We start from the raw sequence: 121,896 nt of genomic DNA on the forward strand, positions 1-121,896 counted from the left end.
GTCCGCCTTTTTCAAACTCTAACTAACAACGATAGTAGATAGTAGATGTTGTTTAATTCGGAAAGAAAATATTTAAAAAGTAATGTTAATACATGTATGATATAATAGAAGGATACAGTTGAACATTTGTGAAACTTAATGACATATGAGCATAAGAATAAAATTTATTTAATCGACAGCATGGGAAACGAACAACGTGATGATAGAATTATTCCGGATGGGCTAAAAATTCAACTATCGCAGATTTATGGGGAAAATAAAGACTGTCTAAATATTGTTGTACCTACAGTCCAAAAACAAGACAATGCAATAGATTGTGGCTTATATGCCATTTATTTAACCATTAAATCAATCAATAAATAAATAAATCAATCAATGGATACTTTTCCTTACAAAAACGTTACGAAAAGTCACCCATCTTCAACTAAACGCTCTTATAATTTATAATATATTAATAATATATCAATTTTGATAATAAAAATAGTACACAGAAATAAATAAAATAACAAAAAAATAATAAAATATTTAAAAAAAATCCATTCTCATTTTTCTGGTCAGCCTTTTCTGGCCTGGTCAGCCTTTTCCCTCTATATATATATTGGCAGCTAGTCCAAATAATTGTACGTTGACAGATTTTTTTTAGATTTTTGATATGGCAAATCCTTCACGTACAAATTGTTTAGTATCAAAAGTGGGTAGTTGTTCCGATCAGGATTCCGGGTTAAAGCATATGTCGTCTATAAAATATCATAAAAACAAGAAATATTACCAGATAATTTTATTTTATATTAGTTCCGTACACAAAAAATAAATATCCAACTTATAATTATGAGTTTGACGGCTTTTCTTCATTTCATTCTGTCAAAACATAACGATATATACATGAAGGGCACCTGCAAGGCTTCAGGGCACAGTTTTAAATCGCTCTGAACATTTCGGCCATGGCCGAGTTATTACGATTGTATAACGAGGTCTATCTCGAAGCTTTGTCAGAGGAGGCCGAGTTATTACGAGTGTATCGAGTTGTTCCCCTTCACATAATTGTTTTCTGTGTCAGTCAACTTTCGTTTTATTGGAAAGGTAAACAACTTGTTTTAATGCATTAAATGCTTGTTTAGTGCAAAATAGCATTTCACTTACATGGTAAAATATGAATATAACTCTTTATGGTCAATTTCAACCATAAAATACTTCACTTAAAACAATTTCAATATTTTTAAAACACCCCCGTTTTTTGCACATTCCCGTTTAAACGTTAGGGATTGGAAGAATCCCGTATAAAACGTCTAATATTTTAGACTATATTGGCAGCCATTTGGTCAGCCTTTTAGCACGACCCACTTTTTCGGCTGTTTCATCCTTGCATATCGCTTTTTATCATAAAAAAAAAACATTGAGTTCATACCATTTTAGGATTGTCATAGTAGATTCCAATGGGTTTGGAATGTGGGGCAAATTTGTAAACTTCAGTGAACAAATCTCCACTGTTTTTGTAGGGTCCTTTTCCAAATTTGTAAGCAACTGTAACTTTGCCAATAGGCGGGGAACCTGCACCGACTTCAATTTTCTTCGTTATACCCAAAATATGTAACAAAAACACGATAGTTAGACAGAAAAATAAAAATAAAATTAGAATTGCAATCATAATCAGCGTTAAATCCTCCATGTTGAACCGAAAGTGAAATAACAGAAAAGAAAACGAGTGACGCAATTAAATACCGTACTGTAACCGTACCAGGTACCGTGTCAGATGATTATTTTTTTCGTTTATCTCAAGTGAACACATTGAGAGCAGTTTGTGTTATTAATATAATTTAGAATTCCGAAGCATGGTATAGCATCATAAATGAATATAAGCAGGTATTTTTGGCATTTATGACTATAAGTCTGAGTATTTTTTTACTGATTGGTATATTGGAAGAGCAGAATGTAAAATCAACCAACAAACAAGAGCAACAAAGCTGTTTTGCAAGTTTTATAATACCACTCTCAGACATGCATTTCACAAATAAAAGGATGCTTGTCTGCACAGTCGACATCTCCCCATTCGTAATCGCTACTCTGATACTGTAGAAGCAGGCAGTCCTGGGCGTTACCAACATTGTTCGGCTGCCCGGCATGCCAGTCTGTGTAGTTGAGACTGTAGGGGTAGCCGGTATCTGTCCACATGAAGCTGGCCTCCGTCCGTTCGTCATTTCCACTGGTGTACCATCCGTGTTGGCCAGCGGTTGTGTAAGCTGTTAAAGAATAAAGGATTGTGTTTAGTTTCAATACTGGACAAAAAAAAGAAGCGAAAGTTTGTCGGTTATTGACGATTCGTTTACTGAATAAGTCGCAAGCCTAACTCGAACACGTTCGGCGTTTTTACGGAATAGACCAATCAATGTTACCGGAGATGACCGAGTAGATACAACTGTCTTTAGACAGTCAAGTAAAGTGGTAGGTAAGCAAGAGGGTTCTACACAGATACAATATCACTAGATTATGGAATAGACAATCGGCACATGTTCGTCTATTATCAAAGGTTTGCGGGAGATGGCCGATACTGATATGAACTTGACTGAGAGATAAGCAAGTCATTTCAATTAACATTTAATGTACAATTTTACCGGCATTTGTCTGCATGGCATCTACGAGGAACTGCTGCTCAAGTTCCGAGTTGATGCCGACGAGGTGACCGTTGGATGCTTCTGACTTACATTCGTCAACTGCCTCGTACCAGGAGCGAGGCGTGATGTGGAAGGAATAGCAAGAGGTTACGTTTCCTTGGACTAACTTTCTGGATCCCGCTGGACAGTCGGGGATTGCTGGAATATATTTTTACAATTTTGATCGTTTGTTACGGGCAAGGCTTACAATATCTGACCACCGGTATTGTTTTGTAGAATTTTAATTATTGACATTATTGAAATGTTTTCAACAATCTGATCGAAAACCCCAATATCGTACTTCCCTTGTGCATAGAGGACGACATTTAAAGATGTATTCAACCATATAAATATTCATTGTACTTTCCAGGTTCCTATAAACCTGTGTGCATAATTGTAAAAGTTCACTTGGACAATTTAAAGGTGTAAGCTTGGGAGGGGGCATAGGTAATGGATCCAAGAGTGTATTATAAGTATGTATCATGTGTTTCCGGTACGGATAGTAAAATCCGACCCGAGGAAACACGCGTAAGCCGGTAACGACCGAGGCTTGCCGAGTTACCGGCCACGCAGCTAGCCCGAAGGTTGGATTTTTCGATCCGAACCGGAAAAACATGATTGTTTTTTTGTCTTACATATCCATTTGTGGAAAAATGACGTAGAAAGCGCACTTTTATAATAATAAAATAAACAATAAAAGCGCGTGCGACGTTGTAAACTGATGTCATAAAGCACAGTGATTTTAAATCACTATTGGCGTCAAATAGTTCCGTTACAAATCACATTTTTACGATTATTTATGTTCAATCTTAATTAAAAGTCTCGCATTCTTATATTTTTAATTGCGCTTTATTGAAATGGCATAATATACTTTTCATAAACCATACAAGAAAAGAAAATAAGAAGTAGCGCGTTGTTGCGCGTGACTCATCTTACATGGAACTGGTGGTCCCCTCAAACACGATCTGATTAATGGAGGTAGAAACGAACCTGAGCATGAGGTGTTGTAGATGTACACATCGTCGAAGGAGATGAAACCAAGTGTATCATAGTTGTCTTGGCGTGAAGGATAGGGATATAACGGTGTGAGTGTGTAGTAGGAACTTGTGGTCCCCTCAAACACGATCTGAATGGTGAATGTGAATTATGAAATCACTTTTTAGTTGTGTGTACATATTAAATTAGTGGATGAGAATGACTTCGATGGGTGTTGTAGCAGCGGTGGTTCTTTGTTGATATTGCAATGATGGAGATGATTATAAACATGCAATAAAATACACATTATGATGCTTTACATAATTTTCCCTCCATAGTGTTGGTAAAAGACTGTCGTAAATTTCTTTCTATAGGCCTGTTTTACAATAGAAACAACACTCTACAATATTCCTAGCCAATTTGTAATTACAATTGTTTTAATGTTTATTTATTTTTCACATTTAGTGTCGATATTTTCACAATTCAAACTGGCCATATTTATCTTACCCTAATAGGCTGTGCAGTATACTCGGAGTCCAGGGAAATTTGGGCCATATGCCAATATTCGTCTTCATTTCCGGTCATCGTGTATACTGGGTATCCGTCGCCGCCACCGACCTGTGCAAAACAACAATAACAAACGAGATTGTAATAGAGACATAATTTTACCGAAATCATGACATCCAAAACAGAATATGCATAAAATGGCATACAGCATGATGAACATTTCGATTGATTAGTTATACCCCCACAATCGAAGTTTGAGGGGGTATATAGGAGTGAGCTTGTCGGTCGTTCTGTCGGTCGGTCTGTCTGTCGGTCGGTCTGTCGGTTTTCATGGTTTCCGGACGATAACTCATGAAAGGCTAGACAGATTTGAAAAAAATTTGGTACACCGGTGTAACATCAGAAGATACAGGTCAAGTTCGATATTGGGGCTGGTGGGGCCAAGGTCAAGGTCACTGTTACTAAAAATAGAAAAACGGTTTCCGGACGATAACTCTTGAAAGGCTTGACAGATTTGAAAAAAAATTGGTACACAGGTGAAACATCAGAAGATACAGCTCAGGTTCGATATTGGGGCTGGTGGGGCCAAGGTCAAGGTCACTGTTACTAAAAATAGAAAAACGGTTTCCGGACGATAACTCATGAAAGGCTAGACGGATTTGAACAATTTTTGGTACACAGGTTTAACATCAGAAGATACAGATCAAGTTAGTGAGCTTGTCGGTCGGTCGGTTGGTCGGTCGGTCGGTCTGTCGGTCTGTCGGTCGAATTTCATTGTTTCCGGACGATAACTCATGAAAGGCTTGACAGATTTACAAAAAAATTGGTACACAGGTGTAACATCAGAAGATACAGGTCAAGTTCGATATTGGGGCTGGTGGGGCCAAGGTCAAGGTCACTGTTACTAAAAATAGAAAAACGGTTTCCGGACGAAAACTCGTGAAAGGCTTGACAGATTTGAACAATTTTTGGTACACAGGTGTAACATCAAAAGATACAGGTCAAGTTCGATTTTGGGGCTGGTGGGGCCAAGGTCAAGGTTACTGTTACTAAAAAAAGAAAAACGGTTTCCGGACGATAACTCATGAAAGGCTAAACGGATTTAAACAATATTTGGTACACAGGTGAAACATCAGAAGATACAGATCAATGTCGATATTGGGGCTGGTGGGGTCAAGGTCACTGTTACTAAAAATAGAAAAATGGTTTCCGGACGATAACTCATGAAAGGCTTGACAGATTTGAACATTTTTTTGGCAGTAACCTTGGAGTTATGGCCTCTTTTCAATAGAATGGTTTGCCATTCCTGTGTCCAGGCGGCATTTGGGGGTATTCGTCACTCCTGTGACAGCTCTAGTTTAAAAAAAAAATGACCGTTGAATGGATCACGTAGTTAAGCCTAGGGACCTTCATTACTTTAAAGAATCTTCATGATTTATGCCTCATTACACTAAACTGGGATTCATTTTGAACTTAGTGATAAAACTTTCACGTTAAAGCACTACAATTAATTAATTAATTAATTAATTAATTAATTAATTATTATTATTATTATTATTATTATTATTATTATTATTTATATACGGACACCATTTTCATGGCTAAAACACAATGTCATATTCACCACAACATTTTCATTAAGAATTAATTAAGGATGATGTTAAGCAACACTATTGTCTCCCCGGCTCTTATTTCTGGAAACATCTTATGTCCCTAATAACAGGATTTAGCAAAACTCTTTTTTGTTATATTTTTTTTTTGTGTAATATTCTCAATTTGAAGAGTTTTGAGACTTTTAAAGCAAAATATCTGTATGATGATCGCGATTTATGGTTTATTTCTTCACAAACATTTTGTTTTATAAATCAAGTTAAAATTAGTAATCTGGCCACTGTTATGCTTAAGATCATTCGAGATATTTGGGCCTGTTCACATCTTTTATTTTCACAATTCACCTGCGCATAAACATTAAGCGTTCCGATATTTGCACCATTCATTGTGTACCAGAATCGAACACAATACTCGTTAGCTGCAGGAAGTTCCGGTGACGTCATTCGCGCTTTTCTCGGGGTCACGTCGGGTGAGGGTGAAGATGACGCATGGAAGGGTTTCAGGGTGGGGTCGATGTACATGTAGTGTCCTTGGAAATGAAGGGACATTTTATTATTCAGATTTCTTGAAACTTCTCAATCACGATTATAACATGTAAATTTCAATGCAGATAGAAATGCGAATTCTTCATTCTTGATTGCTAATGAGTATCTACCTTAAGCTGACAATCAATAGATAGATAAGAATTCAACACCAAATGCCGTTTGAAATGAATACCATTTGGGGAGCCGTATGTATGGTCTTCGACAGGTCCGGAGTACACATCCTGCTTTCCCGTGCCTCTGTGCCAACATTCTACCTCACTGCTTGTGCACGTGTCCAACGTGTAGTTGCAGTTGTGTAAGTCCTCAAACCCACAGTAGTGACTCACATAATCCCCATACAAAACTGAAACAAAAAAAGCTTTCATTCAAAATGACGTACTGTACAAGGGTGTCACGCTTTTTCAGTTTGTTCTAATCATTCCAAACTGTGTTGTTAGTTTGTGAACACCAAGTGGGACAAGTGGACTTCCTCCGGGAACACCCACAGCACAGGACCACACTCTCGCGTGTGCCAACAAGATTGATTATATAATGCTGTAATATGTATATTCTATACCAGTTTGCAGCCTACATGTGACATTGGGTTGTGTGTGTGTGTGGGGGGGGGGCGAAAACCGGTTTAATCGCCAACTTGTTAATTTATCTGAGGCGTGTTTACCTGGTGTGTTGGTCGTCTGTGAATCTAGGAGATTAAGTTGCGTCTGACAAATGGTCAGTTTATCGCTAGTGGACAGCAATTCAGTCCTAAGTCTGTCCGTCTCTATCGTCATTGAGGAAACCATGTTCGCCAACTCGACCTGATCGTTGAAATAATAATTAACACCAATTTTATTCCATCCCCCAATACCCCGATGTTTGATTGTAATAGATACAAGATAAGGATTCAGCCATTGAAACATATCGTTCCGGACTGGTCTCATGCCAAAAGTGAATTCTATTGTAGGGATGCATTGAAGAAAAGAAAAAAAGACCTAAATTATTATTTTCCTTTTTTTTTAAGAAAGTTAAAACTTAATCAATTGACCCTACATGGAAAAGCCCATCAGCATGAATATAACAAAGATCATGTTGACATGCACACTGATCAAGAGACAGAGCGCTGCAAGTCAACCACAACCATTTTTATGTTCCCTTTTTTATTTATGATTTTACTAAATGGTTAAGAAAAAGTATCCTGTTATATTATTGATATGCGCTTTGGTTCTGTATACAATCGAATAGTGCAGCCATTTTAAAACTATTATTTCAATTCATTCCATTTTAGGATGTGGCAATCATTTCTATCCTTTTTGTAATACCGAAAAAAATGCTATTTCTTTTGTAATAACGATATTTATGGATCGTTGTTTAATACAGTCATTTAAGGCCTGCCATAGTGGTTATACTTTCGGACAATCCCAAAATAGGTGAGCAATTGTTTCGATATTTATGTTACAAAAGTTCGAAGTTTAATTTTACATTTGAGCAAATATGTATTTGTGTGTATTATTGTTAGCTATAATTTGTATAGAAAGCTTTGTAGCGATGTATCGTTTGGGCTTATGTAAATAGTATTATATATTTCCAACCAATATTTTCTATGGGCGGGAATTTTAGTTGCCATTTAATTTCTGTTGATGGATAAATATTTTTTATTGTATCGAATATAGTAATTTCTTTATTTGGCCTGTATTTTGGGGAATGGTTTGACTGTTACTTTCGGATTTAATTTTCGTTTATAGATGAATTTGGATACAGTTAAATAGAATCGTGCTTTATTGCTTCAAACTGGAAAACCCATTTACCCTGAAATCTTATATGTGATCAAAAATGTGTATGTTTTTTTGATACAATTCTTAAAAAATATAATGTTGCCGTTTTGTTTTATCACCTTATTTATCCAAATTATTGTTTTACTTACGTTTGTTTTCGACAACCAAGACTTGGGTAAATCATCAAGGAAAAAATATCATTGGTACATAATGTTGTTACGCCAAACCAAAAATACTTTTCATTTCATAGCAGCAGTTATTTAATACTGTGCGTTTTCCAGAGAAAGTGATAGCCATTTCGCTATTAAAATTTCAAAGCTTCAATTTCTCGAACAATCGTATGTCCCTTATAATGGGACTAAGCTAAGCTCACTATTCTTGTTTCAGTATAAAATGCGTAATATCCTCATTTTGAAAAGTTTTGAGACCTTTATAGGAAATTTATAATCTTTTTAATCATCACGATCGCATATCTTTTACTTTACAAAATCAAGTTCATGTAAATAATATTGCAAACATTAAAAAGTAAGTTAATGTAATCAACTGGGCCATATTAAACATATCTAACCTGGCTCTTGGTCAACAGCAGCTGATGGTGAGTAAGATCAGCCGTGAGGTTTTGTTTCTCCATCATCAGAACAGAGTACTGAGTCTCCATGCCTGATAGCTGTTGTTGGGTGGTGTTCAGTGTCTGTGCTAGCTTGTTGAAGTTTGACTGTAGGGTGTTCATGTTTGTGTTCAAGGTGGCAACGTCATTGTTAAGAGCGTCTATGTCCTTGCAGGAGCAGCTCTGAAAGTCAAAGTGTCGAATTTAGCTTTAATGGATGTAAATGATTTACTGTCAGAAATACACACTCCAACTTGTTGAAATTCCATAACGCTTTAAATGAAAACACCCAAGTTTTACTATAGTCACTCAAAGAAGAAACAAAAAGGAATTTAAGTTATATCTTAGTTGTATTTCGATTTGATTAATATTAGCGGTTTTCATAAACATGTAGTTAATATTTATAACATGCACAGTCGATTTGGAAATCATTTGGAAAACCTGAAATCCAGTCGTGGAGCCACTACCACTGCCTGTCGCACTTGTATCCGTGGTCGCCCTCGATGACACTGAGTCGCATTGACTCGAATGTCCGAGCTTAACATTGTACACACACTGTCCGTTGAAAAAGCTACAACCCGGGTCAAGCGTCTGCGATGTCACCCTGGATATCCATGCTGTTACGATCAACACGAGAAGTCCCCGCATTGTAAAGGACTTTTTTCCTTATACGTGTAACGGACAACTTGTTTTATGTCGTTATCTCACAAATGTCCTAATGTTCTGAAATTTATATAATGGCCAACGTCACCACTCGAACTAGAAACTGATAAGAAATAAAAAAAAATACTCTGTTAAGTCAGCATATATTTGGTTACGGATCTAAAAAGAGCCAATGTTTTGTTGCTCTTTGACTGATAACAGTGTTCATTGTCTTTAATATCTGCATGAAAATTTATGTATACACTTGACAGAAATGTTGCGATGTGTACCAAGGTTATGTCTATCTGCATCTCGAATTCCGTTGCTCGGTTTGTCATAGTGTGTGTACGTAATTTATACAGGTCTAAGTTCTTCTCAAATAAAATTATGGAATATACCTCTCTAAATTTCCAAATTATGTCAAGATAATCTTAATCGGGAAAATTGGTGTCTTAGTTTTATATTATCAATAGAATCTAAATATTTCTCGTTCTTAAATTTACATTTTAACATTTAATAATACTCCATTTTGGGCTGATAAAACATATCATGGTTCTTTGTTTGCATAAAACAGATATGGGAATCTAACCAGCTCACTCAAACCAGCTGCATTTGGAATCAGGGGTGAATTAACACGAGCAAAACTCTAAGGATGAGATTCTTCTGGAATTAACTAAATTGCGGAAAAGTTGATATTTTTTAAAAATGCTTAAAGTGACACTCTTATTCAAAATCAATATATTCACAGGTATAAACTACATAAGTTTAGAGTGATTAACTTTTATCTACTTACTAAAGAATGCATTTATGGAAAATACTGATGACAAGATTGTAACCAAAAATATGAGAGATGACTACGTGCGCGAGATATCCTGAGGCTCTGTCATCACTATCACCACCGGATAGACAAATATCGCCATCGTCTAGCAGACAGAGCTAGGAATGTTAAAGATTGTCCGCGGACGCGGCTGGTAAACAGACGTTATTCATCCCAAGCCACTAAAGAAGTTAAATTTGCGTCCGATTGTTACACTCTAAATCAGTTCATTTCCGGCGAACTGACTAGAGATATCCAAGAGGTTTTTGCCAGCACGTCTACCAATGACACTATCGTACTTGACTCGGGCGTGGATACAGACGCTATTCAAAAACCGACTGTGCCAGGCAATGAAAGTAAATCTACAGGCCGAATTTTCAAACAGTTCATGCTTATTTAAAACTGTACAAAATGAACTAACTTGTCGTCAAACTACCGACTAATGAATCCTACAGTTAGAAGCATATTAGCTAGACTGCGGGTGACTAAGGCCGACTCTGATATAAAGAAGTGACAGAACGAAACAAATATATTAGGAGTCCCGATAACCACCATAAACCAAAGACTCCTACACCGCCAACAGGGAGACAGAAATTCGGTTATTTCCAAAGAAAGTGGAACAGGAAGAAATTACGCGGAAGTAGTTAACATGTCTGATTCAGATACGTCTGAGTCAATGTTGTCAATGTAGTACTCTACATTTCGACGCCTTTTCGCTGACACAAAACGTTCATTTTGGAGTTTGGGCGAAGAATCGTCTACGTGTATCTGCGTCGCATGCGCAATTTTACAATTTTCATTTTGAGGTTGATTGGCATGGTGAGTATACTGTTCCGATGTGTTTGCTGCTGATTCGATGTCTGTCGTATTTCCTTCTGGTATAGATACGGCATTTTGTCTGTTCGGGGTGGATGAAACTTCGACTGGAAGTTGTTTCGTTTTATTCTGCTCAGATACGTAGGCCACATTGTATGGCTCTTTCCTGTCAAGAGAAATTTACATTGTTACCTCCTTCGTTTTACTGTCATGTTTAGTAACTGACGTATCACTGTTTGTTTTCCCTTGTGGGTTTTTAACTACTTTCGCGTAGTTTCTTTCTGTTCCACTTTCTTTGGAAATAACCCAATTTCTGTCTCCCTGTTGGCGGGGTAGGAGTCTTTGGTTTATGGTGGTTATCGCATTTTTAGAAAATATCAACTTTTCCGCAATTTAGTTAATTCCAGAAGAATCTCATCCTTGAGGTTTTGCTCGTGTTAATTCGCCCCTGACTCAAATTGCAGCTGGTTTGAGTGAGCTGGTTAGATTCCCATATCTGTTTTATGCAAACAAAGAACCATGATATGTTTTATTAGCCCAAAATGGAGTATTATTGAATGTTAAAATGTGAATTTAAGAACGAGAAATATTTAGATTCTATTGATAATATAAAACTAAGACACCAATTTTCCCGATTAAGATTATCTTGACATAATTTGGAAATTTAGAGAGGTATATTCCATAATTTTATTTGAGAAGAACTTAGACCTGTATAAATTTCGTACACACACTATGACAAACCGAGCAACGGAATTCGAGATGCAGATAGACATAACCTTGGTACACATCGCAACATTTCTGTCAAGTGTATACATAAATTTTCATGCAGATATTAAAGACAATGAACACTGTTATCAGTCAAAGAGCAACAAAACATCGGCTCTTTTTAGATCCGTAACCAAATATATGCTGACTTAACAGAGTATTTTGTTTTATTTCTTATCAGTTACTAGTTCGTGTGGTGACGTTGGCCATTATATAAATTTCAGAACATTAGGACATTTGTGAGATAACGACATAAAACAAATTGTCCGTTACACGTATTAAGAACAAAGTCCTTTACAATGCGGGGACTTCTCGTGTTGATCGTAACAGTATGGATATCCAGGGTGACATCGCAGACGCTTGACCCGGGTTGTAGCTTTTTCAACGGACAGTGTGTGTACAATGTTAAGCTCGGACATTCGGGTCAATGCGACTCAGTGTCATCGAGGGCGACCACGGATACAAGTGCGACAGGCAGTGGTAGTGGCTCCACGACTGGATTTCAGGTTTTCCAAATGATTTCCAAATCGACTGTGCATGTTATAAATATTAACTACATGTTTATGAAAACCGCTAATATTAATCAAATCGAAATACAACTAAGATATAACTTAAATTCCTTTTTGTTTCTTCTTTGAGTGACTATAGTAAAACTTGGGTGTTTTCATTTAAAGCGTTATGGAATTTCAACAAGTTGGAGTGTGTATTTCTGACAGTAAATCATTTACATCCATTAAAGCTAAATTCGACACTTTGACTTTCAGAGCTGCTCCTGCAAGGACATAGACGCTCTTAACAATGACGTTGCCACCTTGAACACAAACATGAACACCCTACAGTCAAACTTCAACAAGCTAGCACAGACACTGAACATCACCCAACAACAGCTATCAGGCAAGGCGGCACAGAACTCATTACTGATGATGGAGAAACAGAACCTCACGGCTGATCTTACTCACCATCAGCTGCTGTTGACCAAGAGCCAGGTTAGATATGTTTAATATGGCCCAGTTGATTACATTAACTTACTTTTTAATGTTTGCAATATTATTTACATGAACTTGATTTTGTAAAGTAAAAGATATGTGATCGTGATGATTAAAAAGATTATGAATTTCCTATAAAGGTCTCAAAACTTTTCGAAATGAGGATATTACGCATTTTATACCGAAACAAGAATGGTGAGCTTAGCTTAGTCCCATTATAAGGGACATACGATTGTTCGAGAAATTGAAGCTTTGAATTTTTAATAGCGAAATGGCTATCACTTTCTCTGGAAATCACACTGTATAAAAATAACTGCTGCTATGAAATGAAAAGTAATTTTGGTTTGGCGTAACAACATTATGTACCAATGATTTTTTTTTCCTTGATGATTTACCCAAGTCTTGGTTGTCGAAAACAAACGTAAGTAAAACAATAATTTGGATTAATAAGGTGATAAACAAAACGGCAACATTATATTTTTTAGGAATTGTATCAAAAAGGCATATACTTATTTGATCACATATAAGATTTCAGGGTAAATGGGTTTTCCAGTTTGAAGCAATAAAGCACGATTCTATTTAACTGTATCCAAATTCATCTATAAACGAAAATATCAGTCAAACCATGCCCAAAAATACAGACAAGATAAAGAAATTTCTATATTCGATACAATAAAAAAAAATATTTATCCATCAACAGAAATTAAATGGCAACTTAAATTCCCGAACATAGAAAATATTGGTTGGAAATATATAATATATAATGACAATACATTGTATTCGAATGAAAATGTAATCAAAAGGTTTTAAGGCTACATTCAAAATGGCTTTAAAGCCGTTGAAATTCAGTCATGCAGAGATTCCAATAAACTCGACGAGTTAAAAAATCACCTAAATCCTGCAGGTCCAATAGAAGTCCCAACCATTTGACAGAAAACTTTACCCAAGAAGAGGTCAAAAAGGCGATAAAACTATTGAAAACAAGAAAAAGCCCGGGTATAGATCATATACTGGATGAGAACGTGATACACGGAGGCGACGCCCTAACATATATACTAACGGCACTATTTAACAACATACTCTTCAGCGTAGTATGCCCAGAACGCTGGAAAGCGAGCATATTGATTCCACTATATAAGGGCAAAGGATAATCGAGAACAGATCCGAATAGCTACAGACCAGTATCTCGTATGCCGTCCTTCGACAAACTGTTCGAAAAAATTGTTCGAAATAGACTAGACAATTACTTATATTTACACCTCAAAATCCATTCCTTAAATGCACTGACTTTCGGCAATTGCGTTCATCAATCGATGAACGCAACATCTTCGGATATGTTCGGATCGCAATTGATCGCATAACAATATACATTTTAGAAAGTGCTAAGTTATTATATTTTAAACGTTTTGTTGCCAAAAGTGTTTCAATTTTTCGTTTAAAAGTGATTTCAAGTGGTTGATCTTTTCCCGCGTTATTGTGACGTCATTTGAAAAAAAATGTTTCCGGTAACAGTCGGGTCGTCCTATTTACAGAATGTGTAAGAAAGGATTACTGAAAGGTAATCCGAAATGAACTTAAGTATTTTTATAACGTTCCTTGAACAAAAGAATGACCTATTGGTGTAAATATAATGAATGAATTGCGGGGTTGATGTCATTATCGGGGATATGAACGCAATTAGGCTGGTCATAGTACGCGTGGAATCCTTCGGACTCCACACACTTAGACCAGCCAATTGCGTTCATACCCCAATAATGACATCAACCCCGCAATTCATTTCTTAAATAACTCACGCAGACAAAATTTCCATCGCTTCAACAACAGGGCTTCCTGAAGAAACTAAGCTGCAACAGTAGCCTTGAACCAACAAGAGAACGTATATCACCAATTTGAAAGGAATAGCAACGTATACGTCGGCATGCTGGACCAGAAAGCAGCCTTCGATTCGGCATAGCACCAAGGACTCTTCCTGAAACTTGGTCGACTCGGTATTAGAGGCAAACTTCTGCGTATACTATTATCTTCGTATAAAGACTTGAAGTGTGTTATAAGACTAAACGGTGACATGTCTGAAGAGATAAACATTATGAAATCTGTAAGGCAATGTGGGGTCTTATCAACGTTTTTTTTACCTCGCTTATCTAAATGAACTACTCCAAATACTTGAAAAAACAACAACAATAGATGCTCAGTGCTCTCTACCAAGGGCAGTAATCCGACATTTGTTGACGACATATCCTTAATTGAGTTATCTCCCTTGAGTCTTCAACGCATGCTGGACATAATGTATCACTACTGCACCGAATGGAAGGTAGCTATAAACGTTATGAAGTCTCTTGTCTAAGTGTTTGCCAAGAAGCGAAATGTACCGCCCATTGGCATGTTATACGGAGATAAGTTCAGGCAAACAGCGCAAACCATCTTGGGATGAGACAAAACTCATACTTAAAGTGCAAAACTCGCATTGAGGAACGCTGCCAAAAAGCAAAAAAATGCGTTTTTTCGATATGTCCGCACAAGGTTAACATCCTTACGCTCTTAACCCTTTAGTTTCTATAAACCTTTACAAGAAAATAATCATGCAAATAATCTTATATGTCAGTGAACTGTGGAACAGTCTTACATGACGTTATTACAAAATGGGTAAAAGAAACCAACATTGAATTTCCAAACCGACAGCAAAACGCATACCAAAAGAATACAGGGGCAATAACTGCGTCTTTTAATTTGTAAGAATCCATCTATCACAATATAGAGCTCCACAACAAAGTATATGTCGCTATGATCGACAAAAAAATGGCCTTTGACACTGTATGGTTAGATGCAATATTTTACTGGGGCCGATTTCTCGAACGAAGCTGGCCCCAATTTCTCGAAACTTCTTAAGCCTAACAGGCTTAAGTCGCTTATTTCAATAAGCCAAAATACATACTGAAAATGGACTTTGATAAATGAAAAATGGTTTATTCTGATAATCATACAGATTATTTCTACATCATTTTAAAAAACTCTGGAAGACGTAAATATAACACATTTTATATAACAACAATAATAGTGAGATTAGCTTAATCCTGTTATATGGGACTTAAGAAGTTTCGAGAAATTGGGGCCTGATCTCCTTATAACAGGATTAAGCTAATCTTCTTATTTTAAAACATGTATTTCTGACGTTTCTTACACTGATGTCAAGAAAAGTATACTAAATCCTGAACATTAGTGAATAGTCTTTATTGAGACACTATAGTTTTCATTCAAGATATACATTTTCATAGATAATTTTGCAGTTGAAATAGTGAGTTAATCCGGTTATTCTTAAGAAAGTTTCGAGAAATCGGGCCCAGGACTTTGAATTCAAGGCAAAATTTGGTCCCTTATAGTTGACGCGCACAGTAATATGTAAAGTTGTATCATTGCAAAAGGTTTGACCTCCGAGTTCTTTCCCGTGCTGCAAGGTATACGCCAAGGGGGAATTATTTCAACTTGGATATATAATCTGTTCATAAATGGACTCTTAGATTCACTGGAGCGAAGTGGATAAGTTTTAAATGTTATAAACGTAATAACAAGTAACACTACGTTGACTGATGACATCGCGTTAGCGCAATTTCACCAAATGGTCTTCAAAATCTACTGAACATTACATACGATTATATATGTAATTATAGATACATACTAAACTCGTAATGGTTTTCGGTGACACTGCCAAAAATAAAACGAACATTAATTTCTATTTAGGGCCAAACAAAATTGAACGCACAGATAAAATAAGACATGTAGGTATACAACTAAACGACAAAATGACAGACAATGATAAAATATCGGTAGCGTGCAAGAAAGCAGAATCATCATTCTATTCCCTACTATCAATCAACATCGGAACGTTTTACATCAATCCCCTTACATCAGCATCGTTAGATTCAAAAATGTGTACACCAAAACTTCTTTTCGGAGCAGAACTCTGGAACAATCTAACAAAATCAAACTGCATGCAATTAGAACGTTTTATACGAATGGCGGCAAAAACTATTCAACGATTTCCCATTCTAACACAAACCGATATCTGTTTAGCGATGTTAGGCTGGAAACGTATAGTAAGCGAAATAAATTTAAGGAAGCTTCTGTTCCTCGAACGGCTATGCAATATGCCGACATCGGTGCTTACAAAACAGATCTTCAATAAAAGACTAGCCTTATTTTCTTGCAGGACTGATAAGTGTATTCAAAAAGGATTTGTTCCAGACATTATAAGGATTTTGTCAAAATGCAAGTTATCTGATTTTATTATTAGATATATACAAATAGGAATGTTTCCTAAAAAGTCAATGTGGAAACGTAAATGCAAAATGTTGGTGTATAATATGGAATTCGACGATTGGAAACTAAGAGGTTTCAAAGTGACGCAACTTTTTGTCGCTTCATGCTCCTGCATACAAGAATCGAACCGGCCATTATATGGACCTGTGCAAACGATTTTCAATCAAGGCGACATGCTCTTTAAGTTAGTAAACTTTGGATTGAACCTAGCATATACGAAAATAAGTCAGTTATGTTATGTCAATAAATAATGCCGTAAAGCATGTTCTATTTTCATGCAATTTATCGTCTGATATTAGAAATAATTTTAAAAATACGCTTTCAGAAAACTTTCCTCACGACATTTGTTCGTTGATTTCGTTTGGTAATGAGGGGGCAAAACTGCAATAATTGATAGGAAAAAACATTTAGCTTTCATAGATATGAAGGTACACAAACATTTCTTGAGAATAGCAATTCATTTTGTCTACAAATGCTTAACTATTTTGAAAATACATTTCAATTTCAATTAGCATGTTAACATAAGTTAGCAAGATTTCGATGATGACTCTTATGATTTTTTTAATCGTAAGTGATATTTTACTGATTGCATATTTATGTAATAATTTGTTTGCTGTATAATAATACCGATACAAATGTTACAATAAGTAGATATCGTAAATGTTCCTTTTTAACCTCATTTCATTGTTATAATGTTTGTAAACCTGTTTCTAGTCCCTGCTTGCACAAAAGTTAATCGTGATAATGTAACATTTATGCTTGTTCGCATATGCTTTTTTCTCTCTTTTATTGTGTTATCTTTCTGCTTGCAACTGCATATCTGATCATATCATTACTATATCTTCACATGTACTTATCATGACATATTTCTTTTCGTTTATTTTGTTAACACATGCATTTATATGTTAATTAATATATGTATCTCGATCAGAGGAAATAAAGAGCATATATCACCAAATACGACATTATAACTATCAACAAACTGCAACATGTTAGTGTTAAAAAGATACAAGGTTTCCATATCAGAACAAGGTCGGATATGTGCGATTCGATGTTGGGTGTATGTAACTTATTATCTAACGTAATTATTAGAAAGCTTCTATTCCTGCATAAGCTATTGTCACTAGATAGTAAACGTACTAGCAGAAATATGTTTATTAAACGCTATTTAGATTTCATATCAGGAAGCACTTAGGTAACTCTTGGCTTTGTTCCCGATATATGCAGAATACTATGTACATCTGGTCTCCATAGCTTTATTAACAACATACTTGTTAATCCAAGGTCGATTCCTATTAGTTACGAATGGAAAAAAAACGAGTAAAACAACTTGTCATCGCAAGAGAAACAGAGCTGTGGTCATATAGAACTTTGTCGGATGAGGACTTCTATTATTTCCGAGTTCTACACCCAATATAAGCGCCCTTATTATATACAAGGTATTCGAAACAAATGCTGAAAATGAGATAGAACCATTCGCATCTAAACTATGGATTCGTTCGTATAAAACAGACACTGTCATCGAATGTTCTGTCTGCTCGCAAATGTGTTTACTGGGCGAGGAAGTTCATCTCTTGGGCGAATGCACGAGTACAGAACGACTTAGATGGAAATTCCTTTGTGAAGTCACCGAGCTGGACATCAATATAACCGAAATCATATTGCACGCAGACGCCGAAACATTCTACCCAACTGTACATCGTTCTCCAAGGAGCTATTTGAAAGACATGCATTCAGCTTTCTTGAACATATTATTACGGTTTACAATGAAATGTGTGGGCTACAAAGATGTATAATCACATAAAGAACAATAAGTTACAATCCACAAGTTTGAAAATGATTAATATTATTAACTTAATATGTTGTTGCTCGTTTGTTGTATGTGTAAATATAAGTTAAGAAAGAACACAAATACATGTTGTAAATAACAACTGGGTATGTACTGATTGTATATAACAGTGTATATAAGTTGTGTTTGAAGTATTGTGGTACCCCTACTGTGTTTCATAATCACACAAGTAATTATCCTGATTTTGTCACTGATGATAATTATTGTACTCATATGAATGTTTTACCTGTTGATTATGATATTGACCCAGTTATGAATCGTTATTCACAAGATAAATGCCGTGTAAATAGTTATGGTTTAACATTGTTAGATATTTGTAAACATACTGGCCTAATAATTCTGAATTCAAGGTTTGGCAAAGATAAATATATAGGTCGCAACACATTTGTTGGGAGTAGAGGTAGTAGTTTAGTTGATTACGTAATAAGTACACAAAATTTGTTTCAATATATTGACGTTTTTGAGGTACAAGATCCAAATATATTAAGTGATCACTGCCTTGTGGATATATCTCTTGTTTTTAATAAACCTGTATCTGTACATGTACAAAATGCCAAGTCATGTGAAACTAGAGATAGCTTTAAATATGTGTGGAATAACGGTAAAAAGCATATGTTTGCTGAAAACCTATCTTCAGAAAATACGATGAGTAAACTTAATTATTTCAATGTCAAGGTGAATAATGTTAAGTCTTCTTCTGATATTGATGAATGTATTACTGATTTTTCTAATATTATTGACGGGGTTGCGTCTCCTTTGTTTAAAAAGGATATTAAACACACATTAAACGCTGATAGCGATACTTCAGCCACTCATATCGTTGATTGTAAATGGTATACGCAAGAATGTTTTGAACTTAGAACTATTTTTCACAAAATGTTAAATGTCTATCGAAATAATAGATCTGATTTTAATAGACAAAATATGGTTCATGCACGAACGAAATATAAATCATGTATACGCAAATGTAAAATGGATTATGACCGCAATGAAACGGCAAAATTAACCGAGGCAAAACATAAAAACGTTAAGTTGTATTGGAAAATGCTTAAAACGTGTGCTGGTGTGAAACAGTCTAATATTCAAATTGATGTATTTAAGAAATATTTTGAGTCTGTGAATAACCCAGATGATCACTTTTTTAGGCCTGATGAAGATGTTTTGTATTTTATAGAGAGGTATGAACAAAATGATTTTAATATAATGTTTCATGAATTGAATGTCCCTATTACTGAACAGTGCTTACTAAAAGCAATTCGTCAACTACAGAAAAATAGAAGTAGTGGTCCGGATAAATGCCTTAACGAATTCTTTATTAATGGTAAACATGTTTTAATGCCATTTTTGTTAAACCTGTTTAACAAAATTTTTGAAGTAGGATACTTCCCAGAAAGTTAGTCTGAAGGATTTGTAATACCCCTACATAAAAAAGGCAATATCAATGATGAAAACAATTATAGAGGAATTACATTATTGAGTACATTAGGTAAATTATTTTCACGTGTTTTAAATAATAGACTGGTAGAATGGGCAGAAAATTATGGTGTATATATTGAGGCCTAGTCAGGCTTCAGGCAAAAAATGGGCACGGTAGATAATATATTTGTTTTGCATGGTTTGATTTCTCATATGATTAATAACGGTAAAAAATTATATTGCGCTTTTATTGATTTTAGCAAAGCCTTTGATTATGTTGTTAGAAACAACTTGTGGCTAAAATTAATACAATTAGGCGTCCGTGGCAAAATATTGAATATTATAAGATCTATGTACAACTCAGTAAAATCAAGAGTAAAATATTGTAACTCTAAGTAAACCATTTAATTATATTTTAGGGGTACGTCAGGGTGAATGCTTATCACCATTTTTATTTGCTATGTTTCTAAATGATATTGAAGACATGTATATACATAGTGGTATGCACGGTATAGATGTTTAAAATATTTCTTATTTTATACGCGGATGATATTGTTTTATTTGCAAACACTGAAAATGAATTACAGAATAGTCTAGATATGTTATATGAATATTGTAATAAGTGGAAATTAGTTGTTAACACTGATAAAACTAAAATTATGATTTTTCGCAAAGGTGGCCGTTTGAATGTTGATACTATGTTTTATTATAATAACTGTCCTGTTGAAGTTGTAAACAAATTTACATACCTAGGTATTGTATTCACTACTGGAGGTTCTTTTTCTGAAGCACAAAACACACTTTCGGGTCAAGCGCAAAAAGCTATATTTAAAATGAACAAGTACTTATATAAATTTACAAATATTTCTGTGCAACATAGATTAGAACTATTTGATAAATTAGTATTACCAATCTTGACTTATAGCAGCGAAGTGTGTGGTTTTATACACGGTAATGCTATAGAAAGGACTCATTTGTCATTTTGTAAACAGTTACTTGGAGTTAAAAAATCAACACAAAATGATTTCATATACGGTGAACTGGGCAGACTTTCACTTCAGTCATTACGTTTTTACAACATTGTAAAATATTGGACAAAAATTGTATGTACAAATGAAAATAAATATGTAGCAAAGGTATATCTAATGTTGAAAAATGATTTAGATCAATTCCATAATAAGAAAAACTGGTGTTCGTTGGTAAGAGATTTATTATGTAACCTTTGCCTTAACGATGCATGGTTTTATCAAAATGTCGGAAATGCAAATGTATTTCCTAGTTTAGTTAAACAAAGAATTAAAGATCAATTTATTCAAAATTGGACTGGTAGACTAAATGATTCATCCAGAGCTTTATTTTACAGATGTATTGCACAATTTCAACTACAGCCATATTTAAAATGTTTAGGTGTTAGAAAATTCTGTACTAGTATGACAAAACTGCGATGCTCCTCGCATAGATTATGTATTGAAACAGGAAGATGGGCAAGACCTGCCAGTGTACCTATAAATGAACGCAAATGCACATTCTGCAATGTGTTAGAAGATGAATTCCATTTTGTATTACAATGTAGAATGTACTCTCAATTAAGAACACAATATATCCCAATTTGTTACTGGAGATCTCCAAATATGTGTAAATTTATAGAATTAATGAATACTGAAAATCAATTGTTAATTAGAAAACTGAGTATATATATTTCAAAAGCATTCGTGATGCGCTCAGATATTGTATATGGAGCTGATTAGTATGTTATTGATTTTCATGTGTGTCTATACTTTTGTTAAAGCTAGACTTATAGTACTACAGTGTATGTTTTCTCTTATTATATCATTGTTCCAATTGACATATTGATCAATATATGTTAGTCATATGAATATGTGATACTTCTTCAATTTCAGCCATGTAAATGTGTGATACATCCTATATAATATAATATTTTTTACAGCTCAAATATATGTATATCTAGATGTTTATTTTACAAGCGAAACTGCTGTTATCTAATTGTTCCTCCTCATATCTTGTCATTGATGGCAAGATCTGGGATAGAGGAAATACATAAGTAAACGTACATCTTTAGATTTACCGGGTGGCTAATCTTGTATTTCGCTTTTTGACAAGATTATGTCCCTTAAGTTTTCAATCTATTCTTATGCACATAAATATAGCAGTTTAATCTATTTCATTAGGATATCACAGCTAATCAATTTAAGAAATATATTATATTCCATCATATTGGTATAGCGGTGTCTATTTCTATACTGTATATTAAACGTTCAACAACACGATATATAGGTCAGGCGATATGACCATATTGATTATCTCCCAAAAAATCGCACAATACGTAATGTTCGCTATCAGTAACCAAAATTTTTTGGACAATACACATTTATATACAAATTTGTTCCATTTTATTAGATAACTGCAGTTAATTATGTTAAGAAATTATATTGTAACTATGTCAATATATTGTTAAAGGTATAGTGCGGCGGATGTTACATAACTCGATATACAGGTAGAGTGTAAAGACCATAGCAATTATCTCCCGTGCACAATCAAATCAAATTTGTTAAATAATTTCTTTAAATATTACTATTGTCGAAAATGGTGTATGCAATATGTAAAAATGTATGTAAAATTCACACTTTCGTTATCAATGTGATTTAAATTCAATATGAGAAAGGTTTTAATTTGTCAAATTATCTACAGCACTAGTGATAGGTCTAATCTAATATGTAATGTTAGTACAACTGGATTTTTGTCACACTTTTTATTCTTTTAAGTCTTATGTTGCATATATACTTTTGACACATACGACGAAAATGTGAATTATTATAAACATGTACATCATGTATTAGGTGAATATAAGTCTTCATTTCCTATGTAAAATGTGCTACTGTAATGCATGTATGAGATCATGTCAACTTAATATTGATGCACGTTTGCCATATTATATATTTTGCAAATTGTACCATATGGGTCTATGACCTTCTGGGAAAAGATAAATAAACTACATAATCATCAACATTTGGTGGAAATAAAGATTGTTGAATTTAGTTGAATCGAATTGAACTATAGCTGCAGGCTTACCTTTGTATCTATTGCCAGATTTGCAGAAAATTATGTGGCTCGACATTCTTTGAGTAATCAACATACGTATTACGTTCTTTAGGATAACTTCCTTTGAGTATAAAAAATAGATCTAGCATTTAACAGGCAAAAGGTTTCAACCAATTTCAAATATTGGACGATCGTATACAAATGTGTCGTTACACACAGCGACAGTGATATTTGCTTGGGTTATTTTTAAATAAGGGCTAACACTAAATTTATGTCTTTTCGTGTACATTGACCTTAGATGTGATTTTGTGTAATTTCTGTTTACATGTGTTCGTTCTATTAAGTTTTTTTATTACTGATTGCTCATTTTTGCTTTGTTATGTTTAAATGCTTTCCCCGAAAGACCACATTGGAAAGGAAATAAAAAGTGTGTTATGTTCCTATTTAATGTGATGCTTTTGTTTTTGAACCTGAACACGGTTACTTACAATTACTTTATTAGTGTGAAACTATTTGATAGCGGAATTGCATAAGAAAACAAATATTCTGGTTTAAGTGGTGAGCGAACCCTCGACGGTACGTTTCAGTTAAGAAAAAAAATATTGGATTACGATAGCATTACCACTTGTCCACATGGACTCCAAATAATTGGATATTTTTTTAATACTTTGAAAGCATTAGATGATAATTTCAATCAACCAATCTCGCTTCAGCCTAGATAATGTAAGGGATGGTTTTGGAAATCGTGGACTTCAAAGACAATACTTGACCAAACCTCAACAGGATTGTGTCGTCATTCGGAAATCCTCGGCCATTATTATTGAAAACAACCTCGGATGTATGCCAGTACATCAGTTGAAGTAGTTCGTAAATTTTTGAATTATATCATTCATTAAATGTAATGTTTTAGAGTTGTATTTATTGATCTAAGTTTAAATTTCATGATTGTTAGTGGAGTGTATTATTGCAAACATAATTAAGAATTCCAAGAGTGAAGTCATTAAGTTTAACAGCTAAAATAAAATTACTACGCTATCTACTTGCAACCGACATAAACGTACCGCTTTTTGAGTAGGTAAACCGTCCAAATACATCCGAGGTTGTTTTCGATAAAAATGGCCAAGGAGTTTCGAATGCTTGTGACGTTAGACTGTTAAAAAGGGTACGGGAATGGTACGGTTTTTATCGCGCCTTATTGGAATTCGGTGAAAATATTTACAAACGTCTGTGTGACCAAGATTTTGCAAGTTATGGCAGTATCAACAATTGGCGTGGTTAGAAACGCACAATGAATAAGATAAAAGGATTTTTTAGCAAAGGCAAATCTGGTTCAAAAACATCTTTAGCTGAAGGCTCATTAAGTGGACATGGATATGACGTAAAAGAAAAGGATTTGTCAAAAATCCACAAATCAGCCTGGACAGGCGATCTTGCAAAAGTGAAACAGTTTGCAAAGAAAGACCCAAATGCTTTGGATAAAGAAAATAGGTATGCATTATGGAAATTAAATACTCTTTTCGGTATTTTATTGTGATTTTTTGCCGTAAATTTACTTTATTTTTACCGTATTGATGCATATTTTATTTGTTTAGGAAACTGGCCACTCAGTTTCTTTGGCCAGATTCAAAGAAATTGCTAAAACTTACCCAAATTTTAACAAATGGGAATTGCAGCTCTATTTCTCAGTAGAAATGGCATTCAGAGTCGGTCACCTATAATCTATGTAGAAGTCATACAACAAATTAAGTCCATTTACAGTGTTAAACACTAACGGGTTCCGGGATCCCGAGGAAACCAATTTTTCAGAAGGGACACCTGGACTTCAAAGTGCAGAAGTTCTGTTAGGAAACTTAAATTTCTGGCTGATAAATGCTTAATATGCAGAATAAATAAGTAGTGTTTCTCTAATTTATAACCTACATTTCTTGGCAGTGCTTGTCAAACTGATATTATTATTATTAATAAATAATATGTTGCACACTCCAAAGCCAAAGTATGGCTGATTTCATTTGTGACTACTTCATGAATCTTTAAATAAACAGACCATTTTACAATGTGCATTATCAAAGTCGCCCTATTAACTATTTTTTATACTATTTAAGAATTGTGCGAATTGTAACACTTCCGTTTTGTTGCTTACATTAATAGACAATGTCAGAGATTTTTTTATTGGTGCAATTTTTGGAATTATCTCTCCCAAATATCAGAACCGCCCTAAAAAGTTGCCTTCATTTCTTACTAACTTTGATGAATTAATGATGAGACATAAAGAGTTGTTACAGTAACATTGTGCTTCCAAATAGTCATTACTTGTTGATGTAAAAATTTATAATATGGTGTATATTTAGGTTTTTGTGATAAATGATGTTCCAATTATTTTTGACTGGCCATTTGGTGGGTTATGTCAACATTACTTCCCCCTGTGGACGCCAGAAGTCTTTTCACAATTGTTGATTCATTGAAGTCTTGTGATGTCTATAACTCTATTCAGAAATTAATTTCCCTTTGTTGTTATGATTATTCAATTACATGTTTGAATTCTTTTGATTTTTTTTATCAATTTATTATCATAATCAAGTTTTTGCTATAGAGGTATGGAAGGATTCTCATCGCTCTCCTTTTTTGGAAGGCCTCTTCTGCCTTTATGGCGAACAGCATGTGCATTCTTCATAAATGCTTTACTTATAATATGATTATAAATACATACAAACTTTACCGGCGCTTTTTCAGCATGATTATAAATGCATGTATACCAACTTTATTAGGACTTTTTCAGCAGCTGAAAAACCCTGGTTAAGGTTGTATTAATTTTTAATAATATTATTAGTTGAGAATGCAGTTAAGAATGCTAATAAATGCAAAATAGCATTAACTATGGTGTCTGGCAGACTGTCAAGCTCAAAGATAAAAGAGTCTGGTAAAAAATCTCAGACTCCTGGGTGTCGAACCCTGATATAGGACTCCATAGTATTACAATAGGCTTTCAATTTGTCAAGCACGGGGGTCACATGACCCCGACTAAAAAATCAAGTTGAAAGCTGAAACTTTTGCTGATACAAATCACTCTCTTATGTTTATTTCCTGGGTAGAAACCAGTACAGTTACCTGCTGTCTGAGTTAACAAGGCTAAGAGAAACTACCTCTGTTGGGGCTCAGACCGAAAATCCTTACATGTGAGAGGCGGACCCCATTACAAATGTTTAACCCAACTTGATGAAACTTTGCTTTACATCTTCTTTATCTTGCCATTTTTTCAGGACTGCCCTGCACCTTGCATGTGTTCAAGGCCATGCGAGGGTCGTCCAGGAACTGCTGGAGTGGAACGTGAAGACAAACATTGGTGATAGCCATGCCCAGACCCCCCTGATGAAGGTAAGATAGAAGAGCATTTAGAGGAGTCCATTTTACTGTCATGTTTGGATGTGGTCCAAATACATCTCTCCAAACAATCGTTCAAGATATTCGAGTATGGTCTTTGTTAGCCAGGGGGCGTATTCATTATGATTCTTCATGACAATTTTCAACTGATAGGAAAATTGCCTTTTTTCTTATAGGAATTTTAAAAAAAACGAACAATGTTTGTAAAACATAAAAATAAAAATAAGCAAGTAAATAGTCTAAACATTAACATTGTACAGTATGCCTAAATCTGTTGAAAAGTAGAGGGTACTTAAAATAATCGTTATCAAAATTCACTTGAAAGTTCAGTTGAAAATATTCACTAAGATGCTTTATAAATACGGACCAAGGGCTTTCACTAGCTTAAATATCTGTGTCAAAATGCAGGATGTTTTTTGCTGTAAATATAGCTTTTAATAATAGAGTATAATTGAACGTTGAAGTTGAAAATTAAAGCTCATACATGTACATGTTTTTTTGAGATTTTTTGTAAAATATGGAAATTAATGCATTGAAGAATACCATCTGTTGTTGATGATTAGGGATTCGCCTGTACACAATTAGTAAACAAAATTATTAATTTACCTCACCAATGCTGAGAACTGAGACCCAAGGAAATAACAGTTTTTAGCCACTTTTTTCAAGGATTATTTGATGATGTTTATTTCTGCAAGCATTTTTTTCGGTAATTGACTAATTCAGTTGGAATCAATGAAAATGTGAATATATTATATGCATTTAAATAAAAAGGCTATTCTTTAATTCAGAAATATTTACGCATGTATTCTTAAGTATATTTAGAACAAATCTGCAACTGAAACAGAGATTGTGGAATCCGTCCATTTAAGAACACAGATGTTTACTCATAAATTATTCAGTTCAGTCCTAATTACAATGTTAAAATTATTTTTTCAATACCAAAATGAAGACAGATTTTAGATACTGAGGATGATTTCAAAGTCTCCACCACCTGTTAACATATTAGAATCATTCCATAGTTCAATTTAATTTAAGGCCAATAATGGTGGGATTTGGGTTTATTGTATGGCTAAAACATTTGCTAAAATTAACTTGAACCATATTTATGTAAATTGTTGACATGCTTGCATGTTTATTTTTTAATTTTAATGTATTGATCATTTAATTGCAAAAATATTGTGTTACTAATGTACAATTGGCAATTTTATATTATTTTCAAATTGTGGACACTTTAGGTTGGCATTTTCTATTTTCAATTTGTGAACTCTGTAGGCTGGTTTGTTCTTAAGCACTATTTAAACCTTTAAAAACTGATTTATTTCAAGAAAATAAAAACCAAAATATCACTACCCATGATAAATTATTATCAGTGCCACAGATTTCAGATGTGATGGACAAAAAGATCTTTTGGAAAGCCACGTTTTTTTCTGGCGTTCCATGCCGTCATTTTCAGGGCATCAGAAACAGCATTAGTTCCTTAAAAAAAGGCCTAATAAGTTGGTGGTAAATGGAATCTTGCCTTCTGATTGCTATAATGTTCTCATTGATCAGTGTTTGAAAGTCTGTGGAAGAATTGTCATTAAGTAATAATTAGGGATGCAAACGAATGGCAAAATTGATATTCGAATATTCGTTAATTCTTTCGATCGAATATTCGAATATTCGATTACCAATATGAATGTATAAGAAATGTAGTAAACAACTTTTATTGTTTGCTTTAGTAATAGCCGGGGCATTTTAACCCTTCTTCGTTGTAGCCGGTATACGCGAAGGACCCTGATTTTTCCAAACATTGGCAATGAAATTCCCCATTTACAAAAATATCGAACAAAAGCAATAGCCACTGAAAAAGGCGAAGATCGTAAATGCCTGGTTGAATGTCATGATGCACCAACGGGTCGTTCTGTAGGACGAGCGGCCTCGTTCTGGGATTGACATCTACTAAATATAACTATGAAAACACCAAACCTACTCGGAAATTAGATAAATAATAAAACGAAAATAACCCTGAATTTTGACCCATCTATTGTATAACAATGACCTAAATTGCTTTTCTATACAGTTACATTTCAAAGCACGAATGTTATATCGAAACATGGAAAACAGCATATAACTAGCACATGTCATCCATATCATTACGGCGATTTGAGCAATACTGCACAGCTTAATTGACAGCCATGACACCACTTTGGTTGCCGATTCCGTTTATTATCCAATAATGGTCATTAGAATTTACCGAAAATAATTGAAAGTTGTTTGATGCCACTTGTCTTATAGCCAGTTTTTGTAAAATTACGGGTACTGTTTATAGTCTCCGACTATGTGTCCCTAATTAACATATGACGCGTGTACCGGTATAGTGTCATCACGTCACGCCTCTGGCATTTAGGGGCCAATCGTTGTAAAAACAAGACATGCTAATATATACAACAGCACAGATGTAAGAAAAAGGTTTATTATTATATTTACCAAACAAAAAGCATCGAATATTCGAATACCAATTTTGCTATTCGAATATTAAACGTTCGATCGAATATTCGAATATTCGAATATTCGTTTGCATCCCTAGTAATAATCAATACAATGGGTAGGGTATTGATTGTTTAAAACTACATGTATTTGTAATGATTACTAGAAATTAGGAATGGCTTTAGTCTTAAGCATTGCAAGTGTTTATGGCTTATGAAATTATAATAAGATATAACACATGTATAAATGTTATAGAACAATTTTTCGTACTGAATGATGGAGAAGATTATTTGGAAAAAGAGTGAATAGAAGTTTTTAAAAGTCGCACAATAGTACTTCTTAATTATTAATAATAATCAATCATCATTAAATGTGGAATTTGTACCATGCATTTGCTCATAATTATTATTCAACTTTTAAAAAACATTTTCAAAGCGATATACATTATCTATGTTTAATGTCTGCGACTGCAGATTCATTTGTCAAATGTCATGTATTAAGACGCCTTTTTTAATGGAAATGCCTATATTTTGAAGTACAACAGACTTTTTAAAACCATTGAATGAAAAATGTTCATTCACCAATCCTCACACATAGTTTTGCATTGAAAACTGCAATTATATCTACTTTTGATTATATCAATACAGACCAGCTATCAATAATGTATTGAACTATTTGATATTCTGTAAACACTGTCTGTCTCTCTCTTTGAATAATATCTGGTATCAATATCAATGAAATATTTCTTGTGTATAAATGATATGAATGAGAAGAACTAGATATATCGGGCAAAATAAAAAAAAATCAAAAGAGTGCTGTATGTATTTGGCCTTTTCTTATAGAATGAAGATGTATATTATAATCAGATTCTTTTCTGAATTTGTTAGTCTAAAATGGAACCTTAAGTACCGTATTATATCATGTATAGGACGCTAGCATAGATAGGACGCAGGCAAAAAAATAGTTGAGAAAACGGGTAAAAACCCTTAATATATAAGATAGGACGCAGCGGAAAAATGTCAAAATCGGAGCCGAAAAATTGAGGTTGGTCAAGTATTTATAACATATATATTGAAGTAAAAAACAAACAAAAAATTGTATATGAGGCATATTTTGATAACTGTCTTGTGTATTTCGATAATTATCGTCGTATTTTGGTAATATAGCGTACACAACAATGATATATGTCTTGACATTTTGAGAACATTTACGCATATTATGAGACTTATACAAATGCCGTAATAGTCCCGACTGACAGTCAACCGTTGCAACCGTTGCAATAGTCTCAACATGCCTTCTGAATGACAGTCAACAGTTGCAACCGTTGCAATCGCAACAAAACTGATGATTGTTTTGATAAGGCTTGTCGCTGTGCGGATTAAAGCATGTCGGCATAATTAAGTGTCGGTAATTAGCCTTGCCAGCGGAAGGCACATCGGGTAAAGTGCGAACAAACAACCATAAGGTATTACCATCACAATAGTTTGTTCTATTGATGTTTTTCTAATGACAGACAGCGGGTGTTTTTCACACCTTCGCACATTTGAAAAGATTTGATAGTGACAATAATGCTACTTTGCATTATGCACATTCCTTTATCAATTTTTTAAAACAGTTACATACAAAATGTTTTGTAAAATATCGAAACATTAAAATCATAAACAACGATTAATTGATATTTACCTCCTTTCCCGATTTACATGCTTTTCAGTGTTCATACTTTTCCCTATTTTTCCCTTATTTTTTCCAACTTTTCATGACTTTTCCCTTCTTTTCCCTACTATTTCTTATTTTTCCCTACTTTCCCTATTATTTTCAAAGGTTGCAAAAGACATGCACCCCTTATGTTTCAGTAAAATTTTGTCAAGTCACTGGCCTGCAACCATCAATGTAAAATTTCCAAAAAGTTTAAACTGTTGTCATATAGAGTTTTAAAAGTTTCATCAAATGTTTACTACAGCACTTATAAGGCATTGAAGATTGAATGGTAAATAGAAAATTGAAGGAAAATATTTTAAATTGACGTTAAAAAAATCTTCTTTTTATTTTTGTCAAAAAAAAGCCCAAATGGCCGTCTTGTAGTGTATTCTTTATACATACATGACCTAAACAATTTGCTTGCCCAATTTATGGGGCTTGGTTCAATCTGCTTGTGGTATTGACTCAAATGTATATATCTTAGAGGGCCCAACTGATTTGGAGTAAGGCTACATGTAAAATTGCAAGTCGTCCATTGATAATTGTCAATGGAGGCCGAGAATTTATATTTTGCCTTAGATTTTTCAATTTTAATATAGGTGCTAGGAATATAAATTTGATAAAGATAGGTGTAAAGTGTCAAAAGATTGAGCGTTATCTTTGATTTCCGGTGGAAAAGATATACTAGGCTTAAAATGGATGAAATTTTTAATGCTCAAAAGGCAATTAGAATTCTTTGGTCGGATCTTGTTGTTACGTTTTTAAGATGTATTCCTTGAGTCAAAAGAAGCTAGTAAATAAACACTAGACCAAAGTCTAACATAGAAAAAAATATTCTATGGACTGCTTTTGCTAACTGTGCTTACAAGTACATCAAACAATATGAATGGATAAATGATAGCCTTTTTTTTTAAATTCAGCAAAAAAACAACACGCTTATCTTATTATTTTATTCAAACTGTATGTCATTATAGAGGACTCTTCTCTTGCTTTAAATGCTCTATAGTAAATTGTTAAATCTGTGGTTGTTATAATATAAGTAAGTAATTGTTTAAAATAAATGTTTTTGCACGGTAATAGTAAATTCAAGTTATTTTTACAACTCAAGATGACTTTACAAAAACTTTGTATGAATGCATTGATTTTGTAAAAGAAGTCGGTCACTCGTGCTAAATGTATACATATTTTGCAAATAGGTTCAGACTTCAAAGTTAAATATTGGAATAATCTTTTTAAAAGAAATACCACAGATTATGATAAGTAGTCGTACTATTGAACATTTAGCAAATAACTTGGCGTACGGTAAATGAGTAGAGATATTTAAATGTTTTGGCCTTAGGCCTACAAAAATAAAATATTTGTTTCCAGTTTTATGCCTCAAAAATAGGGTAGGTAGGTCAAATTTTTCTTTTGGAATTTTTTTTATTCGACATTTTTTCTGGATATTTTTTTGTTACCAAAATCTTAAGGTTTAATGCTTTAGACCATCAATACACTTACTACTGAGGCATCGCTGGTATTGAAAAGGCGAAAACACTTCATTTTTAACTTTAGATAGATTAAAATCAAACAAATGAAAACTATATTTATCAAGGCAATAAAAACATCTAGGGTCAGAGCATAAAAATAATGAAGATGTGGAAACCGGAAACAAACATTATTTTTTCTACCCTTAGCAAATGATTTTATAGTTTTTTCAGTGGCTCTCATATTCAAGGGTCATGAAAGTGTCAAGTTTTAAGTATGCTTCATTTATTTATGATTGATTTAATTATTTAAATACCCAGCCTTTGTTTTGTTTAAAAAACTGTAAACAACTGTTTTTATTTCACTACTTATATTACTAAAACAATTTATGATTGACAGGTCTAATTGTTTTTAAATTATTATTATAAAATATAAAATATCTGTTATTTATTTTAAAGGCAGATGGCAGAGTATTACTTCATAAGAACGTACTGTTTTCTGAATATTAAATCAATCACAAAGTATTTTTATGCTTCAAAATATGCACTATGGATTAAAAGAAATATTGCGCTATAATCAGATTAATACAACCCGTGCCAAAAAAAAGCTCAGCTTTCTAAAAAGCGCAGCTTTAGCTTAGCTAAAGCTATGCTTTTCAAAAAGCTGTGTTTTTTTAGCTAAGCTATTTTGAAAAAGCTTAGCAAAAGCTGTGTTTTTTATAGAAAGGTTAGCAAAAGCTGTGCTTTTAAATAATAGCTTAGCTAAAGCTATGTTTTTTTCTCTAAAAAGCTGCGCTTTTTCTTCAAAGCTGCGCTTTTTAAAAAAGAGCTGAACAAAAGCTATGTTCTTTTCTCTAAAAGCTGAGTTTTTTCTTGTAAGCTGCGCTTTTTGTTTATGAAGATGCGTTTTTTAAATCAAAGCTTAGCTAAAGCTGCGTCTTTTGACTAGGTAAAAGATTGCCTCTTAGAAAAGCTGCGTCTTTTTCATATTAGCTGCGTCTTTTCCAAAATTAAAATTGGGTTAGTATTTCTTTAAAAGACTAAGCTTTTCAAACAAAAGACTAAGCTTTTGGAGAAAAACAAAGGTTTATATTGTGAAATTCATTTTCAAAATTTTATTATTTATTTATAACACAGTTATTAAAATAGAAATTCCAAATATTTTTCTGTGTTTTTTTTTTATTCAAAACGCAGGTGTCTGAAAATATATCATTTTCCTAAATACCTTTAAATTGTTTTGAAAATGTGTCCCATCTCATCAGGTCCTGATTATTCTATTTTGGATTTTTTATTTTAAACTAAAATTGAATCCATGTTGGTCAAGTTATTCTTTGTCTCTGTACATGCTGATTCGATTTAAAATAAGACAATTTTTGGCTGTCTTTGGCATTTAACCAGTGCCATTAAACTGGGTTTATGTTTAAACTTTTTGCTACTCAGAGCTAGTTTCTGTAGTTTTTGGCATAAATATTTTGGCAGGAACAAAAGATACATCTTTTTTATTTGCATCCCTTTTAAAAGTATCTTTAGTTTTATTGATAATCTACTGTCATTCAAGAGTGCATTTTAAGTGTATCTTTTTACTAAGAAGTGCATCTTTTAGTTTAGGTAAAAAAAAAGTAGTATCTTTGTGTAATAAAGTAAACATTTATGAAATATACACATAAATACAAGAATATGAATGAATGAATGAATGAATGAATGAATGAATCAATCAATCAATCAATCAATCAATCAATCAATCAATCAATCAATCAACCAACCAACCAACCAGTAAATAAGCATTTTATTATTGATCAATATACCTTCAAACTAAACTAAAATAAAATTATTAGATTATTTTAAAAATCAAAAATATATTATATTTTTTTATTTAAATCAAAAGAACACATTTTACTTATAGGCAATAATCAATTGCATGTAATAACAACATTTATAGAATTATTATTCCTTAAATTTCTTGTAATGCCACTACCAAATTCTTTGTCATTTCCTTTCCAATTTTACAACATGCATGATAAGCCTGATCTTATCTGATTGTACCAAGGACCAATTAAATCTCAGCATTTAGGGAGCCAATTTCAAATCAAAGCTACTGGTAGCCATTTTGTTGGGATTTCATTAAAAGAATTATGATGATGTTTTAATTAATAAATGAATTCACACCAATTAAAACAAATTAATAGTAAAGGGATTAGTGAAGTAAAATATTGATCATTAGATCAGATAAATATGAACTATGATTAGAAACATGACATACCACTATTGGATGATTTGTGATAAACTGACATGTGAAAGCACTCAGGTCATGGTATGTATTCTTTATTTCAGTTGTTAATTTCACTGTTATGACACTTGACTACTTGTGGGACTTTTATTTGTCAACTTTCAATCTAGTGCTCATATTTTAATAAATAACAATGCTGTTGTAGATAGTAGCTGGATGTAGGATTATTGGTCCCAGATAGTAGATTTAGGTAGTTTTAAAACTCTATGAAGATGCACTTGTTTTCAGCCTTATATATATGTTAATATCATATTAACATATTAAGCTGTAATTGCCATGTTTCCATACATATGCACACTAGCACCTTTAATGCTATACAAATGATTACAGTGTTGGTTTTTGGAGGGGTCATAAAACTGCCATCTGCCACATGGCTTACCAGTTATTGGAAACTGGCCAAATTGGGTCAATCAATTTAAGTTAAGTACTAATAAAGTCATTACATATTTAAAATATGATACCCTGTTTTATTCCAGAGCTGTCAGGAATCTCTAGATTTGACAAAAATATAACAAAAGATCCTTGAGACTTGTCATTTTCCAATTTGTAGCTTTAACAGTTTCATGATTTTCTATCAATTATTTTTGCCACTGAGTAAAAGGTTATTTTATTATTGCTAAATTTGACAAATATGTACTTGTTTGTCTGTCTGTAAATACATTATGTCCAGTTACAAGGTGTCATGTAAATTAAATATGAAATAATAAAAATATATGTAACACAAACTCATGTTTAGGAAATTTAAATAAAGCAAAATGTCTATGTATTTATTCAAATGTGTTCTATTTTTGATGGTTCAATATATTTAAATAACGCGGTTTGAACACACTTGGTGCATTTTTTTTATGTTTAATTTTGTTTAAAGCGTATATTTTTAAAAAAAATGCACTTTAGATACACTCAAGTGTGTATTTAGTGCGTTTTGTTTTTGTAAAATCTTTTCTTCACCTGTGGTATTTTTTATGAAAGTATGAGCTACGTTGTTTTTTTTAAAAAGCTGCGCTAAATTAGCTAAGCTATTTGAAAAGCTTCATCATAAAGCTAAGCTTTTGGGCCAACACCGCCATAAAGCTGCGCTTTTCATAATTAGCTAAGCTATTTCGAAGAAAAAACACAGCCCCATCCAAAAGCTAAGCTTTTGGGCCAATTCTGCCATAAAGCTGCGCTTTTCATAATTAGCTAAGCTATTTTAGAAAAAGCTAAGCTTTTGGGCCAATACCGCCATAAAGCTGCGCTTTCATAATTAGCTAAGCTATTGTAGAAAAAGCTAAGCTTTTGGGCCAATACCGCCATAAAGCTGCGCTTTTCATAATTAGCTAAGCTATTTTAGAAAAAGCTAAGCTTTTGGGCCAATATCGCCATAAAGCTGCGCTTTTCATAATTAGCTAAGCTATTTTAGAAAAAGCTAAGCTTTTGGGCCAATACCACCAAAAAGCTGCGCTTTTCATAATTAGCTAAGCTATTTTAGAAAAAGCTAAGCTTTTGGGCCAATACCGCCATAAAGCTGCGCTTTTCATAATTAGCTAAGCTATTTTAGAAAAAGCTAAGCTTTTGGGCCAATACCGCCAAAAAGCATAGCTTTTCATAAAATAGCTTAGCTATTTAAGAAAAAGCGCAGCTCCATCAAAAAGCTTTGCTTTTGGGCCAATACCGCCATAAAGTTGCGTTTTTCATAATTAGCTAAGCTATTTTAGAAAAAGCTAAGCTTTTGGGCCAATACCGCCATAAAGCTGCGCTTTTCATAATTAGCTTAGCTATTTAAGAAAAAGCGCAGCTCCATCAAAAAGCTTAGCTTTTGGGCCAATACCGCCATAAAGCTGCGCTTTTCATAAAAATAGCTTAGCTATTTTGCCCAATATCACCAAGAGCTGAGCTTTTTTAAGAAATTAGCTGAGCTATTTTGGCAAAAAAGCATAGCTTTAGCGCAGCAGCTGTGTTGTTTTTTCCCAAAAAGCTGTGTTTTTATAAAAAAAAAAGCTGCGCTTTTTCGGGCCAATACCGCTAAGCTTTTAGCTATGCTTTTAGCTGTGCTTTTAGCTCAGCTTTTAGCTTAGCTTTAGCAAACCTTTTTTGGCACGGGAATCACACTTAATGTTGGTTTTAAATACCTCTCCATATATTTGTTGCATCAGAAAAATTGTTGCTGGAGTAAACAATTAAACACCATTTAAAGTATAACTGTCCTAAAGTATAGCTTAAAACTAGATTTCTGAATTTTGTTTGTCTTTAAGTATAGCTAGATGAATGAATCGAGTTCATCAATTTTCGAACGTACTTATGAAAAACTGCTACGTGATATTTTTGTCAGCAGTTTTGTTCACTGGTTTCCAAACATTGACGCAAAAATTGCCAACTTCCAAGGCAAAAACAACGTCGTTGTCAAAACGATCAATTTGTGAGATTGCAGCTTTAACCATCATTAGTTCAGTAAAAATGAATTTCCATTTCATTACTAAGCTTAGGTCCTTTTTGTGAATTTAATGTTAATCTGTGAAAATCATCAATTCCAAAGAACAAATAGTCTGACTGTTACATGAAAATCTTAAATTTTTTAATTGCTATCATTGAAATAAGATTTTTAAATAAATTAGCCTGAATTCCTTCATTTCACTAGTTGGATTAAGTTTGGAAAAAGCCAGACTGATTATCTTCCAATATTTGCAATCCCAGGAAACATTTGACCAGTGTCTGACTTAAATGGACTCATTTAGACCGCTTTAATAGGACTTTTGTAACAGTCTACACAAGGTGTTATATCTGTATCTGGTCAGTCTGGGGATCAAACCCATAACCTTGCTCTCTGCAGTCGGCAGAAACTTTACTACATTGCTATTATACCTAGCTAAAATATAGCATGACAGTACAAGCTCAGCTTTATATCTAATTCAAAGTTGTACATAGGCCTTGATTTTAAATTTGTCTTTGAATATTGGAGCCGTGGCTAAATTGCTTGACCTTGAGGCATAGCAAACACAGTGAGTCATTTATGTTGGGCACCAAATGTAACAGACTGCACAAATTGTTACGTGCATCTGTTGGGGATTGTGCCCACAACTCCAGCTCTGAAGGCTGACACTATACCACATCGCTTTACAAGCTAGCTCAATAGCTCACAGTAAAAGTGATGCTGAATATCCTAAGCTTTATCTTTCATTCAGGCTGTTGAGTGCCACCAAGAAGAATGTGTGAACCTGCTACTGGAATATCGCACTGCCGTGGACGTAAAAGATGCAGAACACAATACCGCACTGCACATTGCTGTCCGCGAGGGTCAAGTCACCATTGTTAACTCCTTGATTAAGGCTGGCGCAGACGTGAACCAGCAGAATAAGGTAATAATAAAAAGAACCTACATGTACCATCAGGGATTGGGCAAGCTGCATTAAAGCTTAAAGTGACACTTATATTTAAAATCAATACATATCCATGTATGACAAACATAAATTTTGAGTGATAAACAAGCCTTAGCTACTTACTAAATAATGCATTTATGGAAAATATTAATTACTGATAACAAGATTGTAACAGTGTATTTAATAGCTGGAAACGCGCAAATATTAAATGACTGATGGGTCCTTGAAATTTACAGTGATCAACTATCATCTCATAATGTGTAATACCGTATTTGCTGCACCATTCTTTCAAAACAAATATGGTATCTTTCATAAGAACCATTGTTTTCGATAGTTATTCATCCTTTTACGGGAAATCAAAACAATTGAATTAATTGTGGTACATCTTTTTTGGGAGTAAGAGTGCATCTTTATGTCATCGAAATTATACTCAGATAAACAAGGCAGAATTCTTTCATTATTGCTTGGCATCAACAAATTTCAACAAGCACTGCATGCTCAATACATAAATCATATCTTGAGCAAGACTGCATGAAAAGCATGTTACAAGTGAAGGCTTGCTTGGTTGTGCTAATTTTAACAACCAATGCTTTGGCCGCTTACATACAAGTAGTGTTGATTTTAAAATGGTTTGCAATCTCCTGGTTCTTTTTCAAATGGATTTAAAGTATCAGAAGTTCATGTTTAAAAATTGGTCTTATGGTATACCTGCATATTTTACCACAGAGGTCAGCAGTTTGAGCTCTTTTTGGGCATGTTTTCTTAGATTCTCAAAATAGACTCTGGATTGATTTCTACACAAGTGGTATACATGTAGGTATGCACCTTTTACCTCGAAGATTATACAATTTAGGAAATTTGTGAATTTCTAAAATAAACAGGTTTTCAATTTGTTCTACAGGAAGGCATGACACCTCTGATCTTGTCCATACGAGACTCGACCAAAAGAGACGACCTCGCAAGACGTTTATTAGAAAGTGGCGCAGATCCCAACATTGTTGATAATCAGCAGAGGTAAGGGCAGAAGATCGGTTATCTATTCGAGTACAATTCACATTTGATTGTGACGAAAGCTATTATAGCTTATACTAAGTCACTCTTGTTAGCACAATGTTGCATGAGAGTGTGGTCTTGTGATGTGGGGGAAACAGGAGTACCGGGAGAAAACCCACATGTCCGGCTTGGTGACCACTAACCAAACTCACTTGGCCCAGGCCAGGAATGGAACCCTGGATCGCCCTGGTGAGAGGCAAGTGCGCTAACGACTGCCCTAACCGGACATATGCTTTGAAAAGATCTTGTAAATAAGGTGTCTTACTGAAGAGATATTGGGTTTGAGTCCGTTCAGGGACAGGTTCTCTTGGCCTTCCAGAAGGGTACTTGTACTATTATCTACTGACAAAAAAGACTTGAAATATATTCATTATCAGCTTATAGCTGACTGGCAATCAAACTACAATGAATTTGTAAGAACAAAATAATGATCCATTCTGTACGCTTTTAGGTCAGCCCTGCACCATGCATGTACGGAGGATGCCATCAACCATGTGAAACTTCTCCTGCATTATAAGGCCAACACGGGTCTCAAGGATTCCAAAGGTAACAAAATTAACATATATGTTAAGCTATGTAAATGCATAGAGGAAACAGTATTTATTAGTAGTGTTTAACCTGTACTAAAGAGGTTGTTAAATAGGCAAACTTCTCCTGCAATATAAGGCCAACACATGACTTGTTAGTTACAGATTACTTAAAATAATCTATTGTATGTGTTTTTATAGATAGTCACACTTGCAGGGGCTGTTAGTGTATATTGTTTCTGATTCTGATACATGAACAATTAGTAACCTGTCTTAACCTGTTTAAGTGCAGAAAATTAAGTCTGCTCCAATGAATTGAGGGAACATATTGTTTTTGCCCTGTCTGTCCATCAGCCTGTTAATCACATTTCGTTTCTGCTCAATGACAAAAGAACACTTGGACCCAGGAACTTCATACTTGGTATGCAGGTTGGTCATGACAAGTAAATGACCCCCATTGATTTTGAGATTAGTATGACAAATGTCAAGGTCATGTTGACCTTCAGGTGAAACAAAAAAAGTTGGCAGTGACCTTAAACTGAAAATAGGTTTCCACTCAATTTCTACAGAACGCTTGCACCCAGTAACTTTATACTTGGTATGCAAATTGGTCATGGCTAGTAGATGACCTCTTTTGATTTTGAGGTAGGTAAAACTTGTGGTGATCTTGAGGTAAAAGAACAGTTTCCACTCAGTAACTAAAGAATGCTTGCACCTAGGGGTGTCAAACTTGGTATGCCAGTATGTCAAATGTGGCTAGGGATGGTATGGGAGTAAAGGACATATAATCTAAGATTTTAGTAAAATGTAGTGTTTTGTGTAACCATTTATTTGTGAAAGGCCCTATTAATCATGTGAAATACTTCTTGCAATAATATTAGTCCAACACTAACATTAAGGAATCTAGTTATTAAAATGCATGCATTTATATGTACAAGTAAAAAAACTTGGAACACATTTATTTGAATGATATACGTAGCAACTTGATATCATGTACTATATTAAATTATAAGTGTTTCTTTAAGACACTAACAAATGTTCTAATATCTGTACATATTGGACAAAAACGACCTGCGCAGGGATAAAAGTGCACCATGGCTGCTATTAGTTGATATTCATATTAGATCACACCTAGTTGGATTGATGACAACTTCATATTTTTCTTCACAGGTTGGACGGCAGAAGACTGTGCAATGATGAAAGCTCATCACGGTTGTTGTCAGGTGATATTCGACCACAACCTCAAGTCACGGCCTCGTCTTGGGAGCAGTTTGCCAGCCACGCCCCGGGGCGGGCCAGGAACAGCCACGCCCATGAGTTCCACCACTCCTCGGGACTTGTCTTCTTTGTCTGGGGCGCCTGGGAAGGATTCAGACTTGTTTGGGCACCCACAGTATGATCAAGACGCAGGTTAGTTTAAGAAATTTTATGGGTTTGATTCCCACTTGGGAAATGTTCTGGCCTTTCAAAAAGGACACCTAACTGGTTTCTATAATCATGTCGATAATCACTGAAAAATAATTATAAAATCACTGCTGCCTGAAGGTCTGAGGGACAAAGCTAGATTTTGAAAATCTGCAGAAGTTTGGCATCAATAACAGCGACTGTGTTTCTGTGAAGTTGTTTCTTTTAGAGTCTGTTTAGAGAAATACTTTTCTCTTAGCAAAGAAATGTGGCCATTTAGGGAAATTTCTTCTCCAGAGCCCAACTGTTTGATCTCTGTGAAATTGCAACTGATGCTTTATTTGTGACTACTTTTTCTAGATGAATGTCGTATTAAAAGTAAAGGGCAAAAAACACTCTGTTAGTACTAGTGATGTTTCGATGATCGATTGTAATCGAAAATTGATTGGTATAAAAATTAGTAAGTGTTCTGATGTCATCTTTAATAAAAGCCACAATGAGCATGAACATTAATTATTCTTTATACAACAACACTTAATAACTTCAATTATAGACATAATGTATATGCTTATAATGATTAGGAGTTTAATACTGTACACGAGTAAAACAAAAATTCAGGTTCTATCTAGTATTTATAAAACGATTGTACTATCGATAATCGGTTACTTGAGTGGAACCGATTATCGATAGTAAAATTGGAACCGATTCCCAAAACTAATTAGTACCCTAAATATTCCACCTGTCTGATTAATTCCCAAATCAAATTGGCATTTGATTCTTGATATGTAAATTCTATAAGCAGTGTAACTGTGCAATAGAACCCTCTTCTCATTGAAAGAATTGTGCTGCCCTTTGGGAACATAGAAAGTCTCCATCTGATATGAGCTGTTGAACCATATTGTCATTTAGGAGCTCTTACAATTTGTAACTGAAATGGCTTTTGAAAATTGTATCTTCTTTTTTTTTGAAGTAGGGCTCTTTTGCGTATTTGGGATCTTGTTATAGGTTACACACCACCATTGTTATTTCCTATATAATTCAATGTAAAATTATAATTTTCAGACAACATTTAAAGGCATTTCGAGCGAATGCAGGCTATGATAACCACATATATTCTTAAAGTACAAGCTTTAAATTACCTTTTAAGCCAATAAAAAAGGGGGGTCAAGTTATTCCTAAGAAAAATCACTCCACTTGAAAAACAAACTCTAAAAATTGCACCGTCCGCCATGACAGATCTTCCAAAATGACCTTTCAACTATAGGGCAGCGGTTTATGCTTTAATCTCTACTCTAAATGATAAATCAAGCAAGAATAGATACTTAAGGTATAAAAGTTTCAGGAATAATGATAGTTTTGATTTACAGTGTATTGAGCATGTGAAAACATGTCTATCAATCATAAGAACATTTTTTTTATTGAGAATTTTCCACACAACGGAAGTACATATGACGTAATGGTGACGTCATTCATATAGGGCTTTTTTGCATAGTAGGGCTCTTTGTTGAAGGGCTTTTCATAGTAGGGCTCTTCTTCCTAGAAGGGATCTTCTGCCGTCCTCCTAAACAGCACTCTAACATCATAACTCACCTTGGGTTTAAATGGCAGAAGACTAAGAAATATGACTTTGATTGTAAAAATAGTTTTAATAAAATTTGTGTATACTTAAATATTTTTAGATGAGGATTCTGATGACCCAACCCTTAGTAAGCACTCGGCACAGGACGGCCGTCAAGACTCCTGGAACGAGGATACTGATATCAGCTCTGCAATGGATGACCATAAACTTAAGGTACATTCTCATTTGGCGAGAATCTTTTGCAATTTTTGCAATATTTCTTTTATGAGGCTGACTTGGTTTGAAGCAAATGGTTTCATAATTATTTGCTGCAAGGAATTTAAGAAACATGTATTAATATAGGTACCGATGCCTTGGATTGGCTGGTAACTTTTTATTGGTAAAATTCATGGGGAAATGGTTGTTTAGTTCAGTGAAAGGTGTTTGTTGAAAGGAAATATTTCCCACAACCGTTGTATGGGGAAATGGTTGTTTAGTTCAGTGAAAGGTGTTTGTTGAAAGGAAATATTTCCCACAACAGTTGTTCACCATACAAAGAAAAGATCAGCATAGCCATTAACCTTAAACATCTTAGTTTTCATAGTTTTCAGAATTATAACTAACATAGAAAATATATTAATCAGAAAATAAGTTTGTATGCTTTATTTGTTTTGTGCTATAACACCTTGCTTAACTTTTGCGAATGTAGAAACTTGCAAAAATTGGTGGCAAAAGTAGGGATAAATTGGTAAGGGAAATCACGGTTCCATCCTTTAAACCAAGCATGTTAGCATGTGAAAAGTGCACAGCAGTTGTTTAGATGTGTTTCAACCACATATTATGTGTCATGTGCAGTTATTTACATTTTTCCTATGATGTGTGAATCCTTGTAATGTCTGCTCGTTTAGAGAGTTCAATGTTTGTTTTGTTGTTTTATGCATGTTGCTGTTTCAGTGTTTTTTGTGTTGGTCAGGTGACATTTTCTTAACATCGTGTAGAGTTTTTGTGTCGCCTGAAAAGGTGATATATAGGGGTTACTTTTGTGGGCGGTATTGGTGGCGGCGTCGGCAGTCACGTCCTGTTTTCACTTGTCCGGGGCATATCTCATAAACCATTAGTGGTAACAACTTGGAATTTCATATGTAGATAGATCTCATTGAGGGCAATTGCAGAGCACAAGAACTATTACTCTTGCTTCCATATTTTCAGAGTTATTGCCCTTTGTTGATTTTCATGCTTAAAGTTTTGTCTGGGGTATATCTTAAAGAATATAAGAGGTATCAACTTGAAACTTCATAGCTAGATAGATCTCATTGAAGGCAAGTGCAGTGCTTAAGAACCGTCACACTCTCTTTCATATTTTTAGAGTAATTGCCCTTTGTTGGCGGTCGTGTCCCGTTTTCACTTGTCCGGGGCATATCTCGTAAACTATTAGTGGTATCAACTTGAAATTTCATATGTAGATAGATCTCATTGAGGGCAAGTGCAGTGCACAAGAACCGTAACTCTTGCTTCAATATTTTTAGAGTTATAGCCCTTTGTTTTTTCTTTGTTAATTTTAGTCCGACTTAACGCTTTACCTTCAGTTCAAATGCCACCTTCACTTGAACTTTAAATGGCAACATCATTGTCTATAAATGAATAAAATGCAAATCCAACAGCTGTAATGACGACAGTAAATAATTTGTCAGGCGACACATCTGACTTGCGGAGTTCTAGATATTATGAAAGATTGTCTGTTTTTTGGAGGCGAAGTCAAAATAATGTCATAGGCTGATAAATTGGGTTGTTGTTATTGTTGTTGTTGTCAATGTCGACAGTTTTGGAAAAAAGTTAGTGCCAAAATTCAATAATGATTTACTTAAGAGAACAAGTTTTCAATTACTTGAAACACCCATATATGCAAGCCTGACTGTCTCTGTCTTAAATATTTGACAGACTCACAAGAATACCTGCTACCCAAAAGGTGTTGATGCCCTTTGCTGGTCATATTTTTTGTGTTAGGAAATAGGAAAAAAACAGCTAAATATATGAAATATGACATGCCATGTTGCTTGTTTTATAAGACAAAAAATCAAGATGATACAGATGTTGATGACGATTGTCTTGCTGAAGAGGTTTGTGAACATTGCACCCATAAATATGTAATTTTGTTCCCATAGAATATTATTTGTTTGTCGTTTACTATTTATCTTTCCTTTCCATTAATTGTAGGCATTTCATTTTTGCATGTTTGTCTTTCAAGGAAAAATTGCTCATAGCCTTGTTGTTGGTGACAGAGTCTTCAGCTTTCACAAACTTAGCCTTAACTCAAACACCGTTCAATATATTCTACTGAAACTTTGTACACGTGTTTCTAGAAACAATACACACAAGAGCAGCCAATCACTCTGGCTTAAAAAATTGAGCTATTACTCTTTTATGACTGAAGAAAACAACAACAACAACAACAGACTTATTCTGCAGTCTATTATTTGAAGTAGATATTTTTTTTGTCCTTATAAAAAAAATAAAGTTGTACAATTAAAAACCCTTGGTTGTTTGGCTACAAATATGGTCTTTATGATAATACTTCGTAAAATGATGTGATGTTATAGAGGGGATGAAGTGTTAAGGCCATAAGAAATAATTGTTTGTTTCCAAATCCACTGCCTGATATATGAGGGTTGGTAAGTGGGGATTTTTTCTATGTATGTTAAAATGTGTCTCAAGGACATTTTCACATGTAAAGCTGTTGCCATTTTGCCCGGGTCGTTGTTGATTGACTGACCCTGATTGATATCTTGTCCTACATTAGATATATATGGCAATGCATGAACATAAAATCAATGTGGTTATATAATGCTTTGATTTAACTTTTATAAAAAAGATGTGAATTAGAGTAGAATACTTATTGTACATCTTTCATTTTGCATGTGTTTAAATTAGTACTTTAAATACTCATCTTACTATTGTTTTTATCTTTTTGGCGCTCAATAAGCCACCTTCGGGCATTGGTTGCAGATGACTTACTACACCCCACTTGTCTGGATTGATTCATGTTAGCCATCTGTAGAAATAGTATTACAAAAAAAATAGTGCATTATATCTAAAATGATTGTTTTAAGATGCAATGTACGTTCTTTGTTGCAAATCTGTAAATGCATTTTTGCAAATTGGAATTGAAGGTAACACCCTGACTTGTCATAAATTTGACTGAAACATTCCTTGTGATGATAACTTCAAAGAAAAAATGGTTTATATAGAGTACACTTTTATCATGGCATCCATTACTCTAAAAACAAACATTCCAATAAAGTCATATGTTCATTGCATAGACTTGCAAAATTCTCAATGAAACAGTTTGGTATAATTATATCCACAGCATAAATTATACTGGACAGTCCATGCAAATACTAGCCACTTGTTGGCAAATATTTACGCATGTACTTCACCCTGCAAGTTTTATGATAATTTTACAGAACCATACAAAAGCACTTTAGCATTTTATAATAACATCAGAAGAGCGCACGTAGATTTAATTTTGAGACAAGAATATTAAATTCAAACAGTTTGAAATGGATATGTTATTGATTACATTGGAAAAAAATGATGGCTGATTTTTTTTATAAAGAGTGAAATGTCGGCTTTTTAAAAACAAAACAAAAACAATAATAGATGTTTGGTAAATTGCATTTGTGCAGTTGATAGAAATCATCAAGGAAACTAAACAAAGGGAAATTTTATACCTAGATGCACTGATTATCAAATTTACATATTACATTAGAAGTTAATTAACAGCGGTTACTGTCAAGTCAAAGGGTTTTGGAAGTGATTTGTTTCAGCATATTTTTTTGTTTTGTTTCTCCTTGTAAATAAATATTGGGAACTTTTTAAAAAACACAATATAAATATAAAAAGACTTTATTTTAAGTTATTTATAACGTCAAGATTTTTTTTTGTGATCCAAATACGAGTCGAGTATGGAAATTCGTTCAGTTTTGTTTTTTTGCGAAAATAAAACACAGCAAAAATAAATGCTTTTGCAGTATTTAGGAGCCTCCAAGAGATTCTTCTATAAATTACTGTGTAATTTTCTGTTGGCTGACCAGGGCCAAAGGTGTGATAGACAGTTTTTCATACAGGATTAAACATTTTTAGGATTAAAATAGAATCAGCTTAATATACTATTACTATTGGATTATGATACTTTGTGTTTAGCCTGCTAACTAAAGTAGAGTGGGAATTCCAAATATTAAAAATCTGTGGTATGCTTTAAGCTTATGCATAAGGAAATAATTTGTGGGACGATAAAAATTTGATTCTAGTTTAATCCGATTCAATTTGGATTTTATTTGATGGACTCCAAAAATGTGATAAAAGTGTCTTTTGAAGTGTTTAATGGCACTTTAAGTTAACTTTAGTTATCTGAAATTATTTGCTTCTAATAGATAAATTGCATTAATATTTATTTGCCTTACTTTGCTGAGGTACATAATTGTTGTAGAAATTGGAATTTATTTGATTTTTTTTTTGAATTTCAATATCATAATAATTTGTAAACATTTACACTTAGTTATATTAGAGCTGTAGAATTTCTTTTATTAAATTTTTTTTTTGGTAGACTAAGTCATAAATTTGTTAGATTTGTCAATATTTTCTTAATATTTTTTTGTCAATAGGCATGTTTTAATAGAAAGCAAATGTTTGTAAGGTCTTTAAGAAAACAGCTTTTTCATGACCCTAAAGTATGCATTGTATTTTGATGTTTACTAGTGACTGAAAAGACATTTAGAAAAGCGTTTGTGAATTGAATACATTACTTAATTCTATCAAATATTAGAATACCCAATAGAGTGTAATACATAAAGAAAAGTCATTTGAAACTTTGACAGAAGCAAGTGAACTGAAATGTAAAAAAAGTGGTGAATTATACTGAAGGGATATTAATGCTATTATTCTAAAAAGTGGATATGATGTCAAAAAAGTCTAATATTCCAAGATTCCAATGGAAGAAGGTCAGTTGAATTAACTTTTCAAATGATAATGTGATCATTTGTCTTACTTTTTAATGCCTGTTACTTATTGCAAATTCTAAACAAACCAGAAAACACCAATAAAAGAAGAAAAAAAACAACGTCTTGATGAATTTAGCTAAATTTTCCCTTGTCTGTTTTATGAAGAAAAAAATTGTGGTATTGTCATAGCCTTACTGGTGTCGCCATCAGCATGCAAAAACTTTAAGCTCAGCAGCTGCTGTAACTAAAAAAACACATTACGCATTTTACCCCAAAAGACAAAGGTTTCAAATGTTGTACTAATTCTATTCCTTACAATAAACTTTGTTTTAGAAACACTTGTACTGGTACACTACTTTTTACAATTTGAAGTACATATTTTATGTGATGTTTGCAAATATTATGCATTGATGAAAATTAAAACATATGTCAACAAAACCTTCTGCTTTCATTGAACTGTATTTTAATGTGGTTATATATTTATTTGTTAGAATCAAATTTAAAAAATGCTAAATTTTTGTGCATTTTTGGTTTGTCTGATTTTTTAAGAAAAAGAGTTTGAGTATTGGCTAGCTAGGTGTCGGTGTTGCTAGCGGTGTAGTGCAAAAACAGAAACCTTGGCCATAACTATACAAAATTTTCAGATATTCAGATGGAACATTATACAAATGTTCCCAGATATAAAAACACATGTATTGCAAGGCCCATAACAGACTGGCTTCCCTAATTATTGGGTAATGACCGTCATTTGACTGACAATAACAATAATAGATGAGCATTGGTTTTCACTCCTTGTTGCAGGGATGTGATTTGTCCGCGGAATTCCACAAATCCGCCCCTGGGGCCCCCCCTCTCCAAAAAAATAAAAAAAATTAAGCGGATTTAGAAGATTACTAGAGTGCTTTTGGTTGTTAGTGTTGATGTTCCAGTTTGCTTCAAATTTGAAGTCAAAAGAACCCTCAAAAGAGCTTCTAAAAACCAGTTTTTCCCACAGCAGTGTGCTTTTGACCCCAAAAGCGCCCCAAGAACCCATGGCCAAAATGGTTTCAGCCCTCCAGCTGCCAGGTCAATCACATCCCTGTTGTTGATTGATCTAGTATTTTAATTATATTTCTTTTGGGCTTTCATGGAATGATGAGCTTCTAGATTGCAATGAAGATGTGATGATGACAGTGCCTTTTTTATAACTAATATGGCTAACTAACTAATATGGCTAACTTTTAAAATTTTTTTTTAATGTTGCGTTTATATGGCATGAAAAACCCACAGTGGCAAATTTACCCCACCTACACACATAGGGGCCAATTTGACCCCTGTGCAAATTTGCTCTCGACGGCAAATTTGGAAAAAAAATTATGTTAAAGATATAAAAGATTATATACCATTTATGAAAATTGATGTTTGATTGTATATATACATGTATTTACAGGGTAATCAGCCAAAAGTCAGTCTAACAGCAAAAGTAAAACTGAGTGATGATGATGAAGACTACGACGACGACGATGATGAATTGCAGGGGCAAGAGGACAAAAGACCTGGTGGGTACCGATTCTTCATAGCATTTTTTTTTAAATTTTCAGAAACATTCCGGATTTGTTTGCAATATTTTCTGCAGTATTTTGAGTGATTTATTAAACTAAAATAATTGGTTTTACTGATGTGACTAAGTGAGTTCAGTTACAAGTTTATGAAATAATTCTGTATGTTTAAGTTATTTTTTTAATACATTTTAACTGTAACCTAGATACATTATGCATCATTTCATACTTTGTATATAAAGTTATATTCACTAGTCCCAAAAGAGCGAGTTGAATATGGTTTAGTGGTAAATGTTGCAACCTGTGATAGGTGGTGAGTTTGAGGCCCTAATGCGGGGTACCCTCGAGGAGACCGTTCCTTTGGCTTCCCAGACTGGACACTAAGTACTGGTTTTTACTGAAAAGGCGAAACTGTTTCATAACAGCTGCCTTTAAAATCCTTCTATAATTAATTAGTATTAACTAATAAACTAAAATGCACAATGCTTAGTGATGTCGTACTTAAACATTTTGTCAAGATAGAAGAAGGCAAATAATTTGTTTGATATTTTTGTGTAGGTATATTGAAAAAGCTGCAAGGTATACTTATTGGTGGTTGGCTGAAGTTTAAAGTTACTGTTATGTTATAATTGCTAGTCTATTGCTATCATGTAACATTCTAATATTGCATGTTTTTACTTGGGAGCAATAATTAAGCTAGACGTTTTTCTGTTGCATCAAGATTTTGGGCCGCAAGTCTGCAGAAGCCTGGATTTCATTTTTTTTTTTATCTGTTTCACTCCAAATAATTTCAACAGTATTACAAATAGATACTGTTAATAACACTTTTTTGCAAATAATCTACTTTAGGTAAAACATTTTTTGTGTGATGCCACACATGAAAGCTGCACTCTCACAGATTGAATGTTTTGACAATTTTTTTTTTTTTTGTCTTGGAACGAGCCAATTTTTACAAAAAAACATAAAAACCAGATATATAAGATTGCTGACAAAAAATTAGATCGCAGATTTTTATATTTAAGTTCAAAAAATAATATTTTATGCTTTTTTCTTAAACCGTTAGTCATAAAACATTAATTTTTGAACGGAAATATGAAAATCTATGATCTGATTTTTTGTAAGCATTCATATATAATTGGTTTGCAGATATTTATGCAAAAATTTGCTCTTTCCAAGACAAAAAATAAAAAGTTGTAAAAATGGTATATCTGTGAGAGTGCAGCTTTAAAAGCTGAATAATGACCAGCTGATAGAGAGGTTGCTAAACATGGCGTTTACATGTATCTACATATTTATGTAACAGTTGCTGTTGAGAATAAAAGGTCATTTGCGAAATTTCACTTTAATTTTGTACTTGTAGGCTCGCTGATATTCGCTTGAATCACTTCCCTCGTGCTATTGTACATGTTACTCTAAACAAGGATGTGATTTGACTGTGGATTTCTGCAGCTCTAATGGCACCAGGGACCATTTTTGTTTTAACCGATTAAAAAAGTTAACTGGTTGCTTTTGGTTGATGCTTTATTCATTGTTAGTATTGACACTTGAGTTTGCTTTAAATTTGAAGTCAGGAGAGCCTTCAAAAGGGCTTCTAAAAAGTCAGTTGTGTTTCTGTGGCAGGATGCTTGACCCCCTGTGACCCGCCATTGGGGGCCTTATGCGCCCCCAGAACCCATTGCCGAAATGGTTTCAACTCTGAAGCTGCCATGTCAATCTCATCCCTGTCTAAACTTGTAAAATGTACACATACTTGAATGACATAGTGTTAAGAAAATAGCCAAAACGTAGTCCACACATACATGTACCAAAACAAGTATTGTTCAGCAACCTCTCTGTTATGTTTAACAGCTTTCTGTGTAAAAATAAAATGTAGTCGAATGTTAAAAGTGTATAGCTTGTTCCTCGCTGTTTTGAAAATATTTACATTTATGCATGGGTATATAAAGAAACATTTACCATTCTACGCATGAAGAGCTTGGGGTGCTGGCTTTGCAAGAATGCATATGCATTATATTACTAAGTATACTTGCATGGCATCTGTCAGCGTTCGACACTAGTAAGTTCCGAGGTTTCCCGAGGACACCAAATATCATGGAAGGGAACCAGACCCTCCGTATTATGTTTTCCGTCGGGAAAGGAGTGGTATTGTAATTTTAGCCATGGAGATATATTTTTAGGTGAAATGTTTGTAAAAATTAAAAGGACAAGGGACACCAGGACACATTTCAGGATCCCTTGGAAATGGAGTTTAATGTCGACCCTTGTATTTATGAATTAAAACTTTAATTATCAAAATGACAAAAATGTACAGATTTTACTGATTTTTTTTTTACCAGATTTAGTTGTGTTTCTGGGCAATATTTATTTGTCTTCCTGGCTACGGTCTATATCATAATTTTAGCAAATTTCATATGTTTTGTCAAACATGTATGATTGTAGAGACAAGAAATAGGAGAGTCAAATCTCCAGTGGTGGCTAAGTTCCGTAAAGTGCTAGTTACATCAGGTGATCCACACTGTAGTCAAAATTGGTTGGGTGTTATAGATCTGCACACATTTTTAGCGTATTTTCTCACAGTGCTACTCTGTGCTCCTGTCTTTATATGATTATCAAATATAGTTTGATATAATGTTGATACTCTGAATTTTGGTAGCTTTGTGTTTTTGTTGTAGATGTTGAATGATAGACATGACAAAAATGATTGTATTTTGAAAAAAAACAGTTGCCCTTGCTATTTTTAATACTTGTATCATCTCTTTGGAGACATATTTTTTCCCCAATTAATTTTGTTAAATATAAAAGATGATAATGAATGACCATCCTATGTCATATTATAACCTGACAGGTTAAGTTTCTTAAGAATTGATTGTTTAATGCATATATTTTTGAACAATGTCAAAAAATGTCTAATAAAAGGCAAACATAGAGCAAGTCCCATAACTCTGGCTTGCTTCAATTTTGGTTAAGTTATTCCTGTTGTAGTGTAGAAATATTTATTGTTACCCGTAATCAGCAAAATTATTTATTGAGATACGTCTCTTGGTCAACAATGTTTGTTTAGTTAACAAAATTTGTTTCGTTATGTCCCTGGTCAACAAAACTACTAGTTGAGTTATATCCCTTGGTCAACAAATCTACTTGTTGAGTTATGTCCCTTGGTCAACAAATCTACTTGTTGAGTTATGTCCCTTTGTCAAAACTTCTTGTTGAGTTATGTCCCTTGGTCAGCAAATCTACTTGTTAGGCTATGTCCCTTAATCAACAAAACTACTATTTGAGTTATGTTCCTTGATCAACAAAAACTACTGGTTGAGTTATGTCCCTTGGTCAACAAAAACATTTGCCTTTTATTAATGCTAAATTTGACAAATATGTATTTGTTTGTCCGACTACATACATTATGTCCAGTTACAAGGTGTCATGTTACTTAATTAAACGAGATAAAAAAATTTTATATATGTAACACAAACTCATGCTTAGGAATTTAAATGAAACAAAATGTGTATTTATTTATTCAAATGTGTTCTATTTTTGATGGTTGGATATATTTATATATACATATATATATAAAAATATATTTTTGCAAAAATGGACACTTTTAATGCAGGTAAAATGCACCTGAGTGAATTTGTGCACTTTTTTAACACAGATAAATGCTCTTTTAACGCAGAAAAAAATGCACTGCTAACGCATTTTTTTTTTTCATAAAATTTGGGTGCAAAAGATTCCCTTTTAATCAGTAAAAACCGAAGTGCGTTTTAAGCATGTTTTTTAGGGATCAAAACGCACTTCTTCACTGAAGTGCGTTTAACTGCGTTTTATACCCAAAAATGCGCACTTAAAACGCAGTTGAGTTATGTCCCTTGGTCAGCAAATCTACTTGTTAGGCTATGTCCCTTAATCAACAAAACAACAAAACTACTATGTCCCTTGGTCAGTTAAACCACTTGTTGAGTTATGTCCCTTGGTCAGTTAAACCACTTGTTGAGTTATGTCCCTTGGTCAGTTAAACCACTTGTTGAGTTATGTTCTTGATCAACAAAATCTACTGATTGAGTTATGTCCCTTGGTCAACAAAAACATTTGTTAAGTAATATATGTTCATCAGTTAAACTATTTATTGAGTTATATCACTTGAAAGAACAAAACAGACATGCGATTTTTTCAAACTCTGTTGCTTTTAACTGTGTGATATTAAAAGCATCTATTTTAACTTAATTAACATTTTACCTCTCAATTTTAAAGACTATTTTAAGTGGGTTTGGGTTGTTTTAAATTAAAAGTAGATATTTTAGTAGGTGATGGAAAACAATATCTTGAGAAAAATATAGACTTAAATGTAGGAGGGATGTTCTGGAAGTTTGCGCAATTTTAACATAACAATTGGCACATTGAATATATATGCAGTATGCTACGTAAAAAAATCATTTAATGAATGTAGTTTGTACTAGTTACCAATTCACAAACGTTTTTAAAAACATAATTGTTGTTGTGTTTTATGTTAAAATTCTGCAACTTCCGGAACAACCCTTCACATTCATTGATGGCTGCATTAAATATTGTTATGGTAATGGTCAATTTGGTTTTCGGGGTTTTAGGCCATGTAGAAAAAGTAGACTTGGTAATGGATTTATTTAAGACTTTTTGCAAAATAATTGTTCTGTTTTCAGCTCAAAAGCCTTTTAAGTTTTATTTTTGCTTCTTGCACATAAAATGGAGTTTGGTAGACACAAGAACTTCTGAAAGTTCAGATATGTTTTTTTAATTATGAATATTGAGATGATGTAGATATAAATACTTATGATAATCGTACATTGGGAAAAAACCCACAAAACTTTCAAGTTGATTTAAGTTATTGTCTTAAATATTGCATTTTTTTAATCCTATGAAAATGAAATGTTTAAATCATATTTCACTGTTTCTAAATAATGAATATCTGTTTTTATTTTTTAAAAGGTGGATTGGCACGACCACAATACAGTAGAACACCAACACCAGATGCAGATTTCCGTCAGTCTCCGAATGTCAAATCAAATTCCAAAATCCCAATCAAGAAACAGATGTCAGGTGCGTCGGTTGAAGATGAGATTTTCGAAGACGATGATGAGGACGAGGAAGAGGTTTCTGCGCACAGAAACAGCCGTGTGTCCTTTAGCAATAAGCAGGACATTAGGAATATTGTAAGTTGCTATGGACCATGGTATTGATTAAAGGAAAAAGGTCTCAAGATTTTATAGCAAAGCTCTTGTCACTTGTTAACAACGTGATTAAAGATATCGTTGTTAACTTTTAAACATGAAATATTTGATGATGAAGTAAATGTTCAAATAAAAAGGGTACAGCAGAAGCAGTTGTCTCAAGTCTTCTAAGGGACACTGCAGATCACAAGTGTATCCATTAAACTTCCATATCAGATAAACTTCAATGACTTGTAGAGATTTTCATCAGTAGTACACTAAGTCTTATAGTATTGCAGTGTTGAATATATATCTTAGGAATCTTGATTAAACAGGACCCTTTTTTATTGTTTTTTTGGGGGCATATCAGCTGCAAGCTATCATAAACCACAAGTCTTATAATGGTTAAAGGCCATTAAGTGTTGTTAATTTTTTTTTTTAACATAACTTGTCTGTCTTTTTGCTAAGGCCCACAGTGAATTTAGGATTCAGGCCTGTTTGCTTGGGTCGATTGCCTTACAGAAAAAAAATAAACAAAACAAAGTGGTTGTTTGTTGGCTCATTAATTGTTCTATTAATTCTTGGTATTACAGCAAAATCTGTGATGTGTATTTTTACCTCTATGCCAATCCTCATTATATCTTTAGAGCGCGACAGATGAGGATGACACTGATATTGATGAGGATGAAGAGGATGAAGAAGAAATCGTGCCATCTAAGAAACCCAAAATGAGCTCGCCTGATGAGGTGAATACATGCTTGGCTTTTGTGAATGTTTCAAAGACATTGTGGATACATGCGTGGCAATGCCCATCCCTCTAGGGGAAATGATTCTGAAGTTATGGCGCTTGGCTTTATCAGAAAACAGCAAAAAGTATTGAGAATTGCTAATGATGCTCTTCATTCAGTTTTGATTGTATGACAGCATATATTAAAATAATTCATAGATTACCAAAAATAAATTAGGCCAAAAAAATGGTTTGGTTAAGGTTACATTCTTTTCAAAAACAGGTAAGGTAGGTAGGCTTTTTATTTTTTTATTATGCTTATATAAGTATGTTATTGTCATCATTTGCAAATTGTGTTAAAGTAATCTTCTTAATAAAGCTTTAAATATTTAAAACTACTTATTAAAACACACTTAATTTTTGTTAAAAAATGGTAGGGTCAGCTCCTATTTTGCAGGTAGGGTTGGGTAACCAGAACCAAATGTATTTTTTTTAGGCCTAAGAATAATTTGACATTTTGGATTTTGGAAAAGAGTATTAACCCTCATGGGTGGTATATGCAACTTAAGTCAGTAAAGTTAATTGTCATACATCCTCGACTTCATTCACTGTATAGGTTTGTTATTTATCTATGCAATCTAATTAACTACATAAAACTTAGATCAAATTAAGGCCAATATTAAAAATATCTGCTTACGGTTCTATTTTGAAATGTACCATGGCTTGAACATTCTCGGAATTAAATTTTATTTCAGGACAGGGGTTTACTTCCAATCAGTTTTGTACCATGTTGTCAAGGACAACATTCAATAACAAGTGTGCAGTATAAGTGAATAACATTGCAATTTATCCACATGCTAGTAACTGAATAGGTTCTGCCACAAGCTAAAAACAAAGGAAATACTCTCAACCATGGTGCAATTCGTGTTTCAGGATTATGGTGAAGGATATGTGCCGACTGGGGTTGACAACAACAACAGCTCCACACCGAACAAGCTTTCACAGGAACAGTTTCAAGGTATAACAGCAATATACCAAATTTCAAATTGTTGCTCCTCCCATTGATGTATTTTGGGGATAACTCCAAAATAATGGTTGACCTTGTACAAAAGTTGACCCTGTGACTTTAATACCTGATAAAATTTACATTGTGTGATTACAAATTAAGTTTCTGTTATACATAACATATGTTTTAAGTTTAAATTTTGTGTCAGTTATATGTGAATAATGTTTGAAATTTATTTTGTGTCTATATTAAGTAAAATATAAATGAATTAGTTTTTTTTTTCTTTTCTTTTTAAAAGTTCTAAAATATTAATATTATACCTTTAATGTTAATGACTTTGATATACATTGTTACTTTAAGGAAGTTCATGTTTTTCCATTTTGTCTTGTATTAAAAATTGTTTATTACTGTTTTTTTTTTATATGTGTTTTCAATGTGTTATGATTTACCGAAACAGTGCCCGTTAAACCTGGTATGTTGTCTATAGCTAGACTTTGAGATCTCACCAAGTTACTACTGTCTTTTAAACTATAGTCAGATAAATGTGATCTTCTAATAAGAAAAAAATATATCATGTAGAATACTGGGTCGGTTTAGGTAAAACATCTTGAGCCATTTCCTTACTGAAAACCGACTCAGATAATATGACTAGTTCCATATTACACCTGCTAAATATTTTCTTATATCTCTTTCAACTTTGAAGTGATCATTCACTCATCCAAATAAAACTTTTTGATGAACAAGTCCGAATTCTTTTATTACTGTTTGGCATAAAAATTGTAACGAGCCCTGCTTCATGAAAATCAGAATTTGAACAGACCTGCAATCTTTTTACCAGTGCAGGCTAAGTAATATGCTATTTTGACCACTAGTCATTAAACAATAGTCACACTTTAATAACTTTCATACACTGTAGATAAAATGCTCAAACATTGTGTGTGTTTAAATTTTGCAAATTTTCTTGCTTCCATTAAAGCCTGAATTCCCAACTGTGCCAAATAATATATGATAAACAGAGTTTGTGTCCGGAAAGCAATCTGTATCATCAGATATTGTAGAGAACAACAGCCTGAAAAAAGAAACCAATCAACTTTGTTCATTCAGCATGAAACTTTTCATTGAAGATGAGGTTCAACCAATATGAAACAAGATAAATTTGACAAAATGACATCATCTGCTAACATGCTTTGTTTCTGGAAACCTCCCCAATGGAATTTGTTCACAACGGGGAATTTCAACATTTAAGCCTGAGCGATTTTAACGTGTCTAAAAATATCTCATTCATGCATTCTCTGGAAGGTTTCCCAGGGGATTTTGCTTAGAAAACACTGGCATCTTGCCCTCAACAAGGAGGATTTTAAATTTGTCATGAACCCCTTTGGCCCAGGCAGTTGTTTTTCATGTTCCTCTTTTAATGGGCATTTTATTTAAACGAGCAAATATGTTTTTTGCCTGAAAAGCACTGTTTTAAGTATATATATGTTTTAAGAAAATGTTGTATAAAAAACAATCTGGTCTACATTTTTCCGTATCAAACACAATTATCCCACCCGGGTTATATGGCATGTATGATCATGTGTTATGGAAATGAAATACAGTTGCTCTCGAAGTATTTTGAACTATGGTAATTATGCCCCCCTTCGAAGAAGAGGGGTATATTGCTTTGCACAGGCATGTCGGTCGGTCCGTCGGTCCGTCGGTAGACCAAAGCTTGTCCGAGTGATAACTCAACAATTCCTGGACGTATGGTCATCAAACTTCACATGATGGTTGGGCCTGACCAGTAGATGACCCCTATTGATTTTGGGGGTCATCGGGTCAAAGGTCAAGGTCACAGTGACCTTTAATGGTAAAATAATTTTAAAGCTTGTCCGAGTGATAACTCAACAATGCCTGCAACCATGGCCCTCAAACTTGACATGGAGGTTGGGCCTGACCAGTAGATGACCTCTATTGTTTTTGGGGGTCATCAGACCAAAGGTCAAGGTCACAGTGACCTTGAATGGTAAAAGGTTGTCCGAGTGATAACGTGACAATGCCTGCACCCATGGCCCTTAAACTTGACTTGGAGGTTGGGCCTGACCAGTAGCTGACCCCTATTGTTTTTTGGGCTCAATGGGTCAAAAGTCAAGGTCACAGTGACCTTGAATGGTAAAAGGTTGTTCGAGTGATAACTCAACAATGCCTGCACCCATGGCCCTCAAACTTGACTTGGAGGTTGGGCCTGACCAGTAGATGACCCCTATTGTTTTTGGGGGTCATTGGGCCAAAGGTCAAGGTCACAGTGACCTTGAATGGTAAAAGGTTGTCCGATTGATAACTCAACAATGCCTGCACCCATGGCCCTCAAACTTGACTTGGAGAATTGGCCTGACCAGGAGACGACCCCTATGGTTTTGGGGGGTCATCTGGCCAAAGGTCAAGGTCACAGTGACCTGGAATGGTAAAAGGTTGTCCGAGTGATAACTTGACAATGGCTGCACCAATGGCCCTCAAAATTGATTTGGAGGTTGAGCCTGGCCAGAAGATTGTCCCTATTAATTTTAGGGGTCATTGGGCCAAAGGTCAAGGTCACAGTGACCTTGAATGATAAAAGGTTATCCGAGTGATAACTCAACAATGCCTGCACCCATGGCCCTCAAACTTGACATGGAGGTTGGGCCTGACCAGTAGATGACCCCTATTGATTTTAGGGGTCAAAGGTCAAGGTCACAGTGACCTTGAAAGCAAACTCGACAATTCCTGGACCTATGGTCATCAAACTTGACATGAAGGTTGGGCCTGCCAAGTAGATGACCCCTATCGACTTTGGGGGTCATCAGGCCAAGGTCAATGTCACAGTAACCTTTAATGCAAAAAAGTGAACAAATCTTCCCCCAATGATATCTCGACAATGCCTGAACCTATGATCATTAAACTTGACATGGATGTTAAGCCTGACCAGTAGATCACCCTTATTGATTTTAGGATTCATAGAGCCAAAGGTCAAGGTCACAGTGATCTTGAATGGTAAAAGGTTGTACGAGTGATAACTCAACAATGCCTGAACCCATGGCCTTCAAACTTGACTTGGAGTTGCATCTGACTTGTAGATGACCCCTTATGATTTAAGGGGTCATCGGGTCAAATGTCAAGGTCACAGTGACCTTGAACGAAAAAAACTTGTCTTTTGATAACTTGACAATGCCTGCACCCATGGCCCTCAAACTTGACTTTAGGTTTCTGGTGACCAGCTAATGACTCTGGATTTTGAGTTCATAGAGTCAAAGGTCATGACGGTCATAACACACTTTATCCTCACACTTTAATGGTCATAATCTTAAAACAGCAACAAATCGGCTGTCATTTCGGTCCATGCATATTTCATTCAATTGTCCATATAATCTGACAACATGGCGCTCAGGGGGGGCATAATGTTTGACAAACATCTCTTGTTTATCAATAACTCATTTTGCTGAGAATGAACAATTCTGTGTGATTCTTTTTTCTGTACCTTAGATCTGTATCTATATTTACTCATCTGTGATTCTTTACCCATAATCTGATAGTTTAGTACAGTTTTGCCTCTAAAATCACTTCAACGAGTTTAGTACAAGTTTGCCTCTAATCAGTGCATGACATGTTTTTGCTTCTTAGATGACCAAACAGCTGGTAAGAAATATGTCCAAATTCTCACCTTATGTTTGCAGTGAGTTTCACTAATTGTCACCAAATTTACCCATTTTTTTGGTAATTTCTTGTATAAATGGGTGAAGCATTTGTTTTTTTAGAATCTTAAATAATGATAGTGATGTTGTTGGAAAATGGTTTGTTGCAGCATCATAATTCATTAGCAGGGATGAAAATCTTCTGCAAATTCAAAGATTTATAAAATTAAAATGTATTACCATGTTTCTTCTTTGTTTAACTAAAGATAGTCTTACTTTTTTCACTGTTGGGTTTGTAGATAGTACAATTTTGGTAATTTTCCAAACAGGTGAAATATATTTTGGTGTTAACTCACCTTTTCAATTAACCCTCACAGCTGTGTTTTATTTGGTTTCACAATGCAGTAACATTTTGTATTTTCATTATGCCCCCACAAAGTGGCGGCATATAGGGTTGCCCTTGTCCGTACGTACGTACACGTACGTACGTACGTACGTACGTACGTCCCGAAGATTGTTTCCGATCTAATTCTTGAAAACCGTTTGTCCAATCCTCACCAAACTTTAAACACATGTTTGTGACCATAATATCTTGATCAAGTTCGATAGTCATGGAAATCGCTTTAGTCATTTAGGAGTTACGGCCCTTTTTTGCCAAAAATTCCCGAAGATTGTTTCCGATCTAATTCTTGAAAACCGTTTGTCCAATCCTCACCAAACTTTAAACACATGTTTGTGACCATAATATCTTAATCAAGTTCGATAGTCATGGAAATCGCTTTAGTCATTTAGGAGTTACGGCCCTTTTTTGCCAAAAATACTTCAAAAATATATGTTTCCAATCTAATTCTTGAAAAGTATGTGTCCAATCCTCACCAAACTTTACATACATGATTGTCACTGACCATAATATCTTGATCAAGTTCGATAGCCATGGAAATCGCTTTTGTCATTTAGGAGTTACGGCCCTTTATTTGCAAAAAAAGACTTGAAAAATACGTCCCGAAGATTGTTTCCGATCTAATTCTTGAAAACTGTTTGTCCAATCCTCACCAAACTTTTAACACATGTTTGTGACCATAATATCTTGATCAAGTTCGATAGCCATGGAAATCGCTTTAATCATTTAGGAGTTAGGGCCCTCAGATTATCCTGAATAATCATTATGGCTTATTTTCTGTGACAAAAAATCGAAGTGGGGGCATCCGTGTCCTATGGACACATTTCTAGTATTTACACTTTTTTCATGAAAATTAGAAGACTATATTTTATAAGGTTATATGAAATAAATAACAATATTTTGAGAATGGAATGATTTTAAAAGCATGTTGTTTGCATTTGGAATTTAAAGTTTCTGTTTGTTAAGATGTAGAGTGACTTCCAGTAACAAATGGTGTATATTTCACACAGACATTAAACAGCACAGCCATTGTAAAAAGTCTTTAAATCTTTACAGCAATGATGAAGGACATCGGACTTGATGATGTTTCTGATGTAAGCGATGTTGAAGAGACATCAGAACACCAAGAAGAACAACCTACAACACCACGCAGCATTCTCAAAAAGGTTGGATTTAATTGACGTCACCATAGTGCAATAACTCAATAACTGCATATAAAAATGGAAGCAGATATTGAGTTCTTGCGCTTAGATGCCAAATTATACATCTCTCAATGTAAACCTTGCTACTCCTTCTGCCCAGGAGAATAAATCCTTTATAAGTTTGTGACATTTAAACAAGTTGAACTTAACGATTGTTTTGTGAAAAATTACATAAGATACCTTTTGTTGCAATGTCAGTTAGAATATAAATGCAAATTGTTAGAATATGTAGGTATTTATTAGCTTATACAGTCGAACCCTGTTGGCTAGAACTTTTTGGCCCAATTCCTCGTTGGCTGGAACTGGATGTAAAGGACAGATTTCTTAATATTGAAGGTAAACAGTCCCGCTTGGCTAGAATTTTGTGATGCTCAAGCTACTTTTGCTGGTCCCTGGGAATTCGAGCCAACAGGGTTTGACTGTTCAATTAACATGAAGTGGTACACTGGGTACAGTATTAACAACAGTTTGTAAGACTGCTTTTAAATTTCAGACTGATACAGGGAAGCCACCATCTGCTCATCCTCCTATAGATTCAGAGGTAAGGTTTCATGGCCTTATTTCCGCTTATTTTGTTTGCCTGTAGTATTTGGATGATTGTTCGGTGGTGGTTTGTTTGCCCATTTTGACAAGTTGTTATTACAATTCTCAATAATACAATGAAAACTGCATGGACAAGCCCAGTAGTCGAACATTCACAGATTAACCCTGTTAAATAGTTGCACAAGGCAAGGGTGCAAACTACAATGAACTAGAGGTACAAACGAATATGCACCTTATACACAAATACAAACACATTCACTTTGGTTCATCTATTGGCCCTGCTACCTTTCATAGAATCATGTACTTGTGTTCATATTGTGTTGTGTAAATTGATATAAATGTATCTTTTATATACTCTGGTTTCTTAAGTCTACTTAAATGACCTAAAAAAACACCACAAACATGTGGCACAGGCCAAAATTTTATATAGGGTTAATTAAAGAAAGTAGTCCTTTCCTATGTGTGTGGCTGAAATTGGTAAAAGCTATGAAATTAGTTTTGGGATGTTAAATGGTAGAGGTTATGTTTGTGGATGTTGAAATCTTATTTTTCAAGTTTCTTTAAGAGATCCTGAATTATAAACATATTGAAGAACAAATTAAAGCAAATTGACAGCACATACTTTCTTACAAAATTTTACCCAAAAATGATTATATTCATTCTTAAAGTGATAAGAACTGAGCAGCCAGAGCAGACATTTATTTATACTTATATACAAAACTGTACATTAGCAATCATATCATGTCAAGTTTTGGGGGTAAAACCTTTGGAATGAGTGTGGTTAAAGTTAGAGGCTAGAACATGTTCATTTAAGTGTGGTGCATGATGGCAGTGTGAAAAATGTTGTTTAAGTGTGAAGCAATATTTTGTGTTTACTCTCTCTTTCTCTCTCTCTACTGCATGCAGCCCTATTTGGATTCAGACGAGGATGAGGAGATTCAAATCCTCAATCAGGTTTGCAGGCAACACTTCAGTCCTAATAGCACCGTGCTTGATATCTAATATTTGAACAGTGCTTTTGTTAACTCACTGCGATCAATATCAAGGTTAACATAAAAAATGAGGTGTAAATTAAAATATTCTAAGCTTAGTCAGTTAGTTCAAGACTAACTGGGGGCTTAACCTAACTAATGCCTCTCATATTAAATTTTATGAATTGCATTGCAAATTTAATAATACATGGCTATATAAGATTATATATTATCATCATAATATTTGTATAAAAGGAATTATTTTTAATCAATATTCATGAATATCTTTGTTACTTATATTTCTAATGTAAATCATTGGAAGATTATGCACTTGAAACATTTCAGGATAGGAAAATACTTGTAGAAGCTGAAGTGTACCACAATGCACAACCTTCCCCGCATCAGGTGGAGATTTATTACCTCCCCTTGGGTCATTGTTCTGATTGTTTACTGTTATAACCTCCCTTTTCTCATTTCAAGTTTGGTTGATAGTCCTTTGGTTTATCAACTTACCCTGCTATTTTCCATGGATTCATGTTCTTGTGTTCTTATGACCTTAACATGTTAATGACTTAGTTTTTTTAAATACTTTAAGTCTTGTGATAATTCATAATTAAAGTCAAGCTTAGTCATTTAACCTTGTAGAAAAACAGTTCAATAATTTCCACAGAAATGAGGATTTGTAAAGAAAGTGAGATGGAACTTTTTGGTACAGAAACCAGCATGAATGTTGTGGTTGTAAATACATATTTAATTGTATATTGGCTAGAACAGGTGCTACCTTACATTTGAAACAAAATACAGATATGTCTTTTATTCTCTAGAGTTCTGATGTACAGAAATTGATCATTAGTATCTTTAACATTGCTTATATCTGATGGTTTTTTATATTTTCCTCCAGTATTATTCTTAAAAAAGCCTGTATGAATTAATCACAGCAGTATACTGTAAAAGCAGTAAATAAATAAGAATTTAAATAAATGAGGAAGAGTATTTTATTTGTCCAATATACAGCGTATAAGGGATTTATTTAAGCAGATGTACGCTCCCCACATCAGGTGGATACTTATTACCTTCCCTTGGTTCAGTGTTCCCATGGTTGATTGTTAATTTACCATTTGTTTCTTATTACAAGTTTGTTGATTGCCCTTTGGTTCATCTATTGGCCCTGCTACCTTTCATAGAATCATGTACTTGTGTTCATATTGTGTTTTGTAAATTGATATAAATGTATCTTTTATATACTCTGTTTTCTTAAGTCTACCTAAATGACCTTAACATGGTAATGTGTTAATGACTTGGATTTATGAAATAGTTGTGATAATTCATAATACTAGTCGAGTGCTATAATAATATAACTTTGTAGAAACATAATTCCGTAATTGAAAATAGCTCTTTACCTATAGATATATAATCAAATAATCAAATCAAATAGAAAATTCTTATACATTTCTATATAAGGTTATAACTATTTTCCCTTGTAAGCAAAACTAATGAATGTACATCTAAATGTTGCATTTGAAACAGGATAACAAGTTCCATCTATATTAAAAAAGCTACTCTTTTCTAAATATTATCCTTACAAAACATTATGTAATATTTCTTCAAATGTATGTCTAAACCTACTGTACAAATCATATTTTCAGTGGCATTGTTTTCTCGGTATTTATTGAAGGTTTCATGTATGAAGGAATTATCTCCATGATTATTACATGTAGACTGTGTCACTTCAGGAGGACGAGAGTGCGTGGGATTCCACACACTACAGTGAATCAGACAAGCAGGGTAACCATTCACTTGAGGTTCGATCACTTGTGGAGGTAATGCTGATTTTATTCTGATTTGCTGTGAATTATTTGTCCTTATTAACAACAGAACAGATAATTTATTTAGACTTGTACAATGCTGTACAATGTACATCATCATCATAACCATAATAGAATATATAATAACACTATGGTGAATACACAGCAATATGAAATAGATTACAAATACTAAATTTATGGACATAAACAAAACTTTTTATATTTCAACATTGTTAGTCTTAGACAGAAAGCTTCTTTGATATAAAGATATTTTTTTAAGTTCTTGTCTTTTTTTGTAGTTAATAAATCTAGAAAGTTAATTGCAGATGGATGCATATAATAGCATCATTTAAGGCACGAGTCATTGTCAAAGTTTTAAAAAGATTATCATGAAAATACTTTTTCAGATTGAAATTATTTTCCTTTATCAATGAAGATAATTTCATATTTTTTTTCAGATTGAAATTATCTTCATTGATAAATAAATTAAAACCAATTAATTTTTAATAAAAAAAATGGCGAAAAATTAAAATTGTACTATGTAAATAGAGTGGGGTATTATTTTATGTAAACTTTTCCTTATGCTTGTTGTTGAAAGCTTCTAAATATTTAAAAACCATTAATACTGATAAAATTTCTTTGTTATTTTTTCAGTCACCAGAAATTGACAGTGACCTAGAGGCTTCCCTTAATCCCGAAAAGTCCCTTGTTGAAAAGGTAAATGATTTGTCAAGTGCAGTTAGTGTTCAAGTGATTTTTATGCCCCCTTTTGAAAAAAGTGGGGTATATTGTTTTGCACATGTCGGTCGGTCGGTCTGTCGGTCGGTCGGTCGGAATACCAAATGGTTTCCGATCAATAACTTGAGAACGCTTTGACCGAGGGACCTCATACTTGGTATGTGTATTGGTCATCACCAGCAGATGAACCCTATTGATTTTGAGGTCAGTGGGTCAAAGGTCAAGGTCAGTGTGACCTTTACATGAAAAACGGTTTCCGATCAATAACTTGAGAACGCTTTGACCCAGGAACCTCATACTTGGTAGGTGTATTGGTCATGACCAGCAGATGAACCCTATTGATTTTGAGGTCAGTGGGTCAAAGGTCAAGGTCAGTGTGACCTTAACATGAAAAACGGTTTCCGATCAATAACTTGAGAACGCTTTGACCCAGGGACCTCATACTAGGTAGGCTTATTGGTCATGACCAGCAGATGAACCCTATTGATTTTGAGGTCAGTGGGTCAAAGGTCAAGGTCAGTGTGACCTTTACATGAAAAACGGTTTCCGATCAATAACTTGAGAACGCTTTGACCCAGGAACCTCATACTTGGTAGGTGTATTGGTCATGACCAGCAGATGAACCCTATTGATTTTGAGGTCAAAGGTCAAGGTCAGTGTGACCTTAACATGAAAAACGGTTTCCGATCAATAACTTGAGAACGCTTTGACCCAGGGACCTCATACTAGGTAGGCTTATTGGTCATGACCAGCAGATGAACCCTATTGATTTTGAGGTCAGTGGGTCAAAGGTCAAGGTCAGTGTGACTGTAAGCTGAAAAAAGGTTTTCTGATTGTCCATATTTTATTTTCTTATATAGTAGACAGTAGAAATTTATATGTCACTAAATGCATGAGTTGAAGTATCAGTTTTCAGTGAACATCTAGTTTAATTATGCCCCCCTTCGAAGCAGAGGGGTTATATAATTGCTTTGCACATGTCGGTCGGTCTGTTGGAAGACCAAAGCTTGTCCGAGTGATAACTCAACAATTCCCGGACCTATGGTCATCAAACTTGACATGAAGATTAGGTATGACCAGTAGATGACCTGCCTCATATGCATCCAATGACAAATCAGCTGTCATTTCAGTCCATGCATATTTCATTCAATTGTCCAAATATTTCTGGCAACTTGTTTAGCTTCTTATGCTAAATAGGATTGATTTTATTTCACTGGTTGTTTCAGTAAGGCAATGACAAGAGTAAAAGGCAGATTATTAATGAACCCAATTTTGCAAAAATTGCAGTCATTTTTTTTTCTTTGTCTTTATTTTTTTATCATTTTTATATTGTTTGCAGTTGTTTTTATGCTGCTGTGTAGTGATGTGAATTTTGGGCTTGCTGTTGTGGTAGTCTTGATACAAATTGAGTATATTTTGGTAATAAAATGCAGCTTTGTGGAGATAATTTTGTCATAGAAAATACAAACACGCTATTTTCACAGAAATCGGGAGTTATGAAGAAAGTGCGATGGAACTTTTCGGTACAGGAAGGAGCATCATGAATGTTATTATTGTACATACATGTTTAACTGTATATTGGCTGGAATAGGGGCTTACCTTATAGGGATATGTCTGTTGAAATTTTTCTAGGGTTCTGGTGTTAAGAAATCGATGTTTGGTATCTCTAACCGTGCTTATATCTGATATGTTTAAAGTTTGTCACAGCATAATCCTTTGAGAACTTGCAGGCTACAGTAATCACAGCAAAGTTTTCAAAAATTAGAATTTAGATAAATTAGGCTTGTCCAATGTACAGTTAAAAGGGAATATCATCTAAACCAAAAGTGCATTTTGCTGTTTATAAGAATAAACCAAACAGTGTAAATAATATATAAACTATAATAATGGATGTTAGTAAGGAATAAAGCATGCCATACATTGCTTTTTCAAATGTGCATCATTATGGCCTGATTGTTCAGAACTTTGTCAAAGTTAACAACATTTTTAACGTCATCATTGTCAACTTTCAATTCGATAATCTGCTCCAGCAATTTAATGAATACACTTGTGATCTGCTGTATTAAATATGTGTGGGCATTGTTTAAAAGTTAACAAGATGGCGTTTATCATGTTTTTAATGTGAATCAAATTCTGAACAATCTGACCAATAGGAATCAATTATTTATATGTTGCTTTACATGTATGGTTTCATGCAATCTTTATTTTGTTATGTCGTGCATTGCTGTGTGTATTTTCCCAGGAGGCCACATTACTGGAGGATGTTTCAGGTCAACAAGATTCAAACACAATTACTGTAACAAATACTGTCGACATCGTTCCTGAATCTACTACTCCAGAAGTAGGAAGTACCTCCCAACAAGATAAACTTGCTGACACTGGTGAGGTTAACAACCTTGTGATCAATGAGTTCAATGAAACTATTGACTTCAGTCACCAAGGGTCAAGCAGTGCGGGTTTTGAAGCTCATGGGTCAAGGTCAAGTAGCGTTGCTATGGAAACACAGAAATATGTGGCAGTGATTGAAGAGAATACAGAAAATGATCAGAAACTGTCTCTGTCTCAAGAGTTGACATCCAGAATCAAGGAAGCTAGCAGGAAGTCTGCTGATAATGACTTAGATACTACTTATTCTGAGAGTGAAGTTGAAGCAATTGAAGTAGAAGAAATTGCAGAGTTAGAAGGAACAGATGATGCTGTTGATCAACAGTTGAAAACTGCCAGTGAGATTGAAGTGGATGAGGATAATTACTTTGACGAAATTGAAGAATTAATTGAAGAAGAGATAGAATATATGGAACAAGATGAGAAATCTGATGCTGTTGATGAAGAAGAAAGTGATGAAGAAGAAGAAAGGGTGATAAGTATCAAAGATGAAATAGAGAAAAGTTTAAGTGAAGAAAAAGGACAAAGATCATCTGATATCAAAGTCATTGATCGACTACATGCTCCAAAGGTCATGTTGGAGTATGAACCAAGCACCACTGAAGCTGAAAGTGGATTATCTGATTCAGACACATTGGAAACTGAATCGTTACAAGAAGAATTTGTCAACATGGTGAAAGCCAAGAAGAAGAAAAGAGGAAACCAGAAGAAAAGCAATAACGGTTTGAATCAATCAATAAAAATGGAGGATGAAGAGGAAGAAAGAGTTTTGGATGAGTCACCTAGCACGGCATCTCGTATAATGGCTGCCAGTCAGGATGATTTCCGACGTGGAAGTACGGAACCGACAACACCACAGGACACGCTGGGCGATGGGGAATCCCTGGTAGAAGAAGGGGAGGAGGTGATTGTGTGTGAAAGTGTGACACCTGTCTACATCACGAGTGTGATAATTGACCATCCTGTTAAAAGTGTGACACTCAACCACCCCTGTCACAAGTTTGATTCTTTACTTCATTATATTTTACCACTTAACAAGTGTGTTGCCTGGCCTGGCCTTTTACTGTTATATTGACACTTGATATCATTCTCCGTGTGAAACCTAACTTCCCTATCATTTAAAAGTGTGACACCCCTGATTGCTTCACATTTTGTTTCATTCTGGATCACAATATGTTCAATAGTGTTGAGGGAGATGTTAAGACGGCTTATCCTGTTAAATGAATCATAGATATACAACTTTTAAAAATCATTTGAATTATTTCATGATGGTAATTTCTGATGATGAACTGTTAATGATTGGGAAATCCGAAGGTCTAGAATATTTTGAATGCTTTAATACTAGTTTGTTTAAGAAATATTATATAGTGCCTGAGCTCTCCCATGTATTTAACAACATTTACCGTCCATTGAATGTGTTCATTTGCATCGTTAAAGTGTGACACCCAACTTCATAGCTTTATCACCGTTGTAACTCATGACCTCCTAGCCAACTTAAGGAATGAATGCATACTGATATTTGACAATTGCATGGCACATGATGTTCCTTGTCTTGAAGGAGTAATATGTTTCATTTTTTTATGAAAGTCTCTTTAATACAGCTTTTAATAACATAATAAATACAGCTATGAAAAATATTACCACTCTTGTATGAGATATATGAGACCATAGAAATAAAATTACGATATATAATAAACTGCATCTGAGATTGACATGTGTACAACACACACTATTGTGTTCATACAGTAAGACACTAGAAACAAATGTGAATCTTTATATAATAATATCTGACATCATAAAAAGCATTATACATGGATGATAAAGATCAGTATTATTAAAAAGAGTACATAGTACCTTAAAATGAATATAAATGGCTTTGGAAACAGTTTCAACAGGGTCTTAGCCCTGTAACCCTGATTTAGACCTGAATTATTCATGTTAAAAAAGAAAAAAAAATAGAATTAGGATTTTCTGTCTTTTATCATCTCTGATAATATTTCACTATTTTCTAAGTATAAAAACTGATGTCTTTGATCTTTAAGATTGATAGTATGTTATATTAAAGTACTGATTTAATACATTCAAAGTTCATGACAAGTTTGATCCTTGGCTACTACTGTATATTAAAGGAAAGCCATTTTATTTACAAGAACATTTTTAACTGTCTATCTGTTTTATCTGTATGTTTAATATATGCTTCTTAAGAGTGTCTGCTTTACTGTTTGATAGACTAAGCCATGAATTACTACGTGTGTTTATGTTATTTTGAATATTTTTTGCCGTGTTATAACAATAAACATTATATACATATTGCAACTTGAAATGGTTATTATATGTGTTCACTTTTGAAATCAGGCAGTATGTTTCAATTCTGTTTGAATGGTTTAAATTTGTGAGGTGGTCAAGTTGAATTGCTTTGAATTGATTAAAGGCAACCAAATTTATATTACAAAATATGACGAAATACACCTGGGGAAAGGAAATGTATAAAGTTTTACAAAAATACAAAAATCAAATTACACCCATATAACAAGTTCAAAAATTTCTAGCTAAGAAATATGTCTATTTTAAGATGTATTTGGTACTAATGCATATATACTGGCTTATGTACAGTATTCCATTCTAAAAATAGAACTAAGCATTTTATATGGGATTTAACTATTTAAAATAGTTCCATTTTTTGTCTCTTTTTTTGCAATTTTCTCACTTCAGCACTGATTTCGTTTTTCAGATCTACAGTGCAAGATTTCACTATTTATTTTTATCAAGAAGCATTTGCGCTTGGTTGCCTTTAAACAATTGCATCCAAAATTTCAAATCTATCCACTGGCAAAAACGAAAAATATTTCAAAAAAGGCCTTCCGAAATTTAAACCATTTACAGTATTAAGTGTTTCTGAATTATTTTTGTATCAAAAGTACAATAATTATTGTCTTGCAGGAATGAAATTATAACCTTAGCAATACTTGTATTATTATATTCACAGAGCATGGTTGTATATTATATGTAATATACACAAAATTAATGGTGTTCAAGTAATCATGTTTTTCGAAATATTTTCAAAGCTTAGTTCAAAGGCTTAAAAACTAAAATATTACTAATTTATGAATCTGTTTGTCACTATATCATTGTCTAGTTTTTATATATTTTGATCAAAAGAATAGCATTTTATAATGTTGAAAGTTTATTCTGGCAATTCTGGTGGTGAACAGAATGTGTGAGATTTTTTTGATAATTTCTTGTAAACAAAAACGGATGGTGCGTTATATACTAGCAAGCCTCACTCACATTTTAAACTGTGGCCTGGACATGTTTCAGACAAGTCAGTGGGACTCCCAAGAGGAAGGGTTCACTCCACGCACACCTAAAGGCGGACTTCAGTCTTTACCCGTGAGTAGTTGTGATCTTAAGATATTCTAACCCTTAGATGGTCAAAGTTTTATGCAAGGTAATCTCATTATAAAGTATTTTGTATCAAGAAATGACAAGCCAGTGGAATTCTTCAGAGGAAGGGTACAACTCCACCCCCACCTGCATGGGGATTTTAGTCTTGACCCATGAGCAGGTGTGATTCGTTAAAGAAGTATAGTTCTCAAAGCATGATTTGGTGTTTTAATGTGTTCCACTGTGTTTTATGTTCTTCAGAGCTCCATTTCAATAAAATATCTATGTTGTAAACTGTATGCTACTTATGAGTGCTCCGGTTGGGCCGTTGGGCAGAATCTATGCCATTTATGTCCTTACCATATTTTATTAAAACGCAGTTTACGCTCAAAACAAAGCTATGCCAAGAAAGTTGCGATCTGGGGCCTTAAAATCTGTATTGAATTGGTGCCGAGGTCTTCAGGAGGAGGTCATGCCAAGTTGATTCTATATTTAGTGTCATTAAGTCTCTTGGGTGTTTATTTCATTGGCAATTTTTAATTTCTTTGCCATTAATTTTTTTTCGGGAAGGTATGTAGGGATTTCGTAAGTTAATTTTTATGATTCCAATAACTGTGGTGACAATTAAATAATTAAGCATTTTCTCACTTAAAAACATCTCTATGTTGTCTGGGTCAATGTTAAATTATAAAAGCTTTATTTTAACAGTTAACAATCATCCATTTTGCCAGTTTGAAAGAATTACAGAAAAGAAATATGCAAAAGGAAGGAAAGTTAATGGTAAGAAAAGATTTTTCTGGTGGCAATGAAAATAAAGAAAATAACCTAAGGAGTAATAAATTAAGGTGGTGCGGGAAACTGGAATAATTTTTGTCATTGTCATACATACATGTTTTATTCCATGTTTAAAAGTTCTTTTAATATTCTTTCTTTGTTCTATATCAGGCTGAAGATGAAGTTGACCACATACGTGAGGGAGTGACATCCTTCTCCACAAGGGGCCCACCACTCCCCTCCCCTCAGCCTCCCTCTGGCTCCCCTCCACCCGCCTCGCAGGAAACCCAAACCACTAGTGGGTCAACATCGGAGAAAAAGACAGTGGTTGCCCAGGAGATTGTGGCAAAGGCTAAACAGCAGGAGGAATCAGAAGATTCTGACTGGGATTCTGAGGTAATTTCTGATTCTGAGGTAATGGCTGATTCTGATTCTGAGGTAATGGCTGATTAGGATTTTGAGGATAATGGCTAATTTCAATTCTGAGGCAATGGCTGATTGTGATTCTGAGATAACAGCTAAATGTGATTCAGAGGTAACAGCTCATAGCGATTCTAAGGTAATTGCTGATTGTGATTCTGAGACAACAGCTAAATGTGATTCAGAGGTAATGGCTGATTGTGAATCTGAGATAATGGCTAATAATGATTCTGAGGAAATGGCTAATAGTGAATATGAGCTAATGGCTTGTAGGGATTCTGAGGTAAAGTCTGATTGCGATTCTCACAGAGGTAAAGGCTTATTGTAATTCTGATGTGTTGGCTAATTGCGATTCTGAGGTAATGGCTGATTGTGATTCTGAGAAAATGGCTTATAGCAATTCCCAGGTAAAGGCTGATTGCGATAAAGAAGTAGATATGATCTTTTTTCGCTTTATCTCTTTGTTTGCAGAAGTAAATGTGATAAAAGGTTGCCAGAATTCACAAAATAAGGCAGTCAACATAGATGGAAATGCTGGAAAAAACAACACTAAATTGATACATTTTACATACTTGATTTTAGGCTGATGTTCAGACAGATGATGAAGAGGTTCAAGTTGTAGAAGAGGATAACCAGTCACCTCCAGTGATGGGTGCACCCATTAGCTCGCCTGTAGTTAAAGCCTTTGACTCCCCTGTGGTGGGGATGGAGTCACTGGATAACACCCCCCGAACACCCCGGGATGGGGGGACCACTAGTAATGTTACAGATGATGAGTCGATTAGTGAATGGGAGATTGAGAGACAGAAGGTAGGTGAACTAATGGTGTTAGGCTGAAAATATAACTAATATTTGTTTGTGACCTGACTTCTGGCAACAAACCGAAGAGATATTTTATGCCACAATTTTTTTAAGAATATTTTCTTACTTGAAAGGTAACAAAAACATTAAAAAGGTCATTTTGATTTACTTGGTTCAGAATATATTACTTAGGTCCAGCTACTGCAAACTATTTTTGTCAGAAGAATGAACTAATTTTGTAAAACTATAAAAGTTTGATCCTGGCAAGAAAGAAACTATGAAAACAATGTGTTTTGTCAATTACATTCATTTTCATGTATATTTTTTTTCTTTAAAAAAAGCTGAAATTAATGGATTTAGCTTCCTACACTATACACATGGATGGAAATATATCTTAACTGTAGGAGAGGGAAGATGCCAAAAGAGCAGAAGAGGAGGCCCTTTACTTGGCTACCATTGAGGAAGAAGAGGCTCGACAGAGGGCTTGGGAGGATGAGGAGAGAAGGAGACAAAGGCAAATGGAGGAGGAGGCCCAGGCTGAACTGGAGGTAAGAGTTATAGCCCCTAGTGTTGAAGAGGCCCGACAGAGGGCCTGGGGGGATAAGATAAGGAGAGGAGACAAAGGCAAATGGAGGAGGAGGCCCTGGCTGAACTTGAGGCAAGAGTTATAGCCCTTAGAGAAGAGGCCCGACAGAGGGCCTGTGAGGATAAGGAGAGGAGACAGAGGGAACTTGGGAAGGAGGCCAAGGCTGAGCTGGAGGTAAGAGTTATAGCCCTTTGATTCAAAGGGAACTGTAGGAGGTGGCCAAGGCTGAACATGAGGTAAGATTTATAGCCCTTAGTGTTGAAGAGGCCGGACAGAGGGCCCAGCAGGATAAAGAGAAGAGACAGAGTGAACTTGGGGAGGCCCAGAACATGAGATATCATTTACCATTAAATGAACCATTTTCGTTTTATTAAGTTATTTTACATTATACAAAAAATATGAGTATTTAAACAAAAAATACTGTCCTTTGTTTGCCCTTCTCTTGCTAAATTTGAGGAGTTATACACCATCATAAGAATTACCTCCCTTTGGCTTTTAGCTTCCATTAGCACTGAGAATTTATTTCCCTTATCAGAACTTTATAATAGATTGTGATTTAAAAAATCATTGATCATAAAAAAAAAAATTGAAACTTAAAATCTATTTTGGAACCTAAGACATATACTGGAATTAAACAGCACTTAATAGTATATTTTACTTTATTTACAGCGAGAGAAATCACAGGAATATTCTGAAGAGAGCGACTTCAGTGAAGGTGACAATGCGTTACCTGATGATGAGCAACAGCCACAAGAATCTGACCAATCACAGCAGGCCTCTCTACCCTCACAGCGATCAGATAACTCTGGGCCACACAGTATTACCTCCCCTCGAGCAGTAAGTTCTCTCCCCTGATTTTGATAATTTTTGGTGAATTGAAAAACAGTTATGGATCCTGTTTATTCCAAAATGTAAAGATCAGTCACTTTTTGAGAAATTTGATTGCCAGTTTTTTTAGAAGGATAATTTAATATCATTGTCAGGATTTGAAAAAAGGAACAATACACAAATTTTTAGAAAAGAAAGAGAAGTTTGCATTATAGTATTGATCTCCATCATGGACTTGCTTTCTAGCAACACCATGTCTTTTGAACAGGAAACATAAATCTTTTCTGAGATTTTACCATCCAAAATGTAACATTTAAAATTTTAACTTTTCCACAATTAATATGTTGTGTTTATTATTATTGGATCAATGTCATTTATTTCATTGATTCAATAATGTGTAAACTTACTAGTGGCACTGTTGATGGTTGAGGGATATGGTTGAGGGATATGGTTGAGGGATATGGTTGAGGAATGATTCATAGTCTTGTTTGATAGAATAAATGTATTAGATTAGCAAAATTATAACAGCCAGGCTAGAAGTTTGATTTTTTTTAAAAGAAACAGAACACACAAAAAGTTGATTACAGAAAACGTGACACTTTTCTGTATCTTGAGCAAACGGTGTTTTTTCTGGTGATTTTAGCTGGTAAAATGGGTAGAATGTTGCCTAAATAACTGTGGGATGTGTTTTAGACTCTGCTGTGGTTATAGTTAAAAAATTTAATAAAAAATTGCATGACTTCTTTATTGATTTTTTTCCTTGAGTTTGAAAATGGAACCAAAGTTTGTCCCTCATTTGGTGTGAATTGTAATTAAAAACTATCAACATTGATGGTAATTTTTTATAAAAAATACTGAGGGACATGCTTTGTAGTTCATTTTGTTCTTTTCTTGAATAATAATGTTGCAATCTCCATAGCTTGATCATAACTATCTTAAACTGACAAACTTTGAAATTGTTCTGAATGTTGAAAAGTATTTTTCTCACGTATGGGGCCTAGAATCAAGCCCTAGTTGGTCCCAATTCTTGAAGTTTCATAATTTAGTCGTTTATACTGGCTCCAATTTCTTGAAAAATCTTAAGTGGGACAAGCTTAAGACTTTTATTTCATTTAACCAATTTACTTACATTATAAAACATGATTTTACTAAACAAAAATTGTTATCTAAGATAATTTCCCCTAAAAAAACACAGAACAAAATGAGAATATTACGCAAATTACAATCGAAACCCATTGGCTTGATATCTCAGGGACCGGCAAAAATATTTCAAGCCTTGCGAGTATCAAGCCAAGTGGAAAGGCTTACAAAGAGTACAATAAAATCAAACGTGAGCATTCCGTTTTGAGCCAACATGAGCTAAGTGATATTAAGCCAACGTGTTTCCACTGTGAACCATAACAAAAATAGTGTGCTAAGCTTGATCCTGTTGTAACAGACATACCTTTGTTTGCAAAATTTGGGCCAGGCCACAGTTTCTTGAAAATACTTAAGTTATTTCTAAAGATCAAGCTGTAGAGATACTAATCCACCCAAACCCTGTGTTTATTGACCGACTGACTGTTCTGTTAACATTAACCTGGTGCAATGTCCTGTTTTTATAGCGGGAGCTTAAAAAACCTCCCCCCAAGTTGGTAGTCACCAAGTTTATAGCTGGGCCAAATGCCCCGCTCTCACCGCACTCCGGTAGAACACCAGTACAGGTAGGTCAAGGTCACAGTTCAAGGTCACATTTAGAATTCAAGGTCGTACATGCACAGCGTTATCATAGCAGCTTTTGTGAAAGCTTAATGTATTTTCAGCATCATAATAGCCTAACTTTAGTGTCACATTTAAGGTCAAGGTCATACATGCTCAGCATTGTAAGAGCAGAATTTCTTTAAAGCTAGATGAACTGCTAAGCTTGTCTTTATCATTATGTATTTATATCTTTATGTCACATATATTTATCAGTATCACAGTTCAATGTCACTTCTAAGGGTCAAGGCCTATTATGTTCTGCATTGATAGAGATTTTATAAACAATAACAACTGAATGCACTGTAATTTGCCATACTTGTCAAAAAGAAGCTTGATGACATGAGTCACATATTTAATGTCAAGGTCATAATATACATAAACACAGCAGTGTAATAGCAGATCTGTCTAAATTCACAATGTAGTGTTGCTTTTAAGCTAGCACATTTAATGGTCAAGGCCATTTATGATCAAATATTATATAGCAGCTGTTTTTTATTAGCATTATTGTGAATGAGGTTGTAATTGATAGCCAAAAGTGAAAAGGTCAAGGTCATATTTAAGAGGGAATGTAATAGAAGTGTCAAACCTGCTTGTGCTATTATCTTCTGTACCCCCCATATATTTTCATTACTTTCACATACAGTGCTTTAAATGTAGAGCTATTAATTTTGCACTTATTGTCATAGTCATACAATAATGTCTAGCATCACAGCAGCTACTTGTTAGAAAGCTAATTGCCATGCCTTCATGTAGTTGTAGCAAGCTAATTCTCTAGCTCCAGATTGAAAATATATATGTGATGTAAATTGCACAAATGGTTTAAATGGATGGGTAATAAAATAATACCTTATAATGCTTTTTACAAACAGATTTTACATTGTGTGTATATCCATTTTTGTTTTGCACGTGAAGCACTGCAGACACAGGGATTATCCTGAGGCAGGGCCTCCATGTCATTGTTGGCATCCGTGTCAAGAGTGTCACTCTTTCATTTCCATAACATCAAGAACTTTTAATGACTTAGTATAGAGTCATCAAACTTGGTATAGAGTCATCAAACTTGGTATAGAGTCATCAAACTTGGTACAGAGTCATCAAACTTGGTACAGAGTCATCAAACTTGGTATAGAGTCATCAAACTTGGTACAGAGTCATCAAACTTGGTATAGAGTCATCAAACTTGGTATTAGTATAGAGTCATCAAACTTGGTATAGAGTCATCAAACTTGGTATAAGTATAGAGTCATCAAACTTAGTATAGAGTCATCAAACTTGGTATAGGGTCATCAAACTTGGTATTAGTATAGAGTCACCAAACTTGGTATAGAGTCATCAAACTTGACATAGAGTCATCAAACTTGGTATAAGTATAGAGTCATCAAACTTGATACTAGTATAGAGTCATCAAACTTGGTATAGAGTCATCAAACTTATTATAGAGTCATCAAACTTGGTATAGAGTCATCAAACTTGGTATTAGCATAGAGTCACCAAACTTGGTATAGAGTCATCAAACTTGGCATAGAGTCATCAAACTTGGTATAAGTATAGAGTCATCAAACTTGGTATAAGTATAGAGTCATCAAACTTGGTATAGAGTCATCAAACTTGGTATTTACATTGGTCATGGTCATATTAAATTATGGGAGATTTTGTTTTGATCAATCACTTTTGAGTAAAGTGGTGTAGAGTTTTCAAACTTGGTATGCACGCTGGTTACGGTCATTAGATTGCCCTTATAATAAAGAGTGCTCTTGTTGAGGGACACATAAGATTTGCGAAACTCTAGTTGTTCAGAAGATTAACAATGTATTAGATAACATATTTGGATTCGCTATTGTTAACCATATTAACTTGATTCTATTTCTTCAATTTTTGCTAAAAATATTAATTATATCCACCAATCATTATGGAAAAGATTACTTTGATGTACTTCGTTAAACTGAATAAATATGTTTTCACTTAAGAAATATGGAAATACCATTTTTGTTGCTTTGTGAAGAAATAATGAGATTTTGGCTCTAACTAGCTGATAACAGTGCTGATATGATATAAGCTTCTTATTTTTATTGTAAAACGTCATTTCAATGCACTTTTGTGATTAAATTTTGTGTTTCAACTTGAACTAACACAAGATGTGAATTTGTATAATTTTAAGTTTGCAAAAGTATCGAGTACAGTTGGTTTAAGTTGGGATTTTACACTTACTTCCTTAAAAGAAAATAATTTTACATGCTTAATTGACTTCAGTATGTTAAATCATGATTAACAACATACATGTTCAGGGTGAAAACTAAAACATACAAATACCTTGTTAATGCTAGAACATGCAATTCTTATGTAAAATTACAGCAATTTAAGGATTACAATATTCAGTGAATAATTTTCATGATTCAATTCACAGTTGGGCGAAATAGAAAATGAGAGCCCGGCTCCCGGTGGAATGATGTCTCCTGGGATAGAAGAGAGCCCGCTGGAACCTGAACATAAACCTGGACTCTATATGGCCCCACCCATGGGCCATGCCCAGCAGAATAAGGTAGTGTTACACGCTTGTAATTTTGATATGAAGCCAATGATGGTTGGTGTTTTATACTGTTCACCTTGCAATTTTGACCCAAGCTCAAGATGTAAGCAACTGGCATTATTCTCAGATAATTCATTTTAGCAAAATATTAGGCTAAATTTATGAAACAAATCATTAATAGCTTGCTAAGTTATTATAATTGGTTTTGAAAAAATCTCTTGAATTATGGAACAGTTTTGAATCGATACTTTAGGCTTGTTTTTGCTTCTTTAAATAGCCAAAGAACAGAGATGAAATTAAATTTTGAACATTTCTGATTCATGTGTATATGTCCAAAAAGGTCTTTGTCATTAAAAAATCTCATGAATTTCCTTCATTTTGCCTACTTATGGAAAAACATTTAGTTTTACTTATCCACCTCTCAGGGTATGTATGAAGACTCTGATGATGAAGTTGATGACATCAGCGAAGAAGAGATTAAGGAAACCCCTGCGGATGTAGAATTCCCAGAGAATGGGAAAAACCCCTCACAACAAGCACCCGCTTACCAGGAATTCCAGATGGATTCCCAACAGAGGAATTTCCACACAGATGTCGCACAGAGAGGGGGATTCCCCATGAGAGAAACTTCAGGTAAACTGCTGTAATTGAAAATGCAAAGATTTATTTGAAAAGCAATTTTAGGCAACAATGAAAAAGAGTGGTGTAGGCTCATATAAAGTTTCAACCTTTTCTGATGATTTTTATTACATATATATATATTTTGAAAACTATCTTTAACTAAAAAATGTCGTAACAACTAAACAAAATCAGTTATACTTGACATCAGTTGAATTGATTTTTAACCAGTTAAAGTGTATGAATCAGTTGAAATGATCTGATTGAATTTGACATTTAACATGTTTTAAAAAGTTGTGTTCAACCTCCAGATATATAAATTAGTTGTGTTTAACCTTCAGATATGGAAGAAGAGGAAGAAGAAGAAGAGATTGACGATGTATTGGAAGCAACTGTACTGCCTGCACAAGAAACTGTGCTGAAAGCGGAGTCAATTAAGCCTCAATCTACTGCCCCTATTTATGCCAGCAAAACAAGGTTGGTAGGAATTTTGGTTTGTTGTTGGTAGATGTTGTGTAAATGGTTGGTAGAACTTTGTTTTTCAGATGATTCAGTACTTCTTGCCTGAGAAAATGTGATGAAAGGGGAGACAACTATGCCTAAGATTATTTTCACTGGTTTATTCCAGCAAGCCTAGGTTTGAAAATTTGGGTTTATGGTTGGTAGATTTGGTTGGTATTAATGTGCTGAAAGTCACTGCACTGCCAACACAAGAAATATGGTGAAATAAGTCTCAGTTTATTCTGCCCCTGTTCAAGCCAGCGAAATGAGGATGGTAGAATTTAGGCTTGTGATTGGTAGAATTTTAGGTTTGTGAATTGAAGATTTTGTTTCAATGGTTGGTAGAATTTGATGTATTAAAGCTTCTGCATGGCCTGGTGAAAGTCTCTGTGTACTGCCTCTGTTTATGCCATCAAACCCAGTTCGTAACAATTGATCTATTAGAGGCATACGTAGCTACTAAATAAGGCCTAAAAAAAATAAATGTCTGTTTCGGGTTACCCGACCCTACCTATAAATATGCGCTGACCCTAACTATTTTTTTCCGTTTCTGAGCAAAAAAAATATTCATTAGCGAATAGAGAGTTACGAAGGGCGGATAAATGCAGATTTTAATCAGAATTATTGTTTATATGATAAAACAAAGTCAGGCAATGACAGTAATGTAGGAAAGACTGCCATGTGCAAGAAAACACTCCGAACTTACGACAGATTTTGAAAAAAAAAAAAAAAAAAAAATCCCTACCTCCCCTACCTAGAAATTTTGGGAAGGTTACACTAAACAAACATTTTTTTTTTTTGGCCTAATGTGTTTGAGGGACTTAAGTGGCTGCAATTATATTATGTTCAGGTAGATTTTTTCGTTTAAATGATTAATTCTCATCATAGCCATTCAATTTGAGTCTCCATAATGATAATGTCCATTTTAAATTTACCTGACTTTGTTACCACTGGTCCTTAAAATTACAATAGACCCCATGACGTCTTTCTCAGTGTGTCAGTTATATGTATTTCCATTTAGGGCTAATACAGTCATTGGACCGAAGTAAACTCTGAACTCGAAACTGTTTGTAATCTTGGCCCCTTGACATTATTAAGGGGCCAATGTCAAGGGGCCAATGTCCTGTTAGCGAACATATGGTACATTCACTTTTTGAATGTTTCTGGGTAGTTATAATATCTATTTCAAAACTAATAACATGATTGGTCAATTCAGAAAAAAGTAAGTAAAACTTTTAACTCAATTTATGACACTCACTATTATGCAACTGAAATTCTTTATTTTAAAATATATTTTTTTGTACGCTGGTTGATTAAGAATGGCCCATGATCATCAGCATTTTGATGTATTAAGGAAATACGGGTTTTTCCAACAGTGCTTCGGGCATGTTTGAAGTCGGCAATAAATCTCCAATTTAGTGATGTTGATTCTAAATATTGACTTCTTGTCTTTCTTAATAGCTTTTAATGTTGATAAATTATTTATCGCATAGACAAAAATATCCGCAGTTCACAGGGTTAATACCTTATCTATTCCTGTATCAATACCTGGTATAGATTTTATGTCTTTGATGTCAAGATAATATTAAGACGTATTGTTTTTCTCGTTGAAGTAAATTGACCAAACTAAAAAACTTAAACAATGATATATATTCATCAATAATATAATGCATGTTACTTAAACATTAAACAAAAACTTGAATGCATTTTCTTCAATAATATACCTGATAGATTGCTTCTGCATTGAAAATAGTCATCTTCATTAATTCTGAAAGACTGGCTAATTGGTATAAATCCGTTTCCAATATCATTAATTTGTGTTCTTTTTAGTCAGTATTGAACTTTGACTTGTTAGCGGATGTTTGTTTATTAATAATTAATTACTTCCAGTTAGAGACTAAGTGACTCAGGCTGTGTTTTAATGTTGCATTATTAATGACGAAATGTCTTAATACATGTACATGATGGGATGTGTATTGGCGCGGGTTTTTGTGTATTGGGAGCCATGAAACATGTGAACATATGGCGTTGGGTAAGAACAGGTGAAAAACTGCCCTGAATATGGTCAGGACTAGGTTTTTGCCTTGTTCCATTGAGAAATGTTGTAAATAATTATTCTTGGGTTAAAAGTTGAAGAAAGTTTCTATAAGTCTGTGGATTTAATATTCCATATTTAGGTAAGAATCTTCATGAATCTTGGTTAGGATGTCAAAAAGTGGGAGTTATGTTGTAAATAATAGCTGTTGGGTTTAAATTTGAAGAAAAAAAGTTCCTGGAATTCTGTGGATTTATTCTATATTCAGGTAAGAACAGTGTACATGTAGTTTGGTTCAGATGTCAAAAAGTAGGAGTTCTATTGTGAATAATAATTCTTGGGTTAAAAATTGAATAAAGAAAGTTTCCATAAGTCTGTGGATTATATATGCTTTATTCAGGTAAGAATGTACATGTAGCTTGGTTCAGATGTCAAAATGGGCAATTTTTAATAGTTTAAGAGCGCCATGGAAGAAGGGTGTAATGACTTCTTTTTCACGTCCATCTTGTGCTAAACTCTCAAATATTTGAGAAGTTAACGATAGTCTTTTGGAAATAATATGTGCATGGCTTTCTTTTATTGACTTTCCTTGTTCTGAGGTAAAAAACATAACTTTTTTAGCTTTTATAACAATTTCACCAACTTCATGTTTTTTTAAGGTGCATATAATAAGCTTTCAAAGTTGTCTAATTTTTTAAAGATTCTTTTGTACGCTATTTCAAGTAGCACAGAATTTTGTGAAAATGAATAGTTATACGGTAGTTTGAAACAGATTTATAATCATAGATTTGAAACAGGAAAGAATTAAGAAGAATAATTCCAAACCCACAGAATGTGTTTGATAGTTTAAAATTTCAGAGTTTCATTGATAAGAACGTATTGTTAAAAAGAAATCAAAGCTCGACATAGGCTAAATTTATCACTGACATGTCTCAGATATTATATTTCACTGCCATGAATAACATTGTCACGGGAAATTAACTAAAAGAAAAAGAATGTCGACTTATTGTTTACAGAATGCCTATAAAAAAGTAAAACATGGCTATTTCAGATATTTAAGTCAGTTTATTTACTTTTCAGTGCATTTATCAAAATAAAACTTGGTACTGAAATGTTTAAGATAGTTGGAGATATGTGTTTATAAAATCCCAGCATGCCGTAGTAGAGTTTGATATACAATGCCGATGGAATTTGGTTAAATAAATGCTTATATTTGCACAGGATATAATATTCATATGGATTTTATTCATGCCAAAGAATTAATTAAGAATTGGTGCCGGCAATTTGAAAAATGCATTATAAATAAATCTTCTTTTTGAAGGTTGTTTCAGTCGTTTGCGAAGCGCTTTAAAATTTACAAAAAACTTGAGAGTCATGATAAAAAAGAATGGTTTATTTTGTACAATTTAAGATAAAAAGGATGTGCAGTATTTGAAAAGGATTTTAAATTGTCAATATTATATACCATGAACATTTGAAGTTAATTCTCTTATATCTAGTTTTTGAGTTCTAATGTAGGACTATGATTTCAGGGTAGAAAAAATATTTTGCCTAAAATTTCACCGTCAACGTAATCTGAAGAAATGTGTTTGCTAGGTCTCTGAAATTGCTTGCTAAGGCATTTAGTGAAGTGTTAAAAGTGATTTGTTTAACTTTCAGTTTTATCAGTGTGACAATACTTACTTTACATAAAGAGGAGTCAAGTGGCTTAAATTGATCAAACGTCGGGGATTATCCTCTTTGTATCTGTCTATATACGAGTATGAACATAGGGTTCAATTTTATTTCTTGTTCGGCAAACAATATTTTCAAAACTACTGTGCTACGAAAATGTGGACATTTATTATACCTAAATGTGTTTCGATGAATGATAGTTTGTAGAAGTATGCTCTCATTATGTTTAGAAATGTTGGGGTGAAATTGAGTTTAAAAGGGGTCTACATAAAATAGTGAAAACTGTGCAAAATAAAAAAAAAAATATCTGAATTTTTTTATGAAATATTATGGGATAGAATAAAACAGAAGTAAAATGTGTATTCAGATTCGGAGTATCTTGATTTACATATACTGCACTGAAATAGGACCCTAATTTGCAATAAAAGGGAGTAAAAATCTTGCCATGGAGTTAACAGATTGTTGTGACCCCCCTCCAGGGCTCAGTAGAGCTCGTATGGAATATAATGCCCTGCTTAGGACTAACCTTGGGCGCTACTTTGCAAGGTATATAATGCATTTATGATAATAATCATATATATATATATGATATGTAGATAAGATGTAATCATGCTATGGATCTAATAGACTATTATGACCTCGCCCTGCCTTAAATACGACCCCCCCCCCACCCCACCTTTAGAACTTGAATCGAATATAACACCCTGCTTAGAACCTTTGCCAGGAACACATGTATTATAATGTTAATAAATAAAGAAATAATCCATCAGATGACTAAAATCCTTTGAAGCTTATTTCCATGTAATGATAATAATTACGTATAATTCCAGGCTTAAGTCAATCCTTGGGGGCTCTTTTGTGAGTCTGATTACAGCAATGTAAAAAACAAATGTGAAACAGCATAAGTAGAAGTAATCGGCTTCCGCTAGGCAACGAAGTAGGATACTCATGATCTAATGACAAACTGATGTAAATAAATTATCTTGTTATTTTCATCTGAGAAATAAAAAGAAGGTAGAAATCGTTTATATTCTTTCTAATGATTTAGCCCAAGTATTAAAAGCAGATTTTATTATCAGACGTTGGCAGCAGTAATCTGCTTGTTAAATTTTGACATCTCAGTTTTTTGGATGCGCTTCTTATACAGAGCATGATCATAAATTGTCTCCTGATCTACAGAATGATTGACATATTGATTTAGGAAGAATATTTTGTTTAACCTTGAATACCAAATTTCATGGCCAATTAATTAATTATGAATGGGATAGACATCTGTTCGAATTTGTGGTCATTTCCAGTCTTCATGATAATTATGTGAAAAGATATGTGCACATTTGGGCAGACAACATGGAATTCTATCAAGCGGACTCGGGCTTGTATCCAATTTATTGTGCGCCCCCCCCCCCCCCCCCAAATGAATAACAGCTTTATTTTGTGATATTGGGTTTTGGTTGGCTAGGTAAATTGGTCAATAGGTAAAGATCAGGTAGGTTTAACATTCCCTTATTCCCTTTTGGGTCATGGGTCAGGGCTTTTTCTGCCCATTTTGGGAAGAAGGCCCTAAACATTTTGGGAAATTTTGCATCGTGAAAATGCCGATTTTGGGAAATTTTACAGTTAAAAGAAAAAGATGTCTAGTCTCCTGCGAATTAGGAAATGATTTAATATTAGTTTATTTTCACTTTAAAAGACCCAAAGAATATCAATCCTTGGGGTGTATTTATCTATTGCAATAAATCATGACAGATAATATTTCATACTGATCTCTGAATGTGATGAAAATCAATGATTTCCGAGTTCAATTATCAAAGAAATTTTACATCACATAATTTTTAAGGATGTTGAAAATGAACCAGTACAGGTAAAAAGACTTTCTAATAAAAAATAAAAAATAAATAAAAAAATATTGGGATTTTTTTCTGAAGATTGGGAAAAATATCATATATTTTGCTTTGGGAATGGGTCCGATAATCGGACCCGTGGGTACTATAGAAAAAGCCCTGTGGGTATTTTTGAGAGTGTGGATGTATACAGCTTAACAAACTATTCATAAACTGTGGCCTAATACACATTAATTTTATTGTCTCCATCTTTTAACAAGTGAAAGAACTAACTTTCATCTTTGGACAATAGTGAATGTTTGTTTAGTAGTATGGACATAAATATTGCATTTTATGTCACACAAAAAAATCAACCAAAATTCTCATTTCAGCACTGAGCCTCCATCGACAATCACCACAACACCAGTGAGTCTCCAAAATGGCAGCCCACATCTAGGCCCCCCACCCCCCATTCCAGCTAGTTTCCCACCGGCAATGTCCCTACAGAGCGATGGGCGCAGCGCTGAGGAAGAAGATCTTGATGATTTGGTAGCTCCAACACAGACAAAGTATGTGTCCAAAAGACTTTCTAAAACACTCAAGAATAAGATTAAGCATTAATAGACCATCTTTTAAAGATTCTTTTCTAACTGGTCTGATTGACAATAGAATTGACTGAACTCAAATAATTTCTTACCCTTGGGTCTGAGTTGGCAAAATTTGTTTTGTTCTCTTTATAAATTCATTATTTATAAAGTAATTATTCGTTAGACAATATAAAATTTCTATCTTTCGAGCAACTGCAAATATCTTTGTAAAGATGGCCCAATGAAAGTGTTTTTGATAACAAAATATATCTTAATTGAATGCTCATTTAAATCATACATTAGTCCCCTTATATTAATTATTCACCCTTATGACAAAAATTGTTATTCTAAATGAATTGATATTTAAATAAATAATCAAATGCACATTTGTATGTGATCAGGATATAAAGTATGGGAGATAATAGGTGTATCTTGTTTTTATTACCTCCCTTGCAAATGTGATGATGTCATCCATGTGATGTCATCAAAACTTGTGTAAACAGTTAGCACTTCCTGTTCAAAATGGAGGGTTTGAATATTTTATTTTTTTACACTTTCTTCACTTTTTCTTTCGATGAATGTTGTAAAAACATCATATTTCAAGGGCATTATATGATTGTTGTTTCTATATTTACAAGAAAAAATGAAAACATTAATGAGTTTGTCCTGACTGTTTTATTGTCCTGACTGATAAAGTGATTTTAGTTTTTTTTTTTTAAATCTTCTAAGAATAATCTGAACACATTGTTTAAATTAATGTGAAGGTATGTTTTTGATTCAGTGGAATAATATGACCCAACATTACATTTAAATTATTTTGGTAAAGGTGGTTTAACAGATTTGTTTTCACTTTGGTATTTGAAGACATCACACAAAAACTGAAAAAGGCTTTTTTAAGTCTTGCAATTGACAAGTCGAGCCAATATATATTTATTGACTGGTACTATATATACGACAGGGTAACATAAGCTATGTAAAGCTTTTGACCCACCGACAGACAAATTATTTGAAATATCTAACTAAGCTTGACTAAGGTTTATGAGTTATATAGTCCTTATTTCCCTTGACCTATAATCTGATCTTCAATTCTACTTCAATTATTTTAGATATTATATTTTTAATGTAACTGGGTATACGATGTTGCACGATTAGCCTCGAGGTCATTGCAAATTGACCTTTGTCTCCGAAATTCAAAGACGAATTTCAAAATGGAGAGGGAATGTGTAACTGGGTATACGATGTGTATGTAGCGGCACTTATACTGTTTGGCTATAGAGCCAGCTTTTTTAGCGACGCGGTTGAGTGTCCGCCTGCAGAGCGAGAGGTCATGGGTTCAAACCCCGATAGAAGCACATAGTAATTTGTGCAGTCGGTTACATAAAACAAGTATATTATATTTCAGACCTTTTGGTACCTCTCTCAGCCAATTACCCGACTTCTCCGGAACAACGGGCCTGTATCGATCAGGCCTGGATGTTCCATTTGACGATGACGGCCTTTCAGTAACGTCCACAGAAAACGGTGACATCAGCAGCTCTTATCGACCAGAAAACCTGCCATACGGAAAAGATATACTCGTTAATATGAATTTGAATGGTAAGTTTATAATCATATTTTGTCCGATATTTTTTTGTTTGAGCAATGGATTTGTTAGCAAGAAGAGTAATGCCACTTTATAAAATCTGTGCCACTTTATAAAATCTGAAAAAAATGTTATTTTTAGGACTTTTGGCTTATCTGTTTTTCGAAGAAACAAGTCAAGCTCCGAGTCAATGTTGGCAAAAATTTTAACATAGGCAATAACTCGATACTGAAATAAGACTTGGTTCACATGTTTCCAAATGCAACATGCACTCATGTATTATAGCAAGTCTCATAACGCTGCCATTTATAATTGTGAAGTAATAACCCATTTTCAACTGAAATAAAACACAATAACAAAACTCAAGCGTTGTTGTTTTCCCCCAACCATGTATTCTATACATGTGCATGTGTATTTCAGACTCAAACGCAGTACTAAAACTGCAGGAACACTTGCGTGAACATCGCAAGCAGCTGGAGCATGAACGCAGTCAGAAAAATCTCCTGGAGGCGAAAGAGAAACAGTGGAGCAAAGTTAAACAAGACATGCAGAAGTAAGGGGCTTTATTTACGGTTGCCAAACATAATGCCAAACCACCCTGATAGTATTCATAAATGTCAGTCACATGATATCCCTGGAAAAATGGTTGACTTGAATTCAATATATACCTTTGTCAAGAAAAAGTAATTATTGATGGTGATTGTAATCCGATTTATAGTTATTTGTGCAAGGACCCCATGTTCTCAATGGTTGGGCCTCAAAAAAATCAAATTTGAAATAAGGCCTAAAAAAAAAATACATTTGGTTCGGGTTACCCGACCCTACCTACGGAATAGGCGCCGACCCTACCGTTTTTATAGTCAGTTTGAAAAAAAAATGAAAAACTAAAAAAAAAAAAAAAAAAAAAAAAAAATATTTCGTGTTTTTTTTAATTGCTTTTTAATATTAAGTTTAAACCTTAAATGCTTGTACAGAAGATAGCTTTAACACCATTCTCCAATGATGAAAATTATATTCTTATATAAAACCTAATAAAAAAAATAAAATAAAAAAAAAAAAAAGCCTACCTACCCTACCTATTTTTTTTAAGGATGTAACCCTAACCAAACAATTATTTTTTTTAGGCCTTAATGTTGTTTAAAGATGGATGAAGCAGGTGCTTTAATCTCCAAAATTTAGCATGAATCATCGAGTCATTGAAATAAGACTTTGGGATCACTAACCAGCCATAATTATTGCACTGTTACATGGCCTAAAATTGTGTAAGAAGAACTGCTCATGTAATACTTCAGCTTCAAATAGTTATAATTTTGTTATTTCTGTTTTACAGGTCGATAGACAACCTGAAGTACCATAAGTCTGTGTTGGAACAAGGCAAGCTGGATTTGGAAGCCAAAATACGCCAACTAGAGTAAGTATCACAAGATTCTGCTCATAACAAGATTCAGATTTGCAGAAAGGAAACTTAGATTTCTTTTCCTAATATATCTGTTTCCTATAAGACTTGGCTATAGAATTGTAATAAAAGTACTGGCAAATGGCTCTTATTTGTCAATTTTATTTTGTTTTTGCCTTGTGGTCATTGTAAACATTGGGTTCATCATTGTCATGCAAAAACTTAAACCCTGGCCACAACTCTGATACCGTTCAAAATCTTCAAGTCAACATGATACACATATATGCACATGTATGGCAAGGCCCATAACTCTGACTTTAACAATTGTCATGTTATGCCTGTTATGAAAGAAAAACCCATTGGGCAGCTTTACTCTGTTTAACACTTTTGTTTAAAACTTGCATCAGTATGAGACCATGGGCATTAGTGTTGAGAAGTGGTTCCAGATTGACTATCGATAATCAGTTCCACTCAAGTAAACGATTTTCGATAGTACAATCGTTTATTGACAATATCTCTAAGTTTAGTTTAATTGTTATACAATAACTCACAATCCTTAACTTATGGTATGTGAATGTTTGCTTATGGTATGTGTATGTTTGCTTATGGTATGTGTATGTTTGCTTATGGTATGTGTATGTTTGCTTATGGTATGTGTATGTTTGCTTATGGTATGTGAATGTTTGCTTATGGTATGTGAATGTTTGCTTATGGTATGTGAATGGTTGCTTATGGTATGTGTATGTTTGCTTATGGTATGTGTATGTTTGCTTATGGTATGTGAATGTTTGCTTATGGTATGTGAATGTTTGCTTATGGTATGTGTATGTTTGCTTATGGTATGTGTATGTTTGCTTATGGTATGTGAATGTTTGCTTATGGTATGTGAATGTTTGCTTATGGTATGTGTATGTTTGCTTATGGTATGTGTATTTTTGCTTATGGTATTTGAATGTTTGCTTATGGTATGTTTATGTTTGAAGTTATTTAGTGTTCTTGTTGCTTTCGGCCATATTGTTTATATGATAACAACTGAACACTTCCAAATGTATAAATGAACTCAAAGGAGAAAATTGGCGAACATAATTAATTAAGGGAAAAAAGACAAACAAGTCACCGGTTGAATCGATGAACCATTATGAAAAAATACAATCGATTGTCCCCAATTTAAAGTCGAACCAATCAATTTTCGATTATAATCGATCATCGGAACATCACTAATGGTCATAGTTGAAAAACTGGGCATGTTGATATCTTCTCATTTCTAGTATTGTGTGTGGAATAAATGATATATGATGGATGTTAGATATAGCTCCTTGTGTTTGCGCAGATACACAGTGAGTGATGAAGAAGAAAAAAAGAGAAATGCCGAACTTCTGCTCAAGAAGACAAAAGATCAGCTTACTAAGAAGGAAGATCAGTACACGCAGTAAGTGGTTTTTCTTCATTTTCTATACAAGTTTTGCATTCTTTGTACTTTTTTTGTAATTTCTATAAGCAAGCACATGAGTATGTCGGTGATGTCATTTTTCTTTTCGTAACAGTTTTAACCAAAAAATGCAATTAATCTTTTTTCAATTTTGCTTAGTGTAAATATGGTCCGTTTGGTAGTAAGTTTTCTACTAAAGTACTGTTTTTTGCAAATAAACTTAGCATTCCAAGGTTTTGTAGCATTGTGATAGTGGCTTTTGCTCCACCCAAAACCACCAAGTAAATTTTGAATAAAGTGCATCTATACATGTACAGTTTGCCTTGGTTTCTCTACAACCAGCCAATCAAATTGTAGCTTTAAATAACGCTTCAAGAATGGCACAGTTACAAAAGGAACTTTGAAAAGTCCAAACTGACTGCCTGAATGTGCCGTTAAGACAGTACAAAAAGATCTCTGCGGTGCAAAATGGCTTTGTGATTGTGCTTTGTTTAATGATTGACGAGCAATTTTTGCTCTATTTATATTTGAAAAATAATTCTATTAATGAATTACTTTTCTTTCACCAAGCCCAGCAATCATTTTACTACTGCTGGGCTTGCAGGCTTTAAGATCGTCAATTTGCACTTAAAATTATTTTTCATTACCTAACAGGGAGATGGAGTTACGGCAGCGGGCAGAACTGTCCATGAGAAATGTACAGATGGAACTCAGATCAGCTCAGAATCAAATGAAGGATGTAAGATGCTTTGAAGCATTGTTGTTCTTTCGTTCTGTTTTCGGATGTATAGCTTATAAATATAATTAAAGATAAGTTTCATTGCGAAATTCACAGCTTGTCATGATCCACAATTTAAATTACTCTCTAAAGTAATATTTGTGTAAAGGAAAACAACCCTAGCTTCTGCTTATCTTGTGAGCTTTACAACAAAGAATGTGAAATTAATTAGTTACACAGTTAAGATATTATATTTTTTTAATTATAAAGACATTATAGGTGTATATCGAATCTATTTATCTTTCAGCTTGAGGATGAAAAGGCGGAACTCGAGCGTCACCTGTCAAATGAGAAATCAGCACGAGAGCTTCAGGAGCGAATCAACGAGGAGCAACAGCGTCTACAACAACATATGCATGAGGAGTCACTGCTTAATACCTCACAGAGGGTAAGCGTTGTATTGGTTTAGAGTAAAAAACTTAGCCTGGTTGCTCAGATTTCAGAAGTTTAATTCAGTGATTCAGCTTTCACAGTGTTTCAATTTAGTTTATGGCTAAAATCGTTTGTTTCCAATTTCTTTGCCAGTCTTGGCGTAGTTTCCATATCAGCAGATGTAAAAGAGGAACAAGAGTGTTTTTGTCTTGTCTTATTTTTATTGACCAGAAATTATGTTTCAACCTATAAGTTGGCTTTTGAAATTGGGACAACTATGCTTAGGCCTAAAAAAAAAAATTGTTTGGTTAGGGTTACATCCTTTTCAAAAATAGGTAGGGTAGGTAGGCTTTTTTTTTTTTTTTTTTTTTTTTTTTTATTAGGCTTTATATAAGAATGTCAATTTCATCATTGGAGAATGGTGTTAAAGTTATCTTCTATATAAGCTATTAAGGTTTTAAACTACATATTGAAAAGCAAAAACAAAAAGAATTTTTTTTTTTTTTTTTTTTTTTAGTTTTTCATTATTTTTTTTCAAACTGACTATAAAAACGTTAGGGTCGGCGCCTATTCCGTAGGTAGGGTCGGGTGACCCGAACCAAATGTATTTTTTTTTTAGGCCTAAGTATAAAATAAATTGACTGACACTACAAAATTATGTATTTACATTTTTATGCATGGAATTTTGCAGTGTTTTGAGTTATAATGTTCAATAAGCTTGTGCATGGTATTCAAAAACATACTACTATCGTTTTACGTTAATTGTTGACAGTGGAGTATAATCATCAATAATTTACTCACATTTTATTTTTTAGTATATATCTATTAATTTACGAAATAGTTTCATAAAAGTTCACACCCATTTTTGTTTAGTCACTATTGATCTTATGTCCGCCTTTCAGGATTCCGAAGGGGTAAGATTATATTGCACCATGATACATGTTAGGGGATACTGTGTTTGTTGTTTATTCTGTGCTACTAGTAAAGGGATGTTAGACGATCTCAAACTGTATGGACTTTATTTTGAGAATTTAAGATTTTACAAATAAAAATATTTGCTACAAAAAATGGACATATTACCTTATGAAATACAGGTAACTATTTTAGTGGGACAAATTCAACGGGTGACCTTTTATTGCATTCATCTTAACACTTGTAACTCGGTTGGCGATGTGATCCCGTTGTTGACGGTTATCTTTAAAACCACCAGAACATGACTGTTAAAAGTTTCGACAAACTAAAAAAACAACACCATAATTGGAACTGCAACATTTGCTTAATGAAACGTTGAATTCATTTTGAGTTTGACCACGAGATCGTCTGACATCTCTTCCATTTGTTGTCTCTTACTAACTTTTCTTTATTCCATTCAAGCGAAATCATTGAGTTGGATATGATGGACTGTTTTTACGCCATTTTTAGCTTGTCTAAAAAAAAATGAGAAGTGATTTGAGAAATTGTCATTGGTGAAGGGACATAAGAACTTGTTGTGTAAAGCATTAATGTTAGCCATAACATTTATTGGTTGAATGTATACACATGTATGAAACTTGGTACCCATGTATCCATGACAATGGTTAATTATATATGTGAAGCAAATCCAATAACTCTGGCAAAACTAGTTGCTGAGTTGTTCCCCTTGGTCAAAGGAGAAGAACAGACGGGCAATGACATCCCTTTGTGGTGCTCTTGTTTCAGGCCAGCCGTCTTGGTGTTTGGGATCCTTTCATTGAGTTCACTACTAACTGTCTTGTGTTGTGCATCTTGCAGCAATAGTTAAGCTATTTCTTTCAGTGTGATCATACTTTAGATGAGCGGGGCAGTAGGGATGATTCCTAGTTGTATTGTAGTTTATGAATAGAATAAGCTCCTAATATGTCTTAATTAAATGACGAGTGAAACGCTGGCTTCCGCTGTATTTAAAAATTTACTTTTTACAAGGCTTTTACGCAATGTGGTTACGATGATAAGCAAGAAAAAAGTTGTTTCAAATCACTATGAATTTGAGTTTTGTTCTCGTCTAAACTTGATTTCTATATAATAAAGTAAATATATAATGTGTGAATATCTATGACATTTATATTAGCCTTGAGCTTGTATGATCTGACTATTAAATGAAATAATATGGTATTCTGTTACAGGATGATGCACAGACTGCCCTAGAACTAGCTGACAATGACCTTAAACACAATAAAGATATGCTGGACAAGTACAAGAATGAAATTGCTGCACTCAAGGTACGATCACATTCTTGTTATTAAAAGCAGGAAATTAAGAAAAATTTAGGGGTTTCTACATTTTGCTTGTACAAAAAGTAAGACTGGACAAATGTTTCAAATATTGTTCAAATACCATGAAGTTGAATTTGTTCAGTTAAGCAATACTTGATATTCTTATTTGTCGCGCTTTGTAACATGAGACATTTTTTATTTTTTAAAGCAGGGCCACTATTTACTAAGTCTTTAGAGTCTGAGTCTGAGACTTGAAATTGAATTTATCTTTATTTTATAGTAAAAGAGCTAATGGAATAACAATGTCCCGAAAACGGCTGTGTATGTTGGGAACAGAAGGACGTACCAGCACGTACACACCTTTTGTAAAATTACATTATGATGCGAATAAATAATGGCTTTTTGAGTGTCAGTCTGAACTGCAGACTGAGGAAGTTAGTGAATATGGATTGGACCAGAGTACTAAAATGTCGAAAAGAGATTTGAAACAATTTCTTGTGCAAGTCTACAAAGTAATCCCATAAGAAATGGTTAATTTTGCATTAACCATTACTCACTTGACCAATATTTCCCAATTTAGGCTGAACTTCAACGCCAACGTTCCCGACTGACTGAGGAGAACAGCCAACTCTCCGGAGAAAACGAGGCCCTTCAAGCACGACTGGAAGACCTCCGAGCGGAACTCCACAACCACGAGGAGGCCCTGACACAGATTACACTCCAACAAAACATTGCGCAGGATAAACTGGTCAAGGAAAACAAGCTTCTGAATAATTCTCTGGATCAGGAGAGGCTTGCTAGGGAGAAGAATGACGACGAGGTGGGTTTTAGCCTTTAAATTGGAGTTAGAATAAAAAACAATTATTAAGGATTTTTTTAAAAACATCAGGAAAAAAGAGCTCATTGGTGCAAAATCATTTTATATTTATTTAACAGGCACTAGATATTCTTATAAATTTGACATATTTGACCGATTGTGTGGAGCTTTAGCGGTGTTACCGGGTAACTTTAAAAGGTGACCTTTTTTGTTACATGCTTATATATTTGTATAAAATATGTACCTCTGAAACAGATGTCTCAATCCTTGTTAGAAATATGGCAAACCTCAAGTGTGTCAATTTTAGTTCCGCAGAAGGGTAAAGATTTGAAAGTTAACAATTACGACCTTAACATTGTTGTTAACTTAAAAACAATCTGAACAATCGGCCCTTAGTGTTGTTATTTAATTTCAAAATATTCATTTTATTTTACCATGAAAGTTAAAAACAGCTTGCTCTATATTTTTTATTATTTTTCTGCAGTATATAATATATTTTTTACTGTGTCAAAAGTATTTTAATATATTGAATCATGTTATCAACTTATGGACGTGATATGTCTATTTTCTTTATTACGTTCCAGTTGGATTCCATCAGAACAAGGTTACAGTCCACTACAGTACAGCTTGAAAAAGCCCAGCAGGCTAGAAGTGATCTTGAAAGGTGGGTATTTTAATAGATAATTAGGTGAATTTAAGAGCATCAATTTTAAATATTTTTATAATAGCTAAATATGAAAACAGCATAGGCGTTTGCAACATCCTTGAATAAGTTTTCCATAGCTCTATCTGTTTTCATGTTTATTGTCAAGAATATATTAAAAAGGTATCATTAAATTTTCAGTATTACCTCCTGACTTATAATTGAAAAAACAAAGAAACCAAGAAAAGCAAAAGGCCCAATATTGAATGATGCGGCTCTTTAAAAGTGATTAAATAATATATGATAATATATAAAGTATGCATGATAGAAAGAAGAAATGTGAGCAAGCATAGTTCATTACAATGCAAGAAAAAAACATTCATTAAATTTCCCTAAAAAGTATATGACTATCAATTGTAGATTGGTTTTGGGTTTGTACAGTTTTGTTGACATTTAAAAGCAATATATGTCTCGAATTGAACATTCTGAACTTCATGTTCTCATTGGGTCAAAATATCAGTACCGAGGTCAGCATAGCTATATATCACGCCTCCAACATAAATGATGCAACGCCATTGGTCCAAGACCGATCACATGGTGACTTCATTTTTTTTTTTATCGTATTGGGTCACAAAAATTATATCATACCAAAATGGGGTCTATTTTCCGAAATTCATGAATAAATGAAACATGTTAACAAGTTGTAGACGTGAAACATAAATTAAAGGGTTAGTAGGTGATCCAATATGGGATATACGCAGGGAACCATATTGTTTCCTTTGCCCCGTATATCCTATATCGGGTCACCTACTACCGGTAACCCCGTAACTTATAATATACTCAACACCAGTCTATGATGGTTATATGTAACATTGTTATTTTAACTTATTGAAGATATAATTTAACTTTCAATTCCTCACCATTTTCAGACGTCTCCATGACGACCGTGAAGAATGGGGACGTCAATTGGAACGTAAGGATGCTGAATTGTCTTCAGCCAAGGAGAAAATGCAGAATTACATGCACGGTATAAACTCCATGGAAACAAAGCTGAATTCTGTTGAAAATGAGGTAAGTACTGCACAATTATAATTCCAATATGGGACAATATCTTCTTCAGGGCAATTTCTAGTATAGGGCAATATTTACTTTAGGGCAGAATCTAGTTTAGGGCAATATCCAGTTTAGAGAATATCCAGTTTAGGGAATATCCAGTTTAGGGCAATATCCAGTTTGGACAATTTCTAGTTTAGGGCAATATCCAGTTTAGGGCAATATCCAGTTTAGGGAATATCCAGTTCTGGGAATATCCAGTTTTGGGAATATCCAGTTTGGACAATTTCTAGTTTAGGGCAATATCCAGTTTAGGTAATATCCAGTTTAGGGCAATATCCAGTTTAGGGAATATCCAGTTTAGGGCAATATCCAGTTTGGACAATTTCTAGTTTAGGGCAATATCCAGTTTGGACAATTTCTAGTTTAGGGCAATATCCAGTTTGGACAATTTCTAGTTTAGGGCAATATCCACTTTGGACAATTTCTAGTTTAGGGCAATATCCAGTTTGGACAATTTCTAGTTTAGGGCAATATCCACTTTGGACAATTTCTAGTTTAGGGCAATATCCAGTTTAAGGCAATATCCAGTTTAGGCAATTTCTAGTTTGTATATATATATATAGGGCAATATCCAGTTTGGACAATTTCTAGTTTAGGGCAATATCCACTTTGGACAATTTCTAGTTTAGGGCAATATCCAGTTTGGACAATTTCTAGTTTAGGGCAATATCCAGTTTGGACAATTTCTAGTTTAGGGCAATATCCAGTTTGGACAATTTCTAGTTTAGGGCAATATCCAGTTTATGGCGATATCTAGTTAGGGCATTATTCAGTTTGGGCATTATCCAGTTTAAGCCTATATCTAGTTTACAGAAATGTCCAATTTAGGGCAGTTTTTAGTGTAGGGCAATTTTTAGTTTAGGGAAATACCCAGTTTAGGAAAATAATGAGATTAGGGCAGATAACTAAATTGTCTATAAATAGCAAAAAAATATCCTTTATGTTTTATATTGATCAAAACCCTCAGCAGCAAATTTTATGAAACAAGTTGTTTTTTCTTTGAATTGTTAAAATTAGCCAGAATAATGATTGATTGGTTAATATTCATCAAATAGTTACTGTTGATCAATTTAATTGCTTTTATATGTGTACAAACTAGCAAAAACATATATCAAATGGATAACTTATTCTGACAGCTTTATACAATTGGCTGCTGCACTTTTTATGAAGATAAACAATGGGTTTGGTATATGTTCACAGCTGCAGATCTCCAACACAACACTCCTGGAGCGAACCAATCAGTACCAGCAGACCCAACGAGATCTTCAGTACTACAAGACTGCGCAGGACAACTATGATGCAAACTTCAGGCATGAAAAGGTACCTTCATCACTCTTTTCAAATGAGACCTTGCAGGCCTGTATTTTTTTTTATATTTTATTATAGTTTTTATTAAGGGCTTTTCCACTTAAATATATAAATATTTGAGGGGGGGGGGGGGGGGGGGCACTTTTAAATTTTGCCACTCCCTACAAAAGCAAATTTTCCCTTGTGGGGTCAAAATTAGCTAAAAAAGACACCCAACTTTATACTATTTAAATAATTGCCTTCCCCACTGGCAGTTATATGTTTTACTGGAAAAGCCCTAAGTTGACCAAAACACTTAATAATAAATACACATTTTTTCCAATAATTACAATCAACCAATCAATAATATTGTGTTTTTATTTCAATTTGCAAGATAACTAAAAATAATAATTGAGTGGACATTTTATCCAGTTAAGCTGTAGACCAATATATCAATCGAAGGACTTCAAACGCGGTTAAAGAGCTAGCTATAATCAACCAGATGTTGCAATGCTTAAGCAGGCTTTTCATTTATTATGCTTAAATAATTGACTTTGATGGAGGCACAGGTTAATAATCCTGCAATATAGTGGATAGTTTATCAATATTATTTACAATAGGCGAATATCATGCTTCTTTTTCCTATTCAGTACAAATGTACTTATATACACATAAGATACTGTAAGAATTTTAGGTTCGTAGTAAAATAAACAATGTGATTTATCTTTTAACAGGAACAGAATGCAAAACTCCAAGCAAAGATAGAGTCATTCCAAGACAGGTAAGTTGTCAAGTTTATGTACATTTTGTGGAAAGTTAAGTTCAATAGTTTTCTTTATTATTAGCACGTCTTCTTTTTGATATAAAAAAAGGTTAGTATATTGTGAAAGCCTTGGCGTCAAATGACATCGTGGGTGTACAAAGTCTGAAATCTAACATGTTGCTGGAGACAATACACTCATGAACAGCAAGCCTCATAAGTTAGGTATTAAGTATTTTAGTAATTCCCCTTGTATTGACTGTGTAACATCAAAAAAACAAGTGTTGGGGTTTGCTTGGCAGTGATCTTGTTTTGTTTATTCAATCTACATAAATGTCATAAATCCACCTTCGGCTGTATAAAGCCTTAGCTAATTCACTTGTCCTTTAGATAGTGGAAAAATAGCGTTGTTTTGGCAAAAAGGGGAATAATTCTAACCTGATTCATATAATGTTGATCTTGTTCTCAAACGTTTCATTCAACAGACTTGTGGACAAATTCATAAATGGCACTATATTGCTACAATTGCTTAATGTTAAGAGGTCAATACACCTTTTTTAAAGCTGCACTCTCACAGATTTAATGTTTTGACAACTCTTATTTTTTGTCTTGGAACGAGCCAATTTTTGCGAAAATCCATAGAAATCAGTTAAAATATAAAACTGCTGACAAATCAGACCGCAGATTTTTATATTCAAGTTCAAATATTGATGTTTTATGGCTTAAACCGTTAGTAACGGTTTAAGCCATAAAACATTAATTTTCAAACAGAAATATGAAAATCTACGATCTGATTTTTTGTCAGCTCCTTCCAAGATAAACAAATAAAAAAAGTTGTAAAAACGGTAAATCTGTGAGAGTGCAGCTTTAAGGGATTGTTTTACCTGGGCAGGAGAATAATATTTACTTTTACAGAAGGGGAATTTTCGCCCAAAAGTGGTGAAAAAAAAACTGTCTCTTGTTTCTATCTCAATGTCTTTTTATCAGAAACTTGTTTAGATGATATTAATATTTCTTCTGATAAACCACAATCATGTCAATTTTTGCATTCATTCTATCCAGGTTGACAGGTCTGCAGCATGAGAACCTTACTCTAAAACAACAAGTGGATACAGCACAGGTCATGGCCAGTGACCGTGCCGGCCATGACATTCAAGATAAGCTCAACACCATGATTGCATCTCTCAAGGCTGACCATGAAAAGGTAGGTCAAGGTCATGACCTTCAAAACAGTTCAATTAAAGGCTGATGAGAATCTTGGTCAAGGTTATATTTTAACAATTTAAACTAACTACAGGCTGACAAAAATAGGTCAAATTCAAGGTCATATATCTTCAAGATAGGCTTAACAAACACTATAATTGCAGACTACAAAACAGTAGGTTAATGTCATGATCTTCAAGACAAAGTCAACCTGAGGCTTATAAGAATCAAGGTCAACACATAATTGCAACTCTCAAGGCTGACCATGAAAAGGTCATGTAAGGTCAAGGTCATGACCTTCATGACAAACTCAACTAAAGGCTTATGAGGATCAAGGTCATTCTTCAACGCATAATTGCATCTCTCAAGGCTGACCATGGAAGGGTAATTCAAGGTCATGACCTTCATGAAAAACTTCACTTAAGGCCAGGTCAAGGCCATGACCTTCAATGTAGGCTCAATTTACGCAAGATTGCATCTCTCAATGCTAACTATGAAATAGCGAGGTCATATATTCAATTTTAGATCAGTGGTAATATTGGACAAGAAATTAAGCTCGCTGATGAATCATTTGTTGCTTATTGATGCTTTACGATGATAAAATGTTAGCTAAAATCTCATATTACATTAACAATCAACATTAATGAAATTGCAAGAATAGCAAGCCCCATAATTGATTATGCAATTATTGTTCAGTTATGCCCCTTAATAAGAGAAGAATAACAAGAGTATCTTGAGGCAATTGTCAGTTGGGGAAAAAGAATAGCAAGTCCCACGACATTGTGTGTATACAACATGATAAATTGCGTCATAAATCATTCAGTCTTTTACCAGAGTTTGATTGAGAGTTTAGTTTTTTAAAACATCTTCGACAAACCTTTTCAACAAAACCTGATGAGCACTGTCAAAACATTATTTTGGAAAGGGTTTTTTCGAAGAGTAAGAGGAAACTAATCATCTAGTCAAACTCCGGCAATAACAAGAAGGCGGGGCTCTTTAAGCGGCATAGACTGCCTTTTGTTTCATTTAAAATGGTGAAGAAATAGAAATTAGTTACCTTCGGATGTAGCATTCATGTAGTAATTATACCCCCCAAAACAAAGTTTGGGGGGGTATACTGGAATTGGGTTGTCCGTCTGTCCGTCTGTCTGTCTGTCTGTCTGTCCGTCCGTCCGTCTGTCCGTCCGTTTTTTTTTTGTCCGGGATTCATCTTTGTCGTTATTGAACAAATCTTTTTCAAACTTTCAGATATTAATGGCCATGATGTAAACTTGCGCCTCTGTGAAATTGGTACGGGTCACATGACCCTGACCAGAGTTATCTCCCCTTGATGTGTTAAAGTAGGCAAAATAAGCCCTGTCCGGGATTCATCTTTGTTATTATTCAACAAATCTTTATCAAACTTTCAGAAATTAATGGCCATGTTGTAAACTTTCGCCTCTGTGAATTTGGTGCAGGTCACATGACCCTGACTGGAGTTATCTCCCCTTGATGTGTTAAAGTAGGCAAAATAAGCCCTGTCCGGGATTCATCTTTGTTATTATTCAACAAATCTTTATCAAACTTTCAGAAATTAATGGCCATGTTGTAAACTTTCGCCTCTGTGAATTTGGTACAGGTCACATGACCCTGACTGGAGTTATCTCCCCTTGTAGGCAAAATTAGCTTTGTCCGGCCTAACTCCAGGGCAAACAACCTAGACATGGAGGGGTGGGGGGTATTCGTTAGCCTATGGCTTACAGTTCTAGTTTAACATGTGGTGTACACACACTGCATGATTGTGTATTTGATAATTGTTAAACTATGCCCCTACATTGAAAACAGTTTTTCCCCTTAACATTGGCAATGATTCTAGTGCAATACAGCGGAAAGAAAATAAAATGAAAGAAATTAAGTCTTCATTATACCGTTTCACAGATGAGAGCAAGTCTAGAGGAGAAGAATCAGAATCTACAAGACACGATCTCGCGACTACGTGATGAGGTCCGTAACTCTGAGAACCGGCGTAGCAATCTGGAACAGGATATCAGACGTCTTAACCAGGAGCAGAACGATTTCATTCGAAAACACTCCATGGCTGAGGCTTCACTAGATGTCGCAAATAAGGTAGTGTGAATGTGATCATGTCTGTTGTTTTTAGCTCTACTGGCCAAATGTGTACGTAGTATGTGCATCCGTGTGTCCGTGCGTTCGTGCGTCTGTAAACAATTGCTTGTGAACACGATACAGTCTTCAGTTTTGATTGTATCTCGATGAAACTTGTACAGTATCTAGTTTATTTTAAACATTAAATTACGATTTGTTTGGAGTTCAGTGAGTTTGCAGAACTGAATTTTTTCTGAAGAAATGCAGCCATTTGTATACATGACTTGATAAGTTGTTAACAAGGTATCTTTGGGTTTGTTTGCAACTTTATATGATTTCATTGGTTAATAGTTATTATTGAATGAATATTGACCAATCAATGAACATTTCGGCTTACTTTGACCTTACCAAAGAATTAAACTATTTAATACAATTTTAGCTGCAGAATGATCAGATTCCTTCCTTGAACTTTTATGGCAAAATTTGTAATAAGATAGTAATGATAATGACAAGAATGTGTGAGCATGTTAGCATGTTTGTACTTCTTAGCTTTAATAGAATATTGCATATTATATTACAGTTAATGACTGTAATAATGGGAAAATCTTTATTCAGAAAATACTGTTGCTAAAGAAAAAGCTTCCAAGATTTACCAGTTCAGTTTTTATCTTACCCAAACAAGCCAATTTACAGAAATCTTTCCACCTGTTGCAGGCGCGTGAACAGCTTGAACAAGAGCGTTTAGCGCTGAAAATGGAGATTGAGAAGCTCCAGGCCAAGTACAACACAGCTCAGGAAAAAACAATCGAGGCTCAGACACGTATGGGTGAACTCGTGGATCGGCTTGACCGCACAGAGCAGTCACGCATGTTATCTTCCCAACAATTGGCAGACACGTCGGTGACCATGCAGGACTTCAATAAAAGCAAGGTATTGAAATTGAAGAGGTTTGGGTTGATTGGTCTGATTTAAAATAAGTTGAATAGAAAAACTTGAGGATTGAATATTGCTATAATTATGTGCAATTTTAAAAAAAAAACATAATGGCACAGTAACTTAGAACTGTAATAAAAATTGTAAATTATAGATTATCATTACTTGTTACACATATTGTATTGGATCACGATTACAGTTTTTCCTTTTCAACATTGTGCAGTGCTAATAAGTTATCATCTACTGGTGATTTAAAGTATCTACAGAATAAAATATATATTTATATAATGCCACAAAGCAATGTTAGGGGTTTGGGGGTGTATATAGGAGAGAGCTTATCAGTGTGTTGGTCTGTTGGGTTTTATGGACGATAATTCATGGAAGGGTTGACTGATTTAAATAATTTCTGTTACACATGTTTGATAAAATGAATAACAAATCAAGTTTGACTTTGTGTATAAACTACCAATTTTTAACAGAGTTATGGTCCCTTTTCAATATAGAATTCACTAAAAATATGATGTTCAGATGATATCTTTAGTGTCGTACAATAAATTGTGTATGTCATTTTGGTATATTATAGTCTGAACTGGAAGAGAATTACCAGCGCCTTCAGGTGGAGAATGTCCGTAATGAGGCAGAGCTTAAACACGAGAAACAGAAGACAGAAATGTTACAGCGAGACCTTGCAGACTCACAAAAGGTACGTTATGGTTTACTTTTGTATTTTTGGAAGTGGTAAAGCGCGACCTCAAAGATTTCCAAAAGGTGCATTTTTGGGTGTGTTGTAGGGCTGGTGTAGTGGAAGGGGATAGGAGATGTTCATGTAATCTTTGTATTCTTTGTATTAATACTAAGTAGTAATGTCCAACATGACTAATATGTCTGTTGATAATAAATGTTATTGGAAATAATTATGCTTTTAATATTTAATGTGTACTCATATTGTTTAATGTAGCTGTCTGTTTCATTTCTTTGATGGCTAATAAAAAAAGATATATATTTGACAACAAAATTGGCATGTCATCTTTTACTATAGAACATAAAAAAAGTTGAAACTCTTTGTTGAAACTCTTTTGCTTAGAAAAATTAATATAATGAAACAGTCAGTAATTGTTGTTTAACTGTATGTATATATTTGTACTTGTATATTTATTGTTATTGACATGATTCTAAACTGAATTAAGACCGCCCTCATTAATTACTTACTTAATTTAAAGAAATATTGAATTCAATCCTTTTACATTAAATTTTGTTCAGGTTTATCATGTGACAAGTAAATATCTTGATCAGTTTAACAGTTATGAATATTTATATCCAGTGATTTTTATGGTGCAATTAACTACCTTCTAAAGGCTATTTCCCCTTGCAAACGTTTTCCATTTTTCCCAAATATTAATATTTTTTCCCCAATTTGATAAATGCAGACTAGGTTATTATGCGTAAAAAGGCAATAAATTTCTGGAAAAATAAGCAAAATCTGTCAAGACTAGCTCTTTCACAGCACAATGTTGGCATAACATGTTTTACTTGTCATCATATTTGCTATTGTGGCCTGATTTTTTCCCAAAGTCAACTTTTTTTCCCGATTTGCAAGGCACAGGCGGTGAAAATAATTCTAAAAAAATTGCTGATATCAAGGGGGCACCACTCATGTCAATAACATGTATATGAAGTAAAATCAAGCACATATGTGAACACCAAAATAGTCATCACAACGTGTAAATCGTGTAAACATGTATGAAAATAACAGAATTAATGCTGAGGGTATATGTATAACCTGCTTTTGTAAATCAATGTATAACATGTGTTTTTATACATGTATATGTTTGTGTTTGTGGTGTACAGGTTCGTAGCAGTCTCGAGGCTCTGTGTTCGAACCTGAAGTCAACAAATGCACACCTAGAGGAGAAATTAGGGGTAACTACACGCTTCATTGTATTTTTCAGTCACTGGAATTGAGATTTTCTTGAACAAGATCGAATATATAACACATTACAAAACCAAAAACGTTTTACCAGTCTGGGGTTGATTCAATCACTGTGTTTGTTTTAAAAGATGATGAATACACGGTTGTAAAAGTTTAATTTTAATTTGAGTTTTCAATGAATTTTACAATGCTATGTTTATCATTAGAGACATAAAATAGTACGAAGCCATTCATGGATCTATAGGGTTGGCTCATGTTGTCTACTTATTGTATTAATATTAAAAGTTATGGGGTTTAAGTAGGTGACTTGATATGGAATATATGGGGCAAATGAAACCATATCAGGTTTCCTGCCTTGTATATCCCATATCTGGTCACCTATTAAGCCCGTAATGTATATATCACGTCAACAACCAGTTAACATGTTAAAATGTTTCATTTATTCATCGGATTATTCATCGTAATTGGAAAAAATACCCCAATTTTGTACATTATAAATTTGGTGACCCAATATGGTAAATATGGGGTTACCACCTGACCAGTCGTGGACCAATGGCGTTGCTCACTTTTTGTTGGAGGCGTGATATAGCTGAAATGTTGCTCATGAAAGCTTGTTTTGCAGAAAGATTAAAATATACATATGAATGTTTATCACTGGAATGCTCTTATATAATTGTAAATGTGAAGTATCCACTTGAAATGTATTATGCACATTTTTCATTTAATATGTTCGTATATATCTAACATATATTTTCTGTTTTAATTTTGTATGCAAAATGCATGGTAGGAGAATGGAGCAAATATTAATGCATATTTAGAAAAGTGTATAAAATGTGAAATAATTTTCAGTTTGTTCAAAGTCAGAAAACGGTCATGTAAAATTGATGATTAATGAAGTTCATATTTTATTTTAACTAAAATGGAGAATGAAAATGTTTAGTCCATATCAGAAACTCTAACTCAAACACAAATTCAATGTTTCAAATAAAAAAAAGTTTAACAACGTTGTTTGTCTTAAAGAATGCATTGCCAGTGATTAAATGAAAAGAGACGGAAAAAAAATGAATAAAATTATTTACATGTATGTTGACAGACTAGTTAATACCAAAGCATGTTGATGTTTACTTTACACGAATGGTTCACTTACAGCCTGAACAGTTACGCGAGGTCACTGCTAGCGTAAGTTGCTGGCGCGTAGCCACTCTGCATGTAGTCTGCTGCCTCTAGCTTGCTTAGCTAAAATTTGTAGTGTTGTAGCTAGCCTTTATGGTGTGATCGCTAGCTTTCATGCTGTGACAACTAGCTTTTATTCTGTGACACCTATATTTTATGCTGTGTTGGCTATGATGACAATTATTAGCTTGCAATGAAGTGGATTTTGCATGCCTAGAATCTTGTAGCCTAGTTTTTTTCTGTCTTGCCTTTCATCTTGTGCTTTAGAACTTAAAGCCATCTCTCACAAAGACAGCTTGAAGATTGTTTTCTTAAAGTGTCCAATGTACAATTATGCGAATTTGGCCACCCTGTGTTATTTTGGGATGGGTTTGAATGGGTTTGATGAGTAGAGAAAGAATCAGGGTTCCCAATAAGTTTTGGTTGAACTGTCTCATTTAGTAAAACTACTTTAACCGATCAGGTTCTACTGATCAGCTTCTACTTATTCAACTTATATTTCTTTTATTTTCCAAATTTGAAGCGGCCATTTTGGTCAGCAGCCCATTCTTATTGAGAACATCGAAGAATATGCAGAAATTATACTGAAAAAACACATCACGAACCATATTTGTTTCTGGTCTTGTTAAAGATTGTAAAGCAGCCATAAATCACATCTGATTTCAAATAAAATAAAGAACATAATTACAATATATTCTAACTTTATTTTTAATCACTCATTTTACTTGTTAATTATCAGCAAGCAATACCATTTCAATTTGATACCAACATTATATGGGTTACCTGGCATCCAAATTCCATGTAAACAATGAAATACCAAGCGTATTTAAACATTGAATACCTTAAAATCATACCTAAAACTCAATTCTTTGGTGAATGCATGGTAATGGAAAAAGCTGGGTTTTAATATGTGTGTTATGCATGCATTTGGTTGCTGCTGCATGACCTATTTAGTTAGAAATTAGCTACCTTAGTTATTCTAATGAGAGAATTTCTCTTTCAGCTTTCATTCCTTGTGACCAGTTAGCAGGTTATATATCGTGTTAAGATAAATGCCTGGTATTATCTTGGCTTGCACAGGGCTGAATTTCCAAGAAAGGTTTCGAATAAAGATGGAAGTCATTGCATGCATTGATATGCCAACAAAAAATCTACACAAAAATGTATTTACGGAATGATTTTCGACTTGTGGTTTTGCCACTTCTGGGGACCAAAGAAAGCTACGTTGACATGAAGTCAATTAAAAAATAAATGGATCCTGGTCATATGAGGGCATTTGCTTGCACACATATTGATTTGTTGACTGGTTACAATAGATAATCCAAGTTTCTGATTCTACATCAGAACCTCTCTTAGTTTAGACTTTTTCTAAACCTCTATATGTGTGTATGTGTGTGCGTGTCCGTAGGGCGAGATCGCTAATCGTAACGCAGTCACAAAGGAAGCTGAGGAACACAAAGGTCTTTGGGAACAGGAAGTGCTTTCTAGATCTAAACTTGGGCTTAGGGTAAGAATCAGCCCGATTGAGTTTGATGTTAAAGTGTATATGTCTTGTGTGTTTGTTTTTGTTAAATCTTTTTTGTTTACGTTTTAACTCCTCATCTTTCAGTTGTTTTAGTTTTGTATTCAACAGTTGTATGTTTTTGTGTTTTTTCAGTCCACTGTTAATCTGATACTGATTTATTATGTTTGTGGGTTTTTTTAATCCATGTTTCTATTAATTTGGTTTGTTTCAAATTTACTATTTTTCTGCTTGAAATATTATACTTTTAACTTTCTTACTATTTTTCTGCATAAATCTAACTCAATGTATCTTGTGAGCACGCTTATTCGAATGATTCAAGAAAAAACGCAGAAAACTTATGTTGTCAAGGAGTTACTTGATAATTGAGTGCACTTGCGTAGCTTCACGTAGGCACTTTTAAAGGCCCGGGCCTACGCATGATTTTCAAAATTGATATTTTTTAGAAGTCCAAAAATGCCTTGAAAACACTTTAGCAAACATTTCTTATTCCGTAGGTATTAATTGGAAAACTCTCCTTAGTGCATCTTTCATTAAAAATAATTGGGGGGGGGGGACGCAGGCCCCGAACCCCCCTAACAAACCAGGCTTTGGTATTGGTGTTTGTTGTTTAAATTTAAGAATGTGTAATACTATGAACTTTCTTGCTCTTTTGAAAAGCACTTAAAAAAACAAAATTCATTCTAAGAAAGCACAGTTTACAGTCAGTTAATGATACAAAGCAGAAAGCTATGTCACCTTTGCATATTTTGAATAGTTGCCAGTGTCAAGCAAAAACTATGTGACCTTAATCAAATAATTTACTTCTTAAAATTAATCACTTAATCTTCAGGGTTAATAATATATGTTAAATACTGCTATTGCCAGTGTGTTCAATTGTTGTGAAAGATCATTAAGTTACTTAAAAGTTTAAGTGAAGTGTTATTAAAAGTGTGTTGGTAAAAACGAATGAATGAAAATGGTTACTTGAGATGGAGATATCTTGAGATGGAGATATTTGTCTTCATGGTTAATTGTGGCATTAAAAGTGATGTGCAAGATATTAAATTTTGTTTCTAAAGTTGAAGATGTGATTTTATGAAAATGGTTACAATGGAAGTACAACAAAACTTGGTACAGCAAAAAGTGGTCACTATACATTTGGCTGTGCAAGATCTGGTATAGTTAAATTATTTAAGGAATATTTTTAACATATTATTATGTATTATTTATACTGTGCTTTGCATGATAAAATTATTTTCTATGTGAACATGTAAGAAGTAGGAACCTTCAGCTTAGCTGTGTGTAACATAAATGTGTACTTTTACTGTAAAAGAAAAATCCATTTTATGACATTTAAAAATATTCCTTTTTGCACTATAAAAATTGTTATGCCACCATTTAATGGCAGCATATACATAATAATTATTATACAGTGTATGAAAATTATAATTTTAATTTTTATTTTATTTTTCAATAATATTATACTTGAGTATTTGTATGATGCATTATGATGTTTTAAGTTTCAATGAAATATTTTGGTAATGGTTATAATATAAAATCAGAAAATTATTCAAACATGAAATATTAAAAATTAGCCCGTCATGATGAGCACCAATATAAAAAAAATTTTTTGCATCTTTTAATTGTAATTATCTTGCTGTTTCAGATTGCTCAATTGGACCGCCACAAGCAGGAAACGTCAACACAACTAGAGGAAGAGAAACGTCGCACGCGGAAGGCTCTACAAGAGAAAAAACTCGCGGAGACAAAACTTGAGTCAGAGCAGGAAAAGTATGGGCAAAACACTTTTTGCGCTTTAAGAAAAGATCAAACAATAAATTTGAAAGTCAATAATCGATTGTTTAATCCGGAAGGGAGTGAAAGTTGACTACGATTTTCAAAAATTAATTTTTGCTGGTAGTAAGTTCATATCAAGAACTTTCATATGTATTTTACTGATTGTCCATGATGTAATTGGTAGTTTTGCCAAAATCAATGAGTTGACTACATTTGTGATATTTTCAAAGCTGACCAAATTAATTTCATTTTCTATTATTCATGAATATCAGTTAAAAACAAATTTGACAACTTATTGTTCCCGCGCATATTTTCAGCTTCAGTATTGAAATCAATGTTTGATTTAAATAACCATATATATTTTTATCATCGAATATGCTGTCAGTTATAAAATATCTTTTGTTCAAATGTGTAGATTTTGATTAAAATGAATAATAATTTTATTTTAAAAACCAACTGGAGTTATTTTTGTCAATTACAAATGCTGCTTATGTTTTATATATTGCAACAATACTTACAGTGTGAGCACAAAATGGTTGGCTTTCTGAAATTATAAAGGTATTTGTGGGAGTTTTAATTCAAGGATGTGATAGCAAAAAATCATTTGTTTTTTACTTAAAGATTTTAAAAATTTCAATTTGTAAATTTCCATTTGTAAATTTCCATTTCTGCAGGAGCCAGGGATTACAAAAAGAAGTAGCCAACTTGAAAGCATATCTGAAAGTGGCCAAGAAACGTCTTAAGGTATGTAAAGATTTACAAGATTAAATCCACCATTTCAGTGCTTTCCAAGTAACTGGTAAAATCTGAGGAATGCATGATGGATCTTGATGGCCAAGGGATATATGCAGAAGGGGATGTCAAAATTGAGTCCATGATTTCTTTCCTTACAACATCAAAGGTCAAATAGGCTGAGGGTCTTGTAATGAAAGGAAATTATGCTTAGTTCTTATAAGAATCATCTGTATGTTATGACATTTCTTGATGAACAGTAAGCATGTAACCCACATGTAATTATACATTTTCTTCCCTTAACAGATTGTTATCATTTTTGACTGATATTGTGTGTAAGAATTAAAATTAGGCCGAAATTTATGTTTTGTACCTTCCTTTATTTGTTTTGTAAGTGTTTCATGAATTCTCTATCCCTTTATATTTCCTCCCTAATTACTCTATCTCCTTAGGTTGTAAATTTCTAGGCTGTAAATTTCTCCTTTAGCTGAATATGTTTTGCTTTACTGATAATTTGCATTACCTTTCATGACTTACAAATGTTTTGTTGTATTTTCTCCCTTGACTGATAACTTACAATTGCTTTATCTCCCTTGACTGATAGTTTGTGCACATTGCATTACCTCCCTTGACTGATAATTTATTCATTGCATGATGTACCTTGACTGATAACATACATATTACATAATCTCCCGTGACCGATTACTTACATATTACATGTTACATAGTAACTTACATATTACATAATCTCCCTTGACTGATAACTTACATATTACATATTACATAATCTCCCATGACTGATAACTTACAATTGCTTTATCTCCCTTGACTGATAACTTACATATTACATAGTAACTTACATATTACATAATCTCCCTTGACTGATAACTTACATATTACATAATCTCCCTTGACTGATTACTTACATATTACATAGTAACTTACATATTACATAATCTCCCTTGACTGATTACTTACATATTACATAATCTCCCTTGACTGATAACTTACATATTACATATCAACTTACATATTACATAATCTCCCTTGACTGATAACTTACATATTACATATCAACTTACATATTATATTATCTCCCTTGACTGATAACTTACATATTACATAGTAACTTACATATTACATAATCTCCCTTGACTGATTAACTTACATATTACGTAGTAACTTACATATTACATAATCTCCCTTGACTGATTACTTACATATTACATATCAACTTACATATTATATTATCTCCCTTGACTGATAACTTACATATTACGTAGTAACTTACATATTATATTATCTCCCTTGACTGATAACTTACATATTACATAGTAACTTACATATTATATTATCTCCCTTGACTGATAACTTACATATTACATAGTAACTTACATATTATATTATCTCACTTGACTGATAACTTACATATTACATAGTAACTTACATATTACATTATCTCCCTTGACTGATAACTTACATATTACATAGTAACTTACATATTACATTATCTCCCTTGACTGATAACTTACATATTACATAGTAACTTACATATTATATTATCTCCCTTGACTGATAACTTACATATTACATAGTAACTTACATATTATATTTCCTCCCTTTACTGATAACTTACATATTACATAGTAACTTACATATTATATTATCTCCCTTGACTGATAACTTACATATTACATATCAACTTACATATTATATTATCTCCCTTGACTGATAACTTACATATTACATATCAACTTACATATTATATTATCTCCCTTTACTGATAACTTACATATTACATATCAACTTACATATTATATTATCTCCCTTTACTGATAACTTACATATTACATAGTAACTTACATATTATATTATCTCCCTTGACTGATAACTTACATATTACATAGTAACTTACATATTATATTATCTCCCTTGACTGATAACTTACATATAACAAGGTCTCCCTTGACTAAGAACTTACAAATTACATAACCTCTGTGGTATATTGGTACATTACCGCCATTGACTGATACCAGATAACTGCCTCCTACATTTGCTAACATCTCTGACTCATGTTGCATTTTGAAATATTTCCCTTGGTTTATACCTGTAAATATATTTTAACTTATATTGACAAAAGAATGTACATGTTGTATCCATAACCTCGCTTAACTGATAATGTACACATGTATTCAGGAGCCTGGCGCTGACGATGTATGTATGCATGTGTAGAACTGTACTGTATAGTTACTACTGTAAAAGCATTCATTTTGGCAGGGTTTAATTTTTTACAGAAGAGCTAGCTCAGCATTTTCACTTAGTTTTGAATTAAGAGAAATTAGATAATTCCAAATAAATTTATCTCAATTATTGCTGATGTGCTCATAAGATATAGCTCAATATTTGTGAAAAGTTTAACAACAGCAAACAATGGGGCTTTTACAGTATTATGTAGTCTTAATAATCAATATAGCATGAATATGTTTCTTAGTTCTTTTGTTATAATAGATGTCAGGTTTTTTTCCCATTTTGGAAATTGGGCTGGGGCCTTTCTAATTGGGAAAAATGCATCATTTCGCCTTAAATTTGAAATTCCAAATTTGCCTTGGAATAAACGAGAATGCTTTTAATAAAAATAGACAAAAAAAAAAGACCAAAAAATGTGATAAAGTTTGTTTCTTAAAGAATTTACACAAACTCTTACAAAATAAAAAACGGTTTTGTGTCAATTTTTTTAAAAAATAGAAAGAAACAAAATATAATTTTTAAAACATAAAATTGGGAATTTAACTTCACGTTTGCGTAAAAAAGTAAATGTTTAACTAAATAAAGGAATGAGACTTAAATTTGGTTCCAAATTGGTCTGAAAAACACATTGGAAGTGAGTGTATAATTGTGTTCATTATTACTCATTTATGTTATGTTATAGAGATTCAGATATAATGGATGAAATTGATGGAATAACATGTAAATTGCATTATAATAAGTAGAATTATGTTTTAAATTACATGATAAAAATTCATCAAAACACTTTTATTCCTCCGGAGAGTATCAGTGTAATCCATTAACCAAAATGTTTAAGCAGTGGTTGAAATAAGTAAAAGCCTGCAAACTCTGCATTTGTAAATTGGTCAAATTCTGGATTTTTTTATAGCAAGGCTTATTGGTTTCTAATTTATGCCAAACATTCCTGATAATATGGGATTATTCATTCCAAGGACAGTAAGTGTTTAAGATGAAAAGGGCAGTTATGCTGTCATCAGATGAGTCTATCTTGTCTAAGAAGAAATAGCCAATAGTAGTAACATAATATTGAGAAGTTCTAAAAGCCATCAAATTACATGAATTTCACCCATCGTTGCTGTATCTATTGCATGATTTTTATTTAAATATCTAACATGCTTAATCAAGTATTACATACACATATTTTGAATTTCAACTTTGATTTTATACATACCTATATCCTCACCCCGTATGTTTTCTTGTCCAGGTATATTTCTTAGTTCATGTTCTGTTATTATACTATTTAGTGTTGAAATATTCCTTTAGATTTATACAACAAAGGTGTTTTTTTGTTTGTTTTTTTGTGGCTAATTTTACTTTTAGAAGCTTAAGAATATGCTTGTTAGCTAACAGCTTTTAACTGTTTACTTTTAACAGTTCACGTTATGATTTCATGCAAGCTTTTTGTCTTTTAAGCAATACAACTTATTTTAAATACTTTTCTGTGAAACAAATTTCAGCATAATACGAAGACATAATTTACTATGATGAAAAGATGTAATTATTAACAAATCTATTATGTCTAATATTTTATCATGTTTATTGCTTGTATGTAAATGACTTAACATTTCTAGAAAATAAACAGTAATTTTCAGCTAAAGAATGTTTCATTGAAAAAAATTATTGTGCAATTTATTGTCATATTCACTCATAATTTTAAGAATTTGCTAATGATTTGTACAGTACAGTCCACTTGTTTTCAAAATAAATGAGATAATATCTAATATATTTTTTACACATACTCGTACATTATTCTCAAAATAACGCTTTTTCTTGCCTGAAATATTTATTCATATCCTTACAATATTCTAAAAATAATTCCACTTTTGCCATACTTCGTTAAAAGAGTTACCACCCTTATCATACTAACCCGGAACTATATTATAACTTACCTCCCCTTTTGTTAGGCTCTGGATACATCTGAAACGAGAATAAGCAGCATAAACACAGCTTTCGACAGAGAACGCCAAGCTATGGAAGAAATGCTCATCTCTGTAAAATCCCAGGTATCATATGCAGACAGCGTGTTGAGCACAAATGTGTGGCGCAGACTATTTTGTCTTGTTGCTAGCTTTTAAGCTTGATTTTTTTACAGAGCTAGATATATAATTACATGTATCAATTTTATATTATCAAACATATCATATCTAAGTCACATAGTATGAATGTTGATAATCATAGTTCACAGTTTGCTAGAGAAAGTTTTAATCAAATACTTGATCCCCAATCTGTTTATACATATTTAGCTTTTGCACTATATTACCTACCTCTAATATTAATCAATATCACTACCAGTTTGAGCATATGAAACTGCAACTCCAAGACGAAATTGAGGAAAAAGAGCGAATAGGAAATAAGAATGCTCAGTTACAAACTGAGTTGAAAAATCTCCGAAAGTTGGAACAGTCCGTCAAGAAGATCGATCGGAGTAAGAGGAAACTCGAAGACGATTTTCGAATATACAAGGTAGACTGGCACACCATGGATTGCGTCATGGGTGATGTCGGATGCTGCATGGCATGTGTTTACTGTTGTTTCGTCACTTTTGTGGTTGCATGGTGAAAGTTGCAACATTTTGGAAAGCAAAACAGTCTCAATAATTGGAATCTTGGATTTAGATTGACTGGGTTCTCCTAACTGAAATTTATATAATTAACTACATGTACGCATGGATTTGATCATACATCAAATTATGAAACCAACCAACCAGAACAAAAATAAATTTATAGATAGTGATATGGAGAATGAATGACTGAAAATTGACAATGCATAGATCTTAATCAAGATTTAGTCATGGAAATCACGTAGTAATCAAATTCTTGATGAAGTCTATTAGTAATCGTGGTACAATGAAACTCAAAATAATTGTTGAGAAACAGCTGATCGTTGTAATGTATGCAAACACTGTAATGCACCTAAAGGAATTGTTGCAACCACATTGCATGGTTCGTTGCACAGAAAATTATTGTTGTTTTTCCGTTACAGTTTCTGCATGGATTTTAGGGAGGAGATTCTTGGCCAAACTAGTTGTTGCACTTTTGTTTGGTATTGCCAGGGGATTAAAGTCACTGCACATGACAAAACATAACTGTTTCAAAATTACTCCTGAAAAAGTACCTTTAAAAATGGTTTAATCCAGAAAATGTCATATGTTACGAAAAAGTTTCCATTTCTATCAGACGTAGATTGCTATGTTCAACAATTGGGTAACTCAGCCACGGGGCGTCTTCAGGTCATGTTTGGACAAAAAATCTTATCATGTGCATTTTATCCCAAGTATAGTTTCTTACAGTTTCAGATTTCGAGCAGCAGCTGAATATGCTAGTTTTATTTTAGAATTGTAGTTGTTATTGCACAGTTTTGAATGTTTGTTTGCAAAGCGTATTTATCTTCCCAGCAATAATGCATGTATCACATTCTCTTGCAGATCATAAGAACTCAATTATTGCCTTTAAACTGAATAATTTTTAGAATGAGATTACAGTTTTATAGTTTTTTTTGCTTGCATGTAATTTACAGGTAACATGTGGCAATTTTTCATAACATTTAATGCAGTATTTTCCTATAACACTGAATGTTTCCCAGCTTAGTAAACACAACATTTCTATGTAAAACTTATACAAGTATACATGTGTATATTACCCATTCTGTATAAATCTTCATTCATGGTAAGGATCGCAATTCAATTCTTCATTACAAATTAGATATGAAATTAAGTTAATATACATCATTTATGTAAACCGTCTTAATAAATAGGCACTAATTTAAATCTTGCTGTGGATTGCTCAGAACTTTGTCAAAGTTAAAAATGTTAATGTCATGATCTTGTTGTCACCTTTCAAATTGTTACTGCTCTGTTTTATGGATACACTGGTGATTGACTGCTGTATTTCTTACTAGATTTGAGACAAATATTTCATCTGTACTAATGTGTTTATTGTAACTAAAAATGTAAGCACATTATCAAATATTTTATGTTTAAAAGTTAACATCGATGTTGTAGGTCATGAAGTTAAACAAAGTTCTGAACAATTGGCCCATCGTTCAATGAAGAAATGAATCCTGAGTTTCCACCTAGAAATCTGATCACAATAATTTAACAGTCCATCCAATAAGCTTTCATGCTTATTTACATTTCAGACCACAGTCGAAGCAGGATATACAGAGAAATCAACAGTGGAGGAGGCTCGTCGCGAGATTGAGGCACGGTATCGGCTGGAGCTCAATCGCAAGTTGGACGAGGTGAATAATTACCTCGAGGAGCAGGCCCGCACTCGACAGAAACTTGATATTGGAAGGGAAGAGCAGGATAATAGAATAAGGTCCGAGAAGAAACGGCTGGAGGTATGTAACTGAAGTGGTAGTAACTTGTACAGTTGAAACTATGACTGAATTCCAGACTCCTTGCCTTAACTGATAACGCCTGGAGTGGTATTCATAAAGTATCTTAGTGGAAAAAATTCACCTTAGTGTAAAAATGGAGGGGGGTTTATGTCAATTTCAAAGAAAACTGTAAGAATGTTTGTAACCCAAAATATGAAATTAAGCAAGAATTAAATCCAAATATAAAAAAAACATATGAATAAATCTGATCAAGAATAGAGGGTATGTAAAATATTCAGTGTTAAAAATTTGAAAAAAAGCAACACTGAAAGTTTAAAGTTTTCATGAAGGAGCTTTAGGAATTATTAAATGGCCCCTGACTAGCAAGAAGAGAGTATTGGCTTAATGCCCACATCCTTTTCTGAACTTAACACATTATTAAGAAATGCCTTCAATTTCCCCAATGGAATGCTTTGTTGAACTTAAGTTTATACTTCCTTGAGATTATCATATCTCGTACATAACTTTGCTTGTTTATACTTTAGGAGGAGTGTACAGATCTTCGTATCAAGTATGAACAGGCAGTCGCAAAACTGGAGACGAAGGAGCTTGAATCTAAACGTTTCCGTGACCTTTACGAGAGCGAGATGCAGTGGAGAATGAGACTCAGCGAACAGCTCTACCGCTCCACTGACAAGGCATTCGGCTTCAAAAACAAGTTAGTGTATGTAGCTCTAGATGTTGTTTTTTTTTCTTAATATTGGTAAAATGCATATATTAGTTGACTGTAGCCTTAGCTAGAGTCACTCATCATTTTATTACAATTCTGGGTGTTCATTTAAGACTGCTTAAGTTGATGGTGTTTAAGTGTGGGCTAATGAAATTGGTTTCGGCCTAGTAAAATTTCCTATCTGGTAGCCCGAATGGGCTAGTGGATTCAATTTCGCAATTTTGTACACTGCTGTTACATGACTTTCAATAGCCTAAATATAACTTTTATTTGCAGCGGCAGTTATGTGAATTCCGGATTACATCTTTTGAGTGATGGCCAGTTGTCAATCTGACAATCAATTGATCAATGATTGGATTATATTTTGTAAATTAGTTGAATAATGTCAAATGGATAAGTTCAAAAAACATAGGCAAATGATCATTACACTAGTTCCATTAACTGCTTTCACTGGTCAATGACTTCATTTAGGTCACTGGTCAATATCATGTACGCTTTTTTTAAAGTCAAATTTCAAAACACTGCCTTTGATAAAGCCAGTTATATAGGGGCCTGTAGTTCCTGCATTGAGTGAACATATGTATGACTGAGTACAAGAAATAACTTTTAAGCATGGAATAAGTAAAACAGAAACTAATAAATGTTAAGGTTGTCTATTTGACTTAAAAAAATTTATATCCAAACGAGGGCTTGCACTCTTGTTTCCATTCACCAACCCTCTTTTTAATTGAAGCTTGTCTAGTTACATGCATTGGTAAGATATTGCAACTGAGTGTTTAAACTTCCCTTATAATCATTTCAGTGCCGAGCGACAGAAGAACCGCATGTTTGGTAGCCTTACCAATCTCTCCATGAACGGTCAGGCGCTGGATTTGAGTAAACTCAACGGCTCGTTGGCGGACGAGGCTCTCAGTAATAGACTTCGGGCAGAACTGGACAGAAGCATAGCTAAACACTTAGAAGCTGGTAAGTTATCAGGGATCATACTTGGTCAACTGTGAAGTTATTTATTTTCTGATCATTGAAGGTAACTGAGTATAGCATACCAATGGCTCAGCACAGCCATACACCATTAAAAAATAAAGGAGTTACTTTTCTTTTGTGCAAAGTCCTCAACTCATACTTATTCTTGTAAGTAACACACATCTGAAGCATGTGCTCGAGGGCTTAACAGTTTTGCACTGCCCATAACTGAAAATGAACATTCTCATTGGATGTACAGTTCACGTACACAACTCTTCCAGAATCTATTGACAAAGAATACTATATGTTATGTAAAATGCATGGTATTGCTTGTCTTAGCATGTGGGTTGTTGTTGGTGTTGTTGTACAATAACTTTTACCTTGGCCATATCTGAAAGACTGATTTTTAACATATTCAGATCAAACTTCATACACATGTACATAGAGAAAATACCAACATGTATAGCAAGGCTCATTACTCTGGCTTCAATAATTGTTGAGTTAAATGCCCCTTGTTCAACTGAAAAAACAACAACAAAAAACAGACAAACATTTGCTCTGCAGTGCTGTTCTTCTAAATGTTTTACAATGCATGACCAACAGATAGGTGCTATTATACTGGTACATGTTTAAAACAACAGTGTTTCATCTTTTAATTGCAGCGCCGCATGACCAGATTCAGCCACTTCTCTCAAGAGACGACCCCATCCTTTCTTCATCAAATTTTGCCAAGTCCAGTGCCGACTACATCGAAGTTTTAAAAAGAAAATATTGTGTATAGCATTAACTTTGTCAAGGAAAACAAAGATTAAAATAACATCAATTTTTAAAGATTTCTTTTTGTGTATATCGCAATTTTCATCAAGACTTATTTACATCGAAGTTATGAAATGGAAATAGTATGTCTATCGTAGCAAATGCCAGCCATTGCAATATGCCTTCCGTCCAGTTGTTTTGGGTTGTTTATTTTTTAAGTGTAAATATATTTTACATTTTTACTTTTGAATTTCACCCTTGGTTGTTTAGAATTTTTGTTTATTTTTTAAATAAGCACTTACAGAGATATATTTGATCACTTAATGGAAAAAAGAATGGAGATATATTTGAGCATTTCATATAAAAATAAATGTACTGATTACATAGCTTAATGTACATGTATGCTATATACATGTAGTATGCCCCATATTCTTTATGAAATGGTTGCAGAACTAGTGTTTTGATTTTAAAAAAGATCTTGTTTGATTTGCCAAAGAACTGTGCCAGTTTTCATTTTGTACATTATACAGAGATTAAGCGTGTCAGACTGTGATTTTGTTTTTCATTTTTTCGTTATAATTTTATCATTGTAAGTTTGTTTTTTTCTTTTTTAAACAGAAAACAGCGAAGTTATTTTAAGTTTAAAATATCAACACAGTTTAACTATGAGATATGTGTCCTCTATAAATTAGAGGATTTTGAATATTAAAAAGAAAAAATCAAAATGGGTAAAAATTACTAAACATGAAAATAACATTTTTTTCCAGATTTAATTTATGATCAATGCCAATATTAGATTGTTTTTTGTTTTTACCATACAAATGTACCACTATTTTTTCCTACATTTTGTTTATCCTAGCTTTTCATCCACAATACCAGTTGGTATTTAGTTTAGTCTCTCAGTGTAATTCTAAATCTTTGCTTAAAAAAAATATTAGCAATAAAGCATCGATTTAAGCGGGTATTAAAATTAACAAAATACTGATATTAATCTGTCTGCAATGAATAAGCCTTCACGGGGATGCAGTTTATCATTTTCATAAAAATAAATGCATTATAGATGTTTTATAATACCTTTCTTCTGAGGTTTAGACATTTGGTACAAAAAAACATTTTCCATATCAGAATGTGTAACAAGCATTTTCATTTTGTTGACTTAAGTTAAGATACATTTGTGTTTTAACATTTCTTTTGGAGGAGATATACCAAGCAGGGAATGCATTATTTAATGGAAGGTTTTTTTTATTATTATTCTGTCAGGCTGCAGAAATGTTAAGTTCTCATCTCTTACCTGTCAGCCTGCAACAAAATCTCACAAATATATTTAGTATAAAATTTGGACTCCGCCATAGTATTTTATTTCTAAATTTTAGATGTACCCGTAAATTTTAAATTCTAAAAAATTATAAAATCTGTTCACTGTACGGTCTCTTTTAAAGGAAAGAGCAGATGAGAACCTAACAATTATTTGGCTTTTGAGGACTTTTAAGGTAACCTTGCATACCTCCTCCCCATTTCGACAACTTTCGAACATTCAGATTTCTTGAATAAAATGGTGATGATCGGGTCGGTCAGAGATGTATATTTATATCTCTGCTTTCCTTTTGTAAGAATGTATAAATTTTACATATCATAAACATGATCATCGAAATTTTTGTACATAATTATTAACAGATATTTTATGTATATTATTATAACTATATGATATTATATCCAGGTTTTATACAAAATAAGAAAAAATAAATTTGAATAAAAATCTATAAATGATTTCTTGAGTTTGTTATTTCATCTTTTTATGTATTTTTTTAAGACTAGACGATGATAAATTGCAAGAAAAAAAAGAAAAATTGTTAAAAATTACACATTAAATTGATATTGTTGTGTACAATGCATTGACTGGGTTTTTCTTGCATAACGGATGTGTGTTTCCAGTCATGTGACCGGTGCTGGAAAAACTCATCTTATACCCCCATGTAAGATGAGTCAAGCGCAACAACGCGCCACTTTTTATTTCTTTTATTGTATGGTTTATGAGAAGTGAATATGCAATTTCAATAAAGCGGAATCAAAAATATAAGTATACAATACTTTTAATTAAAATTGAAAATAAATAATCGTAAAAGCGCAATTTTTAAAGGAACTATTTGACGTCTATAGTGATATAAAATTACTGCGCTTTGTGACGGCAGTATACAACGTCGCACGCGCTTTTTGGTGAAATGTACAAAAGTACGTTTTCTACGTCAATTTTCCCATAAATTCATAATTTTAGGTATGCAAGAAAAAATATCAATCATGTTTTTCCGGTCCAAATCGAAAAATCCGACCCTCGGGCACGCTGCGTGACCGGTAACTCGGCAAGCCTCGTTACCGGCTTACGCGCGTGCCCTCAGGTCGGATTTTTCGATCCGGACCGGAAACACATGATAGATACTTATAGTCCGACATGTAAATACCGTACCAGTAAATTTTTTAAAAAGCATCGGTATATTAACTTATATTCACATTTATTTCACATATGAAATATTCACACTCTAAACTGGGAAACCAATATTTTTTCAAACAGTACACTCCCCTGAGACGGTGACGAAATATTCTTATAATGATGTAAATTGATGTATTATTGGCCACACCTAGCTCGTATTGATAGTTCTGGGCTTGTTTTAAAGAAATACTGTATTTGCCGATTTTGGAACCATTTGGTGTCTAGTCCCATTAACATCAGAGCTTGCATGATTTCGCAGAAATGATTATAATTTCACTTAGAATGTTAAAAAATGCTAATGATTGCATTCAAGGTAGAAAGGCCATTCCGTTATTGTGGTTTTGTTAAGCAACAGTACTGCACCTGCCATGGTTTTTAGCTATGTGAGTAGAAAAATAAAGAGGATAATACATGATGAAGCTGGGTCGCCACGTGAAATTGTTTGTTCCAGTGTAAGATTGTAATATATTTTACCTCGTGAACACAAAAAGTACTTGTAAAATATAGCTTTTGATGCTCACTGGCTGCAATAAATAAAAATCTTAAACTGAAACATTCTGGCAATACAAAACATCTTGGTTTTTTAACACTCAACATCATAAGCTACTTTTTTACCAAACTTGACCTGATTTCATACAGCCAAATATTTCGACCA

The 121,896-nt window shown here is 33.7% G+C and overlaps 3 protein-coding genes across 25 annotated transcripts in view; 1 reads left to right on the forward strand and 2 right to left on the reverse strand.

Annotated features, from left to right (window-relative positions):
• Nucleotides 1-1,675, reverse strand: part of LOC128218348 (testis-expressed protein 264-like) — a 9,328-nt gene extending 7,653 nt beyond the window's left edge. Inside the window, exon 1 of the mRNA XM_052925998.1 lies at nucleotides 1,406-1,675. Within this exon, the coding sequence (XP_052781958.1) occupies nucleotides 1,406-1,666 (261 nt within the window). The 5' untranslated portion in view covers nucleotides 1,667-1,675. The remainder of the gene's footprint in view (nucleotides 1-1,405) is intronic.
• Nucleotides 1,676-1,961: 286 nt separating this feature from the next.
• On the reverse strand, nucleotides 1,962-9,292 carry LOC128216147 (MAM and LDL-receptor class A domain-containing protein 1-like). The gene is made up of 9 exons (XM_052922728.1): nucleotides 9,086-9,292; nucleotides 8,606-8,827; nucleotides 6,945-7,083; nucleotides 6,459-6,629; nucleotides 6,086-6,270; nucleotides 4,131-4,241; nucleotides 3,639-3,774; nucleotides 2,610-2,807; nucleotides 1,962-2,237 (listed from the first exon to the last, which is right to left on the reverse strand). Exons 1-9 carry the CDS (start codon nucleotides 9,290-9,292, stop codon nucleotides 1,990-1,992), a joined length of 1,617 nt encoding a protein of 538 aa, XP_052778688.1. The 3' UTR covers nucleotides 1,962-1,989.
• A 15,262-nt stretch (nucleotides 9,293-24,554) lies between these two features.
• On the forward strand, nucleotides 24,555-120,523 carry LOC128216943 (ankyrin repeat domain-containing protein 26-like). 23 transcript variants are annotated; one of them, XM_052923676.1, is made up of 37 exons: nucleotides 24,555-24,797; nucleotides 26,567-26,681; nucleotides 37,766-37,939; nucleotides 38,862-38,974; nucleotides 39,465-39,559; nucleotides 40,711-40,950; nucleotides 42,624-42,736; nucleotides 48,929-49,037; nucleotides 49,596-49,616; nucleotides 53,994-54,217; nucleotides 54,862-54,960; nucleotides 55,875-55,959; nucleotides 59,584-59,598; nucleotides 61,051-61,160; nucleotides 61,690-61,737; nucleotides 93,632-93,727; nucleotides 94,302-94,541; nucleotides 95,123-95,202; nucleotides 96,111-96,252; nucleotides 97,498-97,617; nucleotides 98,319-98,365; nucleotides 99,407-99,548; nucleotides 101,465-101,653; nucleotides 102,347-102,562; nucleotides 103,149-103,268; nucleotides 104,414-104,485; nucleotides 105,645-105,674; nucleotides 107,077-107,175; nucleotides 108,839-108,963; nucleotides 109,644-109,713; nucleotides 111,898-111,915; nucleotides 113,892-113,990; nucleotides 114,280-114,450; nucleotides 116,125-116,328; nucleotides 116,853-117,031; nucleotides 117,840-118,003; nucleotides 118,663-120,523. In XM_052923676.1, exons 1-37 carry the CDS (start codon nucleotides 24,598-24,600, stop codon nucleotides 118,779-118,781), a joined length of 4,503 nt encoding a protein of 1,500 aa, XP_052779636.1. In that variant the 5' UTR covers nucleotides 24,555-24,597; the 3' UTR covers nucleotides 118,782-120,523. The 23 variants fall into 23 exon arrangements, with proteins under 23 accessions (XP_052779636.1, XP_052779631.1, XP_052779630.1 ...); XM_052923671.1 differs by lacking the exons at nucleotides 49,596-49,616; nucleotides 59,584-59,598 and adding exons at nucleotides 51,477-51,542; nucleotides 56,405-56,419; XM_052923670.1 differs by lacking the exon at nucleotides 49,596-49,616 and adding an exon at nucleotides 51,477-51,542.
• Nucleotides 120,524-121,896: the final 1,373 nt, after the last annotated feature.

The sequence above is a fragment of the Mya arenaria genome, chromosome 14, assembly GCF_026914265.1.
Source record: "Mya arenaria isolate MELC-2E11 chromosome 14, ASM2691426v1".
Taxonomy (NCBI): Eukaryota; Metazoa; Mollusca; class Bivalvia; order Myida; family Myidae; genus Mya; species Mya arenaria.

What these genes read in the sequence shown, in the direction of transcription:
- LOC128216147 (XM_052922728.1), bottom strand. Translation starts at nt 9,292, where the DNA reads ATGCGGGGACTTCTCGTGTTGATCGTAACAGCATGGATATCCAGGGTG. An exon ending in CGCTTAATGTTTATGCGCAG is followed by an intron (nt 4,242 to 6,085) that starts GTGAATTGTGAA and finishes TGTTTTGCACAG; the next exon opens with GTCGGTGGCGGCGACGGATA. An exon ending in ATACTGCACAGCCTATTAGG is followed by an intron (nt 3,775 to 4,130) that starts GTAAGATAAATA and finishes TTCACCATTCAG; the next exon opens with ATCGTGTTTGAGGGGACCAC.
- LOC128216943 (XM_052923671.1), top strand. Translation starts at nt 24,598, where the DNA reads ATGAATAAGATAAAAGGATTTTTTAGCAAAGGCAAATCTGGTTCAAAA. An exon ending in CCCAGACCCCCCTGATGAAG is followed by an intron (nt 26,682 to 37,765) that starts GTAAGATAGAAG and finishes TCTTTCATTCAG; the next exon opens with GCTGTTGAGTGCCACCAAGA. An exon ending in GATCTAAACTTGGGCTTAGG is followed by an intron (nt 107,176 to 108,838) that starts GTAAGAATCAGC and finishes TTGCTGTTTCAG; the next exon opens with ATTGCTCAATTGGACCGCCA.